This window comes from Mobula hypostoma, chromosome 15 (genome assembly GCF_963921235.1).
Source record: "Mobula hypostoma chromosome 15, sMobHyp1.1, whole genome shotgun sequence".
Classification (NCBI taxonomy): Eukaryota; Metazoa; Chordata; class Chondrichthyes; order Myliobatiformes; family Myliobatidae; genus Mobula; species Mobula hypostoma.
Window position 1 is genome coordinate 38,212,796 of NC_086111.1, and position 144,179 is coordinate 38,356,974.

The window sequence follows — 144,179 nt, forward strand, 5'->3', positions numbered from 1 at the left end:
TAGGACATTACTAAAAAGTTCAAAATTATTATTTTTAAAAGACTCTATATAATTTCACATAATTTCTCAAATTTATCCCATTCTGTATGCCTAGAGTTCCATCTAGGAACAGAAGAGCTCTCAGTCCTATACAGTTCCATGCCTACCATGCACTTGATCAAGAAATCATCACTCCCTAACAAGCTCTTCTTGTAAATATCCCTCTCTGGGATATCTGCAATAGAATCAGATACCAATGTGAGATCAGTAGCAGATACTGTTTTTTCCCAAATGTCAAATCTAGTTCCTCTACCACCATTAAGACACATCAAACAAAGACTATCCAAGAAATCCTCCACCACTTTAACTATTAGCATCCGTTGTACTGCTACCCCACAGTGTTCCGTGTGCATCAAAATCTCCACACCAATCTAGTCTCTGAGTCCTATGACACCCCCCCCCCCAACAGTCTCCAACACTACAAAGGTTAATTCATCACAGGGATTATAAAAATTAATTACCACTAATTTCTTACATTTATCCCATATTTCTACCACACACAAACTCATAAGAATCCCCTATCTGGCCCACCCTATACCTTCTCCAATTGTTGATAAAAGTAGCAACACCGTCCCCAGCACCCAAATCACGATCTCTCCATAATACATCATATCCCTGTAAAGCAAAATCAAACTGAGGTTTTAACCAAGTCTGTTGAATACAGATAGCACCTGGAAGAGAAGGCATATCCTCCACAAACTTTAAATTTCTGACCATTAGCAATCAAAATCCTGGAATTCCACTGTAAAATAGTAAGCACCATTAATCAACTGAGGTTCAACCCCGTAACACTTACTATCTCTAATGACATTCCTGCAATACCAAGATACTTAACTGCGGCCTTCAAAAAATAATTTTTGTTTTCTCTGTTCGACTCTCAGCTTGAGAAGTACAGTTGACTACATCAGCCACAAAGGCGAGAAATTTTACCTTAGCTTCTATCGAAGTTTCATTAGTAATAAATGAGAGAGCTGGAGAAACAATTTCTTATTGGACAGGGGTATGACAAGGCATAACCTTATCAACTTCCTTGAACTTCTTTAGGGATTCAGCATACGACATACCAGATTTTAGTTTCACTTTATTACAAGCTGCAGACCCTCGATATGCAACATTATGTTCACCACGACTATTACAACATTTCAGCTTAACACCATTATTACAGACTCTGTAGTCATGTTCACCACTACACCTACTGCAGCATTTCTTCTCACGGCACACAGCAGTTACATGTCCAAATTTCTGACAATTAAAACATCTAAGAGGCTGCACCAACACCTGAACCCCATAACCCATAAAACTGAAAGACACTCTATTTGACAATAAACTACTGTCAAGTTTAACCTTAACCAAAAGATTATCTTTACGTACTCTATGCTGAAACTTTAACCTTTTTGCTTCCATCACTTTTCCCCCTTTCAAATTCTCTTTTATCTGGTCCACTGAAACAGCTAAAGGAACTCCCCATATCACTACAATCATCCACTGTCTTTCCATAAACAGTGACGTAGGTACATTCATACCACCTACAGATTTCAAAGTCAAGGCTCTATCCCTTCGTATACAGTACCAGCAACTTCCCATCTCAAAGCAGACAATCACTATATCCCCCAGCATATTTGTAAGATCAGAAGTTAACCAAATCGGATTAGGAGAACTACTAGGAGCAGTCAATCTTCATCGATACCTTGAATTATCAGTGTCACACCATTCCTCACAATCACTAAGTTTGCTCCCTACACAATGTTCCTGCTTTCTCCTACATCCTTTAACTACCAGCCAAATATCATCCTCCTTCCCACTTCTGCCGCCATACTCCATCTCCCACTCACTACCTGCCATCTCCTCTCCAGTCACAGTTCCAGAAGTTAATCTGTCCTCACAAAATTCATTTCAGGTTGGTGGCCCTGGGCAACATTACAACCACGAGCTCAAGTGCTGAAGATCCCCACCCTTCCAGGCGACCTCTGCCCGCAGTGTCTCCCATCCAGGAACTATTTCACTTTGGATACACAGCAAACATATTTTTATTAATAATTTCACTGTCTAATCAGAACCTTATCATTTACAAACCGATTGTGCTTCAGTACAAATTGAGAACATTTAAATATTTTTGTAGTTTGTGCCTCTTAATAGCCGACAAGGAGATTAGAATCTTCTTGACTAGAAACCTTCTATTATAAATCTGATTAATTAATTGAAAATAGTTGAATGAATATCTTCCCACTCTCACTCTCAGCTTCTCATTTTGCTAGGCACCTGTTTCCTTAAATATGGTTTTAGGTGAGGTGGTGGGGAGGGGGAGTAGAAAGTGTGCAAGACAAGATCTTGTAAGAGAGTGGTAGGAGCCTGGAATCTATTGCCTGTGGAGGTGGTAGGAGCAAATTTGATAGCAGTAGTTAAGAGGCTATTTAGACAGACACTTGAAGAAGTAAAGAATAGAGGGCTATGGACCATTGCGGACAGATAGGATTAGGTAAATCGACATCATGGTCAGAGGAGACATGTTGGTGTGAGAGGCTTGTTCCTATCCCGTGTATTTCTATGAACTGGAAGTCAATTGTGAAAGAAGTAAATTGACAAACCAGGACTTGGAGTGAGAGGAGTGAGGGGACTTGTTGATGAGTTTCACTAAACAGGACCCTACAGAGGTTTGCAAATTGTTAGTTAATACTTGATTATTAGTTAGTTAATAAGCTAATTAACAGTAGCGAATTAAAAAAAGCTCGGGTTAATCAGAATGGCGGGAGTTGGCTGGAGTTGGAAATTTGAGTTGGCTGGTGGAGTTGGAAAAGAACACGGAGGCTGTAATTGCTGAGTTGATGAAGAAAATATCCTGTGGGATGAACAGGTTGGCGGATAGTGAAAGTGAGTTTGAGATAGAGGAATGGAATGAAGAGAGTGAGGAAAGGAAACCGAGGTATGAGATGTCAAACTCTAAGGAGTCGGCGGACAAACAAAATAGGATAGCAAAACAATGGAAAGAAGATGAGATTAGAGCAATTGTAACACTGAGCGAAGACGGAGCGTCTTTTGGTGAATGGAACCTGATTCATTTGACGAAGATAACCAACAAACTTATAGGTGAAGTCAAAAAAGCAAAGATTTTACAAAATGGATCGCTATTAATGATTTGTTGGGACAGTGCTCAACAAGACAAAGTGATAAGATTAAATAACATAGATGGCAAAAAAGTACAATGCTCAATACTCAACAATAGAAAGTGGACTAGAGGAGTTATCTCAGGTATACCAACAAAAGTTACTATGGATGAGATTAAACAGAACGTAAAAGGAGCAAAAATTATTGAGGCCAAACGTTTGAAAGTTACAAGAAACAGGAAAAAGTGTGATCGTTTATCGGTTATGATCAACTTTGATGAAGAGAGATTGCCGACTAAAGTTTATTTAGGGTATATGTGTTATGAGGTCAGAATATATATACCACCGCCTTTAAGATGCTTTAAATGTCAGAAATTCGGGCATTTTGCTGCGGTCTGCAGAGGGAAACAAAGATGTGGAAGGTGCGCCGAAGAGCATGAATATGGGAAATGTGAGGCGGGAGCTAGGTTGAAATGCTGCAATTGTGGTGAGGAACACAGTGCAGCTTATCAAGGGTGCATTATTAGCAAGAAAAAGCTGAGGTACAATATGTAAAAGTAACTCAAGGGATCAGTTACGCAGAGGCAGTGAAAGTATTTGCTGGACAAAAGGCTATCAAGCAAACAAATACAGGGAATAATAAACTGGTGAACTGTGAGGGTTGTAATATGATAAATAAGGACACGCTAATTATGAGTAAGAAGGATTTCGTACTGTCTATGGTAGATGCAATTAACTGTTCAGCACAAACAGACAAAAGAACCTAAAAAATTAAAATTATAGTCAAGTCTGCAGAAAAATATCTTGGTATTTCAGGGCTTAGGTGGGAAGTAGTCAAAGATACGCTGAATGGAGGATCAAACAGTTCACAGGCAAGAGAGGAGGGAAATTAATGGCTGTATATATATACATATATTACAAGGGAATGAAAGAAGTCATCGCAAATGATCAAGAATTTACGAAATATGTACCAGAATTTAAGGAAAAATCTCAGATTTTATGTTACAAGAAAAATGGTTGAAACCCAGGGTAAATGTGCAGAACTCCATCAACAAAAAGAAGTACTCAATAAGAACAACTGTGAGTTGGAAAGAGATTGGATGAAACAGTACTGCATTTAAAGGAGACGGTTTCTGAAAAAGATGTTTGTTGTCAAAATTCAGTGACATGGAAAACAGATTAAAAACGGAGGAACTTATTCCAAAGTTACAAAAGGAAAAAGGAATTTGTTGCAAAGTGAATTATCTACATTCGGATTATAAAATGAAAACATGGAATCAACTGAGGAAGGATTTCAAGATCTCAATAAACAACTACAGGCTTTGATTCAAGAAAAGGAACAACAATTTTAAATGTTAAGCATGCAATTATGAATATTCTCAAGCAAAAAGCTTTTACTTTTACAAATGATTCAAATGAATTTAATGTAATTGGAGGCAATGCAATTATTTGGAAACCACATGACAAAATTTGAGAAGGAAAACAATCTGCGGCATTGCTATTTAATGTGCACATACAGCATTTGCAAGCAGAATTATAATTAATTATACATCCTGTGGAGGGCAGTAATACGCCTAGATGCAGCTAAACTGCCGGAAATAGAAGAAGAAGAAGAATCAGAATGGCCATTGGAACAGAAGCAATGATTATTAGCTGCTTAATTCAAGAGCAGCTGTAGGATTGGGAAGGATGAATTGGTTGGCTGCTGGCTGGCTCCCTTGGTCCCGAGTTGGGGCTGTTGATCGAGTGGGTGGGGACTTTGGCGTGGAGGAGCCTGGTAGTTTGGAAAGGGTTAGTTTGTAGCCTATGGCTGCAAAAGGGGGGGGGGTTGAGATTGAAAGGGGAGGGCGGGAGACTGTGGAATACTCCAGAAGTAAGGGTAGCCAAAAAAGGGGTGCATCAAGTGAAAGACCTGAAGTAATGGGGGACAACAAATTGAGGAGAATGGGTGAATTGGAGGAATTTATAGTTCCGTATAAAATTAAAGGTCAGAAGGAAGGAGAAGGAGGATTTAGAGCCCTTAATCCTTTGAAAGTGGCAGCAGCATTAGAGGACCAAATAGGTAAAGGATTCTAGGCCAAGATTTTGTCTAATGGATTGCTGAAAATTTGTTGCAAAGATATTGACCAATATAACAGTGCTAAAATGGTGGGAAAATTGGTTGTGAAAGTGGAGTGTATTACTCTGAAAGAAAGGAAGGGAGTTAAGGGGGTAGTGTATGGTATTTGGTCAGGCATGACTGAAAAGGAAAATTTGGACAATATTAAAGGTGGTCGAGTGATTGAACCCAAACGATTAAAATCGAGAGAAGGTGGTAATTGGGATTCCCCTGTTCTTCTGGTTTTGCAGGTGATGTTCTTCCAACTAGAGTCTACCTTGGGTACATGTCTTATTAAGTTAGAGAATACATTAGGCCTCCCTTACACTGTTATAATTGCCAGAGGTTTGGACATGTTGCTGGTTCATGTTGAGGTAAAAGAAGATGCACGAAATGTGGAGAGGATCATGATATTAAAGCATGTAAGGCAGCGGTGCCTAAATGCAGTAACTGCGGAGGGGACCATATAGCGGCGTTCAGAGGATGAGTATTTTAGTAAGGCAAAGCAGATTCAGGATGTTAGTATCAAACAAAAAATATTGTGTGCTGAAGCAGTAAAGAAAGTTGATAGAGAGCAAAGGATAAGTAAAGAAAAGATTGCAATGATGGGGAGTCAGTTCATTCCGAGTTCTCCAACTATGGTCCCTTCAGGCATGTTGTTGATGACTAAAGTCTTTTTTGGCGTCTGTTGTTGATGTACTGGTCAGGGCTAAAACTATAGCAAAGAGGTCGGATATGATAAAAGTAGTTGTTGGAGCTGCAGAGAGATTCCTTGATATAAAACAGATTTTGCCGGAAAAATTACATGAGTATATGATAGACAAACAATCACTGAATACTTCCCAGTTGTCGGGATCAGAGAGTACAGAGGAGCTTTATGTGGATGAAGAGGCCAATAATTAGTATTACAATGCTTTTAATATTACAATGGAATGCAAGAAGTTTATCTGCAAATGGTCAAGAATTAAAAAGATTTGTTGGAACTTTTAAAGACAAGCCTGATTTGATCAGTATACAGGAGACATGGTTAAAGCCTCATTTAGATTTTGTGATCCCTGGATATGATAGTTTGAGAGCTGACAGAACAGGTAAATCTGGTGGAGGGTGTGCAACTTTCATAAAAACAGGACTCCAGTTTAGAAGACTTGATATTAAATCTAACCTTGAAATTGTGGCTGTGGAGGTTTGGAGCTCTCGTGGTCAAATAACTTTGATTAACTTTTATAATCCAGGCAATATGACATTATCAGATTTGGATGAAATTATGAATAAGGTAAAATCCCCAGTAATCTGAGTTGGAGATTTCAATGCCCATAAACCTATATGGGGTAGTGAAAGTAAAGATAGTAATGGAGTGGTAATAGAGGAGTTTCTAGATAAATACAACATGGTACTGCTAAATGATGGAAGGCCTACAAGATTTAATATTGTAAAGAATACTTGTAGTCACTTAGACTTATCTATCACCTCCTCAAACTTCGCTAAGATTGGGGAATGGGATGTTAGGGACAGATACACACTAGGAAGTGATCAGTATCCTACATTATGTAGATTTGGCAGAAATTTGATAGTAGAAGTTGAGGAGAGGTCTGCTAGGTAGAATTTTTCTCTGGCCCATTGGGATGAGTATCAGGAGAAAGCTGCGGATATAATAGAAGAGATTAATAGCGAGGACTCCATAGACAATTGGAATGAATCCCTCTGTTCTGTAATTCATAAAGTTGCTCAGTTGACTATTCCACTATGGAATGTACTTAAGGCTTGAGCATTAGTTCCGTGGTGGAATAAAAGTTGTGATATAGCAGTAAGAAACAGAAATAGAGCTTACAGGAAATTAAGAAAATACCCAGTGTTGGATAATGTTATGGAGTATAAAAAGGAAAGATCAGTAGCAAGGAGAGTAATTAAAAATGCAAAGAGGGATAGTTGGAGAAGATTTTGTGGAACCCTGGGCCCTGAGACACCTATAAAGCAGCTATGGATGATCATTCACAGAATGTCAGGGATATATAGGAAACCATCTATCCCAGCTTTGCTGGAAGGAGATATTGAAGCTGTAACCAATAAGGAAAAGGCTGATATGTTTGTAGAGGTGTTCCAAGCGTTACACAGTTCTGGAGAGTTAGGTGATTTGAGAAAGGAAATTGTTAAAGGAAAGTTGGAAATTAGACGGGAGTTTGGATGATAATAGCTCCATAAATTTGTTTTTCTCCCTTCAGGAATTGCAGGAAGCTGTCCAATCAGGTTCAAACACTTCTCCTGGTAGGGATGGACTGTTTTATGAATTGCTTAAGCATTTAGATGATTCTGTATTAATAGAATTTCTAGCATTGTTTAATTCACTGTGGAAAGAAGGAAAATTACCAGTAGAATGGAAACATGCGGTGGTAGTTCCAGTTTTAAAGCCAGGTAAGGGCACGTCTAGTCCTAGTTCGTAGCGACCTATAGCTTTAATGTCAGGGCTTTGTAAAACTATGGAACGAATGGTCACCAACAGACTTGTTTATCTTTTGGAAAATAAGGGACATTTTGCTGCCTATCAAAATGGTTTTAGAACTGGAAGATCAACAATGGAATCTGTTGCCCTTTTAGATCATGATATTAAAAAAGCATTTCAAAATAGAGAAGTAATGGTAAGTGTATTTCTAGATATTGAAAGAGCATATGACTCGCTATGGAAGGATGCCTTATTAATTAAACTCTATGCTGTGGGAATTAGAGGTAGAATGTTTAATTGGATCAAAGGTTTCCTTAAGGAAAGGACAATTCAAGTAAGAATAGGCGGAACAAGCTACAAGTCAGTTAAAATAGGTAATGGTACCCCTCAAGGAAGTGTCATTAGTCCAGTTCTTTTGAATGTCATGATAAATAATATCTTTGATCAGGTAGGGACAGGATTTGGCAAATCATTGTTTGCAGACGATGGTGCAATCTGGAAAAGAGGAAGAAACATCAAGTATATATTAAGGCAGGTACAAAGGCTTTAAGATCAGTTGAAAACTGGGCTAATAAATGGGGTTTCAGGATTTCTGCTTCTAAGTCCAAATACATGATTTTTGGCTTGAGAAGAAAGATTCCTGATTGTGAATTGTGTCTGTGTGATTCTCCACTAGAAAGAGTCAAGGTATTCAAGTTTCTAGGTGTCTGGTTTGATGAAAGACTTACTTGGAGGGTTCATATAGATAAAACAATTGGAAAGTGTGAGAAAGTTTTAAATGTTATGAGAAGTATTGCTGGATGCAACTGGGGAGCAGGGCGGGAAACTATGTACTTAATATATCTAGCTATGATTAGATCAGTTATAGATTATGGTTGTATTGCTTATGGTTCCGCTGCTACGGCAGTGCTTGGAAAACTAGACACTGTGCAGTCCAAAGCACTTAGACTCTGTTGTGGAGCTTTTAGAACAACATCAGTCCTGGCATTATGTGTGGAGATGGGGGAAGTGCCTCTGCATTTAAGATGAATTCAGTTGGGCCTGCAGTATTGGACAAAACTAAATGGATTCAATCACAGCTGTCCATCAAAGCGTCATTTGCAGGGGAAGTCAGAGTGCCAAAGTAAAATTAAAAGATACCCATTTCTAGATTTGGTTAATAACTGGGCTGTGAAATTGAAACTGACTGAGGAAGACATAGTTGACCACATTTGCTTGCCACCCATCCCTTTTTGGCTCTTTCCAGAACCAGAAGTAGACCTATTCCTCCTTTTTCAGCTTCAAGGAAGCAGTGCAATTTCATTAGCGTTGATCACAAATGAATATTTAAATAATAAATGGGGATCTTATCTGAAGATTTTTACTGATGGCTCAGTGGACCCAGAGAGCAGTAGGGCAGGATTTGGGATGTATGTGTCTCAACTTGGAGTTAAGATTGGTCACCGGGTTTCAGATGGTGTTTCTGTCTTTGCAACAGAATTATTAGCAATCCTCTGGGCCTTATGGTGGATAGAAGACTCTCGACCACATAGGGTTATCATCTGTTCGGATTCTGCTGCTGCTTTGGAGCCAATTAGAGGGAGTAAATCAAAAGCTCGTCCTGACATAGTTACAGTATTGAGATTCTCTTAGTGTTGTTTAGAGTAGGGAAGATGGGTTGTGCAGTTAGATTTTCATGGATACCTGGGCATGCTGGGGTGGAGGGAAATGAAATTGTGGATGGCATTGCAAAGTCTTCCTTGCAGAGCAGGCAAGTAGAAATTAGAGTTCCCCTAGGCAGAGCAGAATTGAGAAGTGGGATTAAAAAAGGTATAGAGAAGAAGTGGCAGGAGGATGGGAAAAATGAATTAAGGGCCAGGCATTATTTTGCTAGTCACCCACTAGTTAAAAAGGTCTCAGACTGTTGCCTTTTAAGTCGTAGAGATATGGTGAAATTTACAAGACTTAGGTTGGGGCATTGTGGGCTAAACTATTATTTAAAGATAATAGGAAAACATCCTACTGGATTATGTGACTGTGGTAGTCCAGAGACAGTCCAGCATGTTTTGCTGAGCTGTAATCGATACAAAATTGAAAGAAGCATGTGGATCTAGATGCTATCTGGCTTAAATTTATTTTGGTTTTCTATTAAATCTTTGTTTGGCCATCAAGAGAATCAACATCTAACTGAAGATTCTATTATTCAGTTTATACGTGAAACTAGGTTGTATTCCAGAATTTGCGTTCCTTGAAGTTCTATAATTAATTATACATCCTGCGGAGGGCTGTAATACACCTAGATGCATCTAAACAGCCGGAAATAGAAGGAGAAGAAGCAGATTGGGAAGGACTAAGCCTGCTGTTGGGAGTATTCCCTCAGGCAGGAAGAAGGGGAGGGTGGTGGGAGAGATGGCATAAATAGTCAGAAAGGATTGAGCCGGTGAACAGGAGGTGGTATTGGGTGATAGGAGTTGTATGGAGGAAAGTGCATGGCAGGATTCTGGGAAATGGAAAAATAAATGGCTCATTGAGGGTAGCAGTGGCTTATTGTCCAGTGAGGAAGGCAGCAAACAGGATTTAAGTAAAAGAAAGAAGGAAGAATTTAAGGTTTTGTTGAGTTTCGAATGTGGACCTGTTTCTGTTGTTGGTCTAATTAGACTAATGATTTGAAAAAAGCATTAGTTGATATTGTGGGTGCAAAACCTTTAAGTGATGAGGCATGCTTAGTATTTTGTAAAGATAGTAAGCAATTTGAGAAAGTTTTGGGGTTAAAAACTGTGGCGAAAAGGAAAATAACGCCAAAAAAAGAATGGCAGCGGCTTTGGGGATGAATCTCTGGAGTGCCAAGTTAAGAATAACTTAATTGGGAAAATTTGTGGATGCTAAGTGTTCAAAAGGGTTTCATGGTGGAGTTAGAGTAGGTAGCTCATTGGTATTGATTTAAATTTGATGGGGAAAAGAAAGTTGCCAGATGTGGTTAATTTAGGTTTTATGATTTGTATGGTTTTTTGAGTCTATGTGCTGCCCCCTCTCTGATGTTTTCAATATCATAAGTTTGTCATGTAGCAGCTGTGCAAAAGGGTTAAAAAGTGGTCTGGTGGAGAACATGATTATGGCAATTGAACAGAAGGTGTTAGGCTAAGTTGTAGCAAATGTGGAGGAGAACATAGCTCTGCTTGTGCAGGGTATCTTGTATGTAAGAAGGTTGTGGGAAGTGCAGTGTCTGGGTGGAAACGGGCGCATATGCAGAGGCTCTGCAATCAGTACAGAAGACAGTGCTGATGATACCTATTAATATCCAGAATACAGACAGTTTAAAGTAAAGTGAATGAATGTATAAAAAAGGATTCTCTGGCTGTTGATAAAGTTTGTCACTTTTAGACCATAAGATGGAGGAGCAGTATTAGGCCATTCAGCCCATCAAGTCTGCTCTGCCATTCCATCATGGCCGACCTCGGATCCCACACAACTATGTACACCTGGCTTCTTGCCATATCCTCTGATGCCCTGACTGATCAGGAAACGATCAACTTCTGCCTTAAATATACCCATGGACTTGGCCTCCACTGCAGTCTGTGGCAGAGCATTCCATAGATTTAATACACTCTGGCTAAAAAAATCCTCTTTATCTCTATTCTAAACAGTTACCCCTCAATTCTGAGGCTGTGTCCTCTAATTCTGGATACCACCACCACAGGAAACATCCTCTCCATATCCACCCTATCTAGTCCTTAAAACATTCAGTAGGTTTCAATGAGATCCCCCTGCATTGTTCTAAATTCCAAGGAGTTCAGACCCAAAGCTGCCAAATGCTCCTCATATGTTAACCACTTCATTCCCGGAATCACCTTCTTGAACCTCCTCTGGGCTCTCTCCAATGATGGCAAATTGTACAGCACAAACTAAAAGTAAGACAGAAAAAATTAAAATTATATTAAAAGCTGCAGAAAAACTTAACTCTAGAAGTTATTAATAATGCCTTACAAGGAGGAGTAAATAATGTTCGGACTTCAAAGGAGAGATGTTAATGGTTTTTCTAATCTTACAATGGAATGCTAGAAGCCTGTTAGCTAATGGTCAAGAGTTTAAGAAAGTTATTGAAGATTTACCAAATAAACCTGATGTTATATACGTGCAGGAAACCTGGCTGAAATCTAACCTAAGTTTTAAGATAAAAGTTTATGTTCATATAAGACCCAATTAGAAAATGGGCAATGGAGGAGGAGTGGCTACCTCTGTCAAAAATGGGAAAGCACACAGAGTTTTTGAAATTGGGGTTGCTTGAGTCAATCGTGGTTGAAATTTGGGGAAAGAATAATAAAGTACAGATATTTTTATAATATTTGTGAAAGGATAATACCTGGTATATTGGAAAGTATGGGTGGAAATGGGAAAAAATAAGGTAATTTGGTGTGGGGATTTTAATGCCCGTGAGGATGTAGTGATACAAATGTGAATGGGATGGTGGAGAAAGACTTTCTGGAAGTACAAGGATAAATCTATTTAACAATGCTGTTTCTGCTATGGATCTTACACTGGTATCTGAGGATATAGCTAGGGTGTGTAAGTGTGAAGTGTGTAATAATACAAAAGTGGGGAGTAATCATTTCCCATTATCTGTACAATGGGAATAAATGTGTATCAGAGGAAATGTTCTCATATCCCCAGATGGAAGTATAAAAAGACAAATTGGGATGTATTTGATGAACATGTGAAAGTAGATTTCCTGATCATTTGGTTTTGTAGGATATTGAATTGAGTAATAATACTTCACGTACTGTACCTGACTCAATAGCTAAGGAATCAATGAGGCAATAATATGGATGGATAAATGTAAAAGAGCTGTGTAGGAGCAGAATAAAGGTTTTAGGAAAGTTGGGCAGTGTTACTCCTATTCATCTTTCCTGTAGAAGAGCTCAAGCTATAGATAGAAAAATACTAAGAAGGTCAATGAAAATATATTGTAGGATGCATTGATATAGCATTGGGAAAGAGATGCAGGTAGGGGAAGTTTGGGGTTTGATACAGAAAGTGGGAGGCGTTAGACAACTTGATACAGTACCGGTTTTGTTTGGTGGGGAGAAGGTTGAGTTACTGACTCCAGAAAAAGAATCATTAGCAAAAGCATATGTCACTGTACATAGTTCGACCAAGTAGTTTTATGTTTGGTAACTCCAAAACATTAAATTAATACAAAGGAAAACAAGAGAGCTGGGAATGCAAGTCTAACTTGGGTTTACTTTAAACGAGGCATGTACGTAACACATGGTAGCGTCATGAGGTATGCAATTCACTTATTTTAACATATAAACTGTAATGAATTATTTAAATGAACAAGAATGTTTACCCAAATAATATATTTACAATATTACTCAAATGCTACTGAACTATTAAATACACATCTCTCCTCCCTGCTTAGCTATAAACTCCAACTCAATATAGAATGTATTCGAACTATGTATACAGTATACCATATAACACAGCTACTATCTACAGACATCCACAGCATAATAAATTATAAATTGTCCACTGCAGAGCAGCCCTTTTTTTTATGCCAGGGATCCCTACTGTTAACTGAACCCCAGGTTGGGAGCCCCTATTGTGGAGGCTTTCTTACCCTTGTGGGATAACGTTTTTCCTGACAAGGGGGATCACTCTGTTTGGCGGGTAGGACTTATTGCTGTAAAACAATCTCAAGTTCTGGGGCCATCTCCATGGTGATTTTAGGAGTTGACACTGAGGCGAAAGGAAGTGGTTCTGACAGTGGTAGCTACTCTTCTTCTCTAGCAATTCATTCTGCTCTCCTCAGCTGATCGATGTGTCATCTCCAGATGATATCAGAAGCAATCTCTGCTGTGTAGGAGAGTGGTCCTGGTCTGTCCTTAAACTTTCTATGTACCCACTTTTGATCTCTTCCATAGTCCCTTGCCAGGACTGCTTATCCAAGAATGAAGCATGAACCTCCTTGTTTGCAGACACTTCGATTTGTCTCAGCTACTTTTCTTGCATACTCCTTCTGAGATTGGTTTTCCAGAGATCCAACTGTGAGCGCAAGAGACGACCCAAGAACAGCTTAACTGATGAGATGTTGGCTGTAGAGTGTGCAGCATCGTGATATGCAAGGAGGAAATTGGTGAGCATCTGATTCCGTGTCAGTGTAGTGTGTTCTTTAGACTCTGGACAAACCTTTCTGCCTAGCCATTTGTCACTGGGTGATATGGTGCAGATGCAATATGTCTTATTAATTTGCTGTTAACTTATTGTGTAAGCCATATTGTGTGCCTATTATTTGTTTTCACATTGTACATCTCAAGGTTACTCAGTCCTGTGAAATTCTCATAATTATCAGATTTTTCATCAGCAGCATATAGATTAGCGCTCTTTTTGAAACTGCAACTTGACTTTTTGGCTTTTTCTCTTCCCTGTGTAGTCCATTTATCTTTGCCTGGCTGAAAAGCTCTTTTAATGTATCCTACTGCAAGTTGCTCCTTTTAATCTGTATTGGTTTAGTGAATGTGAACCCCTTCGACAAAGGTGACACAATTTGTTCAGCCAGGTAGGCCTCTGTCTAGACACTGCAATTTTGTTCATGCTCCTTTACATTCCTGACTGCAGCTCAGTTGTGTCTCTGTTTACTGTTTCCATTGGTACAGCTATTTCAACTGCTGTGTTAAATGTAAGTTGTGCTTCAGTTAGGAACCATTTTTGAATGCTTCCTTGTTAGATTCCATGAAGTCAGTGCATTATTAAATCCATCATTGAAATTAGTATGGTCAAACAATCTCTTCAATTCAGCCTTGCACACTGAAATGGACTCCTCTTCCTTTTGATTCCACTTATAAAATCTAAAGCATTCTGCAATCAACAATGGATTTGGTTATAAATGTTCCTGCACTACTTTCATTTTATTAGCAAAGCTCACTTCAGCTCATTTGATTGAAGCAGTTAGACCTTGAAGCATTTGCATGCCTTGAACCCCAATGTACTCAGCAAAATTGGCACTCATTTCTCATTGGCCATTTCACTTGCTTCAAAATACTGTTCAGTTAGCTCAGTATACTTGAGCCAGATACCCATTGAGAATCAAATGTGTAATTCTTTCTGTTATAGCCGGTGATTTCTGTTCTTTTTTAATGATTACTATTACCATTACCCTCTGTGTATGAACCCGTGAATTCTTCCATTTTCTGCCCTTTTTTGCCTTGACTGCTTCTGCACATGCTGTGCTGTTTTTTTTTAATAGACTGTTGATCGCTGTGTTTTCATAAACTCAACCATATCACTGCACTTCAACAGGTCAGTAGCGTCTCGGGTTTGCTTTAAAAGTACCTCATCATCACTGTTACATTTTGTAACTCCAAAACATTAAACTAATTCAAAGGAAAAGAAGAGAGTTAGGAATGCAAGTCTAACTTTGTGTTTACATTAACTGAGACACAAACGTAATGTGGTAGCATTATGATGTATGCAATCCACTTATTTTTACATATAACCTGTAATAAATTATTTAAATGAACAAGAATGCTTAATCAAATAATATATTTACAATATTAGTCAAATACTACAGAAGTATTAAATACAAAACATAAGTAGAGAGGTGGTCTTACAGTGAAACAGTTTTGGCAAGCAATCCTCAGATTGCTGAGGGAAAAAAGAATGTTCCAGTTCCTGCCTTGATGTCGAATTTACATTGCCTGAATTTAAAGGGCTATTAATGGTGCTGGTCAGACGACACCTGGGAAAGATTATAGTTGTTATAATATGTTTACTTGATTATCAGATTGTTATCCCTGTATTGAATTCTGCTACAGGTCAATCAGATCCTTCCATTTATAGACCTATTTCACTATCTTCACATGTATATAAGGTAATGTAATGAATGGTTATAGCAAGGCTTTCTTATTTTGTGAAATGTAGTGGAAAATTAACTGTATACCAATCTGGATTTCGAAAAGAAAGAATGTCCATGGACTCAGTGTTAATCTTAGAATTTGATATTCATAAGTCTCCAAGTTAATAAAGAATCAGTGGTAGTAATTTTCTTTGATGTAGAGAAAGCTTATGGTATGTTATGGACACAAAAATTGCTACTTAAACTGAGAAAGATGGGAATAAGTGGTAGAATGTTCAATTGCTTTCAAAATTTTTTATGTGATAGAAATATATAAGTTAGGGTAGGAACAATGTTATCTAAGGAATATGAGATAGAGAATGGGACTCCATAGGTGTGTGAGTGCAACCCACTCTTTTTTAATACTATGATGAATGATATTTTCTTAAATGTTGGCTCAGACAATTACAAAAAACTGCCCAGCGGATAACTGGCACCCAATTGCCCACCGTTGAGAACATCTACCATAAACGCTGCCTGGGCAGGGCGAGAAGCATTATCAGGGATGCATCTCACCCTGACCATGGACTTTTTACTCTCCTCCCATCCGGTAGGAATTACAAGAGCCTCCGCTCCCGCACCAGCAGGCACAGGAAGAGCTCCTTCCCTGAGGCTGTGACTCTGCTGAACCTCTTATCACAGCGATAAGCAGTATTGCATCCATATTGTACTGTCTCAGTACTTTTATATTTGTGTGCTGTAGCACTTTTTTTATTCGCAGTTATTTGTAAATAATACTATTCTTTGCATTTCTGGTCAGATGCTAAATGCATTTCATTGGCTTTGTATCTGTACTCGGCACAATGACAATAAAGTTGAATCTAATCTAATCTAATCTAAAAAATCATATGCCAATGAAAGTGCAGTATAAAAGAGAGACAAGAATACACTATAAATTGTATTGTTAGGGAAATGCAGGCAGCTATTAATGAAGTAGAGGAATAGGTATGTTGGTGGGGGTTTAAATTCTCTATTGCAATGACTGGAGTTACTTGTTTTTTCTAAAATGAACATTACACCCACAATAGATCTCAAGTTATATATAACAAGTGTTGGTGGCAAAGTTTATAGGTATGAGGATAGGCATATGGTGAAGATGAAGGTGCATGCGAATAAAATTCTAGAGAAGTGCAAAAGAAATGCCCTTGCTGTGCTCAGGTACATAGGTGGGTGTGATTGGGGTGCAGATAGGAGGTCTTTGATTATGGACGTGTTGCTTATGAGTCAGCCTCACCAGCGATCTTAAAGCCCCTACATCAGAGGATCCCAGCCTAGGGTACACCATCCCCTTGCTTAATGGTATTAGTCCATGGCATTAAAAAAGGGTTGGGAATCCCTGTCCTCAATAAAGTTCCAGCTCAAGCATTAAGATTATGTTGTGGTGCTACTAAACCATCCCCAATTTTGGCATTACTGATAGAAATGAGTGAAGTGCCTTCACATTTAAGCAGGTTGCAGTTAGCAATGGGTTAACATAACGTTGGACATCCAATATTGGCAACAATAGTAGAGTCCTGGGAGCACTGTATTTGTAAGGTTTTCAGTTTTAGGTGAATGGAAAATGAATGGACACAACATCTTGGGTTGTTTAATGTAGATTATAGTCCCAGTATACCCCTTACTCCTCCATGGTTTTAACCTTTGCATGTGGTTGATTTGTGCGTTCAGGAAAAGATCAAGATGAGTGATTGTTTGTCAGGGGTGCATGAAGCTCAGCTAAACTTGTGAGGCAGATATCATAGAATCTTACAAATCTACACAGATGGTTCAAAAGATCCAGTGATAACTCATACAGATCCTTCTGTTTATGTTCCAAAATTTCAAGTGTCTACTAAGAAGAGATTATCAGACAAAGCATCAGTTTTCACATCTGAGATAGTTGCTATTATTTTAGCCTTGGAATGAGTCTAAGAAGTATACTAAGATTATGTACTTCTGTGCTCTGATCTGTTCTCAGTTTTCACATCCATTAAAAAAGGTACTTCAAATTGTAGTCCAGATATTGAGATTGGGCAACATTGTTGAAGCTGTAGGTCTAGGCATGTGTATGCATTTCATAGAGGTTTTTTCCCATGTTGTGGTCGAAGGAAATGAGGTGGCAAACATTCTTGCCAAGCAATCACTTAAAATTAAGGAAAGTACTGAAGTGGTGACTTTGCAAAAGGCTAAGTTGAAAGACAAAAAACTAAAAAGTCTATTCAATCACTGTAACAACAAGATTGGGAAAAGGAAAAGAAAGGATGGCATTTATATAAAATTCAGAGGATGTTGGGAACTCAACTGGGAGATGCGCATAAGAGGAGAGAAGAAGTTATATGTTTACGTATTGGACATTGTAAGTTGAATAATTCCTTGTTCAGGATTAATACACATGATGCTGGTATCTATAGGGAGGGCAGCATATATTGTTTGAGTGCAGTTCCTACCAGGTGCAAAGGAAATATCTAATTGCTAAATTGAGGTCTCTGGGACAGACACTGTTTAACATGGAAGGTTTGTTAGGATTTCACTGCCATTGTAATATATATATAAGTGTGCATATAAATTTCTTAAAAGTATTAGACTTTTTGATATTATTTAAGTTTTGTTTGTTGGGGGGATTTAGTGGGTGTACTTCCTGACTCTTTGCTCCAAACTTCAACTCGTTAGGTGGTGGTAGTGAACCTTATGTTGGCCTGCCAACTACTATTAATAATAATAATAATAAATACTTTATTGATTCTGAGTGGGAAATTCTTTTGTTATAGCAGCAACATTTAAAAACATGCTTAGCAGTGTGCATAGTTAGCTAATAAAGTACAGAATAATAATATACACAATAATAATTTACCAATGTGCAATCATTTGCAATAATGCGCATAACTACAAAATAATAGAAGAGATTATTGTACTAAGATGCATGTTCTGTCGCACAGAGGTGAACTGTTGTACATACTTACTCTGTTTGGTAGGAAAGATTTTCTGTAATGATCCCTGTGACAGTGGAGCTGAATGAGTCTGGATCTGCTGCTTATTCAGTGGGTCATGGAGAAGATGTGCCAGATTGTCCATAATGGATAACAGTTTGTTTAGATGCTTCCTCTCCACCACAAACACAAAAAAAAGTCCAGGTTGTAGTCAAGGATGGATTCAGCCTTTCTGATGAGTTTATTTAGTCTCTTTGCAACACCGGCACCAATGCTGCTCCCCCAACATAAAGCTGCAAAGAAGACTGTGCTCACTATAACAGACTGGTAAAAGATCTCCAACATCTTGCTGCACGCGTTGAAGGATCTCATCTTCCTTAGAAAATAGAATCTGCTCACCCCTTCTTGTAAACAGCCTTGGTGTTGACTTTCCAATCAAGTCTGTTGTTGAGGTGAACAACAGTTCCTCCACCACCACCACATCTTCTCCTAGAATGTACACAGGACTCATCACGGTCCTCTTCCTCCTAAAATCAATCACCATCTCCCTGGTTTTGGCCACATTCAGGAACAAGTGATTCTTTCCCTTCCATAAACTTGTCCACCACTCCTCTTGTACTCCGACTCCTGCCCATCTCTGATACATCATCACAGCATGAGGGATGTGGGCCATTGCAGGCAGCTAGGATTAGGTAGATTGGCACCATGTTCTGAATAAACATGTCGGTGTGACAGGCTTGTTCCTGTCCTGCATCTTTCCATGAACTGAAAGTCATTTGCAAAGAAATAAAGTGACAAATCATATCACTTAATTGGAAACAAGAATTGGAGCAAGAAGTATGAGGGGTCTTGTTGGTGAGTATCACCAAACAGGAACCTAAAGCTGTTTACAAATTATTAGATAATACTTGATTGGCAAATAAACTAATTAAAAGCAGCCAATAGTAATAAGGTGGGGCCATTTTGAGAGAGGCTGCTGTCATGTTACAGTGCTGCTCGGTGTCTGTGTGAATTTGGGTGAATATCAGGTTTCAAGGAGGTGAATGAGCAATGCTAAGCTTAAGGTAGATTATTCTTTTCCTCAAAGATCTTTAGTCATGGTGGGTGAGATCAGACCCATGTCATGCTCCTCCTGCACATTGGGGGAACTCAAGGAAGTCATCAGGATCCCAGAAGATGATGTATAGAAAGTGTGTCCAGCTGCACCTTCTCACAGACTGCATGACAGCCCCAGCTCTGTGCACAGATTCACTCTGTAGCATCCACAGTGCTGAGAATTTTGTGGATTACATGTTTAGCAAGTTGGTCACAAGGCAGTTTCAGGGCCTAAGGAAAGCAAGGGAATGGGTGACCAATAGGCAGAGCAGTAATAGGAAGGTAATGCAGGAGTTCCCTGAGGACATCTCCTTCCAAAGCAGATATACTGCTTTTGGATACTGTTGGAGGAGATGACTCATCGGGAGAAGGTAACACACAATCACTTGGCTGTCCTTCTACCTGCATACAGGCAGAGGCTAAAGGACAAGGCTCCAGACATTAGAACAACAAAGAAAAGGACACGGGAGGGAGAGGAGCAGCCACAGAATTGCTTCAAGTCAGTGGACAGGGCCTGGTTCAATGACTCATCTGTGGATCTGTGAATACACCACGGTTGTCACAGACTTTAAAAACAGTCCCAGATGAGCATGTCCCCACAAATTCATTCAGAGTCTTCCCCAACCAGAAGCCCTGGATGAACCATGTGATCCATAATCTGCCAAGGGTCGGATCAGAGGCATTAAAGTCTGCCGACCAAGAAACTTACAAAAGGTCCACATATGATCTAGGAAAGCTGTCTCATGGGCAAAGTGGCAATTCTGGACTAAACTTGAATCAAGGAAGGATGCTCGACAACTGTGCCAAGACTTGAATGCTATCACCTCTTACAAAGTGAAAGCAAGCAAAATAGAGTGGGTGACAATAGGGCTTCACTTCCAAATGAGTCCAATGTCTTTTATGCTCAGTTTGATCATCAAAGCATGGAGGAACTGTAATGTATGGATCTACTTCTTTAAGAGTAATAATTCCCCTTAGCACTACTATGGACTGTTGTCTATCCAGGCACGATGATATGTTATCTACACATGCGCATTGTTCGGTCTCATTGCAATGTGAAAATACCAGTTAAAGCCATCTTCTGTGTGCGTGCTTTTATTTTAATTGATATGTAGTTGCACAGACACAACAAATTGGCTATGGGTATGAACCTGAATATCAGACAAAATCACAAACTCCACTGATATTTATGGGACAAAACAGCAAGAGGGAAGAGTTAAAGAGGCAATCACAGCATGAGTATACTGCAAAGTGAAAAATCATGAAACTAGTAAAGTCAAAATGAAAATAACATGGCGATGGCTTCAGCCAGGAAAGTTGACAAATTCAATAGTGCTAATGAAGCCTGAGAATTGTATGTCAAGAGGGTTGAACTGAATTGTAAGGCGGTCGATGTGTTGAGCTAAAGGAAGCCCCCATGCTTCTTAGCTTAATGGGTGCGAGAACATACAGTCTTTTACGCAACTTAGTAACCCCTGAAAAACCAGCAAGCAAGACATTTGATGAAATTGTTACAATTTTACGAAATCACTTGAGCCCTAAACTACTGGCCATAGCTGAGAGATTTAGATTTTAAAAAAGGAACCAGTCAAAAATCAAAAGCATTTCTGAATACATTCCAGAACTGTGCAAACTTTCTCAGTACTGTGACTTTAGAGATGGAGTGTCTGATGCATTAATGGACAGGCTTGTATGTGGCATGCATAGTCAAAGCACTCTTAAGAGGCTACTGGCAGAAAGAGACCTAATCTTAGAATGGGCATTAACCATTGCAATATTGTTAGAGACTGCTGCAAAGAATGCAGCAGAACTACAGAAAAAGAGGTTAAGATGTGAAAAGCACAAAATATCCCTGAATAGTGCAAAATGCTAAAAATGTTATCGATGTGGCAAATTCTCCCATGATGCAAATGACTGTTGGTTCAAAGAAAAAATTTGTAGAAAGTGTCACAGACAAGGTCACATAGAGAAAGTGTGCAAGTCAGATAAAAAGCACAACCAACGAGAAAAATCATACCGAGTGAAAAGTTTCGTTAAGCAAGTGCATAAAGTGACTGAATATGTAACAGAATCAGACAACACAGAGTCTAACATAGGTGAGCTGTTATTCCTAGAACTGCATAGTATTACTGAAGCAGATCACAAAATTATATGGATCACAATAGATGTGTCTGATGTAAAACTGAAAATGGAACTGGATACAGGGTTAGCTTTGTCTATAATTTCAGAAGCTGACTACAACAGACTATTTTCTAAGCTACAATTAGAGAAGACCTCAGTGATGCTAAAGACCTACACAGGTGAAAAAGTGTCTCCCAAAGGCAAACTGAAAGTGAATGTAACACATGGAGGTGAAACACAGCAGTTAGAGCTTTATCTATTGAAAAGTGAGGGACAGCACTTTTCAGATGTGAATGGTTGAGAAAAATACAACTAGACTTACACTCACTCCAAGCTCTCAGTGTGGCATCAACAGGCAACAGCAGCCCAAATGACAGCACTAACCAGAAATTGGCACAGCTGCTTAATGCTAATAAGAAAGTGTTTGAGAAGTGGGTTGGTAAACTCAAAGGCATGAAGACCAGAATTGAAATGAATGAAGCAGCGATACCAAGATTTCATAAAGTGCTTCCAGTGCCTTGTGCATTATGTCCTAAACTGGATGCTGAACTTCAGACAACACACACAAAAAATGCTGGTGAAGACAGCAGGTCAGGCAGCATCTATAGGAAGAGGTTTGCTGAACTTCAGAACCTGGAGGCATCTGGAATTCTCTCCAAGGTTGAATGGAGCAATTGGCCCATGCCCATTGTTCCAGTGATCAAGAAAGGGAAGGCCAGAGCCAGTCACATAAGTGAGGATCAGCCCGGTGCAGCATACTGTGTAGTGTGCCCTTCCATGAATAGAAGACACTTTTGCATCTTTGGCAAAGATTGGCTTGTCTCAAGACTATCTGAAAATGAAGGTTGAGGAATCACGCAGGAAGATCCTCTCAATCATAGTCATAGTCATAGTCATACTTTATTGATCCTGGGGGAAATTGGTTTTTGTTACAGTTGCACCATAAATAATTAAATACTAATATGTAAATTATGTCAGGAAATAAGTCCAGGACCAGCCTATTGGCTCAGGGTATCTGACCCTTCAAGGGAGGAGTTGTAAAGTTTGATGGCCACAGGCAGGAATGACTTCCTATGACGCTCTGTGTTGCATTTCGGTGGAATGAGTCTCTGGCTGAATGTACTCCTGTGCCCACCCAGTACATTATGTAGTGGATGGGAGACATTGTCCAAGATGACATGCAACTTGAACAGCATCCTCTTTTCAGACACCACCGTCAGAGAGTCCAGTTCCATCCCCACAACATCACTGGCCTTACGAATGAGTTTGTTGATTCTGTTGGTGTCTGCTACCCTCAGCCTGCTGCCCCAGCACACAACAGCAAACATGATCGCACTGGCCACCACAGACTCGCAGAACATCCTCAGCATCGTCCAGCAGATGTTAAAGGACCTCAGTCTCCTCAGGAAATAGAGACGGCTCTGACCCTTCTTGTAGACAGCCTCAATGTTCTTTGACCCGTCCAGTTTATTGTCAATTCGTATCCCCGGGTATTTGTAATCCTCCACCATGTCCACACTGACCCCCCGGATGGAAACAGAGGTCACCGGTACCTTAGCTCTCCTCAGGTCTACCACCAGCTCCTTAGTCTTTTTCACATTAAGCTGCAGATAATTCTGCTGACACCATGTGACAAAGTTTCCTACTGTAGCCCTGTACTCACAATGACTGTTCCAGCATAATCGTCTCGTCTTTGGTGTCACATCAGCTCCAGCAATGAATGGATTAGCTGAAGGGTTTATCCAAACATTCAAGAAATCCTTTAAAGTGATGGACAAAGAAAACATTTCTCTTCAGCACAAGGTGGACAATTTCCTTTGTGTGTATCAGAACTCTATTCATGCAATGACAAATCAAACACCTGCAATGTTGTTCATGAGCAGGAATCTGAGATCTCGCATAGACCTCCTGAAACCAGATCCACAGAGGGAAATGCAGAATAAACAGTTCAACCAGTTGCCAAGTGAAGCAGCAAGAAGTTTTGAGGTTAGACAGGAAATCCTAGTGCATGATTACTGAGAAAACAAGTGGACACCCAGTAGGATAGCTAAAAGAACTGGAACACTGATTTACACAGTGGATGTTGGAGCTAGACATGGAGATGTCATGTGGACCAGATACTGGATTCTCAACCAAAGAACATACCTGAATCGATTACATCCAACAAGACGGACACATCACAGCCACTGGAATTACCTCTCAGTGATAATCAGGTCTTACACAGCAACATGACACTGGCAGCCAAGAACGTTGTCTTAGACTAGACATCTACCAAACCTGATACCACCCCACAGGTCCAGAGGCACTATCCTGAAAGAAACAGAGCACCACCCAAAAGACTGACTCTTTAGAACAGTGAAGTTAGTTATGGACTGTTATTCAGTGAGCATGTTATTTGGAATATGGGTTTATGAAAGGGAAATTGAAAGTTTTGTACATGTACAGTTTTATGTTGCATTAATCCAAAGGGAGAGGAAGTGTAATGTATGGATCTAATTCTTTTAGAGTAATGTCTCCCCTTAGCACTATGTATGGACTGTTGTCTATGCATTTCTCCCTCTCTCTTCCCCATCTCCTCTTCCCCTTCTCCTCCCCCCTTCCCTATCCCCTCTGTCCCCCCTCTCTCCCCCACCCACAAGTGTGCTTTTATTTTAATTGATATGACACAACAGGAACCTTTATGAGCTCCCACAGCCCCTGATGATCCCATGATCTCAGTCTCTGAGGCTGATGTGAGAGCATCCTCTGGGAGGGTGAACCCATGGAAAGGTCCAACTTAAATGGTGTACTTTGCCAAGTACTAAAGACCTGTGCTGATCACTAGCTGGAGTGTTCACTGAGATCTTTAATCTCTCACTTGGGCAGTCTGAGGTACCCACCTGCTTCAAGCAGACTGGTGCCTAAGAACGTGGTAACCTGCTTCAGTGACTATCATCTAATAACACTTACATCCACAGTGATGAAGTGTTTTGAGAAGTTGTTGATGAAACATGTCATCTGCCTGAGAAGGATTTGCTCCAATTTGCCTAGAGGTACAACAGGTCTACTGCAGGTGCCATTTCTGTGGATCTTCGCTAAATCCTGGAACATCTGGACAGCAAAGGTGCATACATCAGGATGCTCTTTATTGACTGCAGCTCAGCATTAAATACCATCACCCCCTCAAAACTAATCAATAAACTTCAAGACCTTGGCATCAATACCACCTTGTTGCAATTGCATCCTTGATTTCCTCACTTGCAGACCCCAGTGAGTTCATATCGGCAACATCTCCTCTACAATCTCCATCAGCACAGGTGCACTACAAGGCTGTGTGCTTAACCCCTTGCTCTACTGGCTTTACACTGATGTCTGTGTGGCTAATTACAGCGCTAATGCCGTATTTAAGTTCGCTGATGACACCATTGTTGTAGGTCGAATCAAAGATGATGGTGATGAATCAACATATAGGAGGGAAATCTGGCTGAGTGGTGTCACAACAACAACCCCTCACTCAATGTCAGCAAGACCAAGGAGCTGATTATTGACTAGAGGAGAGGGAAATTGGAGGTCCCTAAGCCAGTCTTCATTGGGGGATGAAAAGTGCAGAAGGACAGCAACTTTAAATTCCTTTGAGTTATCATTTCAGAGGAGCTGTCCTGGGCCTAGCACAGAAGTCCAATTGCAAAGAAAGCACAGCAACGCCTCTACGTCCTTAGAAGTTTACAGAGATTTGGCATGACATCTAAAACTTTGACAAACTTCTATAGTTGTGTGGTGTATAGTATATTTGCTGGCTGCATCACAACCTGGTATGAAAACACCAATATATTTGAATGGAAAATCCTACAAAATGTAGTGGATATGGTCCAGTCCATCACCGGTAAAGCCCTCCCCACCAATGAGTGCATCTACATAGTGTTGTCGCAGAAAAGCTGCACTCATCAGCAGGGAACCCCACCACCCAGGTCATATCCTCTTCTCACTGATGCCATCAGAAAGAAGGTGCAGGGACTTCAGGATTCACACCACCAGGTTCAGGAATGGTTACTACCCCTCAACCATCAGGCTCTTGAACCAAAAGGGATAACTTCACTCAGCTTCATTTGCCCCACCACTGAACTGTTCCCACAACTTACAAACTGACTTTCAAAGATTCTTCATCTCATATTCTCGATATTTATTGCTTATTTACAGTATTTATTATTTCTTCTTTCTTTTTGGATTTGCAGATTGGTGTCTTTTGCAAATTGATTGTCCACCCTGTTGGTGCAGTCGATGATGGTTATTGGATTTATTGAGTATCCATGCAAGAAGATAAATCTCAGAGTCATATATGATGACAGAAATGTACTTTGATAATAAATTTACTTTGAACTTTAAACCTGCTCCTACTCTGAGTATTTATCTGATGCTTCAATCCATCATTCCATCCAATCTCTCAAATTAGTCATAGAACACGATAGTGCAAAAACAGACCCTTTGACCCATCTAGTTCATGGCAAGCAATTATTCTGTCTAGTCTTTTGTTGCAGCAGGGCTCTAGTGTCAGTGAATGTACCCATGGTTTATAAGAGACTAATATTTTATATGATAAATGATCAGGATGACTTCAGTGCACTGGCTAAGTGAAATGTACCATGTCCTTTTGACAGAAGCCAAAATCAGTCATCTTAAGAATCAGGAGTTCTTAAAATTACTAAATGAAAAGCTGTAATTTCTGCATATCTACACACTCTGCATCAATTTTCCATTGGGATTTTTAAAAAGCTGTAGGTGCTTTGGGAACAGAGCGAGTAAGATGACAATGAAGCACTACTGATGTTCCTAAGATATTCTGCCCTGATGTGCATATCAGAAATATTGTTTACCATGCACTGGTGTAATGGTAGAGATTTTCTCTTGTATAGCAGAATATTTATCCTTCAACTTCTTCCAGCTTCCTAAAAATAGATAACGATTTAAATAGAAGGTCAAGTTACTTGCTATTCAGGATGAAGTAGCCAGTTTGATTAAACTTTGGCTTATTGGGAGAAGCCAGAGAGTGGTAGTAAATTGTTGTCTTTCTGACTGGAGGCCTGCATCATATTCCTTTATTCAAAAAAAAACACACTATAATCTTTGTAGTGTAATAAGAGATAGGACATAAATGGTGCCTTTGCTACTATTCCTCAGATTCCAAAAATTAATATTGATGAGATCTGTGCACAAACCAAGAAGAGCCAAGAGATGGGGAAGGCAAGTTCAGGGGATGAGCCGAGATGGCGTGTTGTAGAATTGTTGCAGATGGAGTTCCGATGCCCATATAACTGACCCAGGTACGAGGTTGGATTGCTGTGGGCACCAAGATGATTTGAGGACTTTGAGAGTGGATTCAGGCTGGGCCCAGAGCTAGTCGCAGGGTGGCATGGTCTTGGCCCAGAACTGCAGACGGGTTCTAATGTAAGGTTCAACACACTGTTCGGACAATTTAAGCGCCGCCCAGATCGGGAGTGATTTCGCTTGCTCTCCATAACGTTCGCTCCTCTCCCCAGGCCACCACAGCCTTTCACTGCTTCATTGTTTGATGAATTTAAGTGGTGGCCCAGATAGACTGAAAAGACAAGGTGTTGGAATCCAGGGCGAGAGCCGATTTCACTCGTTCTCCATGATTGTCACTCTTCCCTCCATTATCTTGAGGCTATGGAGACTGCCCTGGCCAATGTGCTCCATGCCCACAAATCTGATGTACTGATAAGTGAGACTTTGGGCCCATTCCAGGCTACCTTGGGGTTTGGATATTGTTTGCATGTTACGTGTTTTTTTTCTTTCTCTTGCAGATTGGGTGTTGATCATTTTTTTCCTTAAATGGGTTCTTTCAAACTTCTTGCTTTCTGGCTACCTGGGAGCAAGCAAATTTAAGGTTGTATCATGTTTACATTCTTTGATAATGAATACTTGAATTTTAAATCTTGAATACCTGGCAAAGGTAGCTACAAGACATCAGAAATCAAAGCTAGCAGTGACATTTTAAGACATCAGTACTGCCATGATTCTCTGGAATTACCTACCACAGAGGGTTTTGGAAGATAAATCATTGGAAGTATTTAAAGATGAGGAAGATAAGTTATTGAAAAAATGGAGAATTCAGGGATATGAAGAACTAGCACAGAAGAGGAGCTTAGGACAGAATAGATCGTATTGAGTGGTGGGGGCAGTCTAGAGAGATCTACTTCTGCTCCTATTATCTTGTATTCTCTTTGCATGGATATTTCATCTGTAAATCAAATCAAATCAAACCAAATCAAGTTCAATTATCATTCAACCATAATAGATACAGTGAACAAAACAGCTTTCCTCTGGGGCCAAGGTGCAAAACAAAAGAAAGCACATTCAAAATAGTGAACAAAGAAGCATATTCATGCAAAAAAAAGCATATATATAGTCCAAGGTCCTCAGCAACATGTCCCGCAATTGATGGTACAGTCTCCTGTTGGTGCGAAGATGCATGCAATCCAGCCTGTCATTCTACTGCTCGAACACAGGAGGGCAGCCCCCTCGTCGAGCGCAGACACCACAATGCCCCAGCTCCGATGTTTCCTCGCCTGGTCTGCAGCAGTAGGTAAGCCCACGGCCTGAGGCCTAGTCCTCACTACAACTGAGGCTATACAGCTTCCATGTCATCTGTCTCCCCACCAGACAAGAGTAACAGGCCTGTGGCAACTTGCATTATCACTGTCCAACAGGGTCTTACAATTACAAGATTTCCCTCCGTTATACTGCACGCCACCTTCGCACACCAACTCTAATGCCTACGAGTAGCAGGCAGCAATGCGGTCTGCAGCCAGGTCAGCCCCTCCAAACCCAAACTGACTGCTTCGGCATATCAGCAGGCTCCTCCGATATCCTGACTGGCTCCATTCCTGACATCCCGGCCAGCTCCTTTCCCGACATCCCAGTCAGCCCCTTTGGCACCTCAGCCGGCTCTGCCACTGACACCGGTCCAGCTACTCAGATCGACGAGCAGCTCTGTGATGGAGTAGGCCTGCAGTACCCAAAGTTCTTGGAGTAGAATTGCCTTACAATTGTAAAAAAACACATTTAACAAAGAGAAAACCCGCCTTTGGTTGGCCCCCCAAAAGGCTGATGCATGCAAGCGCATCAACATCTTACCGGAAGAGGTTATCACCAAAACTTTGAATTCCACCTATTCCTGAAAATCATTGATTCTTATCACTATAGAAGACCATTGGCCTATTACGTCCATGCTGAACAGAACTGAATTATAGACATACATACAGCACAGAGATGGGCTCTTTGGCTCAACAATCGAACTATCAACTGCCTAACCAATTTGCACTAATCCTACATTAATCCCATTCTTCTCATCAACTTTCCAAATTTTACTATTCACCTGCATAATTGGAACAACTTATAGTGGCTGATTAACCATTCAATGCATGCCTTTGGGATAGCACAGAACAGTACAGCACAGGACCAGACCTTTAAGCCTACGACGTTGTGTCAATCTAATTACTGTACATTAATAATCATATACCCACTAATCAAATCCCTTTTGTCTACACCGTATCTATGCCCTTCCATTTCCCGTAGATTCATGTGCCTGTCAAAGAACTTCTTGAATGCCTCTCTCATCCCCACCTCCAGCACCCCAGGCATGCCTTCCAGGTACCCACCACTATTTTACAACAAAAACTTGCCTCATACATCTCCTTTGGTCTTGCCAACTCTTACCTTAGATGTATGCCCTTTTATATTAGTCATTTTAACCCTGGGAAAAAGATACCATGTCTACTACGGTAAGATGAGATAGAATTAGTGATTTCCCTGTTGCAAATGGCTGACCCAAGTTTAATTTTTTTTTAGATTATGAAGACACGCAATCCTCTTTTATTGTCATTTAGTAATGCATGCATTAAGAAATGATACAATATTTCCTCCGGTGTGATATCACAAAACACAGGACAGACCAAGACTGAAAAAACTAACAAAACCAGGTAATTATAACATATAGTTACAACAGTGCAACAATACCATAACCTAGTGAAGAACAGTCCATGGCACAGTAAAAAGTTCAGTCTCTCAAAAGTCCCACATCTCACGCAGACGGGAGAAGGAAGAAAAACTCTCCCTGCCATGCCCGACCACAGTACGACTCTGAGTCATTCGAAAACTTTGAGCCTCGATCAGCTCTCTGACACTGAGTACCGAGCACCATCTCTATCCGAACGATTCGACCTCAATCTTGGTCGCTAACAGCAGGCAAAGCCGGGGATTTTGAGGCCTTCCCTCTGGAAGTTTCTCAATTGCGCAGTAACAACAGCAGCGAACCTGCGTTTCAGAAATTTCTCCATACGTTCCTCTGTGCTTTCACGTCCGTCTCCATCAAATCAGAATTGTCCATGGCCCCTATTTAACAGATACAATATCATTTTCACCGGAGGGCTGCACGCGCGTGGCGTGCTGCTATCTCTCCTCCCTCTTTGGTTACACCTGTAGGCCTGTGACAGGATTTACTGGAAATCATGTGGTAATTTCCAGTAAATTGCATATCAGGGCTCTTGCCATGCATGGACTTGTTATTCACTTGTAGGGGAGATACTTGTTGGGTAGCATTGAGGCATCGTGTTTACAGAACCAGCAATCTGAGGATTGGGGTTCAATTCCTGCCACTGTCTGACAGTTTCTTCTGGGTGCTCTAATTTCCTCCCACATTCCATGGGTTAGGGTTAGTAAATTGTGGGCTTGCTATGTTGTGTTGGAATTGTGGCAACAGTTGTAGCTGCCCCCAGAACAACTTCAGACAGTATTCATTGGTGATGCAGACAATGCAGTTCACCGAATGTTTCGATGTACATATGGAAAAGCTAATCTTTCTAACCTTTAAATGAGGATGACTATCAAAACTTCCAGCATGATCTTGACCAGCTAGGAAAACGGGCTGAAAAATGGCAGATGGACAAGTGTGAGCTATCACACTTTGGAAGGAGTTGCCAGGGTAAGACTGACACAGTGAGTAGTAGGGTTCTGAGGTGTGCAATAGAACAACGAAACCTGGGAATATTAATAATTGTAAGGTTGTTTCAAGGGATATTTGGAGCTTCAAGGGCAGGATTGCGACCAGTGCCTGGTGACCATGATGTCCCTTCATGTCTTGGGTATCTGGCTGCTAAAGGCAGTGTATTCAAGCTGCTAATTGTTAATCATATTAATCTGCTGGACATTTTACCCAAATAACATTAATGCATGGTCACTAGGGGAATAAACAGACTGGATGATGTATATACAAACAGAGGTGGTACTTAGAGTCCCTCAGCTTGGTCTCTCTGATCACAGCTCCTTAACGTTAATCTCAGCATACCAACCGCTGCTGAAAATGGAGAAACCAGTCAAGAAGGCAATCACTGTATGGCCTAATGATTAACCGGCAGATGCTCAAGGAGACTGTCACAAAAGAAGAAGGTGCAGACTTCGAAGAATATGCTTCTTCTGTCGTTGGCTACATCAGTACATGTGTAGATGATGTTGGTACCTCAAGAACAGTCATCTCGTGGCCCAACTAGAATCCCTAGCTGAACGCAGAGGTGCACTCCCAACTAAAAGTCAGGGATGCAGCCTTGAAGTCTGGTGACAGAACAGCTCTCAGTGCAGCCAGGTGAAACCTCATCTTGGGCATTAAGAGGATTTAGACCACCAATGATCAAAAAATTCAGGAACACCTGTCCAATATCAATCCCTGGCATGTGTAGCTGGGCATCAAGGACATTACTGACCACACAAGGAGAAACAGTGTTGATTGTAGCAGTGTCACCAACACCAGCCACAAAAGCTATCCCTCACCCGGATGAGCAGCCACTGTCTATAATGGCATTAGGTGCGCGAAGGACTCTGCAGAGAGTCAACTCCAATAAGGCGGCAGGGCCTGACAACATCTGAGGCCGAGCACTTAGGCGGTGGGTGCACCAGCTCACTGATGTCTTCAACACATCACTCATCCAGTCTATTGTACCCACGTGCTTCAAATGGGCTTCAATCATCCCTGTACCAAATAGCTCTGTATCTTCACAATTAAATGACTACCACCCGGTGACACTAATGACAACCATCATGATGTGCTATGAACAAAAACTCCATTCCTGCCACATTGGATACTCACCAATATCCTTACTGACAGAACCACTCTATGAAAGATACCATAGCACCTGTCATGCACCAGGCCCTGGTGCACCTAGAAAACAAGGCCACTTTTGTCAAAAGGGCTGCCGAAGGGTTTCGGCCCGAAACGTCGACTGTACTTGTTTCCATAGACACTGCCTGGCCTGCCGAGTTCCTCTAGCATTTAGTGAGTGTTGCTCACTTTTGTCAAAATGCTGCTTCTGGAATTCAGTTCAACATTCAACATTATTATCCCTCAGAACTTGCTGAACAAGCTCCTACTCCTCAGTCTAAATACACCACTGTGCAACTGGGTGTTTGACTCCCTAACCAACAGACCTCAGATAGTCAAGATGCACAACCGATTCTCCGTCCCCATCATCCTCAACAGGGGTGTCCCCATGGCTGTACACTCTGCTTACATATTGCAGCACAGCCAAACACTCGAACAATCACATCGTCAAGTTTGCCATTGACACGACAATGGTGGGGCTCATCAACAACAATGAGATGACCTACAGAGAAGGGGTGGAAGTGCTTGAGGCCTGGTGTCAGGCAAATAACCTCTTGCTCAATGTCAACAGGGCAAAGGAGATGGTTATCAACTTTAGAAGAACTCACATCACTCACACCTCTCTTTACATCAGTGGCATAGTAGTGGAAATTGCGAGCAGTTTCAAACTCTTGGGAGTGTATATCTTGTGCAACCTCTCGTGGGCCCAGAACACATTATACACAATTAGGAAAGCTCACCAATGCCTCTACTTTCTGAGGAGACTTAAAGGAGCTGGACTATGTACATCTGTACTCATGTCTTTCTACAGATACACAGTTGAGAGCATCCTGAGAAGCTGCATCACTGCGTGGTACAGAAACTGCACTGCAGCAGACAGGTAGGCTCTACAACGGGTAGTCACAAATGGCCAAGGCATCACGGGCAGCAGCCTGCCTGCCATCAAAGTTCAAAGTAAATCAGAGTTACATATATGTCACCACATACAGCTCAGAGATACTTTTTCCTGCGGGTATACTTTGCAAATCTACAACAGTAACTGTAAACAGCGTCAACAAAAGAGCAAGAGCATAGAAGATAACGAACTGTGCAAATGTAAATATAAATAAATAGCAATAAATAACGAGAGCATGTAATAACTAGATAAAGAATACTTTAAGTAAGATCATTGTTTGTGGGAACATCTCAATAGACGAATGCAGTTATCCTCTTTTGTTCAAGAGCCTGATGGTTGAGGGGTAGTAACTGTTCTTGAACCTGATGGTGTGAGTCCTGAGGCTCCTGTACCTTCTACCTGATGACAGCAGCAAAAAAAGAGCATGGCCTGGATTGTGAGGATCTTTGATGACAGAAGCTGCTTTTCTATGACCGTGTTTCATGTAGATGTGCTCAGTGGTTGGGAGGGCTTTACCCATGATGTACTGGGCTGAATCCACTACCTTTCGTAGGATTTTTCCTCTCAAAGGCATCAGCATACCAGGCTGTAATGCAGTTTCCACGACACATCTATAGAAGTTAGTCAAGGTTTTTGATGACGTGCCGAATCTCCACAGATTCCTAAGGATGTACTGGCGCTGTCAAAAACATATTTTCAGGAAGGTGCTGGAAAAGAATCCCACCCACTCAGCTCATGAATTCTCGGTCTCTCTCCCACCCAGGGATAAGGTTATGTAGCATCCACACCAGGACCACCAGAATCAAAATTAGCTACTTTCCCCAAGGCTGATCAGTGCCTCCACCTGCTAACCCACACTTCCACACGCCCAGCTACCAGTATTTTATCATTTACTGTTAGTCACGTTACATACAGTCACTCCTTTGCTTAACAAGGTGACTACTGAGTGCACATGAAGCACTTATTTTCTTTCTGAATAGCTACTGCCAATGTGAAATTCAGAAGTAGACTGCTGTGTTGGAAATCTAGTGTCAGGTATACTGATGATATGGTGTGCCCATTAGATCTTGCTCAGTACAAGTAGTGCCTTGGTACTAGGTACTTAGAAGTACCTGCTTTCAAAGTATGCAGGACAGGTATCATTATCATAGAGTAATGGAACCTTACACATATTCCTATCAACTATTTTAGACAATAGACAATAGGTGCAGGAGTAGGCCATTCGGCCTTTGAGCCAGCACTGCCATTCACTGTGATCATGGCTGATCATCCACAATCAGTACCCTATTCCTGCCTTCTCCCCATATCCCTTGGCTTCGCTATCTTTAAGAGCTCTATCCAACTCTTTCTTAAAAGAATCCAGAGAATTAGCCTCCATTGCCTTCTTAGGCAGAACATTCCACAGATCCACAACCCTCTGTGTGAAAAAGTTTTTCCTCAACTCCGTTCTAAATGGTCAGAAACTGTGGCCTCTGGTTCTGGACACCCCCAACATCAGGAACATGTTTCCTGCCTCTAGCATGTCCAATCCCTTAATAATCTTATATGTTTCAATCAGATCCCCTCTCATCCTTCTAAATTCCAGTGTATACAAGCCCAGTCGCTCCAATCTTTCAACATATGACATTCCCACCATCCCTGGAATTAACCCAGTGAACGTACGCTGCACTCCCTCCATAGCAAGAATATCCTTCCTCAAATTTGGAGACCAAAGCTGCATACAATACTCCAGGTGGGGTCTCACCAGGGCCTTGTACAACTGCAGAAGGACCTCTTTGCTCCTATACTCAACTCCCCTTGTTATGAAGGCCAACATGCCATTAGCTTTCTTCACTGCCTGCTGTACCTGTATGCTTACTTTCAGAGACTGATGAACAAGGACACCCAGATCTTGTTGTACTTCCCCTTTTCCTAACTTGGCACCATTCAGATAGTAATCTGCCTTCCTGTTCTTGCCACCAAAGTGGATAACCTCACATTTATTCACATTAAACTGCATCTGCCATGCATCTGCCCACTCACCCAACCTGTCCAAGTTACCCTGTATTCTCATAACATCCTCCTCACATTTCACACTGTCACCCAGCTTTGTGTCATCTGCAAATTTGCTAATGTTACTTTTAATCTCTTCATCTAAATCATTTATATTGTAAATAGCTGCAGTTTCAGCACCGAGCCTTGCTGTACCCCACTAGTCACTACCTGCCATTCCGAAAAGGACCCGTTAATCCCTACTCTTTGTTTCCTGTCTGCCAACCAATTTTTTATCCATGTCAGTACCCCACCCCTAATACCCTGTGGTCTAATTTTGCCCACTAACCTCCTATGTGGGACTTCATCAAAGGCTTTCTGAAAGTCCAGGTGCACTACATCCACTGGCTTTCCCATGTCCATTTTCATAGTTACATCCTCAAAAAATTCCAGAAGATTAGTCAAACATGATTTCCCCATCATAGATCCATGCTGACTTGGACCTATCTTGCTACTGCTATCCAAATATGCCCCTATTTCATCTTTTATAATTGATTCCAGCATCTTCCCCACCACTGATGTCAGACTAACTGGTCTATAATTGCCTGTTTTCTCTCTCCCTCCTTTCTTAAAAAGTGAGATAACATTAGCTACCCTCCAATCCGCAGGAACTGATCCTGGAACTACAGAACATTGGAAAATGATTACCAATGTGTCCACGATTTCTAGAGCCACCTCCTTAAGTACCCTGGGATACAGACCATCAGGCCCTAGGGATTTATCACCCTTCAGTCCCATCAGTTTACCCAACACCATTTTCTGCCTAATGCAAATTTCCTTCAGTTCCTCCGTTACCCTAGGTCCTCTGGCCACTATTACATCTGGGAGATTGTTTGTGTCTTCCCTAGTGAGGACAGATCCAAAGTACCTGTTCAGCTCGTCTGCCATTTCCTTGTTCCCCATAATAATTTCACCCGTTTCTGTCTTCAAGGGCCCAACTTTGGTCTTAACTCATTTTTTCCTCCTCACATACCTCAAGAAGCTTTTACTATCCTCCTTTATATTCTTGGCTAGCTTACCTTCGTACCTCATCTTTTCCCCCCATATTGCCTTTTTAGTTATCTTCTGTTGCTTCTTAAAAGTCTTCCAATCCTCTGGCTTCCCGCTCATCCTTGCCATGTTATACTTCCTCTCTTTTATTTTTATACTGTCCTTGACTTCCCTTGTCATCAATGGTCACCCCTTACTCCCCTTAGAATCTTTCTTCCTCTTTGGAATGAATTGATCTTGCACCTTCTGTATTATTCCCAGAAATACCTGCCATTGTTGTTTCACTGTCATCCCTGCTAGGGTATCTTTCCAGTCAACTTTGGCCAGCTCCTCTCTCATGGGTCCATAGTCCCCTTTGTTCAACTATAATACTGACACTTCCAATTTTCCCTTCTCCCTCTCAAATTGTAGATTAAAACTTATCATATTATGGTCACTACCTCCTAATGGCTCCTTTACCTCGAGTTTCCCTATCAAATCTGGCTCATTACACAGCACTAAATCCAGAATTAATTATTAATAATAATTTTAAAATAATTATGTTTCTTGTGTTTTTAAAAACGCAAACACGAGGAATTCTGCAGATGCTGGAAGTTCAAGCAACACACATCAAAGTTGCTGGTGAACGCAGCAGGCCAGGCAGCATCTCTAGGAAGAGGTACTGTCGACGTTTCGGGCCGAGACCCTTCGTCAGGACTAACTGAGTAAGACCCGTTCTCTCATCCATTTCGGTGAACAAACAGCTTGGAGCTCAGCCTTCAAATGTAAGATGCAGACATTATTTGTGGGCTGCAGCTCCGTGACTTAGGTGGTGCTGATGATGCTGTAAACGAGCTCCATTGTATGAGGCGAAGGGGACTACGTATCTGACTAAATTCAACCGAGAGAGAGGGTTGTTATAACATGATACAGCTTTGTTTGCCTGCAGCTGACAGTCGGACTGGGCCCGTTGGTTTAAACCACCACTTGCCCCAGACGTGAGCGGATGCGTAAAGTCAGCAAGCTTCACCACCCGCGCCCACTGCTGCCTTGGCGAGCAGCGCTCGTCTTCCGCTGCAACCAATCACCGCTCAGCCGGTGTGTGACGCAATTGTGGGTGACGTCAAAGGCCGAGGCAGCAGCTGGCACGCATGCGCCCTCCCACCCCCGCTAGCTCCCGGCTCCCGGTGTCGGAAGCGTCACTTTGTGGCTGAAAATGGCGATCCCCGCCAGTCAGGATTTACGGCAGCAGCTGAAGGATGGTACGGCCGCCTCGGAGGCCGCAGAACAAGAGACCGTTCACCTCGATCAGGGGCACATCGAGGAGCTCAACAGTCATGACAAGTCCGGCGTCCCCCTCAACTCGCCCTGGACCTTTTGGCTGGATAGGTGGGTGGGTGCGCGGGGGACGGCCTGGGCTGTAAACAGAGTTCGGAACTAGCATCAGCCCTCTGCCAAACCTGGACTGGGGGTGAGGGCGTTGGATGGTAGGAGAGGTCGTCAAATGACATGCCTCAGGTTGGGGCCTGGGGGGTATTGCAGGCTGGGACGAAACGGAACGAAGAAATCATAGGACTGTTCTAGGAGTTAACTTGTAGATTAGGCTGGGCAGATGAAGTATGATATTAACTAATCTACCAAAACAAGTAGTGTTGTCGTTTCCACACTTGGTTATATTACTTCAAATAGTCTCAAGCTAAAGTGGCTTTGCTGAACATTCTTCAATGAACGGCAATGTACATTGCATTTCTTGACAATTTCACAGTAAATTTATTATCAAAGTATATACACATCACCATATACATTCTTGAGATTTGTTTTATTGCGACCATACTAGGTAACTCCAAGAATCATCATAGAATCAGTGAAAGACCACACCGAACAGGGCGGACAAACATCCAATATGCAAAAGATAACAAACTGCAAATACAAAAGAAGGAAAAAAATAATAAGTAAATAAACATTAAATATTGCATCCTTGAAAGTGAGTCCATAGGTTGTGGGAACAGTTCAGTGATTGGACAATTGAAGCTGAATGATGTCTTCCCCACTGGTTTGAGGGATAGTAACTGTTCTGAATCTGGTAGTGTGAGGCCTGAGGCTCCTGTACCTTCTTCCTGATGGCAGCGGTGAGAAGAGAGCCTGGCCTGGGTGATGGGGAACCCTGATGATGGGTGCTGTTTTCCTGTGACAACTCACCGGAGAGGAGGGCTTTACCTATAATGGACTGGGCCATATCCACTACTTTTTGTCTGTCTGAGGCATCCGTCGGTCAGAGGGGACCATGGATATTGCGTCCTTAGATACACAAGCCTGGGCAATATGATATGGAGAGCAAGCTGTTCCTCATGTAGCAAGCTCCCCCTCTCCATGCAACTGATGAACTCAAAGGAATGGCGGAGACCGATGCAGTTTGGTTACAGTAGTATCACAGGAGTTGCCAGTCAGCGTTGAACCCAATGTCCGACTGCCTTAGGGACTCCAACTCCAGATTTTTCCCTTAGCGTTTACTCCTGAAGCTCTCCTCATGAGTAGGTATAGAGTTTTCCTTCTAGCTGAGCTGCCAATCACAGCTGATGAGCTGCATCTGCCCGAAGCGACTGGTTTTAAGACACCAGTAACTCGCATTTGCCCCTTCTCCTGTCAGTAGAAACGATTCTGCTGGGCTTAGTAGCTAAGCCACATGTGAAGGCCAGGAGCTGGACCTGGTTGTCAGGCTATTTGACGCACACGCCATTGGGAGAATTTAATAGGTAGTAGGAGTTTGCCACTCTACCACACCTGGCTAAAACAACTTTAAGACAACTTTTTGTAGGATTTTCCATTCAAAGGCATTGGTAATTCCATACCAGGCTGTGATGCAACCAGTTAATATACTCTCCACCACACATCTTTTAGAAGTTTATCGAAGTATTAGATGTTGTACTGAATCTTCACAAACTGCTACAGAGTAGAGGCACCATGTGCTTTCTTCATAATTGCACTTATGTGTTGGGCCCAGGACAAGTCCTCTGAAATGATTACACCGAGGTATTTAAAGTTGCTGACCTTCTCCACCTCTGATCCTCTGAGAAGGACTGGCTTATGGACCTCTAGTTTCCTCCTCCTGATGTCAATAATCTTGTTCTTGCTGACACTGAATAAGAGGTGGTTGCTGTGGCACCACTGAGCCAGATTTTCAATCTCCTTCCTATATCACCACTCTTGATTCAGCTAATGGCAGTGGTGTCATCAGCAAACTTCACTATTGCATTGGAGCTGTGCTTAGTCACACAATGAGGAGTATAAAGGGAGAAGAGCAAGGGGCTAAACACACATGGTGCACCTTTGCAGATGGAGATTGTGGAGGAGATATTGCCAATCCAGACTCACTGGGGTCTGCAAGTGAAGAAATCGAAGATCCAATTGTACAAGGAGGTATTTAGGCCAAGGTCTTGAAGCTTATTAATTAGTTTTAAGGAGATGATAGTATTGAATGCTGAGCTTCAGTTGATAAACAGCATCCTGATGTATGCAACTTTGCTGTCCAGATGTTCCAGGGTTAATTGAAGAACCAATGAAATCACATCTGTAGCGAACCTTGTGTACCAGTAGGCAAATTGGAGTGGTTTCAAGCCTCTTCTCAGGCAGAAGTTGATGTATTTGATCATCAACCTCTCAAAATTCTTCATCACAGTGGATATAAGTGCTATTGGATGATCATCATTGAGGCAGGTTGCCATGTCCTTCTTAGGCACCAGTATGATTGAGGGCTGCTTAAAGCAGGTTGGTACCTCAGACTGCTGAACTGAGAGCTTAAAGATATCAGTGGACAGTCCAGCCAGTTGATCAGCACACGTCTTTAGTACTTGACTAGGTACACCATCTGGGTTGGATGCTTTCTGTGGGTTCACCCTCCTGAAGGATACTGCTACGTCAACCTCAGAGACTGAAATCACAGGGTCATTAGGGGCTGTGGGAGTTTAAGGCTCCTCCATGGTTTAACAGAAGGTGAGTAAAGAAGGCATTGAGCTCAAATGGAAGCCAAGCCCTGGCACTACCATAGCTACTGAATCTTCTACCTTCCACCTGTAAGAAAGTTCAGACTTTTTTTGGTTTGTAGAAATTGAAGTAGGCATGTCAGATAACATTAGAACTTCTATAATAGCACAGTTCAAATAGATATTTGGTAATATGTGAAACAAAGCTAACGTAAAAACAAACAACTAGGAAGTTGAAAGTGGAGTAAAATTAGTTCTGTTTTCACTACTAGGGGATTCTAATGTAGTGTGTATAATTTAAGTTCTGGCTGGAGTTTTTAGATGTTTAATACAATTTTTAGCTTGTTTATTGAGGGATATTTTGGTATCCAATGCCAATTCATAGGAGGGTTCATCAGTGTAATTTCTGTGATGGAAGAATTGTCAAATGAGGAAAGATTGAGTAGATCTTTGCCATTTTTTAAAGAAAGGAGATCTTGTTCAAAGACTCACCAAGGAGGATGTTGAGAGATAATTTCTCATCTAAGCTGAGGGTAGATAGGTTTCAGAAGTGAAACCAGAGCAGGCTTAATGCTATATGGCATACTATTTGTTTGGTGTGTATGTTTTGATTGCACTGATCTAAGAATCCCAAAGTTGAACTACCCCTCCCATCTCTTAGGATGGTCCAGCATTGTATTTTGATGTCTTAATTAAGTCCTGCGTTGAAACTGCTAAAGGTGAACACATGATCCAGATGAACAATTCAGAGCGCCATTGTGGGTGTGCCACGCTTTTGAAAAGTGTATTAAAGCAGGGTCCCAGCTGTCTCCTTGTTTAGATTTCTGGATAACTTGGAGAGTTCTTGTGTTTTGACAAACTTGAGGCCGGCAGTTTTGATGTGCTACATTATACGTTTCTCAGCAAAATTGAAACCCATGGAACAGAAAAGTTGTGGTAGCACAGATAGGAAATTGGCATTAAGACAAAGACAGATTTTAGCAAACAGATTTGCAAGTTAGAAGAAATTGCATAGTGCGTTAGCTCCTGAACATTTGCTAGGGTGGTTCCACTACATTAAGGATTTAGACTTCAGTGTACAGGGCATCTTTCACAGCTTGAAGAACTGGTTGAAGTAAGGTCATAGGCTTCAAGGATGTAGACAGGTTGGTGAAATGGGTAGATGTTATACCCAAAATACTGCAGTCTTCCCAGCTATTTTTAGATCAATTCTAATAATCTTAAGCACTATTGTATGCTCAAAAGAACTTTGTCAAAGTGAAGTGAGAACATAACTTCACTGCCACATGAACAAGTATTTGATGTTGTCTTCCATTGATGCATCAGTGCTATTATCTGGTCAGATACCACTTATTAGTAAGACCTTGCAGCCCGTCATCGGTAGGGCTCAACCATGGATACTGCATCCTAACTGTGTATGTGATAAGCAAGCCAGGGCAGTACAATATGGAGAGCAAGTTGTTGCCCATGCAGAAGCTCCTCTCCGTGCAGCAGATGAATCCAAAGGAACGGCACAGACTGATACAGTTTGGCACCAGCAGCATTGCAGGAGTTGCCAGTTAGTGTTAATCTCAACGTTGGATTTTCTTAGGGACTGCAGCTCCAGATTTTTCCTCAGGGTTACTCCTGAAGCCTTCCCCATGAGTGGCTATAGCCACAAGGCAGTAGAGGTTTGAGAAGATAGTTCACCTTCTCCTGGATAATCTGCTAACCATGACTGATGAGTTCTATCTGCCTGAAGCAACTGGTTTTAAGGCAACAGTAACCCAACTTTGCCTCTGCTCCTGTTGGGCTTAGTAGCTAAGCCGGTCATGAAGGCCAGGAGCTAGACTTGGTTGTCAGAGTCTATTTGAGGTGTGTGCCATTGGGAGCAATTAATAGATGGTGGGAATTTATCCCCACTACCTCCCTTGGCTATGACACCTTAAGGAATCTTTTAGCAAGAACATAAAAGAAAAATTATTGAAGAAGTAATGATGTTCCCTGTGATGTATTGTAGTACAAGCAGTTGCCAGTTTACAACAGAATTACATTCTCAAGAAGTTTCATAACCCAAACCATTTGTAAATTGTAAGTGAACAAAAACAACATGTGGAGAAGGGTCACAAATCCCTGTGACAGGAGAGCAGGCAGGTGTTGGCAGAGTTGCCAGCCAGCCAGTTTAACTCACCCCTGACTGTTGTTGCCCAGGTCGGTGGGATGTGGTTCCTGGAGTGAGGGGAGCGGAGGAGTAATGAGGGCAGACGGAAATGCTCTGTTCTCACTCAGCAGAAGATGACTGCAGACCTGCAATGGCCAGCAAATCTATCCACATCCATTCTACTGATCTCCTAAGCACTTGCTTGTACTGAAAATATTACTCAGGTGTTGGTAAACTAGGGAGGACCTGTGGGCTGTGCATGATAGATTACCCAAAAATGTTATTGAAACATTGTCCATGGTAAATTATTTTATTGTCACATGTAACAAAGTACAATGAAAATCTTGACTATTCATATAGATCAATTAATTGCAGCAGGGCATTGAGGTAGCACGAGGTAAAATTAACAAAATGAATAAGAGGTACAATTACATAGGGCAATATAGATAGACAATAAGGAAGGTGCAGGGTAACAATGAGGTAGATTGAGGTCAACAGACCATTTTATGTTACTGGGGAACCATTCAATAGCCTTATAACAACAAGATGGAAGCTGTCCTTGAGCCTGGTGGTTCAGGCTTTTATAGTTGCTTGAGAAAAGAAAATGTCTGGGATGGGCGATCTTTGATGATGCTGGCTGCTATACCAGCCATCGAAAAACCTAAAGAGTCCACGAAGGGAGGCTGATTTCTGAAATGTGCTGAGTTGTATGTGCCGTTGCCATACCAAGCCATGGTACATTCGAATAGGATGCTTTCTATGGTACGTCAATAAAAATTTGTAAGGGTCAACAGGGACATGCCAAACTGCTTTAGCCTGCTGAGGAAGTAGGTGAACTTTGTTGAATGTGATGTCTGTGTGGTGGACCAGGGAAGGGTATTGCTGATGTTAACTTCCAGGAACTTGAACCTCTCAACCCTCTCAACATAAGCACAGTTAATTTCATTTTTAATTTTACTTAGAGATGTGTTGCAGAATAGGTCCTTTCAGCCCAACGAGCTGCAGCACCCAGCAACCCACCTATTTAACCCTAGCCTAATCACAGGACAATTTTTAATGACAAATTAACCTACTAATTGGTACATCTTTAAAATGTGGGTGGAAACTAGAGCACCCAGAGGAAATCCATGTGTTTTATGGAGAGAATGTGCAAACTCCATACAGATGGCGTTAGAATTGAGGTTCGAACTCAGATGCAGCGAGTTGTAACAGCATCACACTAACCACTACACTACCATGGTGCCTCTAAGTAGTAACCCGTGCACCATCCCCACCACTCACCCCTCTTCCTAAAGTCAATGACCATCTCTTTTGTTTTGGCATTGAGGGAAAGGTAGTTGTCTTGATGCCATGTGACTAGGCTCTGTCTCTTTCCTGTAGCTCATGAGTGTTAGGTAAGAACAAGGCAGCTCTATCCCTGTTATGGCAGCAGATGTGTGGGAAATAGAGAAGATGTGGTTGAGGACAGCATCAGTGGCAGAGGAAGGTAACCCCCATATTTTGAAGAAAGCACACCTCAGATGTTCTGGAATGGAAAGCCTCATTCTGAAAACAGACGCAGCGGAGATAGCGGAACTGAGAAAAGGGGACATGCAGTGGAGACAGAGGAACTGTGAAAAGACCTTTTTTCTGTATCAGCTTTACATTTTGATCATTTGGTCTGTGTGCTAACCTTTAGATGTTTGTCCCTTGTTTTTATTTAATTCAGCTTCACCTGGCAATTAATAGAAGATAGCTTTGCATGAAATAATGGAGCTCATTTAGGCAGTATCAATCTAACTTTATGTTGATCAGGGAGAAAATTGTGGTGGTGCACTATTACCGCAGGTGCACACAAGTTATGGCCAAATAGCACAAACTCATTGCCTGTTGTTTAAGAATAAATTGAACATTGCAGTTTGCCATTTGTAAAATTCCTTCTATGTTCTTTTTGTCAATTCAGTCAGCTCTTTTCACCTAAGCATCACATTTGTATTTAAGTCTTTGCTGGAGTGGGTTTTGTTCCCAAGATCTCCAGCTTTCCCAATTAAAATAGAGACTCCAGTTCAGTTACAAGTATTGTAGATACTGAAGGAACTTTGATTTTACCAGCTCTTAATTTCTTGGTCATTAGATTGCAAATCATTTTAAACCTAGACAATATATCTTGATCCCTTAGTTAAATTTTCCATCTATAGTAAAGGGATCGGATTTCTGTTAGCAATGTTTTCTTTTGATTCCCATTCTCTCTTCTGTAGATGTTCCAGTTGTATTCGTGTACTTGTACCAGCAGGAGTGACTGTAAGTTATTGAGCAGTAACATTCAATTAGCTGTTCACTGGCTACTTAATAGACAACAACAGCCACAATCCATGTTGTCTGGTGAAACTTGGACAGGATAGCCAAGCTTATAATTGGGTTTGGCAGTCCCTCCCCCAAATAGAACGCTAGTATGTGCTGGAAGTGCATGGTAATTCTTAATGTATCACTTAATAATCTAAGATTAGAATGAAATTCCAGCAAGTTTAAGTAGATAATATTTATTGTGCTGCTTCTGCCACGGCATTTTTTTTTAAAGTTTTCAGTTGATTCTTTGTGAAAGCAAATGGAAGATTATAGTTCAAATGTATAATTCTGCAGATGTGTTAGAACAGTGCTAGGAGAAGTAAATCATGTGGATTATTTTAATGAGTCTCCACTCTACAGGTGTGATTTCATGCTGAATGTTACAATTGTTTATAAGAAATTGTGATCTCTGTACAATCAATTAATTTGTGAATGCAAGATTGCAATAGAGATTTCCAGTATGTGGTCTAGTTATAGCATCCAGTAAATTACTTTTGCAGCTAGAACTGGTGTAAATTAAATGATCAAAGATTTACCATGCTATGATAAACTATCTGTAGCAAATGTGAAAACTTTGTGACAATGCTCTCCAGCACTTCAACATTTAAAACAAAGGAAGGACAAGTCGTTGGAACATCACTTACAGTGTAGCCAGCAATCATAGAACGTAATGGTTCTCGTGGAGTTATCATTGACCTGTGTGTTTGCCACTCACCTTCATCAAGGCCAGAAACATTTCTTTGTGAGTCAGTCAGGGGTTACTAACTATATCATCCTCACCTCCCCCTGTACCAGAGCCCTGATCTTCACCTTACCATTTGTGGAGGTATAACCACTGAGCAGATGCCTCCTAGGCTACAGTGGCTACACATACTTGGCAGCAAATATGGTCGTCCCCTATATGCTTAACGACTATTCTGTCTTGGTCTTCACGGTGGGGGACACATCTGATATGCCAAAGAAGGATGTTATGGACGAAATGGGAGGTGAGGACCTTGATAAAATCACTGTCACTAAAGAGATAGTGATGAGAAAACTAAGGGCCTGAAGGTAGATAAGTCCCCTGGTCCTGATGGAATGCATCCCACTGTGCTGAAGGAATTGGCAGAGGTTATAGTAGACGTGTTTGTAATCATTTATCAAAACTCTCTAGACTCTGGGCAGGTCCCAGCGGACTGGAGGACAGCAAATGTCACGCCACTTTTTAAAAAAAGATGTAGGCAAAAGATGGGAAACTATAGGCCAGTTAGCTTAACGTCTGTAGTTGGGAAAATGCTTGAAGCTGTCATTAAGGAAGAAATAGCAAAACTTTTAGAAAGGAGTGGTTTCATTAGACTGACGCAGCATGGATTCAGAAAGGGCAAGTCCTGTTTGACAAACTTACTGGAGTTCTTTGAGGACATAATGAGTGCAGTGGATAGAGGGGAGCAGGTGGATGTCGTATACTTGGATTTCCAGAAGGCATTCGATCAGGTGCTGCACAAGAGACTTATAAATAAGATACAATGCATGGAGTCGGAGGAAGTATATTGGCATGGATAGTGGATTGGTTAACCGATAGGCAGCGAGTTGGTATAAATGGGTGTTTCTCCGGTTGGCAGTCAGTGGTGAGTGGGGTGCCGCAGGGGTCAGTGCTGGGCCCGCAGCTGTTTACCATTTACATTGATGATTTAGAAGGGGGGTCTGAGAGTAGCGTAGCAAAATTTGCTGATGACACTAAACTGAGTGGAAAAGCAAATTGTACAGAGATTGTGGAGAGTCTGCATAGGGATAGGTTAAGTGAGTGGGCCAAGGTCTGGCAGATGGAATACAACGTTGGTAAATGGGAGATCATCCACTTTGGAAGGAATAATAGAAGAGCAGATTATTATTTAAATGGTGAAAGATTGCAGCATGCTATTGTGCAGAGGGACTTGGGAGTGCTTGTGCATGAATCGCAAAAAGTTGGCTTGCAGGTACAACAGGTTATTAAGAAGACAAACGGAATGTTGGCTTTCATTGCTAGAAGGATTGAATTCAAGAGCAGGGAGGTCATGCTGCAACTATACAGGGTACTGGTGAGGCCACACCTGGAGTACTGTGTGCAATTCTGGTCTCCATACTTGAAGAAGGATATACTGGCTTTAGAGGCAGTGCAGAGGAGGTTAAACAGGTTGATTGCAGGGATGAAGGGGTTAACCTATGAGGAGAGATTGAGTCGCCTGGCACTATACTCACTGGAGTTCAGAAGAATTAGCGGGGATCTTGTAGAAACATACAAAATTTTGAAAGGGATAGATATAGAAGTAGGAAAGTTGTTTCCATTGGTAGGTGAGACTAGAACTAGGAGACATTGGCTCGAGATTCAGGGGAGAAGATTTAGGACGGAGATGAGGAGAAACTGTTTTTCCCAGAGAGTGGAGAATCTGTGGAATTCTCTGCCCAGGAAAGCAGTTGAGGCTTCCTCACTAAATATATTTAAGAAACAGTTAGATAGGTTTTTACATAGTAAGGGGATTCAGGGTTATGGGGAAAAGGCAGGTAGATGGAGCTGAGTTTACAGACAGATCAGCCCTGATCTTATTGAATGGCGGGGCAGGCTCGATGGGCTTGATGGCCTACTCCTGCTTTTATTTCTTATGTTCTTATGTTACGGATTGATGTGTCACAATTCCCTCATCTGCCGTGTGCTAAAGTGTACCCTGCTGTTGAATACCACACAGTGGACTCGTGCAAACAACTTCACAGGCTCCCTGTTATCATTTCATATCTGATCATTAATAATACCCCTTGTAGAAAGAGGCAGCTTATGGTTGGCCTCCTCTGTGGTTTAATGTGCTGTATTATATAATCAGGTTAACCGTGCAGTGAAGGATTCCCTAGTCTTTCACATATGTTTATCCCACCTAGTCCCCTTCACTGCCTTCCATGCTGTGGTCACTCCTTCCTCTTGTACTGTTCATTCGCCATCCAGGGGAGTTGTTTCAAGACTATAGACAGTCACCAGATGGATCTGTACAATCATATTTGCTTATACGAAACTCTGCTTGTACCTGGGTAAAGGGCTGTGAGGAATATCCCACACCAAGTCTCAGGATCCAAGCATGTATTCTCCCTTAATGCATTACCCTCTTCCCCTTTCCCACACACCACCATCCCCTCTCCCCTGCTTCTGTATCATATTTAAAGCAGTGACACTCAGGAAAGTTGAGGTTGAGCTGCTGGTCTTGGCCCTCATACAACCAGGTCTCGGTTCCATGTACTGATCCAGGCCCTATGTTTATCCTCCTTAACTACAATATTCCTGGCGTTAAGATAAACACAGTTCACTCCTACCATGCTTAGTCTGCCCCTTGCTGTCCTTTCTTTCAGTCTTATTTGTTATACCATTTTTCTTGCCAACGACCCTCTGCTTGTTGCCCTGCTGCTATGGTTCCCATCCCCCTGCCACTCTAGTTTGAACTCTACCAAGGAACACTGGCAAACCTCCCAGCAATGATACTGGTTCCCCTCCAGTTCAGGTGCAGATTGTCTTGTCTGTGCAGGTCCCATATGCCCTGGAAGAGAGCCCAATGTTCCATAAATCTGAAGCCCTCTCTCCTTCACCAGCTCCTTAATAATGTCTTGAACTGCTCTGTATTTATTTCTCATTTCACTAGCACATGTACAGATACTAACCACAGATTATAATTTACTACCTTACTTAAAATCCTTTTGCAGGACCTCATCCCTATTCCTGTCTTTGTTATTGGTACCAACATGAATCATGATCTCTGGCTCCTCACCTTCCCCTCTCAGAATATCCTGTACTTGCTGCAAGATGTCCATGAATCTGGCACCTGCGAGGCAGCACACCATCCTGGAGTTTCAACTGCAGCCACAGAATGCCTATCTGCATCCTTTACCGTTGTGTCCCCTATCACTGTTGCTCTGCCTGACTGTATCCTTCTCTTCAGAGCCAGAAATGGTGCCATTAATCAGGTTACTAGTGCCAGCCTCCAAAATGTAATTGCACCACCCACCCAACCCCCAACAGTATTCAAAGGGGTGGGTATGCTTGTCACTGAGGGGAATCCTGCATTATCTGCTGACACTCCTTACTTCACTTGTCTCATCCCTCCTGCATCTGAAGTGTGACCACATCACTCATCTGCAATCTCCTCAACTTCATGGATGATCCTGAGTACATCCAACTACACCTCCATTTCCTTGACCTAGTTTGGCAAGAGCTGCCGCTGGGTGTACTTCCCTCAGATGTGGTCATTGGGGAGAACAAATGACTTTCTGACCTCCAGCACTTCCATGCCCCAACTGCCGTTTTGTCAACAGCCATCAAATATCATAGATCAGCAGGAAAATCTTAGCTCTACTCAACTGTGCCTCCTCAGCAAAGTCTCTTAGCTCCTTACTCACTATTTCAATAGGCTTTCTGCTCTACACAAACAAGAGAAAATCTGCAGATGCTGGAAATCAAAGTAATATACCCAGAATACTGGAAAAACTCAGCAGGCCAGGCTGCATCTATGGAAAAGAGAAAAACAGTCGTCATCTTGGGCCGAGATCTTTCAGCAGGACTGATGGAGGATCTTTTCCTGAAACATCAACTGTTTACTCTTTTCCATAGATGCTACCCGGCCTGCTGAGTTCCTCCAGCATGTTGTGTGTATTACTGTACTCTGTACTGTCTTCCTTTTATTTTCTGAGTTGCCACACACTTTCCCAATCTGAAACAACTTTTTAAAGCTGTTGACTCCTCCCCTCAGCTTGTTTTTGCAGGTGCAGCTTCCAAAGAGGCAATAATTTCTTTCAGGACCTTTCATCAGTTGGAACATCTTAGTGCTCTTTACCTAACCTCATGATGGGCGCTATGCCACACTGATTGCATTGATTCAAGAAGGTAGCTAGACACTTAAATCCAGAGAACATCTTTCACCATCAAATCAAGTCCGTAATTAAATCAATGTTTTTTCTTTTTTTATATAAAGAGAACAAAAGGAAGTATTAGAAAATGTATACCTGTTTGGGACCTACTGGTAAATCGTATGCATAATGTCCACATTTGGGAACTGTCTAAGCAAAACAATTCAACTCATGAGCCTGCCTGAACTTTGTGCTCTGCAGCAATGTGATAGCATGCATGCGTGACTTTGAAACAAGAATCTACAAAGATCTACTAACCTTTTAGGGTGGTGCTGTCTCCCCTTTCTGATGCTGGTTGTTATTGACTTTTACTCCTTGGAGGTCCTTCCTATTCAGCATCAAATAGTCCATATTGAAGGATTCTCAAGCAAAACAAATATGAAGTAGAAGCCACCATTTTTAGCTAACATATTAAGCTTGATGATTGGAGAATAGAAAATGTTAAATCTTGGTCAAAGAGAATTGCAAGGTTAAATGAGCAACCATGATAAACTCAAGATTCTGTAGATGCTGGAAATGCAGATCAACACACACAAAATACTGGAGGAACTCAGCAGGTTAGGCAGCATTTTGTGGAAAGGAATAAAGAGTTTAATATTTTGGGCCAAAACCCTTCATGAACTACTTTTAACCCAAGTGGAACCCAAGCAGATACAATTAGGTGTTTGGGGGATGGGTTGGTTTAACTGGAGGAACCTAATTTAAAGGGATGCTACCAAGGAAATAAAGGCAGATTGCATTTGGCAAGTCAGAATATTTGACAAGATTGAGGAAGTTAATGTTCTAGATGGTACATATGTATTTTCAGAAGCCATTTAATAAATCCCATAGAATATCAAATGATAACCAATGAGAGGGAACTTGATGACAGTGAGGACAATATGAGTGAGGTTGATGTTCTGGAGCATGTTGATATTAAGGGAGAGGAGGTGTTTGAGTTGTTAAAATACATTAGGACGGATAAGTCCCCAGGGCCTGATGAAATATTCCCCAGGCTGCTCCACGAGGCGAGGGAAGAGATTGCTGAGCCTCTGGCTAGGATCTTTATGTCCTCGTTGTCCACGGGAATGGTACCGGAGGATTGGAGGGAGGTGAATGTTGCCCCTTGTTCAAAAAAGGTAGTAGGGATAGTCCGGGTAATTATAGACCAGTGAGCCTTACGTCTGTGGTGGGAAAGCTGTTGGAAAAGATTCTTAGAGATAGGATCTGTGGGCATTTAGAGAATCGTGGTCTGATCAGGGACAGTCAGCATGGCTTTGTGAAGGGCAGAGCTTGTGTAACAAGCCTGATAGAGTTCTTTGAGGTGGTGACCAGGCATATAGATGAGGGTAGTGCAGTGGATGTGATCTATATGGATATTAGTAAGGCATTTGACAAGGTTCCACACGGTAGGCTTATTCAGAAAGTCAGAAGGCATAGGATCCAGGGAAGTTTGGCCAGGTGGATACAGAATTGGCTTGTCTACAGAAGGCAGAGGGTCGTGGTGGAGGGAGTACATTCAGATTGGAGAGTTCTGACTAGTGGTGTCCCACAAGGATCTGTTCTGGGACCTCTACTTTTCGTGATTTTCATTAACAACCTGGATGTGGGGGTAGAAGGGGGTGGTTGGCAAGTTTGCAGACGGCACAGAGGTTGGTGGTAGTGTAGATAGTGTAGAGGATTGTCGAAGATTGCAGAGGGGCATTGATAGGAGGCAGAAGTAGGCTGAGAAGTGGCAGATGGAGTTCAAGCCAGAGAAGTGTGAGGTGGTACACTTTGGAAGGACAAACTCCAAGGCAGAGTACAAAGTAAATGGCAGGATACTTGGTAGAGTGGAGGAGCAGAGGGATCTGGGGGTACATGTCCACAGATCCCTGAAAGTTGCCTCACAGGTAGATAGGGTAGTTAAGAAAGCTTATGGGGTGTTAGCTTTCATAAGTTGAGGGATAGAGTTTAAGAGTCGCAATGTAATGATGCAGCTCTATAAAACTCTGGTTATGCCACACTTGGAGTACTGTGTCCAGTTCTGGTCACCTCACTATAGGAAGGATGTGGAAGCATTGGAAAGGTTACAGAGGAGATTTACCAGGATGCTGCCTGGTTTAGAGAGTATGGATTATGATCAGAGATTAAGGGAGCTAGGGCTTTACTCTTTGGAGAGAAGGAGGATGAGAGGAGACATGATAGAGGTATACAAGATATTAAGAGGAATAGATAGAGTGGATAGCCAGTGCCTCTTCCCTAGGGTACCACTGCTCAATACAAGAGGACGTGGCTTTTAGGTAAGGGGTGGGAAGTTCAAGGGGGATATTAGAAGAAGGTTTTTTACTCAGAGTGGTTGGTGTGTGGAATGCACTGCCTGAGTCAGTGGTGGAGGCAGATACACTTGTGAAATTTGAGAGACTACTAGACAGGTATACGGAGGAATTTAAGGTAGGGTGTTATATGGGAGGGAGGGTTTGAGGGTCGGCACAACATTGTGGGCCGGAGGGCCTGTACTGTGCTGTACTATTCTATGTTCTATAATGAAACTGGATAAGAACTATGAATGGCAAGAAGTAGAATAGTGAAGAAAGACACATTCCTATTCCTTCAGAAGTCAGTGTTGGGACCATTTCTATTTATGATTATGTATTTAATAACATAGATGTACATGTGCTTGGCAAAACTTCTTTATAGATAATACTAAACATGGATGTATGATAAACAATGTGGAGGGTTGCAGCAGAATTACAAGGTGTACTATATTGGGGAAATATGATGCGCTTTGTTGGGAAGACAAAACATGCTACCATATTAAATTCTAAAGGGGATGGAGAAAAATTGGCCTGAAAGAGAGGGTGGGAAGCACCAGGAAACAGAAATTTCCCTGAAAGATTCAAAGAATGACACCGCTCAGCATTGAGATATATCTGTGAATTTGAGGATTGAATTGCTGGTCAATGTACAGCTGTCTCCCTGTGGGAGAGAACATGGGAATGAGAAACACAACATCTCACTGAGATTGAGATACCAGTTGAGAGCACATATAACCTCTATGGAATGACTTGTGTTTCTGAGACATTGAGTAAACATGTCACAAAGGTTACAGTTATAAGACACCATTAGTGTCGTGGTAACATTGTATTTAAATATTTGAGCTGGCAGACAAATTGAGGAAGAAGTTAATAAAGCATGACTTTCAGCCCTTCATAAACAGATATAAAAGAAAGAAAACCAGGAAATTATGTGAATAAACACTAGTTAGGCCACAACCATAATATTGTTTTCAGATTCTGATCATTCCACTTTAGGAAGGATATAAAGTTCGTAGAAGAGCATGGGGAGAATTTCCTGGTTTGATTCCAAGAATACAGTTGAGAGGAGATTTGATAGTTGCATACAAAATCTTGATTGAATGTGATGATAAATAAAATCTGTTCCCAATAGTGGAGGGTTCAAGGATCAAAGGAAACTAATTTACAGTGCTTAACATAAAGAGTCAGAAGCTGCATGAAGGAAAAAAGTAGCAACAATTAGTTGTGATCCAGAACATGTTCAAAAGTGTGAATTAATTTGTGGTTTTCAAAGGAATATTGAACAATGCATAGTGTTATACAGAGGGGCGAGAATAGGATATTTTAACCAGTTTTTATGTTATGTAAAATAAAGATTGAAATGTACATGCTTTCAGCTTTCTTAAAACATTTTGGAAGTTTACAACATTAAAATTAACCTCATTTTAAAATATTTGAACAGAAAACGCTAGAAAAACTAAACAGTCAGGCAGCACCTGTAAAAAGAGAAATAGTCAACATTTCAGGTCTGCAACCCTAGCAATTAAATCATCTTGTCATATCCTATCAGGCATTCCTATTTTTCTATACATATCTCCCCATTTTCTATACTGCTAAAACAAGTATCTTTTTATCAGTTCTAATAAAGAGTCACTGACCGGAAATGTGTTTCCCAGTGTTCAGTTTGGGATCTCGTACTAAAATATCTAGCTAGAGCATACGAAGCAGTTTCCATATCTTTCAAAGCATGTTTGAGGCTAATTTTTGGCTTTAATTTGACATGGTGAAATGAGCAAACATGAACTATTGAGTTTGATGCGAAAAATACTGACATGCTATGTTTTAGGATAATGCTGGAATCTTTGACTTTTTTAATGCAATGAGGTTTGTTATCTTCTTTTAAGCTAGTAAAAGATAAATATATGCAATAATTTAAGCAGAAGTCAATGGTATTGATTAATGACTGAATAAAATATTCCCTGGGTGGCACCAAATTATTTTGTTCCAGTACACTGATCACTTGAATCAAATGAATCACTTCCATTTCCTTGATTCCACACACTTTTAGCAGAGTTCTGGGGAAGGAAAATTTGGAAAGTTAAAGCAAAAGGACAAACAATCAATTTGCTGGAAAAACACATTGGGTCAAGCCGCATCTAAAGGAGGAAAAGAATTGTCGACATTTTGGGTGAAAACATTGCATCAGAACAAATGATACATTTTTCAGGTTTTGTCAGATTTGCAAATTGCTCCTACTTTGAGATCAAAATAATTAGTAAGAAATACAAAACTGCAAGGACAAAGTGCTGGTGTGGAGGGAAGGGGAGATGGATAATGATACTCAATGTCTTTCAGAAAAGGGCTGTGCATGCATACACTTCAAGAGGTACCTCCAACTGAAGTGGAAAACTGGTAAAAAGGGACATGGAAATTAATCCTTTCTAATTGTGTGGATGTGACATGACATGGACTTGATTGCAAACTGACCGTGATTGAGTTTTAAATACAATTTTTGGAAAAATTAAGGGTGCTCTGAGGACAACGTAGTAATTCGTCTATTATATATAGATATGATTGGGCAAAACATGACAAAGTTTAGTTTGAGGTTTTGCATTCTAGCCAGAGAAATCAAAAGGAAATCACTGAGAATGAGTGAAGTTCAGAGAGAAGTAGGTATTCCTGCCTGCGAATCACAAAAAGGTTAGAAGGTAGATCCAACAAATAGACAAGAAGGGAAATAACGTGCATATTGGCCTTTATTAAGAAGGGATTGGAGCGTAAGAATATGGAGGTTTTGTTACAGTTGTTTGGGATGCTAGTGGTGCCACACCTGGAAAATGGGTATAATTTTGGCCCTATTAACTTTATTTTAGAAAGGATTTGGCTAATTCCAGTAGTGAGATGGTTGTACAGCCAAGAGCAGCTAGAACAGAGAGGTTGGTTTGGGTCTGTGTTTCTTGGAAATTATGTTTTCACTAGTGGTAAAGCCATGAACAAGGCACATGACAACAAAATAAGGAGGTGGGAGTTTAAAACTGAGGGTCATAAAAATTTCTGAAGATAGTGAATCCCTGTAATTTCTGGCCCCCAAGAGCAGCAGTGTCCTGATTTATTATACATTATTTAAGGTAAATATGGTTAAGTATTTGAAAGGTCAAGGAATTGAATGTTATGAAGAACTAGCACAGCAGAGAAGTTATAGATCAGCCATGATCAGATTGAATAGAAGAGTTGGTTTGAAGGGCCTGATGACGTACTGCTATTAATTTCTTGTGGTCTGGTGTTATAAAAAGTGAAAAGGAGGCAGGTAAGCCCTGCTATTACAGAATGGAAGAAAAGTAATAGGTAAGATCTTGGCTCAGGAGAAAAAAAGAGACAAACTGGGGTGAACCTAACAAAAACCAGGGGCAGAAAACAATGGCAGTTGTAGAGCATAGTGCGTTTGGAAATTATGCATGTATGTAACAGAGGGAAAGGGCTGTGCAACACTTATCCAAAATTCCAAAATCCAAAAACTTCCAAAATCCCAAAAATTTTGAGCGCTGACATGACATCACCGATAGAAAATTCCACAAGATGCTGGGAAGGTTCCCAGGTGATGCCCAGGTCTCTGCGCATCAGACAGTTCTGAGAAGTGACTTTACCTACTATGTAAAGAATAGAAGTTAATGAAAAAATAGAAAAACACTGCATAAAGTGAAAAGTGAAGATATTGATCATGTGTCATCATTGTTAGAGTGATCATATGCCACTTAACCGCTTAATGTTATACTGAACATGAAACAAGCAAGACTGAGGGTACTGGTGAATATTCAGCGGGGGGGGTTACAAAATTTTTTTTAAAGACACTGGATTAAATTTTTAAAGCATCTGCTGATCATGAAAATCTAGCAACGGAACAAGTCTATGACGCTGATTGTTTTTATACCTTACATAAAATCTAAGAAAAAGTAAAATACAAATACCGTACACTGTAACCTTTTAATCAAAATATGGCATCATAGGTGGAGACTGAAATCCTGCTGTTCTTTGTTGTTATTTAGCAGCTGATTCTTCCAATGGTGCTGTGCTGCTTTTGTTACCCTGCACACATTATATTTTCATTATATTAATGGTATGTAACAATTTTTACTGTTAGGTACATATGTGTGATGAACAAGTGTAAGACAAAGACTGCTTACTGGCAGCACATAAATTCAGAGTCAGAAATGATGTCAATCCCAGGCTATCTCACTATATATTCCAAAATCCCCAAAAAATGTAAAATCCAAAACACTTCCAGCCCCAAGCATTTTGGATAAGGGGTATTCAACCTGTACAGTGGAGATAGGAATGATTGACATCTAGGCTTGTGGAACAAAATTAGCAGCAATAATGTGAAGGATGAACTTAGGGAACGTATAAGAGATTTGTTTTCCATTTGAGTGTGTTGAGCAATCAGTGAGTTACTGGCTGTTTTAGCTCTCCTTGTGTGTTATGAGAAAGGGTTAATTGATGACTAAGGGAACAATTGGTTGTGATTTAATTCCTTTGGAAAGTGGAGTCTTGAATCTCAATATGGTAGACTGGGAAACTACAGGAAAATATACAATAGTGACCATATGATGGCTAGCATTTAAAGGATATATAGATTATTTTTTTAATTTTATCTCTTAAGAGGGGGTCTAACTGTGACTAACAATGTAATGTTAAAAATAGAATTAGGTCAAAGGAAAATATAATGTCACTAAAAAGACAGTAAGAGTAAAGATTAGAAATATTTCAATCAAATTAGAAACAATCAGAAAACAGAAAACCTACAGCACACTACAGGACCTTTGGCCCACAATACTGTGCCGACCATGTACTTACTTTACAAACTACCTGGGGTTACCCATAGCTGTCTATTTTTCTAAACTCCATGTACCTATCCAGGAACCTCTTAAAAGACCCAATTGGATCCGCCTCCACCACCCTCGCCCAGCAGCCCATTCCATGCACTCACCACTCTGCTTAAAAAAAAAGCACAACTTAGTCTTACACGAGGAATTCTGCAGATGCTGGAAATTCAAGCAACACACATCACCAGCAACTTTGACGTGTGTTGCAACAACTTACCCCTGACATCTGCTCTGTACCAAGCACCTTAAAACTGTGTCCTCTTGTGTTAGCCATTTCAGCCCTGAGGAAAAAAACCTACGACTATCCACACAATCAATGCCTCAATTTTCAGCAAGTAAAAGACCAAGGCAAATATTGGGGATAACATAGTATGACTGTATGTTTTGAGAATTGGTTAACAGATAAAAAACAGAGAATAAGATAATTTTGGTTTATGAGGCTGTGATTCACGGAGAACTCTAAGGATGGTGTTGCAGCTGTAGCTGTTCAGACTATCCAAAGAATTGGATGAGGGAATCAAATGAAATAAGTCCATGTTTGTTATTGATACAAACAGATTACTGTGCTATGAGGTTGCAGAGAGGCTTCAGGGAGACAGTTAAGAAAATAAGCAAACAAAATGCAGATGGTATATAGAAAAATGTGATGAAATCAACTTTGAGTGAACTACAGAAGCGTAGTGTATTGTGACAGATTGGTATTCAAAGCGATATGGATGTTTATGCACAAAATCACTGAAAGTTAATCAGTCTGCTGGAGTTGAGTAGCATCTGTAGGGGAAGGGTGGAGCATTAGTTAAAAGCCTGCAGTCTCTGTTGCTCCAGATTCCGGCATCTGCAGTCCCTTGTGTTTTAATTTAAAGTTTGCATTCACATACAATTGTAGTTAAGCAAATTAAATGTTGAGATCTTGCCAGAAGATTTTAATACAAAAGTACTGATGTCATCTTCCTGTTATATAAGCTGTACTGGGAATGTTGTGCTGCAACTCTATTTCCTTGGACAAATACTTGTGATTAGATAACCAAGATTCACCAAGTTGTTTCCTGGATTGGCAGGTTTGTTATACGAGTAGACTAAGCCTGTACACTTGAGTCTAGATGAATTAAAAGCATATCTTACTGAAATGCACAAAATTCTTATGGGGCTTGATAGAACAGTTTCAAATATGTCTTCTCTGGAGGTTGTGTTTAGAAACATGGTCACGGCCTCAATATTAGGGGATGACCATTAAAAAGAAATGTCTTTACTTAGTGGTAACAAATCTTTGGAATTCTTTACCTTGGTTGTATTTGAGGTTCTCGCTGAGAATCTTCAAAACTTGAGTTCAGAAGATTTTTTTAAAAAGAGAATCAAGGGACATTCTGGAAAATGGCATGAGGTTATAAAAAGTCAACTGTTATCTTGGTTGTCGTAGCCGGCGTGAAGGTGCCAACTAATCTACTCTTATGTCTTGTGTTCTTATGATTTCCAATTTGTTTATGCTCTTAACTGAATAATCAAGAAAGCTTTGGAGTGCTTTCCTAAATTTTGGAGAAGTAATATAATATTCTGCTATGCCATTTTCCAAATCATCAAAGAGTAGTGGGCATTTCTATTGCTCGATTTAAAATGCAGTTCCTTTTATTTTAAAAGAAAATGAGATCCTACATAATTTAGGAGTACATCTTCTGCTTTGGCCAAAGTAGATGGGATGTTGCAACCCCTTCTTCTTCTAGCAAATGCAATTTCCTTAGCTAGTGTCTAATATTACCAAATCCTAATTAGCCCAGTGCCTGGTAAGGTCTATTTTCAGGCTTATTAGCAGTCTGAGAATTTAAATTATACATTTGGAATTCCATATGATAAATTATGTCAAATAGAATGTTAATTTTGCTTATTCCTGATGTTTTTTTACATATCATTATCTCAAGTGCACAGGGTTTTCAAAAGTTATTTTTTTTCCCTTAAAGGTTTCATATTTTCTATGTATCCCAATTCTTGTGCTCTGTAAAATACTTAAGTTTAAATTGATTTAGTGCTTTTATTTCACACTTTTCTGTCTGAAATAATCAGTGTAGTTAATAACTCGGACAGTATCACTGGACATGACAGATTTCTTTCGCTTGCAAATCATGTTACAAAATAGGTGCTTCATGCCCCAGATGTTGCATAAGTTTCATGGAAATTTATGCAACTTTCTTTAAGGTCAGTGTGTCTCTTTGTTACCAACTGGAAATGCATGATTTGTGAACTCCTGCAAAATTTAATTATAACATTTAGTTTAACAGGGTCTGATTTGCAATACTCGCTGGGGTAATAAAATGTGACATCGATTAAATGCTGCTTATGGCTGTATCACAGCATTATAACTAAAGTACTCGGGCACCTTGCGAATGTGAGTTGAATCCGATCCAAAATCATGAGATTGTTTTTCATTCTTAATCCAAACAATTCCCCCACCAATCCCCATTTGCATCATAAGGCAAGTATGCATTATTAATAGGAATTAGAATAGAAATCTCTGATCTGATATTCTGCCTAGTTATCGTGATAATCTTGCAGGCATGAGACAAATACAGCTGCAAGAGAAAGTTTGTGAACTCTTTGCAATTACCAGTTTTTCTGCATTAATTACTCATAAAATGTGGTCTGATCTTCATCTAATTCACAATAATAGACAAGCGCAATCTGCCTAAATTAATAACGCACAAACAATTGTACTTTTCGTGTCTTTATTGAACACACTGTTTAAGTATTCACAGTCCAGGCTGGAAAAAGCACGTGAACTCTTCTACTTAATAACTGGTAGAACCTCCTTTAGCAGCAGTAACTTCCACCAAGCATTTCCTGTAGCTGCTGATTAGACATGTACAATGGCAAGGATGAATTTTACACCATTCTTCCATACAAAACTGTTTCAGTTCATCAATATTTCCGAGATACCTTGTATGGACAGCTGTCTTCAGGTTGTGCCACAGCATTTCAATTGGGTAAAGGTTTGGAATCTGACTTGGCCATTTCAAAACACAAATTTTCTTCTTTTTAACCCACTCTGTTGATTTACTCTTGTGTTTCGGATCATGGTCTTGTTGCATCATCCAACTTCTATTAAGCTTCAGGTGACAGAGTAGTACCCTGACATTCTCCTGTAGAATGTCTTGATACAATTTTGAATTCATTGTTCCTCTGCAATTGTAAGGTGTCCAGGCCCAAGCCTTTCCACTATGTTTCACAGTTGGGATGAGGTTTTGGTGTTGGTGTGCAGTGCCCTTTTTCCTCCAAACATAGCGGTGTGTATTTCTGTCAAAAAGTTTCACTTCTGTCTCATCTGTCTGGAGAACATCGTCCCAGAAGCATTGTAGAACATCCAGGTGGTCTTTTGCAAACTTGATGTGCAGCATTTTTTTTTTGGAGAGCAGTGGATCCCTCTCTGTGGTGTCTTTCCATGAACACCATTCTTGTTCAGTGTTTTTCTTATAGTGGACACATGAACAGAGACTTCAGCAAGTTCCAGAGATTTCTGCAGGTGTTTTGCTGTTATTCTTGAGTTCTTTTTTACCTCCTTCAGTATTGCACATTGTGCTCTTGGTGTGATCTTTACAGAACGCCCACTCCCAAGAAGAGTAGCAACTGTACTGAATTTCCTTCATTTGTGAACAATTTCTCATACTGTAGACTGATGAACATGCAGGTCTTTAGAAAAGCTTCTGTAGCTTTTTCCAGCTTCGTGTATCTCTACAATTCTTCTTTTATGGTCATCTAAAAGTTGTTTTAATTGAGGCATGGTGCACATAAACAGTTCTTTCTTGAGAAGCATAGGCTCTGTCAGTTACGTAACTTTGTGTGCCTTTTTTATAGGGCATGGCACCTCTATAACCCACACCTCCAATCTCATCTCATTGATTGGAACACCTGACTCCAAATAGCTTTTGTCGAAGGCATTAACCCCAGAGGTTCACATACTTTTTTGAACCTAGACTGTGATTGTTTAAATGGTGTACTCAGTATTGATGGGAAGTAGTACAATTGTTGATGTGTTATTAGATTAGACTGATCGTGTTTGTTTATTATTGTGACTTAGATGAAGATCAGACCACATTTTGCAGAAAAACAGGTAATTGCATAGGGTTCACAAACTTTTTCTTGCAGCTGTATATCTGATATCCTGCAATGTACTCTGATGCCTGTGCTTTTCTAAGCTTGACCTCCATGTTTTTGTATGCAAGACAAAAGCTTTTCACTGTATTTTGATACATATGACAATAATAATAAACCAAACCAAAAGGGGATACATATTTTCATTGCCCTCATGGAGCTTCATTTACAGAGAGCCAAATATCTGAAAATTCCTCTCTGCGCCCCTCCATTTCAGTACAATACTGTCTGGAAGTGGTCTCAAGTTTTCCTGTATACGTGAACATTTCCTGTAAATAATTTTGCATTGTAATACGTTTTCATTGAACAAATAAGAATAAAACAATTACTATCAGCTTGTGAGGTGGAATTGAATCGTTAATGGCTTAGTAACTCTGCTATGCCTTTCTGCTCTATACAAGGCACACATAAGTATGTAGACCACTTCCTTTATATCTGGATGTGTGCTGCTTCAACTGGACTCAAGAGCACAACTGAGGATAAAGCAGACCTTTTGATTGGCACCCATTAAATCACCACAAGCATTCAATACTACTCCCTGACTAGTATTTTGTGGCTTACTCTGCTTGATCTATGAGATTACCTGATGCAACTTGCTAGCCTTTCAGTGACAACACATGTTGAAACTGCAATCTCTGCTGTGTGGAAAGAGGTAGCAGGTGCATTGCAATACCACCAACCTGAGTTCTCCTCCACATAAGACACCATCCTGTCTTTGATATATTATTAAACCTGTTCTGCCTTAATTACAGCTGTTCAGCAATGCAACTGAAAAGCAATTAAAATGGGCAAAGAATTGTTGGTTAGGTCTCATGCTAAGTCTGATTTCCAGTTTTTGTTTGCATGTAGTATATAGATATTTTTAAATATGCGCCATTTAGAATTACATCTAACCTTTGATTGTAGTTAATTATTTCTGGCTGCAAGTACTCAAAAAAAACTTTGAACAGTCAGAAATATGATTAATTATCAATTAGAATTCATTCATTCTAGATTTTCCCCTCATAATCTTATAATTTGCATAAATTCTTCCTTTGATTTGTTTTACTGTGAATTATCTTGATCAGTGTAATTCTTTGCTGAACAAGTTTGCTCACAATATTTTAAAGTTTGCTTTTATCATTTCTGTCCTATGATCTTAATGCACTTTAAAAATAATTTGGATTTCCCTGCATCATTCCCAGTCTAACAGCTGCTTGTCATGGTATGAAGGCTTAAACATTTAATCTCTATGTATCTTTTCATATCACGTCTGATGCATTTGAGTTTATTCTTTTGCTATTTGAACAATTTGAAATTATTACAAAATGATATATAATCAATATTTTAAATTGTTGAATTTAGCAAATGATCTAAGATACCAAATCCTTAAATTATGTGATTACGTGCTCTCCTGAATCAGTATTTCAAGGCCCATTCTGGAATTTTCATATGTATCTAAATTGACTGTCCATCTCCCTCACTACTGGCTTGTCAAAAATGCCATATTTGAGATGAATTGTTTGCTTCTTGGTTAGAAACAAAGTGCTAGATTATATTTAATTTGAGAACACAACTGTGTGCAACTTGACTACAGTTGTGAAATAAATGACATGGTAGTCTATTTATAGTAAACCGAATATTGCAAATTGACAACAATATTTCCTTCTTTGCAACAGCTTTTGTTATGCTTTGTTGGTTGTGAAGAACTTCAGCTCTCTTGAAAGGTGTGAATATATATTTTTTTCATTTCTTGTTTTGGGATGTGCTTTCAGAAGAGAAAATAAAATAAATTTTATTGAATATGTCTCAAAGCTTTAAGGATACATTCCAAATTCCGCTTTATATAACATAATGTAAAGCTGATTTCTATTTAACAAACCTAATATTGAGCTCTTTGGATTCCGTTATAATCAAATTTCAAAGATCCAAAGCTTTGGTTACCCATATACTTGTAGTTGGAGGACATTAAAATTAAATTATAGAGACAAATTTGTTCAAGGGCTCAGGTTCTAACAAAAACAGACAAGTTTCTGTTGGGAAATTTTGACACGTAGTGTTTTGGAGCAGATGCACATCACTGTTCTGGTATGCAGCAATGCCTTTAGGTTTGATCAAATGAAGTTTACAATGTACCAAGTTGGGCATTCCTGGAATATACATGCAGTTGTAAATGCTTCGGGGGATTTCTGGGATAGACATAATCCTAAATATTAGTCTGTTGTGCTTTTTTTTTAGTGAATTATATTTTGAACATTTGTTCGTTAGGCATTTTGGTTTTATTAATGATGAATTTTTGTAATTTTTATATTCAGATAATTTGATTCCTTTACCTGTACTAAATTAGCAATCCAGCATTTTCTAAAATGTTTTTTTTTCCTTACGTGCCAGAACAAATCATTCTAACATTCTATGTTGCACTTTGTGATAAGGATTTTAGTCAAGTACCACACATAGAAGTACACAACAAAGTGCATAGAATGCAATTTTTCTCTACAGGCATGGTATTAAAAACTGCAATCAGCTTTGAATCTTAAATTCAAAGTTGTTGCATGAAACCTGCATATAGTTATCTGAGCAACACACATCAAAGTTGCTGGTGAACGCAGCAGGCCAGGCAGCATCTATAGGAAGAGGCGCAGTCGACGCAGTCGCAGGCGCAGTCCTATAGATGCTGCCTGGCCTGCTGCGTTCACCAGCAACTTTGATGTGTGTTGCTTGAATTTCCAGCATCTGCAGAATTCCTGTTGTTTATAGTTATCTGATTTTATTTATGCTCCAGCAGTAGAAGTTTGGTGCCATCTAGTGCCAATTCAGTTCTCTACTTTAAATTTGTTGATTTTCTTCTGCATTTTAGTAGAAGCTCAAATATTCAAGACTTGAGCTTTTTAAAATTGAGTGAGCTTATAGGTCATTTCAATATTTTGCAAAATATAAATTAATAGATTTTAGGCTATTTGTCCCTTTATTCCATTTGAAATAAATAAATCTGCATTGAGATGGAGATGGTCTCGAACTGTTGTAAAGTGTATTCCTGAATTTAAACCCAGAGACAATAAGAGAGTGTCAAATCATTTAAGAGAGGATGATTTGTGATTTGTAGATTAGTTTAAAGTTAATAGCTTACTCATGAATCACCTTCCCTTGCACTTACTGTAAAAGTTGCCAAATAAAATAGTTGCTTTGGCAGGTTGTTAGAGTACATTTTGTAAACATACACATTGTAGCTGCTGAGTTCCTCCAGCTTTTTCTGTGTGTTGCGTTGTAGCTACTGAATCTTGGGAACAAGAGGGGTGGCTGTTTAGGACAGTGGTGGGTGATAGCCAAGCAGGTTGCTTAAGTTTAGATGTTGTCCAGATTATTGGAAACCAGTATGATGGAGCTGAGGATGAGCCAGCAGATTTACAAGTAGATGATGGGTGTAACATAAATGTAAGGAAGGACAAGCCAATGATTGGGTACAAATGCAGACAGAGCAAAGAATTAAATTATACCACAGAGACAAAATTCAAAAGGGCAAAGAATGCGGAGGTGAAGGTGCTATAATTAAATGCGTGTAGCATTCGGAATAATGTGGATGAACTCATGGCACAATTAGAAATTGGTTGGTATGATGTTGTGGGCATCACTGAGTCATGACTGAAAGAGTGCATGCCCTAGTTGGGAGTTTAACATCAAGGATTTACTTTGTATCAAAAGGACTGGCAGGAAGGCATAGGCGGTGGTGTGGTCCTGTTAGTAAGAGATCTAAATACATCCTTAGAAAGAGGTGACGTAGGGTCAGAGAACATTGAACATATCTGGGTGGAATTAAGAAATTGCAAGGGTAAAAATTCCATTATGGGAATTATATATAGGCCTCCAAGTAGTAGCCAAGATGTGGGGTTGAAATTGCAAAGGAAGCTGTAAAAGGCATGTAATAAGGGAAATGACACAGTTGTAATGGGGGACTTAAATATGCAAAGTGATTGGGAAAATCAGGTTGGTGTCGGATTGCAAGAGAAGGAATTTGTTGAATGCCTGCCTACAAGTTAGCTTTTTAGAGAAGCTTGTGCTTGAGCCGATTCGGAGAAAGGCTATCTTAGATCGGGTGTTGTATAATAACCCAGTTCTTATTAGGGAACTTAACGTAAAGGAACCTTTAGGAGGCAGTGATCATAATATGATTGAATTCATATTGCAGTTTGAGAGGGAGAAGCATAGCTCACATGTATCAGTATCACAATGGAATAAAGGGAATTACAGAGGCATGAGAGAGGAGCTTGGTACCAGGTGGATTGGAGGAGGATACTGGCGAGGATGATAGCAGAGCCAAGATGGCTAAAGTTTCTGGGAATAGTTCACAAGGCACAGGATCAAAATGCCTCACAGAGGAAGAAGTTCTCAAATGGCGGGTAAGGCAACTGTAGCTGACAAAGGGAGTTAAGGACTGCCTAAAAGCCAAGGAAAGGGCATCTATGGTAGCAAAAGTGAGTGGGGAATTAGATGATTGGGAAGCTTTTAAAATCCAACAAAAGACAACTAAAAAAGCTATAAGAAAATATGAGGGTAGACTTGCCAATAATATAGAGCAGGATATCAAAAGTTTTTTTCAGTTATGAGGAGTAAAAGGGAGGTTTGAGTTGATTTTGGACCACTGAAAAATGATGCTGGTGAGTTAGTAATGGGGGTCAAAGAAATGGCAGATAAACTTTACTTTGCGTCTGTCTTCACTGTGAAAGACACTGGCAGTGTGTCTGTGAGTGTCAGGGAGCAGGAGTGAGTGCCATTGCTATTATAAAGGAAAAAGTGCTAGGTCTTAAGGTGGAAAAGTTACCTGAACCAGATGGACTACATCCTAGAGTCCTAAGAGAAGTTGCTGAAGGGATAGCAGATGCATTGGTAATGATCTTTCAAGAATCACTTGATTCTGGCATGATCCCGGAGAAATGGAAAATTGCAAATGTAATTCCACTCTTTAAGAAGGGAGGAAGGAGAAAGAAAGGAAATTTTAGGCCTAACCTCAATGGTTGGGAAAATGTTGGTCTGTTATTAAGGATGAGGTTTTGAGCTACTTAGAGACTAATGATAAAACAAGTCAAAGTCAGCATGGTTTTTGTAAAGGGAAATCTTGCCTGACAAATCTGTTGAGTTCTTTGAGGAAGTAACACATAGGATGGGCAAAGGAGAGGCTGTGGATGTTATTTACTTGGATTTTCAGAAGGCATTTGATAAGGTGCCACATGTGAGGCTGCTTAACAAAATAAAATCTTAAGGTATTGCAGGAAAGATACTGGCATAGATAGCGGAATGGCTGACAAGCAGGTAGCAGCAAATGGGAATAAAAGGGGCCTTTTCTGGTTGGTTGCTGGTGACTAATGGTATTGGGACCACTGCTTTTCACATTGTTTGTTAGTGGTTTAGATAATGGAATTAGTGGGTTTATGGTGAAGTTTGCAGATGATGCAAAGATAGGTGGAGGGATTGATAAAATGCTGAGAAATCAAAGCAATTGCAGCAGGGCTTAGATAAATTGGAAGAATGGGCAAAAAATGTGGTAGTTGGAATACAGTGTTAGGAAATGTATGATAATGCTTTTGGTAAAAGGAACAATAGTGCAGATGATTATCTAAAATATTCAGACATCAGAGGTGCAGAGGGACTTAGGAGTTCCCGTGCAAGACTCCCAGAAAGTTAATTTACAGGTTCAGTCTATGGTAAAGAAGACAAATGCAATGTTGGCATTTATTTCAAGAGGAATAGAATACTTTATACTTCATTGTCGCCAAACAATTGAAACTAGAACGTACGATCATCACAGTGATACTTGATTCTGCACTTCCCACTCCCTAGATTACAAATATTAAATATTAAAAATAGTAAAAATTAGTAAATATTAAAAATTTAAATTATAAATCATAAATAGAAAAATGGAAAGTGTAAGGTAGTGCAAAAAAAACCGAGGGGCAGGTCCGGATATTTGGAGGTTATGGCCCAGATCCGGGTCAGGATCCGTTCAGCAGTCTTATCACAGTTGGAAAGAAGCTGTTCCCAAATCTGGCCATACGAGTCTTCAAGCTCCTGAGCCTTCTCCTGGAGGGAAGAGGGATGAAAAGTGTGTTGGCTAGGTGGGTCGTGTCCTTGATTATCCTGGCAGCACTGCTCCGACAGCGTGCGGTGTAAGGTGAGTCCACGGACGGAAGATTGGTTTGTGTGATGTGCTGCGCCGTGTTCACGATCTCCTGCAGCTTCTTTCGGTCTTGGACAGGACAACTTCCATACCAGGTTGTGATGCACTCTAGAAGAATGCTTTCTATGGTGCATCTATAAGAATTAGTGAGGGTTTTAGGGGACTGGCCAAATTTCTTTAGTTTTCTCAGGAAGTAAAGGCGCTGGTGGGCCTCTTGGCGATGAACCCTGCTTGGTTGGACCAAGTCAGGTCATTTGTGATATTGACCCCGAGGAACTTAAAGCTTTTGACCTGTTCCACTTGCGCACCACCAATGTAAATTGGGTCGTGCGGTCCGCTACTCCTTCCGAAGTCAACAACCAATTCCTTCGTCTTGCTGACGTTGAGGGATAGGTGATTGTCTTCGCACCATGCCACCAGGTTCTTAATTTCCTCTCTGTACTCAAACGCATCATTACCTGAGATACGGTCTACAATTGTTGTGTCATTAGCAAACTTATATATTGAGTTTGATGGAAACTTGGTTACACAATCATGGGTGTACAGTGAGTACAGCAGGGGGCTGAGTACACAGCCTTGTGGGGCATCGGTGCTCAGAGTGATTGTAGAGGAGAGTTTGTCCCCTATTTTTACAGCCTGGGTCCTGTCTGTGAGGAAGTTGAAGATCCAGCTGCAGATCTGAGTGCTAAGGCCCAGGTTCCGGTGCTTAGGAATCAGTTTATTTGGAATGATGGTATTAAAGGCAGAGCTGTAGTCAATGAAAAGGAGCCTTACATATGCGTCTTTATCCTCCAGGTGTTCTAAGGAGGAATGTAGGGCCAGAGAGATGGCATCTGCCGTTGAGCTGTTGCTCCGGTAGGTGAATTGCAAAGCGTCGAGGTTGACCGGTAGGCTGTGGTTGATATGTGCCATAACCAATCTCTCGAAGCACTTCATAGCAATTGATGTCAGAGCCACAGGTCGATAGTCATTCAGGCATGCCACCTTGCTCTTCCTCAGCACTGGGATTAACGTTGCCTTCTTAAAACACGAGGGGATCTTAGACTGAAGCAAGGAGCAGTTGAAGATATCAGCAAACACTCCAGCTAGCTCACTTGCACAGGCCCGGAGAACCCGTCCTGGGATGCCATCTGGGCCCATCGCTATCCTTGGATTTATCTTCAGGAAGTCCCTTCTAACGTCCTCCTCGGTGACGATGAATCTCGATGCCACCAGGTCCGGTTCATCCGGAGGGAGCGGGACGCTCCTCTTCTGTTCGAATCTTGCGTAGAATACGTTAAGTTCGTCAGGAAGAGAAGCGCCACAGTTATTGATATTCCCAGCCTTTTCTGCGCCCAGTGATCTCATTTAGACCCTACCATAGTCTACTGGCATCCCTCTGGTTAGCCTGGGCTTCCAACTTGGCTCAATATTGCCTCATGGCACCCTTAATGGCTTTCCGGAGTTCACGCCTGGATTCCGTGTAGCGATTGGTATCCCTGGACCTAAAAGCCGCAGCTCTAGCCATTAAAAGGGATTTGACCTCATAATTCATCCAAGGTTTCTGGTTAGGGAATACCTGGATGGTCTTGTGAGACACACAGTCCTCCGTGCATTTCCAAATAAAGTCCGTGACAGCTGAGGCATACTCATCGAGGTTAGCTGCCGAGTCCTTGAATACTAACCAGTCCTCCGATTCAAAGCAGTCACAGAGGACCTCATTCTCCGAATATAAAAGCAAGGAGATAATGCTGAGGCTTAATAAGGCACTCGTCAGGTTGCACTTCGAGTATTGTCAACAGTTTTGGGGCCCCATATCTCAGGAAGGATGTGTTGTCATTTGAGAGTGTCCAGAGGAGGTTCATGAGGATGATTTGTCGAATGAAGGAGTTAACATATGACGAAGGTTTGGCACCTTTGGGCCTATACTCACTGGAATTTAGAAGAATGCAGTGATCTCATAGAAACCTACCCAGTGCTGAAAGGACTAGATAAGGTGGATGTGGAGAGGATGTTTCCACTGGTGGGAGTATTCAGAACCAGAAAGCACAGCCTCAAAATTGAGGGGCGACCTTTTAGAACAGAGCTAAGGAAGGTTTTTTTTTTTAGCAGCAAGAGTGTAGTGAAAATATGGAATGCTCTGCCGCAGACTGTAGCCTGCATATAAGTCCATGTGTATATTTAAGGCGGAAGTTGATAGTTTCCTGATTGTCAGAGCAACAAAGTATATGGCAAGAATGCAGGTGTATGGGGTTGAGTGGGATCTGGGATCAGCCATGATGGAATGGCGGAGCACACTTGATGCACTGAGTGGCCTAATTCTGGTCCTATGTCTTATGGTCTTTGGCTATCCAGGCAAGAAAAGTATATTAGGCTTTGTACTTGAAAATGTTTTGGGAGTCAAAGATGAATTGTGCTACTCTGCATGCCATGCCTCTGATCTACTCATTGGGCATAAGTAACTGCAGTTGTTTCCTGTTCAGCTGTGACCCCAGGACAGGATGGAGGAGCAAGACCGCCCAGAAGGTGAGCAGGGATGGGAGGAGAGTTGTGTTGATGAAGCAGTTGAAGATGTCTGAACTAGGAATGACCTCCAACATTCAAAACTATCTTTCAATGAGCTAGGTGTGATGCAATATCATGGAGAATTTCTCATTGCATTCCCATTGGCTTCAGTTTTTACCAGAGGTTCTTGATGTCAAGAATTTTAAACCTTAATCTAGAATTTGGCTCTCTTGTCCATCTTTGGACTAAGGCTGTAAAAAGGTGGAGCTGAATTGCCCTGGTTTGTACTTCGAACTGTTACAAAGGTGAAAAGTTTGACAATTCACAGTCAGAAAACCAGAGCATCATGTTCTTGTGGAGATGTTTTAAACTAAATTTCAAGAAATCTTTTGTTCCATACCGTACCCCTGTACAGAGCTGCTTTAGATGTCACACGACCTACTGCAGGACTTTTAAAACACAAACTAGATGTGCATGTATGACATGCACCTCTCATATTAATTATGGGTTGATTTAAATAAATGTAAATCTCAACGAAACCTCAACTGTCCAGTTCCTGCCGTTGAATCCACCAGGCCCACTGGATTCCACCAGGTATTTTGTTTGTTGCTCCAGATTCCAGTATCTGCAGTCTCTTGTGTCTCCAGATATCCTTCTACTTTGAGCTCTTTATTAAATATTGGTTCTAGTAATTTATTTAATGTAAAGTTATGAGCTTCCCTCAGCTCAGAAGGGAAGGAGGGAAAAGAGGAGAGCAGTAGTGATAGGAGATTCGATAGTTAGGGGGACAGATAAGAGGTTCTGTGGAAGAGATCGAGAATCCCGGATGGTCTGTTGCCTCCCTGGTGCCAAGGTCCACTATACCTCGGATCGAGTTCTCAGTATTCTCAAGAGGGAGGGTGAGCAGCCGGATGTTGTGGTCCATGTAGGGACCAATGACGTGGGTAGGAAGAGTGCGGAGGTCCTGCAAGGTGAGTTTAGGGAGTTAGGCGCCAAGTTAAAGGACAGGTCCTCCAGGATAGCAATCTCAGGATTGCTACCAGTGCCATGTGCAGGCGGGTTTAGAAGTAGTAAGAGAACGCAGATCAACACATGGCTGAAGACATGGTGCGGGAGGGAGGGCTTCAGATTTATAGATAATTGGGCAGTTTTCCAGGGAAGATGGGACCTGTTCCGGTGGGACGGTTTACATCTGAACTGGAGGGGGACAAATATTCTCGCAGGTAGATTTGCTAGAGAGGCTCCAGTGGATTTAAACCAGATGCGGGGGGGAGGGGAACCAGAGTGTAGGAACAGATGTAGGAGAGAAGAAAGAAAAAGGAGATAGTAAAGTTGTTTGCACCATTAGTGGCAAACAGAGCGTAAGAGGTGGAAAATTTCTTAAATGCATTTATTTTAATACTAGGAGCATTGTAAGGAAGGTGGATGAGCTTAGAGCATGGATTGATACCTGGAAGTATGATGTTGTAGCTATTAGTGAAACATAGTTGCAGGAGGGGTGTGATCGGCAACTAAATATTCTTAGATTTCATGGCTTCAGGTGTGATAGAATCGGAGGGACAAGAGGGGGAGGTGTCGCATTGCTTGTCAGAAGAAAATATTACAGCGGTGCTCTGGCAGGATAGATTAGAGGGCTCGTCTAGGGGGCTGTTTGGGTGGAATTGAGGAATGCGAAATGTGTAGTAACACTTATAGGGGTGTATTATAGACCACCAAATGGGGAGTGAGAATTGGAGGAGCAAATTTGTAAGGAGATAGCAGATATTTGTAGTAAGCACGAGGTTGTGATTGTGGGAGATTTTAATTTTCCACACATAGACTGGGAAGCCCATACTGTAAAAGGGCTGGATGGTTTGGAGTTTGTAAAATGTGTGCAGGATAGATTTTTGCAGCAATGCATTGAGTTACCAACTAGAGAAGGGGCAGTCATAGTCATACTTTATTGATCCCGGGGAAATTGGTTATCGTTACAGTTGCACCATAGATAATTAAATAGTAATAAAACCATAAATAGTTAAATAGTAATACGTAAATTATGCCTGGAAATAAGTCCAAGACCAGCATATTGGCTCAGGGTGTCTGACCCTCCAACGGAGGAATTGTAAAGTTTGATGGCCACAGGCAGGAATGACTTCCTATGATGCTCTGGGTTGCATCTCGGTGGAATGAGTCTCTGGCTGAACGTACTCCTGTGCCCAACCAGTACATTATGTAGTGGATGAGAGACATTGTCCAAGATGGCATGCAACTTGGACAGCATTCTCTTTTCAGACACCACCGTCAGAGAGTCCAGTTCCATCCCCACAACATCACCGGCCTTACGAATGAGTTTGTTGATTCTGTTGGTGTCTGCTACCCTCAGCCTGCTGCCCCAGCACACAACAGCAAACATGATCGCACGGGCCACCACAGACTCGTAGAACATCCTCAGCATCGTCCGGCAGGTGTTAAAGGACCTGAGTCTCCTCAGGAAATAGAGACGGCTCTGACCCTTCTTGTAGACAGCCTCAGTGTTCTTAGACCAGTCCAGTTTATTGTCAATTCGTATCCCCAGATATTTGTAATCCTCCACCATGTCCACACTGACCCCCTGGATGGAAACAGAGGTCACCGGTACCTTAGCTCTCCTCAGGTCTACCACCAGTTCCTTAGTCTTTTTCACATTAAGCTGCAGATAATTCTGCTCACACCATGTGACAAAGTTTCCTACCGTAGCCCTGTACTCAGCCTCATCTCCCTTACTGTTGGATCTCCTGTTAGGGAATGAGATAGGTCAGGTGACGGAGGTTTGTGTTGGGGAGCACTTCAGGTCCAGTGATCACAATGCCATTAGTTTCAATATAATTATGGAGAAGGATAGGTCTGGACCCAGGGCTGAGATTTTTGATTGGAGAAAGGCTAACTTTAAGGAGATGCGAAAGGATTTAGAAGGAGTGGATTGGGGCAATTTGTTTTATGGGAAGGATGCAATAGAGAAATGGAGATAATTTAAAGGTGGAACTTTGAGGGTATAGAATCTTTATGTTCCTGCTAGGTTGAAAGGAAAGGTTAAAATTTTGAGAGAGCCATGGTTTTCAAGGGATATTGGAAACTTGGTTCAGAAGAAGAGAGATATCTACAATAAATATAGGCAGCATGGAGAGTTGAGGTGCTCGAGTAATATAAAGAATGTAAAAGGAATCTTAAGAAAGAAATTAGAAAAGCTAAAAGAAGATGAGAGGTTGCTTTGGCAAGTAAGGTGAAAATAAATTCAAAGCATTTCTACAGTTATATTAATAGCAAAAGATAGTGAGGGATAAAATTGGTCCCTTAGAGAATCAGAGTGGACAGCTATGTGTGGAGCCAAAAGAGATGGGGGAGATTTTAAACCATTTCTTTTCTTCGGTATTCACTAAGGAGAAGGATATTGAATTCTGTAAGTTAAGGAAAACAGGTAGGGAAGTTATGGAAACTATGATGATTAAAGAAGAGCAGGTGCTGGCGCTTTTAAGGAATATAAAAGTGGATAAGTCTCCAGGTCCTGACAGGATATTCCCTAGGACCTTGAGGGAAGTTAGTGTGGAAATAGCAGGGGCTCTGACAGAAATATTTCAAATGTCATTAGAAATGGGGATGGTGCCGGAGGATTGGCATCTTGCTCATGTTGTTCCTTTGTTTAAAAAGGGTTCTAAGAGTAAACCTAGCAATTATCGGCCTCTGAGTTTGATGTCAGTGGTGGGTAAATTGATGGAAAGTATTCTTAGGGATGGTATATATAACTATCTGGATAGACAGGGTCTGATTAGGAACAGTCAACATGGATTTGTGCGTGGAAAGTCATGTTTGACAAATCTTACTGAATTTTTTGAAGAGGTTACTAGGAAAGTTGACGAGGGTAAAGCGGTGGATGTTGTCTATATGGACTTCAGTAAGGCCTTTGACAGGGTTGCATACGGAAGGTTAGTTAGGAAGGTTCAATCGTTAGGTATTAATATTGAAGTAGTAAAATGGATTCAGCAGTGGCTGGATGGGAGACGCCAGAGAGTAGTGGTGGATAACTGTTTGTCAGATTGGAGGCTGGTGACTAGTGGTTTGCCTCAGGGATCTGTACTGGGTCCAATGTTGTTTGTTATATACATTAATGATCTGGATGATGGGATGGTAAATTGGATTAATAAGTATGCAGATCATACTAAGATAGGTGGAGTTGTAGATAATAAAGTAGGTTTTCAAAGCTTGCAGAGAGATTTTGGCCAGTTAGAAGAGTGGGCTGAAAGATGGCAGATGGAGTTTAGGGCTGATAAATGTGAGGTGCTACATTTTGGTAGGACTAATCAATATAGGACATACATGGTAAATGGTAGGGCATTGAAGAATGCAGTAGAACAGAGGGATCTAGGAATAATGGTGCATAGTTCCCTGAAGATGGAATCTCATGTGGATATGGTGGTGAAGAAAGCTTTTAGTATGCTGGCCTTTATAAATCAGAGCATTGAGTATAGGAGTTGGGATGTAATGTTAAAATTATACAAGGCATTGGTAAGGCCAAATTTGGAGTATTGTGTACCGATGTTCCCTCTAATTTTTAGTAGTCAGTGCGCGCAAAAATCTTATGCTGTGCAAATTTTTTTCCTGTGACAAGTGTGCGCACTGAATGCACACATGGCACAGTTTATGTAGGTTTACAAAATATTTGACATAAAACTGCACAGAATAACATACATATTTAAGTCACTCAGTTATTTTTTCTCTCTCCTGTCTTTGGCATTTACCCATTCTTTGTAAACTCTATTTAGACTGAGAACTTCCATCCAATTGATAGATTTTGATTCTCATTAATATATCCAAATAACTTTCACCTAAATGGTTTCTCAGCTTGTTTTTGAGTTGATTCATTAGGCTAAAACCTTGCTCACAGTCCGCACTAGACGCAAGAAAGGTTCCCCCAATGTCCATCAACTGTGCAAGGTCGCAAAACTGTTCATTTTGAAGTACAAATACCACCATTTGAGCAAAGTTTGAAATCAGTTTGGATTTAATTTTTTCTTGCACAGAAAATTTGAAATCATTAAACTGTCTAACCATTACAGTATTTTCAGCTAGAAAATCATGATATTTTAGATATAAGGCATTAACTTTTTCATCACCAAAAGTGAAGTCACAATCTGCAATTGCAGAGAAATGAAAAGCTGACCATTCTTGTACCTCATCTTCAGGAAACCTTTCTTCTAAATGAACACAAAGACTATTTATAAAAGTCAACAGTGAACTTCTATCTACTGTGATGTTTTCTTCTCGTTGTTGGCTTAGCAAAACTTTAATTTTGTCACTCCACGAAACATTGTCTCCCAGATCCCAAGAAAGATGAGGTGACGTAAATTAGGTGCATTGTGGTATTTGAAAAAACGACTAACTAGTGAACAGAAACATTTAGCTAAAAGATTATTTTCAATAAGTATAATTATTAATTACTACATTATTTTAGGTAACTAACCTTTTGTGCACACATTAATTTCCTCTGTGCGCTGGTTGAAAAATGTGCATGCACGCGCACACACGCACAGCTTAGAGGGAACATAGTTGTGTACAGTTCTGGTCACTGAATTATAGGAAAGATGTCAACAAAATAGAGAGAGTACAGAGCAGAATTACTAGAATGTTACCTGGGTTTCATCACCTAAGTTACAGAGATAGGTTGAACAAGTTGGGTCTTTATTCTTTGGAGCGTAGAAGGTTGAGGGGGGACTTGATAGAGGTATTTAAAATTATGAGGGGGATAGATAGAGTTGACATGGATAGACTTTTTCCAGTGACAGTAGGGGAGATTCAAACAAGAGGACATGAGTTGAGAGTTAAAGGGCAAAAGTTTAGGGGTAACATGAGGGGGAACTTCTTTACTCAGAGAATGATAGCTGTGTGGAACGAGCTTCCAGCAGAAGTGGTTGAGGCAGGTTCGATGTTGTCATTTAAAGTTAAATTGGATAGATATATGGACAGGAAAGGAATGGAGGGTTATGGGCTGAGTGCAGGTCGGTGGGACTAGGTGAGAGTAAAAGCGTTCGGCACGGGCTAGAAGGGATGGCCTGTTTCTGTGCTGTAATTGTTATATGGTTAATACAGAGGACTATCAGGTGTAACTTTTAAACACTGAATATAATATAAAAGATAAGCATTTTGGAAACTAAACTGGGTTTTGGTTGATTGGGGCCAGTACATATTGGATTTTGGTTGATTGGGACTAGTACATATTGGCCCAGTTAAATGGCTGCCCCAATTAGCTGAAGTTACATGGAAATAATTAAAAAGATAAAAAAGACGAACTGAAATACGGAACAAATTAGAACCCGACCAATACTATCACTGTACTATAAAATTGTATTAGTTCCTAGTAGCTAACGACAAAGGAATTCATTCAGTGTATGCTGCCATGTTCGTTTACAGTTAAACAAAAGAACAAAATCAGTGCAGGCACCTATCGCAGATAATGGCTGCTTTCGTACAATGCATCTTCCAAATCTTCATTTTCATTGCAACATGAAAGATAATTGTTGATGCCTTAAAATTCTTTGTAGTTCCTTATTTTTGAAGTAGTGAAATCATTTTATTTTCACTCCAGGCTGTTTCTGGCATCTCTTAAACCTCAATGCTTGGAACCACAGTGAGTAAAATAGTTCTGAATCGCCAACTATCTGTGACAAAAGTCACTGCTTTTTGAACGCAAACATAAGCAACTGGCGCTATTTTAAAAACTTTCCTCTATGTGTCTAACAGTCATGCATGTGCATGCTACTGATGCTAGTTAGAAACTGTTCGACAACGGTCTGTTGTCCCAATTAAGTGACATAGTGTCCTACATAAACAAAAGGAATCTCGATTTTTTTTTCCCCGATAATTTTTGTGCTTTAAGAATTGTCTCAAATAAGCCGATGCCTTGATTAATCAATGACCCAATTAACCGGACCCACTGTATTTACAGGTTGCGCAGTCTGAACTGTTGCATGCATCTGGGAATAATGCACCTTATAACTGTCATTGCATCTCTGATGCTTGAAGAATGGTCTTCAGCGCTTAATTTAGTTATGTTTGCAAGGCATGATTTAGCATTCTTTACAATGCTGTCATGCGCAAAAAGATCTCACCAGGTGCAAATTTGCAGATCATTCCTCTTAGCACTTGCATCAAGATAATTAATGAAGACAAAGCACAAAAGATCCCAGTATTGATCCTTGTAAGACTCATCACCAAGCAGATGCAAATCCATTGATAATTTAAGGCGTACAGATATTCAGACGATTCTTAATCCAGTAGAGCAGGTACCATCAATCATAGTTTTCTATGCAGTACCTTTCCAAAAGGTTTTTGAAAGTCCAATATCTGCAGTTACAGACATCCATTAAATGTTTAAAAATTAATTGAAACCATGTGGGGTTTTGACCACATGGGTTCTTCCAGGTGTTCTGGCTTTCTTCCATGTGTCAAAGAATTGCTGAATAATTGACTACACTGTTATCCCTAGTGCAAGTAAATGGTAGAAGAATTGGAGATGACTGTGAGAGAGATTAGGTGGCATGGAAGTAAATGAGGTAATGGTAATATCCTGAGATCTGCACTGGTTTGATGCATTAAGTGATTTCTTGTATAACAGGCAACATGATTTTGTGCAAATTATGCAACATTTCCTTGATGGTACCCTATTCAGTGAAATGATAAAGGTATCTTTTCTGCATTTGCTCTGTTACTGGTCACACTAATGAGTCCATGAAGTTTTTTACATTAGCATTCATACAGTCAGCATGAGCAGTTTTCATCTCTAGTGAGCTATTATTTTTAGTAAATAACCTGTGGAATTCTCTGGAGGCTACTTCAGTAAATATATTTAAGACAAGGTTGGATAGATTTTTGCATAGGGGAATTAAGGGTTATGGGGAAAAGACAGGTAGGTGGAGATGACTCCATGGCCAGATTGGCCATGACCTTATTGAATGGGGGAGCATGTTCGATGGGCCAGATGGCCTACTCCTGCTCCTATTTCTTATGTTCTTAAATGGAAACTGGGTTGCATTTCTGTGTGTGTATATATGTATGTATGTGTGTGTATACACCACACACACACACACACACACACACACACACACACACACACACACACACACACACAAAAACATCTGTAGTTTATGGTGGTCTCCTTAGCTTGCCTTTAAACTATCTTATGCATTTATTGTGTAGTCAATTTGGAACTGTAGTGTAAATCTGTACAAGTTTGTTAATTCAGTCAGATTCAGAAAGCGATGAATTAATTAGATCAAGTCATCTGACCCATCATTCGCTCTGTTTTTGCATTTGGGTACCTACAGCTGAACTCATTCTCATTGACCCCCTCCTTGTCTGATGGAGTCCTGCATAGCACAGATATCTTGCACTGAGAATTCATGTGACTCTGGTTCATGCCTGTCAGTATAATGAAAGGTTTTTGTGCATATGTGTCCAGCGAGGCTGAAGGAGTGGCAGATTCATCACTGATGCAAGAACTCTAAAACAAAACAAGCTGCATATGTGGGCAAATGTTCTGACCTTCAAAGTATTTCCAGCATTTTTGGTTTCTATTCAAACTCTTGTTCATGGAAACCAAACTTAAGGAACATCTCAAGTCTTGTGTGGTAAGAGAGAAACTATGAAGTTCCTGAAGTGTATGTTATTACAGGAAATATATGAAGAAAATATAGCTTTGCACCCTGAGAGAGTTCAGGGTAATTAATGTAGCAATTCAAAAAGGAACAGGAGGGCATGAATTGTCAAGGGTGTGCCTCTGTTAACTGATCATTTAAACTGTTAAATTGAGACACGAGAGATTTTGCAAATGCTAGAAATCTTGAACAACATACACAAAATGCTGGAGGAATTCAGCAGGTCAGGCAGCATCAATTAAAGGAAATGAACAGTTGATGTTTTGGGTCAAGACCCCTCATCAGAACTGGATAGGAAGATGGCAGAAGCCAGAATAAAAAGGCAGAAGAGGGGGATGAAAAGAAACCATGTGAAAAGCTGGCACATAATAGGTGAAAAAGGCAAAGGGCTGAAGAAGAAATCTGGTCAGAGAGGACATTAGACCATGGAATAAAAGGAAGGAAGTAGGGAACCAAAGAGAGTTCATGAAGGTAGAGGAGGGGATGTACTAGAGACAGGGCTGCAATGACAACACCTTGAAGGAGAGAGATCCCAGTGAAGTGCACTGTAGGCAATAGCTACATTTTGGGGAAAAGAAGGTGTGTAGCAAGCAGAAGATAAAAAATTGGGTGAGATCCTGCAATCAAATTTCCAGAATCTAGGGGACAAGTTTTTTTTAAAGTAACCCAGTGCTTTATGTCAGAGAGAGTAGGATATGAAGTTAGTTCAGTTTGATCAGCTTGAAGATGGAGGAAGGGCTTTATATTCTAGGGCCATTGAAGCCAGTTTTGAAATTATGGATAAAGTTCTTCAAAGTCAAAGTCTGGTTAGACTAAATCATTTATTATGCTGTAAGATGCCTTAATTCTACAGTATGTTCTTCATTTTTGTCTTCATAAATGGTGCTTCAGTGTTAGGATGATAAAACTGGTATCACTTGCTTGGAATCTTAAGATCAGTCTCTGAAGATTGCATTAACTTTAGGGAAGGGGTTTAGAGTTTCTTTAAATTGGGTGTGAATTTAAAATGAAGCACATCCTGGTTGTGGATTATTGGTGGTTTAGCTGATTATTCTGTAGAATAGGTTTGAGTTCACTTTGGTACTTGGTTGAATTAAAATTTTCAACATGTTTCTGTCTTGTTAGTTTCCTGTTGGCTACGGTGCGGGTGGGCTGCTTGTAATATAATTTTACTCTGAAATTAATTTTACTCTTGTTTACAGGTCAGTACCTGGAACTACTGCAGCAGAATGTGAATCCAACCTAAAGAAAATTTATACTGTACAAACTGTACAGGTGAGTAGAAAATAAGGGAATGTAGAAAAGGTTTATTAACTGCTAATATTTTGCATGAATTCAATATTAGCTTTCAAATAAGAAACATTTGGTTTGGTTTATTGGAACCATTTGGCCCAGTGCCAAACAGTAAGAACCCATTTTGAGAACAACCAAATTTCATCAAGATTTATGACTGTGGTCCTTGGAATAAATGTGTTCTCTCCACCCCACCCCCCTTAGAATATACATAGAACAGGGTGGCACAATAGCATAGAAATTAATGATATTTATTCAGTGAGAAGTGCTGAAAATATGATCTGTCTTGGATCCCACAATTTTTAGCCAGTTTGATTTACTCCACATAATGTCAAGAGATGGCTGAGAGCACTGGTTCCGACAAAGGCAATGATAGCTCAGACAACATAGCAACTTCAGTTATGAAAATGTGTGCATTACTATGCTGTTCCAGAATTGTTGCAACATTACGATTGCAAACATTTTCCTAGTCTATCTATTTGTCTGTGGAAAGTTGCTTTGATGGTTCATTGACCTTAATTTTTATCTGAAGTTTCGACCTATTCATATCCACCCAGTGAGGATCTGGCAGTGCTCTCTGTCTCAGCTGTCTTTTAATGAGGTTCTCTATCTTTTGGTTTACCTTCATCATTGTGATAACATTAACTGCTATGCTTCATTCATTTGGGTTTTCTGTTACCTTCCAAGCTCATGATTTTTGGGAATACTATGTTAGCATGTAGATAATTAACTCACAGAGAATCAAGGCAAATGGGTCATTTTTAAGTTGACTAGCTCCAAGTGGATTTCCAAAAGGAATACTGCTGAGGCCTCAAACATGTACAGTCTGTTTTTTGTGAGTTAGGTGAAGGGACTAAGCATATAGAGTAAGATGTGAAAAAGACACAGTGGTAGATGTGATTTGATAAAATACTGTATGACAGTTCAAGGATAATGTAGAGAAATGTGAGATTGTTCACCTTGGTAGGAAAACAGCTAAGTAATAGAGTTCTAAATGAAGACAAATGCAACAAATCTGGATGGCCTTCTACATGAAATACAGTTTTCATGCAGCTATAGGAATTAATTACAAGAAGGGAAATCTTGTTGCCACTATAAAAGACACTAGTAAGATCACACTTGAAGAACAGCAAACAGATTTGATCTCCACATCTGTAAGGAGGGATAATTTTGCATTGGACCCATATCAGAGAAAATTTACAAGGTTGTAGGGATGAAGGCAATATCTTAATGAGTTAAAATTGAATCGCTTCAGCCAATATCCATTGAACTTTAGACACACGACAGATGATAGAAGTAAACCATCTAAGTTTCTGAGAGGATTTGACAGCGTTGATATTAAAAAGGCTATTTACCTTTATGGGGGAATTCAGGACTGAGGAATATGGATTCAGAGTAAGGGGTCGCCTTATTCAGTGGAAAAATCACCTTATTCCTATTTCTGCATGGTACAGGGTTTTCTCTTCTCTACTGTCGATGGTGTGCTTATTCGCATCTCCGCTATTTGGCGGACATCTGCCTTCACCCCATCTCCCAGCCGCTATAACAGGGATAGAGTTCCCCTTATCCATGCCTACCACTCCATGAGCCTCCTCATCCAGCACATCATTCTCTGTATATTCTGCTATCTTTTAATGGGATCCTACCACTAAACACATCTTTCTCTCCCCTGCACTTTCTGCTTTCCACAGGGATGGCTTTCTATGCAACTCCCTTTTCCATTCATTTCTCTGCACTTAATCTCCCTTCAGGCACTTACCCCTATGTGGAACAAGTGCTATGCCTGTCTTATACCACCTCACCACCTTTCAGGACCCCAAGCAATCCTGATAGATGAAGCGGCACTTCCTGCAAGTCTGTCGAGGCCACCTACTGTACTCGGCGCTCCTGGTGCAGCCTCCTCTACATGGGTGAGAGGGCTTTGTCAAGCCACAAAGAAAGACAGGCACTCATTTTAATTCCACTTCCCATTGATATTTCGACATATTGATCCATGGCCTTCTCTACTGCCATGATGAAGCCACTGTCAGGTTAGAGGAGGAGCACCTCATATTCCACCTGGATAGCCTCCAGTTTGATGACATGGATGTGGATTTCACTATCTTCTGGTAATTTCTCCCCCCTTCCCCTTCCCTCTTTTTTCCATTTCCCTACTATGGTTCCCTTCCTTCTCCTCACCTCCCTCTGGTGCCTTTCCTCCTTCATGTTCTCCCAGGGTCCACTCTTTGCTGCTATCAGATTCCTTCTACCTTTCATACCTTTCACCTCCCAGCTTCTTGCTTTCTCTCCTCTACCCCCACCATCCTATCTTCCCACTTGCCTGCTTGTACTCCTTCCCTTCCCCCACACCTTCTTATTCTAACTTCTTCCCCCTTCCTTTCCTGTCTTAATGAAGGGTCTCAGCCTGTAACATCAACTGTTCGGTCCCCACCATAGATGATGCCTGACCTGTTGAGTTCCTCCAGCATTTTGTTTGTTCCATCAGAGGAAAAATCTTTTACCAAGCAGGTCATAGATGTTTGGAGTTCTCTATGCCACAGAGCTGTAGAAGCTGAACTATTAAATATATTGAGGACATTATTTATGTGGGGGAGGGGGGGAAATGTCTTATTGAATGGTAGAACAGTTTAAATAGCTAAATGCTGCCTCCTGTACCTGGTATTTATATTCTTGCTCTATTAAAATGTAATTTCTCCCCAATGCATTCCAATGAAAGAGAACTTACTGGATCTAATATACCTAAAAGCAGATTTCATATTAAAAAGTAGCAAGTTATCAGATATGGTGGATTCCACTTAATTGGGACACATCAGGAATGCTCCGCTTCGGCCCAATTAAACACCTGTCCCAATTATCCAAAGTTTCGTGGAAATAGTTATAAAGGTATAAAAAAGACACTAACTGCTGTTTAACTGAGTAACAAATTATGTATTTAAATGAAATACAGAACAAATACAAACACTGCCAATATTACTACAGTACTCTAAAACTGTGTATTAGTTCATAATAGTTTCCGATGGAGGAATTCATCAAGTGTATGCTGGCATAAAACTCAATTGATAAGCAATCCTTTCTTAGCCCCCTAAACCATCAAGGTGTGACACTTTGCTCAATAACTAACAATTTTATGTTATCAGTTCCTGACATATTTAAATAAAACAGCATTTATGCGATCCATTTCTTTCTTTGAACCGGATTGTGTTGTGTATTTGTAGCAAAGGGACCGTCCGGTGAGGCACGATTTTAAAAAAAGGACTGTTTCATCGGTACTGTAGATATCATCTGCACAAAATCTTTGAAGCAAGTCAGGGAGTTGTGTAGAATTCTACGCTTCAGCACTTCTTTTCTTGTCTTGTGCTTTCCTGAATTTAATGTGCCTATATTTCCACCAAGACAACCAACCATCTGTTGCTTTAAAATCTTTGTGACTAAAGATTTTTTAGCTAACTCCTTTGACTTGTTTTTTAACATTGGTTCACTGGCGTGCGCACCTTATCTAGTTACAACAGAAAATCATTGATTGAGGGCCAGTTCAACATCTAGATCCTACCTTCACGTTTTAGTTTTTGCGATATTCCCTGGTGTCCATTGTATAATTGACATTCTTCTTGCAGTTTATCTTGCTGATGTATCAAGTGTGCAATTGTAGGTTTTGGCACTCCAGTTATCTCTGCAGCTGATGAATGGTGTTAGGTGGATGGCTTTTAATTTGATTCGGCTAGTCTCAAAAAAATTTTAAGTCAAAATTTAAAAAACAATATCAAAAATCACTGCCTTTTGAATCGTCATACATTTGGCCAAATGGATGACATAACATAATCGCACACAACTGTTCACTCTAAGCATAGTCTAGTGTTTAATGGCCACATAGGTGCACATGATTGACCATGTCCTATCCCAATTAAGTGGCATAGTGTCCCAAGTAAACAAAGGAAATCCCAGCTAATTTCTTGATTTGTTTTTGTTCTTTGAGTTGTCCCAAATAAGCAACTGCCTCAATTAACCAGAAACCACTATTCTTAAATATTTGTCCAGCTACACATGTTTGGCTCTTCCCGAAGACCATAAAGCAAGGTAAAACTGAAGACTGAGGATTAATGGAGAAAATAAAAGAGATGGGAGGGTTCCGTGATGTTTTGTTGATTCTAATAGCCTTGGGTCAATGAGAACAAGAGTTCATTGGGGTTAGGTAATATGGATAGGTTTTAATTTGCTTGATTAGCCAATAGATGTTTTACTGAATTGTTAATGTGTAGAAATTCATCCTTTACAAACAAAGTCTCAACTTGGGTTCACCATAGCAAACCAAACAATGCAGAAAGCGGAGATGGGAGAGGTATACATATAGAGGGCACATCAACAAGTGTGTAGGTAGAGTGACATCCCAAAAACAAATAAAAGTTTTCCCCAATCAGAAACCATGGATTAACAGAGAAGCTCGCCTCCTGCTCAAAGCCAGAGATTCAGCCTTCAGGTCTGGAGACCGGGAGGCTTACAGCTCAGCCAGGGCCAACCTGAGGAGGGGAATCTCTCAGACTAAACACATATACAAACAGAGAATCGAGGAGCATTTCAACTCCTTGGACCCCCAGCACATGGCATACAGGTCATTACAGACTCAAACCACCAAGTACTGTGCCCCCTTCCCGCTCTGCTTCCCTCCCTGATGAGCTCAATTACTTCTACACTCGCTTTGACCGAGAGAACAAGGAGGTCACCCTCAAAGCAGATCTCCCACATGGTGAACTGCCTCTGTCACTTTCCACCTGTGATGTTTGTACCACCCTGAGCAGGGTGAATGTACGGAAGGCAGCTGGTCCAGATGGAATACCCGGCCGTGTGCTCAGAGTCTGTGCAGGGCAGTTGGCTGGGGTCTTCACAGACATTTTTAATCTGTCCCTGGCCCAGGCAGTTGTCCCCACAAGCTTCAATATCGCCACCATCGTGCCAGTGCTGAAGCATTCCACTGCCACGGGCCTGAATGACTTTGACCCAGTTGCACTCACCCCCATCATTGCAAAGTGCTTTGAGAGACTGGTTCTATCACGTCTGAAATCCTGTCTGCCCACTACCCTGGACCCCCATCAATTTGCCTATCGCACCAACAGGTCAACAGAGGGTGCCATCTCCACGGCACTTCACTCTGCCCTGACCCAGCTGGACATCCCCAACTCTTACGTCAGAATGCTGTTCATTGCCTTTAGTTTGGCATTCAATATTGTGATCCCCTCCAAGCTGATTGCCAACTTCTCCAGCTTGGTATCAGCTCATCCCCCTGCAACTGGACCTTGGACTTTCTGACTAACAGACCCCAATCAGTTAAGTTAGACAACCTCTCCTCCTCCACTCTCACCCTGAACTCTGGGGTGCCTCAAGGCTGTGTGCTGAGCCCCCTTCTGTACTCCCTTTTCACCTATGACTGCGTTCCTGTACATGGTTCTAACTCCATAATCAAGTTCACAGATAACACCACGGTGGCTGGCCTGATCAGAGGGGATGGCGAGACGGCCTACAGGGACAAGGTCCGGCACCTGGCCACATGGTGTGCCGACAACAGCCTGACCTTTAACACCCAGAAGACCAAGAAGATCATTGTGGACTTCAGGCATGCTAAGAGCCACACTCATGTCCCCATCTACATCAACGGAGCTGTAGTGGAGCGTGTATCAAGCTGCAAATTCCTTGGTGTCCACATTTCCGAGGATCTCACCTTGTCCCTGAACTCCTCCATCCTGGTCAAAAAGGTGCAACAGCGCCTTTATTTCCTGTGGAGCATCAAGAAAACTCACCTCTGTCCCAAGATACTGATGGACTTTTACTGCTGTACCGCTGAGAGCATACTCACCAACTGCATCTCAGTGTGGTATAGCAGTTGCCCTGTATCGGACCGCAAAGCACTCCAGCATGTGGTGAAAACTGCCCAGCAGATTATCGGCACCCAATTGCCCACCATTGAGAACATCTACCATAAACGCTGCCTGGGTCGGGTAAAAAGCATTATCAAGGATGCATCTCACCCTAACCATGGACTTTTTACTCTCCTTCCATCTGGGAGGTGCTACAGGAGTCTCCGCTCCCGCACCAGCAGACTCAGGAAGAGCTTCTTCCCTGAGGCTGTGACCCTGCTGAACCTCATACACAGCGCTAAGCAGTATTGCACCCATATTGTTCTGTCTCAGCACTCTTATATTTGTGTGCTGTAGCACTTACTTTTTATTCGCAGTTATTTTGTAAATAACACTATTTTTTGCATTTCTGGTCAGATGCTAACTGCATTTCATTGGTTTTGTATCTACTCGGCACGATGGCAATAAAGTTGAATCTAATCTAATCTAATCTTAATGGGGAATGACAGAGATAAATGCTCTGAGTAGTGTATGATCATGAGAGAATGTATAGAGACTTGAGTACTTCTGCACATTCCATAAATATTCAGGAACTTAGAACAATAAATGCCTTATGAATGAAAAAGAACATGAAACCTACATGGAGTTGTCAAATTTTCTATTGGAAGGTTTGTTTATAAAATAAAATGTACTAAACTTTGAGAGTTCTTTATTCCAGCTTTATTGGTATGGGTAGTAAGATTCATAACAGAAGGTTTTAACAATCACCAGTATTCTCCTCCTGAAGCTCTGAGACCTATTTTTCAATTATCAAAGCTGTCATGCAAAATGAACAACAAGAGAATAGATACGATCTTGGACTAACACCAAAGGGAGTTAACAGACCTTTCGTTTAATTTTTTCATCTCAAAATGACACCACCGTAAGTAGAGCTATTATTCTACACTGCACTGATTTGGTGCCCAGGTCTCTGGGGTATGAGTTCAACATGCTAATCTTTTAACCCAGCGGTAAGAGTCCTGCCACTGAGCCACTGCTGGAACCCTGAGAATTTTAGAAAACTTCCATTTTTTCCCTCTGAAAATAGACCAGTAACATCCTTGGGCAAATATTTGAGCTTCTGGACTGCCTGCAAATGTTTAGCTCTTTACTTTAAAACATGCTTATATGGTTTTTATTAAATAAAGTGATCATTGGTCACAAAACTACTGCCATCAGCGTGAAGTGACTCTGGTCAGGCAGGGTGGATTGAGTGGTTGGAGGTGCCAAGAAATGTGGAATTGAGAGTCATTGTGAAATATTTGAGATCTGCAGCTAATCTGTAGACTTTTCAGATAATAATGTAAATCCTTCTTGAAGTGGTTAATGAGGGCTACAGTAACATTCATCCAGTTGTCAGGCTTTGCTTGCACGTTAAAACTTGTTCCTTATTTTGGATATTTGAAAGGATGCCTAGTTCTTGCTTCGTAAGGGTGTAATGCTAAGGCTTTATAAAGCATTGGTCAGATGATATTTGGAATATAGTGAGCAGTTTTGGGCCCTGTATCTAGAAAATGATGTGCTAGTATTGGAGCAGGTCCAGAGAAGGTTTATGAGAAAAGACTCGAGCATTGAAAGGGTTGACTTGTGAGGAGCATTTGATGGCATTGGGCCTGTACTCACTTGAGTTTAGAAGAATGAAGGGGCATCTCATTGAAACTATCGAATAGTGAAAGGCCTCGAAAGAGAGAATGTGGAGAGTCTAGGCCCAGAAGGGCACCGACTCGGAAAAGAAGGAATTTCCTTAGACCAGAGATGAGGAGTCTGTTTAGACAGATGGTGGTGAGTCTGTGGAATTCATTGGCACAGCTGTGGAGGCCAAGTTATTGGATATATTTTAAGCAGTGGCTTATAGGTTCTTCATTAGTAAAGGTCTCAAAGGTTACAGAGATAAAATAGGTGAATGGGATTGAGAAGAAAAATAAATCAGCCATGATTGAATCGTGGAACAGACACGATGGGCTGAATGACCTAATTATCCTATGTCTTTTAGTCTTAAAGTCGATCAAAAGTAACAGAAACTGCAATTGTATACATGTATTCTGTTTATCATGATGGGGCCTTGGTCATCCAAGTAGTGCTGGGTAAGCCATTACTTTCTGTTGTGCACAACCAGTCAATTTGTACCTAATTTCATCAAGTATGTTAATTTTTGCTATATGCCTGAGCCAATAAATTGAAACGTAACTGAAATTCAGAGCTTACAACTATCAGACTACTTTGCATTGTTAACTGATTTTCTTCATCCAGAATGATCTGTTTTGCTTAGTATATAATTGTGTGTGGGTGTGTATTTGAATATTCAATAGTTGAGTAAACAGTCAAAAATGTTCATTATTATAAGCTATTTAAAATCTACACATCACCTAAAAATTTCATTGTATTCCTGACGTTTAATTAATTTTAATGGTTGAATAATGTTATGTTTGTGAAGATAAAAAACAAAATCAAGTGCTGTGCTTCCTAACAACCAATAGGCTGCTTAAAAATGTCAGTGATGTCTGGCCTGGCATCTGAGTAATGTGGTATCAGTAAACTGCTAGTGTTCTGTTATTTGATTTTTGATAACATTTGATGAGTGTTGATAACTGACAAGCATCAAAAAATGGACATCTGCTTATTGTCTGCCTAATGGAAGAAACTGCAATTATAACAAAATATTTGGGAGTCTTTGTGAACCTGCACTGTTAATTGATCGGGCTAATTGGCATCAGCCACTTGGATAGAATATGATGCCGTGTGTAGTTTCAAGCCATCTGCTGCATATCTAGGTTTCTATAAAACAGTTCAACCTAAACATAAGCATTTAATAAAGGATTCACAAAATATGATGGATTCACAAAACTTGTGGGTTTTTCCAGATTCTGCCTGACGCTACATTAAGAAGTTAGATTGTACCACAAACCAAGAATGTGAAAATATTGACTGAGGTTCCCACTACTACATCAAGTGGTGTGTTCGTAGATTTTTTTTGAATGCATGCGAAGACACTTGGTTATTGCTCCCAATAGTCACACTAAAAATACACGTCTCATATACTAAGTGTATTTCCAGTATATGAGTTACAGTTTCAAACATAGGAAGCGGAACAGGATGAGATGGTCAATCCAGATCTCTCATAGAAAGGGAATGTTGAACTTGTACTTAAATGAAAGTTCAGTTAAGGAGCTGAATAGTTTAGACCAGGCTATGGTTCTGTAAAATTCTCTACTGCCTTACTGTTTACTGTCCATACTGACTGTCAAAGAATGGGAAGAGTGATTAACCTTACTGAAACCTCTTCATTATCTTTCCTTGTATTTCCATAATCATTTCCACTAGCAGAGTAGCAGTAAGTATAGGTCTGTTCAATCTCAAAGTCAAAACTAGAGCAAATCTAAAACAGCCACAGCCAAACTAAAACTAAGCAAGAATACTTGAAATGTATTCCATGCGTGACCCAGAGGCATGATAAGGAAAGCAGGGAAGAAGACTTCCCATGCTGCCCGCACATTGATCAAGAAAAGTGCATGCACAGGCAAAAAGAAGCAGGTGGCCAACACCTGGATTTGGTGCTACGGCTGTCTTGCACAGCACAGCCTAACCTGAACCCAAATGTTTGATTAAAATATACACTATACCTGACCTGAATCTGATGTGCTGTTTTGCTGTGGCTGTGTAGCTTTAACATGGCAAATTAGCTTTTCCTCTGTGCCGAAAAAATACCAGTAGGCCTTTTTTCCTTGAATAATCTCTTATGCCGGTATATTTAGGGCTTCAATTTCCACACCAACAAATTAGTCTTCTTGCATTTTAAACTGCGAGAGCCATTATTTAACAAGTGCTTTAAAAATGGAAAATCAACCAAGGCCATGACTTGAAACAATGGCTCCTATACTAGAAAACATTTGCCTGGAGACCTTGCTTTTAGCATACAGTATCTTGTGTTTAACCATCTGTTCAGATTCTCATCTCTTAATATCCCTTCTTGCTGTTTAAAATCCGTTCTGTGCAAGTTGTGCTTACTATTCTCATGGAATTTCAGATTTTCATGCCTCAATGAATAATAAAGTGGTGTTAAATCAGATGTTTTCCACATATGTTGACACTTCCTTTTCCATTACTGTATAGGATGTGCAAGCATTGCATGAGACAGATGGATTTAGAAGGCAGTTGTATTTAAATGAAGTTTATCAAAGCTGAAGAGCATAGTTTATTTAAATTACATGCTTCATTTGTTTTTCCTCTGGATGCTGAGGGCATTCTTCTAAACCAACAAATGCTACGTGTGAGGTTTCAGTTCACAGTCCTACCCACCATGGCTTCGACTTAGTTATTGCTTTAGGCTTGTTTTAAATTGTGTAGGGACAGAGAGGGGAACTAAGGGTCAGATTAGGGTTTAGAGAAAGAGATGGGAAGTTAGAGGACATGTGGGAGTCTAAGCTTCCACTCTACATTTGAAGGCCAGTGGTGAGGATGTGGCCAGATGTCGGGCCTGCAGATCAGTGAGATTGTTTGTGGTCCCATCATCAACGAGTCCGGCAGTCAAGGACTGAAATTCAGGTCCTCATCTGTCATCATTGGCATATTCTGGGTCAAGACCCAATGGTCAATCACAGGTCCGGATTAAGGCCCAATGGCAGGAGTCTGGGTCTGCAAATCCATGTGTGTCCTGGGGTTGGAAGACTGTGTATGTGTGTGTGGGAGGGAGGGAAGGAGCAACAGGGCTTTTAATTTCCCACTGTTGTTGTTTTATTGCTTGGTCTGTTCTGTGGAGTTCTGCAAAGCATTGTGCACATGCTATGTTTGTGCAGGAATGTGTGGAGATGCTTGCTGGCTGCTCCCAGCACATACTTGGGTGTGTTGGTTGTTAACGCAGATGACATATTTCACTATGTTTCAATGTACACATGATAAATCTGAATCTATATTATTTAATAACTGTAAACCATAATTCTAATCTTATTTAAGAACACCCAGGAAATATTCATATCTACTTCATGAGAATTGTGCCTGGAACTGCGTGAGCAGTTTGCCTGGAAACAATAAAATGTGTGTTGATGACCCAGGATAATTTCTGTCAGTGAAGAGTTATTTTTTATTTTGAAGTAGCTATGATTAAAGTGTTAGATGCATGAAAGCATAACATGGTTCTGTTTATCCTGGGGTTCAATGAATAATTACAAAAAATGAAGATTGATATGTAACCTGAAAAACAACTATGATCACACTTATTGTCTATAGCATGCTACCTTTGCTTTATTGCTATGAGCAGCATGGACTGACAACCTGTTGAGAAGTTAAATGACAAGGATTGTGCAGTATATTGCTCTAAACCCTGCACTGATAAACAGACAAGATAATTAATAGATTCTTGGGTTACTAATACAGCAAAAAATGTATTGCCTTTGAGCTTTGATTTTTGTGCTATCAGTGATGGAAAATGTTGGCCTCTGATGACTGTCAGTGGCACTCTGCCCAACTGTTATACCAAACCATTAAGTAACTAATCACTTTTCCTGATTGCAGTAACTGTTTTGTGACCAACACTCCGGGAATAGTTTCAGTCTGAGTAGACTTCCTTATTTTCAGGTAGCTTTTTGATATTTGGATCACTGTGCCTCCCAGTAAGGCCACAACTTCACAATGCCAGACACCCAGGTTTGATACTGACCTTGGGTGCTATCTGTGCAGATTTTGCATGGATTTCCTTCTCCCTCCCCAAAGGCGTGCAGATTGTTGAGTTAATTGCCCATTATAAATTTGAATAGTAGAATGAGCAGATAAGAATATGGGTAGATTAAAGAAAAGAGATTCATGCAGGATCAGGGTAAATGGATTGTTGATGGTCAATGGATTCAGTGAGCTGGTACTCACATCCACAGAATTATAGAACACTACAACACTGAAACAGGCTTTTCAGCCCATCTAGTCTGTGCTGAACTATTAATCTGCCTAGTCCCATTAATCTGCACCTGGACCATAGCCCTCTATATCCTTCCAACCATGTACCTATCCAAATTTCTCTTAAATATTGAAATTGAGCCCTCATTTACCACTACTGGTGCAGTCATTTCACCTTTCTCCCTTAATCCGTGACATCTAGTTCTAGTCTCATCCAACCTTAGTGGGAAAAAAACCTGCTTGCATTTGCCCTATCTATACCCTCATAATTTTGTATACCTCTGTCAAACCTTCCTTCATTCTCCTACTCTCGAGGGAATAAATTCCTAACCTATTCAAACTCTCCATTTTACTCAGGTTCTCAAGTTCTGGCAACATCATTGTAAATTTTCTTTGCACACTTTAAATCTCAGTGATAACTTTTTCTGTAGGTAGGTGACCAAAATGGCACACAGTATTCCAAAGTAGGTCTCACCAATGTCTTATACAATCTAACATCCTATCTCCTGTACTCAATAATTTATTTATGCAGGCTAATGTTCCAAAGGTTCTCTTTATGACATTATCTATCTGCGACACCATTTCCAAGAAATTAAGGTCCTGTATCCCAGATCCCACTGTTCTACTGCACATTCTGTGAGTCTTGCCCTGGTTTGTCCTCCCAAATGCAACACTTCACATTTGTCTGCATTAAATTCTATCTGCTACTTTTCAGCCCATTTTCCCAGCTGGTCTGGATCCCACTGCAGGCTTTAATAGCCTTCCTCACTGTCTGCTACACCCCCAATCTTGGTGTAATCTGCAAATGTTCTGATCCAGTTTACCACATTATCTTCCAGATCGTTGATAATAATGTGACAATAGTAATGTTATGTCTGCATAACTCAAACTCTAAAGCACTAAAATGGAGATAGAAGGTTTTGTTATCTATTAGTTCTCTTTTGCCTATTTGTCATCCACCATATTTTATGGTGTTATTCATGTGCAATTTTATAAAATGTACATGAAAATTAATAATTCATTTGAATAAATAAGTAACTTAGAAGTATGGAATGTTTATAATTTGAATATTATATTTCTCTTCTCTGAACTTTATTTGTTTTATTTTGAGCTAATTGTACTTCCCTTTCTCTCCTCAGAGTTTCTGGAGTGTCTACAATAATATTCCTACAGTGACTAGTTTGCCTTTGCGCTGTAGTTACCACTTAATGAGAGGAGAAAGGCGGCCACTGTGGTAGGAAATTGGTTGTACTATTTGAACATCTAAAAGAAAGTGGAACACTGACTATATGTAACATTACAATGCCTTACATTTGAATTTACTTTTTTGTGCTTTTCAAAGGGAAGACGAGAGTAATGCCAAAGGAGGATTGTGGAAAATGAAAATTTCAAAAGAGCATACTGTAAGTGTATCAGGAAAGCAATAAATTCTTCTGAGACATTTCAGAAAGCTGTTCTGCGTCACCATGTATTTTCTGGAGGGTTGCCTGAATAGTTAGCCCAGCAGTATTGAAATAACAATTTGCCTTGGGCAGATGATTCTAATAGAAGTTTACTCTGAGAGCAAGATGTGTATTCAGCTCAATGGTATAAAATATAACCACTAATTTCCTAAAGCTTTGAAGTGAATGCAAAGTCCAAATATCAGAACCTTTTTAAAAAAAAACAGGATAAGTTGGAATATGGCATGCAATTGTATTGGAAAGTAGAATTGTAAAGTTGGTTGCAGTTGTAAAGTTGGTAAAGAAATTCTTCTGCAGTGCTAACTGAGGAAATGGGAGATACAAACTCGAGCATTGCACGGTTACCACTTGTGTAATTGCAGCATAGAGTTGAATGGAAACTCACCATTATAAAGGTAGAGATTTAAATGATCTAATTTCACTTCCTTACTAGCCAACCATCTTTTCCATTCATATTAAAGTCAATATCCCCCAAGCAACATAATCTGGTGTTTCATTTTGGTGTTTATGCTGTAGCCTTAAGTGCAGATAAAGAAGTTTATAGTCTTATAGGTTTTGGAACATTCTGATCTTAAGAAAATTCTTGTTTTGTAGGCCATTATCATATTAAAAGTTGGCAGTACTTAAGTAGATACAGTATTTCTGGATACTGTACCTTTGTCTAAGTCAGGGATTCCATTTTATGCCATGGGTCTCTACCATTAATTGAAATGTCTGTGGACCCCAGGTTGTGGACCTGTGATCTCAGTGTTAAAGTACTTTATTTTCTTTTTTGATGTCAACATGACATACAATTTTTGAAGCACCCATTTGCAGCTATTTAAAGAGAGAGAGAGAATCTTCAAACCTGCATTTAGTAGGCATTATCAACCTTTAAGTTCTTGATTTTTTTAAGAAGCAGAACAGGAAAGAATGGGAAGGATTGAAATTACTTAAATCCAAAGTTTTCCTTTACTTTTGGCGATAGTAGTGGTGGGGGGGGTGTTGCTTTGGGGGGTAGGCAGAAGGAGAGTTTCAAATCAGAACTTCTATGCCTTAATTTTGAGAGAGATTTACAACTAACCAAATGTTGCTGCTTTTTTCTTAAGTTTAAAAGCTCAGTAATTAAGGATGTGAAAAGAATGACTAGGATCACTTCTGCATACAGTCATTTTTGTCTCCATCGAAAAAGTACGTGATACAGTGCAGAAAGAGGAAGCCACGTTCCAGCTGGTGACTTGAAGGAATAGTGGCTCTTATTTGGAACGTTTATCTTTTACATGATGAATGGAGATAGCCTGAAATTTGAGCTATGTATTGCTAACCTTCTGTTAAGATGCTGGTACACTCGGATGCAGTGTCTTCCACAAAGCTAACGAAAGGTGTTAATTGTCTTTTTTTTAAAACATTTTTCATATTCGCAAGATCCTACTAGGCATTAAGAAGTTAAGGTCCTCTAGATCTACCCCATTAATGAATTGCTTGTTGGCAGAGAAACTGAAGGAGCTGGACTTGGTGCAGACTGTGCTTCTGCCTCCGTCAGAGAGACGTTGGAGTCAGAGCATGAAGGAGGTGTGCAGTCTTAACAGCGAGTGATTGTCTTAGTTGTTTTTCTTGTGATCACAAAACCCTGTTGGACATTGTTAACGTGGAAAGCTGCAAGTCAAATACACTGGTTTATTGGTGGACAGTGGGGGAGCTGCGTAGCCACGGTCATAGCGAGGACTAGGCCTCAAGCCGTGGTGCCATCTGCTTGCAGCTGCCCAAGAGAGAGGCATCGAAGTCTGTGCACTCCACTAGAGTAAGTGCCAGAGACAGTGTGGTGCAGTGTACATATTAGAGTCAGTGCTGTCCTCTAGTGTTTGCTCAGCAGAAGACAGGATATATTGTGTTTGACTACAGGCTGCTGCAACATTTAAGGACTCAGGGACTTGGACTTTATATTTTTTGTGGTACTGTATTTTTCTGCTGTCTTGTATGTGCTATGTGTGCTTTGTGTTGTGTATGATTGTTGGTACTGTATTTTGTATCTTTGCTCCAGAATAACGCTGTTTCGTTTGGGGGTATTCATGAGTATTCATATATTGTTGAATGACATTTAAACTTGAATTATATGTCATATATAAACAGAGAACAACCCAATTCCAATTGAATATTCTTTGTGTGTGTCATATGGCTCAAATTATAGTCCCATCATTTGTCAAAATATTGATTCAAGTATAAAATGTGATGCTCCGTACAAGTCTGAGACAGATGCAATTTACTGTTTCTGTATTCATATTTGTGTTTACTATTACCATATATGCTGTTTGCTTTGTGAACTTCATGCAAGCAAAGAATTTCTTTGCACTCTGGTGTGTATGATGCTAATGTCATCTAACCTAATCTAAAATTTCATGCCCCTTCCCTTTCAAAAAAAAAAGGGAGTTGTTGCTTATCCAATGTAATATGCATCCCTAATGTAATATTTCTGGAAACATAACATAGTCATTATTATAATTTGTAAAGACTTGTATAGCTTGTATATAAGGCACTGGTTATCCTGTTTCTTTAGTTACAGCATAACTATGTTTTAAAATGTAAACATTCATTGTAAAGTGTTTTAAAACCAAGCTTCGGAAACACAGATTAGAGATGTAAGACTTAATTCTATCAAATCTGCTTTCTTGTTGATCATGCAATCATTTTGTTTGTTTAAGAATTCTTCATCAATTCAATTCTTTTCAGAATTATTGCCATTCTTAAATTTTTGAACTTGCATTGTGACCTTGCTTAGATGGTTAATTTCATATTTGGGATACATATTTGCAAATATCTTAAGTATTAGGAATTTATAAAGACATTACTAAGAGGAGTTCTTTATCTGTTTCTTGTGATAGTCTGCTGTTTGGAAAGAGTTATTACTGGCTACAATTGGTGAACAATTTGTAGATTGCTGCGCAGAAGGTAAGATCAGGCATATGGGTGACATCATTGCCTTCAGTACTTTTAATAACATTTTTTGGTTAAGTTGTTCAAGATTAGAAGCGAGAATTTGGAGTGCTCTATGCTGATGAAATAACAAGATTTCCACTTCCCTTGTCTTAAAGTGGTGGCTTTGAATTCCTTAAAAGCAAATAATATTTTAAAGGAAAGAAGGATTGGAATAGCTTCTCCAAATTCTGCTAGATTATTTCACATAGGAGAAGGAGAAATGTTGTGCAGTGCGTAGTTGCATGTAAAGTTGTACCCTTTCCCTCAATGCCCCATCCACCCAAGAAAAAACTTAGAGAATGGAAACTGGCACAGTTCCTGTTTCTGGTGACTCCACTGTAAAACATATTGTATATGGACATATGTAAGAAAAGGAAGACCATCACTTGAAAGTCTATCGCTTGACACAATTATGGATCTGAATGATCAGATTAGCTCTTGTTAGCCCTATAGATACAGTTAGTTTGATACAAGATGAGTGGCAATGACTTCTTCCAAGAACAGATATGGTTAATATGTGGGGGCATAACTTTAAGGTATTTGGAGGAAAGTCTAAGGGGATATCAGAGGTAGATTTTTTTTACACGGAGATTAGTAGGTGTATGGAATGTGCTGCCAGGGGTGGTGGTAGAGGCAGATATATTAAATAAGAGGTTCTTGGATAAGCACAATGATGAAAGAAAAATGGAGTGTTGTGTGTGTGTGTGTGGGGGGGGGTGAAGGTTAGATCGAACTTGGTATAGGTTAAAGGGTCAGCAGAATAAACGTGGACCAAAGGGCCTGCACTGTGGTGTTCCATGTTCAATATTATGATTAGTGATAACTTTGTCTATTTTCTGATTAGTGTGCTTATCTGGGAAAAAAACATTTGTTCCCCTTCCCTTTTGCATCATAGATGTGCCATGTATGATGGCATTTCTTGTACAGCAGAAACATTAAATCAGATACTAGAGGTAAAAAAAATAAGCTCCCCGTTTGGAACAGTTTTCAAAGCAGAAACAGGTTCACTTGCACAGTACAACGAAAATGTACCTCCCTTTTAACTATCAAGTGTGCTCTCTGTATAATGCCCAGCAAAAATACAAAAGCAAACAGGTTAGTCATAACTTAGCTTTTATAATGATACCTGACATGCTGTCGACCCCATTGCCATCTGTTCCATACTTGGGTATCCCACTGCTAGCCTCCAGCTTTTCTATTTAGATATGCTTTCATTCTTGGCAGCATTTTATTCCTCATTCTGTATCTTCGTATTTGTCTCTACATCTCTTCTTTTCTCTTGCTTCCTACCATATCCTGACTTCTTTTCTGTGCTTCCACTCATGACTGGTGAAGAACATTACAGAGATCTGATAGTTTTTTAATGCTTAAATATCGATGATTTTAAAGTGCTTAATTTGAAGCTTGTATCAAGCTTCTAACAGACTGCTATTCACTCTGCTACAATGTGTAATGGTGCCGAGGTTCATTTAAAAATGGATCTTACAAACAACTTAACTGTTAAATTGTCGACTAAGATGGTGAGGATACTTTGAAAAGTTGATCTTCACCATTATATCTTTATTGGTTACTTAATATTAGTGGGGATTACATTACAAATTTGGATAGGGGGTACATTCACACCTGTGACAAATACTTTGTATCATATTTTGAATAACTCCATGCAAATTATTTCTTATTATGCTTTGCTTATATTTTAAAGTGAAAATATAAAGATTGATCTATAACTTATTGCAGATGTTACTTTCCACAGATGATGAGGTGGTTGGTGTCAGTGTCAGTGTTCGAGATCGTGAAGACATTATTCAAGTTTGGAATGTAAATGCTGCTGGAGCAAATGAAGTAACTATTATACAAAAGATTTATCAGCTTCTCCCAAAAGTAACTTTTAAGGCAGTGTTTTATAAGCGTAAGTATTAATGCCTAAATTTTTTCATGAAACTTTTATTTCATTCTTAACAATTTGAAGTTTACATTGTAACATAAATGTTAATTTGAGTTCCCCATCCACCACCATTTTTCCCCTCGCCAATTGCTTCTGCGTATCGATTCAATTTGGCTGTAAATCCTGATTTTGTTTATTTATATTTGATAACCATGGTACCCAGTTACCATCTGGTAGTAGCTCTTAAGCAAAATATTAAATGAAATTGGCACTGCTGCTCTCAGTGGACTAACAATTGAGATGATCAGTAATCCATTAAAAGGATATCCAGGATTCTTATAAAAATAACCTGACTAGTTTACAGATTACCCTATCACTTCCACCTGGTCTGGTCTATATGTAATTACAATATGTATTGACTTATGAAGGGTCTCAACCTAAATCATCAACTATCCCCTCCGCAGAGGTTTCCCACTGAGTTCCTTCAGTTTCCTGTTTGTTGCCTAAAATCTTCAGGTTTTGGGGGAAAAATGAATTCTTCGTGTAATTCATAAGAAATATTGAAGCATTCAGGCACCTTTGCAGATTAAGTTCCATTTAAAACCCTATTCTTAAATTACAATTTTAAGGTCCTATATAACACTCAGAAGAGACCCTCTTATTTCTGTTGACTAATAGATAAAATGAAAATATTGATAAAATTGTGTTCAGATCTTGTAATGATTATACATCCTCTTCAAATAAATTCATTTACTCATAAATATACATTGCTGTAACTCCATATTAACCCTGTTGATTGCAAACTGTTGATGTGAGTGATGAGGTAATTTTCTTCCACTCATTTGTATGCAACACTTTGCCCTGTGCAGTGGTTTTAATTTTGATCATCAAAAAAACCTCTAGCACATTAGAAAATAAAGAAGTTGATGATTGTTTGTTTATTATCAGAAATTACCATATAGTGATAGTAACAAAAGTTCCTTTTGAAATTTTTGAACTTGTCTGAAGATTCTCAGCTCATTTTTTTTGTTTCTATTTTGAAAAGAAATTAGTTGGGATGTACCAAATTAAAATCTTGATGATCAGGATTCATCCCCTCCCCCTCTGTTGCACTCTTCTTAAGCTTCCTGTCATTTGATCGCAAACCAGTGATTACTTAAAACAAAATTCACAGTACAAATTGGATTTCTTTCATAGCTATACTTGTAACATTATTCTGTCATATGTACAGTATATGTATTAATAGATGTTTAGATTAGTTCAAGGACCTGGAATTAATTAATTTACTGGAAGTGACTCTTTTCAACCAAGCAAGTTTGAGGTCCCATACAGCTCCTTTTAAGGGAGAATAGAGTAACTGTAAATATTGCACAAATTTATAGAACAAATCCCAGAAAAATAGGTTTGTTGAGATGATGTCCAGGGTAAAATGAAGTTTTGTTCTCTATATCCAAGCAAGCTGCTTAAATTCAAAGCACCACCTCTATTGATTCCCAACTCATTACATAGTATAAAACGTCACTAAGTTTCATGAATGTAATTTATTTCCACATCATCTCTACTATCATATATTTATCCATATTTTTTATTTCTAATATAACAGCTGCCAACATTTTCCTATAGATATAATTTAGGCTAATTCACCTGTAGTTTCCAGCTATTGTCACCCTCTTTTCATGAACAGGAGTATTACATTTGCAGTTTTTCAGTCTCCTGGGACCTTTCCAGAATCAAGTGATCTTTGGAAGGTCATTCACCACCTCTGTAGCTACTAATTTTAAGACCATAAAATGCAAAGTACTAAATCTAGAAGACCTGTCAACCTTTAATCCCATTAGTATTTTCCATTGTCATTGCGAATATTTAAAGTTCTTTCCCTCTGTCCCTGGATTTTCTACAAATATTGAACTGCTTTTCATAAATTTAAATGAAAAACAATTACAAACAAAACACAGTATTTGATCCAATAGAAGAAGATCAACAGGCTGCAAGTTCTGAGGCTTTACCAATTCTTTTCTGGGAGCTTATCTTGTCATTAATCAAAAATATCAAAGCTTGATTGCACAAAATGGTCTCATCAGTCTAGATAACTGTCCTTTTTGAAAGATGGCTTTAAGCAGTATATCACTAAGTGGAATAGCAAATTGAGTGATAAACTACCTCTAGCTGCGAATTAGAAATTCATCCTCCATATATGAAGTTAATTCTCATTCTGTTACACTTCTGATCTGCTCTGCATTGGAACATCCTTTACTCTTTCCTCAATTACTTTTTCCTGTTATTTAAGATCCCATTGTTAGCATCTCCAGTCAAATGTGGATAGACACTTATTTCCCACAATGATTGCAATGTAACACAGTAGGTGAATATAACCTGATTCTTGGTGCACAAGTTTAACAGTGATCACTTATTGTGAATTGACATTAACAGGCTATTTATATTTGGGGATTGGACTCCTTTTAATAAAGAAATAGTGACATTTTTAAAGCTTATTAATTAAAATACTGCTGTTATCCATGTGCTTTTTTACAGCTCATGAGGAGCATCATGCTTTTGAACGAGGTCGTGCCAAGCCATAGCATTTCACAGCAAACACTTTTGTAAGGAAGAGTTGGACTCTCAGCATCACAGTGGTGAATTTCAGTCGAACTTTGATAAAATAGTGAAATCAGGTGACTAATTCTGAAAAGACAAAGAGGAATATTGACATTTCTGTTTGTTTCGGCTGATAAGTAACTTACATTAAATTCTGTATTAGGTTTCTATATATAAAATAAGCAAAGATGCTTCTTGACTATTGATTTGATTTTTGTTGCTTTAACATTAGTTAAGTTATTCTGCTTTTGACTGCATTCCTATTTTAAGAATGTGGTTTCTTTCCTAGTTTAACTAATTGTACTGTAGTTACAAATTATTTGTAATATGCGTATTCGACCTGCTGCTTAATCTGGAAGAAAATTATCAAAATCAGAATGTTGATTCACACAAGTTGAAGTCAAATCTGGTTAATTGGCATGTTACTAGTAGATCACAGTTCATTTCTCTTTCAAAAGTGATTGCACTGCATAATTATGTAAGTCACTAACTTTGGTTATGTGTATGTCTTGCACTGATAGACAAATGTTTCCATCAGAAAGTACTACAAATAGTGTATAATTATGTTTCTATTTCATTATTTCATATTGTGCAACTTTATTCACTAACTATAATTTAGGACACATTTCATTTGCAATGTATGGAAATGCTGGTCCTAAGTGAATTTCGAATCTACAGTAAATTGGTAGCACTGATACTTAATATTTCATTTATTAAAATCTTAGTTTTAGTTGGTTCTGAAATGTTTGCAATTTAATTGCTACAGCGCATTTTCTGTCCACAGAGATCATGTGGCAAAGAACTCGGTTTTGCAGAATGTTTCATTCTGTTGCAGTATTTATTGTAGTAGATGCAGTGGAGTTATTTGGTGGGATTGTACATTTTGTTGCTACAGAACCAAAGAATTTTATTACTGTTTTGAGAAACATGGGTCGGGGCCGAGTTTGGGGGGGTGGGGGGGGCCACCGCGGAGTGTTCTGGGGAGGAAAGGAGCAAAGTTGAGAGTAAAAGCTGCAAATCTGTAAATGCCACCCTAAAACAATCAAGATTACAGTAGAATTGAACAAAAGTATAAATTATAATTTTGAATTTTCACTGCAAGAAACTCCAGTGTATAAATTTAATAATACAGGAAAGTTGTTTTGCCTTGATACTAAATGCGATAATGATAATCATTATAGATCTGTATGAAGAATGTTCAACAGATCATAAAGGTTTCACACAGGCGTCATTATTACCCAAACCGTGACAGAAGTTGTTCCATCAAGTCATTTATTCTGTTTGTCAGAATCCACTGATTAGCATTAGATTGTTGAACTTGCATTTCTGATAATCAGAAATTATATTATCTATAAAGATTACACTGCATGGAAATTTGCCATGCCTTTAACCATATTATAAATTATTGCACCTCAATTAAATCATCAAATGTCAAGTTGTCATGTATGTTTTTCCCTTCGTGCTGGTTTCAATAAACGCTGCAAAATGCATTACTGGAAGTTATAAACAGCAAATTTGATATAAAAATGAACTGTACATCAGTTTAAAATTTAATACTGTAGACAGAAAAGCTATAGTGCTGCATAATTCATATTACATAACATCAAATCATGAATTATTCTTGCATTTATTATTTGTTGAAAAAATAAGGTTCTTCAGAGTTACTGCAGCTTTTGTGCTGTGGTTTCTTGCGCACTGATTCTTTTCTTTAAAATACAAGTTTGTGCTTTTTTTTTAAATCTCTGCTACCCAGATCTGCATATGTAAAATGAATAAAAGCACAATCTATTTTTATAGAATTCTGGGTAAACTGGTAATTCACAACTGTGAATAGTGTACACTTCATAACATAAGAAAACAAGCAGGTTTTTTTTCATGAATGAACAGATCACAAACCATATTTTTTTACCCTTTTTTCACACAGTAATGGAGGCTTTGTGATGGCCGGATATATATGAATGTTGTGTATTTCCAGCTATTGAAATACACATTCAATAGAAATTTGACCAGCAAATAGTCAGTTTCAAATTGTATTCTCTTCTTATTTGAAAATAAAGGCTATTTTCTTTTACTCATTAGTTATAGCCATAAGTTAGTCTGAAACACCCAAGGTCAAAGCTCTGAGAAATGCATGATTTTTATGTCCCAACTTAACTTCTTTCTGTGTCTAAATTCAGAATCTTCTACTGGAGATACTGTCTTGTCTAGCCTCCGCGGGCGTCTGGATGTCTGGAAAAAATTGTTTTATACTTTTCTAGAATTGGTTTGTTAATCACTTTAGTCTGTTTCGAATAAAAAATATAAATTGATATTTTAATTACAGTAATATAGGGATCAGGAGCTATGCCTTGAGTATCTGAAAGATAAGAAAGCTGGCTTAATAGCAGAAATTGCTGAAAACAGTCTTCGAAATGAAACATGGTTCCTTTTTCACAGATGCTGCCTGACCCACTGATTGTTTCCAGAATTTTCTGCTTTAATATCAGATTTGCAGTTTTTTTGGATTTAAATTAATGTAAGAAGTGTGACTTTGTATGCTCAAGGTTATGAAAGATGTTATAGATCTGATATTTATATTTTGTAATCTTATTAGTACTGCTGTACGTATGCCATTCATGAATTTTGCTTGTTCATTTGGCAACTATTGAATAAAATGAAATGTGCATTATTATAATTTCAAATGATTTTTATATAAATAATTGTATCTTGATCTTTAATCAACTGAAAACACTTACATTTCAGCTCTGCAACATTATATTTACTGGAGATGAAAATGTTGATGCTAATTGCATAACAAAGCTTATAATTTCTTGAATCATTAACTTTGTAGGTAAGGGCAAACTATTAATTACCAATTAAAAAACACTGAAGCTGACCACTCCACAATAGATCTTTGCAAGTTAGTGTCTCTATCAGTCATAGCTCAATATCTCTTTATTTCTTCCAAAAAATATTGATGTTGCTCTTAAAAGTCTTATTTTCCAATATTCACAGATATCTAGGGGAGAATTCCAGCTTTTTGTTATCTGAAGCTCATCATTTCTCAAGAAAAAAGGCTTTAATTGCCATGATTGCCATGATTACTCTAATTTAATTAAGATCAGAATTTCAAGTCAATGATTATGTAAACTTTGAGGAAAGAATATTGAAGGAAATGAAAAGCGGGCCTTGACAAAAAAATAAGTAAGCAAATTATGAGCCTTCAATATGAGCTGCAGAGTTGGAAAGATGGAGATGATCAGGCATAATTTTCTCTTCATCCTTTTGTGGGCTAATGTTGACCTTTCCACTGTTATGTGGGTTGATATAAAATTGGTATCATCAAAAAGCAATGCCTTGCAGTTAATATTGCATCATAAACATAAAATATTATGACATCTTTCAAAAATGTAACCAGATGAAAATTAGCATCTCAAGGAGTGGCTAAAAATATGAGGTGAAGTTGGCAGAAATGTCCTGAGGGAGGCACAGTCCCAATTCAGAGCTTGCCGGTATGGGTAGCGAAGGCGTGAGAACAATCCCCACTTCACAGAAGTAGCAGAGAATTATAAAAAGTACACAGATAAACAGGCTTTTCAGCCCATCCAGGCCATGCCAGATTATTTAAGCTGCCTAGTCCCATCGACCTGCACCCGGATCATAGCCCTCCACACCCTTCCCATCCAAACCTCTTAAACATTGAAATCGAGTTTGCCCTGGGAGCTCATTTCTCCTCATGTTCCCCTTAAACAATTCACCCTTCACCCTTAACCCATGACCTAGATTATGTTAGTTGCTCCACGGAGGCAGTGAGGAGTTAGTGGAGGGGAGGCTGGTTGCTGTGATGTGCTAAGCTGTGTCCACAACTCCCTTCTTACAGTCTTGACTAGACCGTTGCTATACCAAGTTGTACTGGCCTTGCTGAGGTGTTGTACATCAACTGGACTGTCAGCCAAACTCCATTCAAAAATGACATGAGAGTCAGGATATAGTGTCCCAGCTGCTTGCTTTCATTGCAGATTTAATAACATGACATAGTGAATAAGGAGTGAAATTGAAAAACAAAAATACAGTGCAATTATGTCATTGTGCTATTCACAACAAGTTTAACAAAATGCTTCATGATTCTGAGGGGCAGGTCACCATCATCACCTTTGCTGGATAATTTGAGAATAAATGTTATTGTTTTTAGTGATGCTCAAATGTAAAGAAATTAATTTTTTGAAGAATAGGAAGTTCTTGGACCTGTTGATTTTAGAACACTATTGATGATAGTTCATGAAGTTTTTCGGCTGGACCTGGGATTAATGTAGATTGCATTAGGTACAGTTCCTTGTAAAACTATTCTTCAACCCTTTGTTCACATAAATGAATATTACAGCCAGGGATTTTGATCAATTTAACTGAGAATTTTTGCTTGTGAATAACATGCTCCAAAAAAAAGGGAATATGTAAAGCATCAAAAACTAAAAATTCAAGAACTGAAATATCAGCAGTTAAAAAGTATTCATCCCCCTTTGCTCAGTAATTAGTTGAACCACCTCTCGCTCCATTGAAGTCTTTTTCAATAAGTCTCTATTAGCTTTGGACAACGTGTTGGAGCAAGATTTTCCCATTCCTTCTTACAAAATTGCTCAAGCTATGCCAGGTTAGCTGTGGAGCAGAGGTGGACAGCAATCCTGAGGACTTGTTGGAGATATTTGATTGGGTTAAGGTCAGTACTCTGACTAGACCACTCAAGGACATTGTTTCCCCACTTAAAGCAACTTCATGGTTGCTCAAGCAACGTGCTTTGGGTTATTCTCCTACTTGAAAGATGAAGTTCTTCCCTAGTTTAAGCTTCCTGGAAGAGGATAGCAGGTTTTTATCCAGGATCTCTCTGTATATAGCAGCATTCATCTTACCATCAAACCTGATCAAATTTCGAGTTGAACAGCAGTCCCATAGCTTGATACTACCTCCAGCGTACTTTACAATAAGGATGGTGTTATCTGCCTAATATGTAGTATTAGATTCACGCCACATGTGCTACTTGGTGTTCAGTATTGAGGCCAAACAGTTCTACCTTAGTCTCATCCAACCACAAGATCTTTTTTCCCACATTTTTATAGTATCTTCTAAGTGATGCTTTGCAAAGTCTTTATGGGCAAGAATATGCCACTATTCTACAAATACCCTTTTTGTGCAAGGCCTTAGACATTGTGGAGCCATGAACTTTCATTTCTATTTGCAATCACTGACTCGCTCATAGTGACTGTTGGCATCACAGTAGCCTCTCTTACAAGTGCCATTCTTCTCCGTCAACTAAGTTTATAGGAGTGGCCTGACCTAGGCTGTAGTTTCATATTTTTTCACTTTTTTCATGATGGACTGCACTGAGCTTTTGAGGTATGTTCAGTGCCTTTGAGATGGTATTGTTCCCTTCCCCAGATTTCTGCTTCTCTATCGTAGTTGCCCTGAGTTTTCTTGAATACTCTTTTATCTTCATTTTGGCATGGTCTATTGAAAATTACCACACTGTTGGACCTTACAGAAAGTGGGTATTTATTTTTATGAATTCATTGAAAACCTGATGCCCCAATTTTCTACATCAACAAATTAGATGAGTTGGTAAGTTAATACTGTATATTGCACCTGAGGAAAGTGAGCATAATAATTACAAGTGGATGAATACATTTTCATCTCACAATTTTGGTTTTTAATTTTTAGTAAATTGTTGACACATTTTGGAATTTTTCTTTTGGTTTAACATGATGCACAATGTTTTGTAGACTAGCTCAAAAATTCCTACTTCAATATATTTTTTAATTTAGAAAATCAGTAAAATGTGAAAACAGTTATGGTGGCAGAATACTGCTTCAAGGCACTCTATACTCCTCACCTGTGTACCATTTGGTTAGAAACACATTGACAAGTATGCCAACCAATGAAAATAACTAAACTCTATATTGTAATCTAAAATTTCTGTTATATTTTCTTCCTGGAAATCTTACTAACACAGACTTGTTAAGTGCCCTTTTAAACACATGTGGACATTGAAATCTAGAAAGACAGAAGGCTACTTGAGGCTCATTTCACCACCATTACTTAATCATAGCTGATCTTCCATCTCAATTCCATATTTCTATACTCTCTCTATACTGCTTGGTACTTTCTGCGTCCAAGTATCAATCTCTTTAAATACTGTAGATAGCTTCCACAGCTAGAAGTACATCGCAAATCAACTCCCTCTTGTATGAAGAAATTTCTCGGTTCCAAGTTTGACATCTGAGACTGTGATTGATACTGAGTATCTCCATCCCTCCCAACCAGGAGAAAAGTCTCTCAAAACTGCCCATGAGATCCCCTTTTACACTTATGAACTCAAGCAAACTTTGGCCTGATCAATCCAATATTGTTCCTACTCTTCCCTTCGTAGCAATCAATCTGGTGAACCTTCATTGCGTTCCCTCTATAGCAGGTTTTTTTTTATATATAAGGAGACCAAATGGCCCTCAATACACCAAGGTCCTTAAGGAATGTAGCAAGCCACCCCTGCTCCTGTACTTCCATCTTCTTGCAATAAAGGTAAGTGTACTGTTTATCTTGTTAACTGCATGCTGCAGCTGTCTGCTTGCTTACAGGAGATAATGTACAAGGACATCTAGATCCCTTTAAATATCAACTTCTCTTGATCTATCCTTTAAATAACACCTTGACTTTCGGTGATTTTTTTTTCTGTAGATAACATTTCCCTGTGGTACTGTGATTTCTGCTTGTATTTGCCCATTGGATTTCTCTGAATCAAATTGAAGACACTGCATTCTCACAGTCTCACATAATTTAATGCCATAGGCAAATTTATAAATATTAAGTTCAGTTTCCTCATCCAAATCACTGGTTTATACAGTGCTTAAAAAGTATTTACAACATTTATTAACAGTTACTTAATTTGGCTTTTTGACACTGATCAACAAAGACTTTGTGTCAAAAGTGAAACAGATCTCTACAAAGTGATCTAAATTAATTAAAAATATAATACACAAAATAATTGATCACTTAAGTATTCACCCCCCCCCCTTAAAATGACACACCAAATCATCACTGGTGCAGCCAACTGGTTTTAGAAGTTACGTAATTAGATAAATGGAGACATATTTTTGGAGACCTGTGTGTAGTCAAGGTGTTTCTATTGATTGTGCTAAAACTACACACTACATCTGTATCTGGAAGGTTCAGCTGCTGTTGAGTCAGTATCCTGGCCAAAAAAAAACTACACAATGAAAAACAAAAAAACACTTAAAGCAACTCCCTGAAAAAGTTATCAAAAAGCACAAGTCAGGAGATGGATAAAAGAAAATTTCGAAGTCACGGAGTATCCCTTGGAGTACAGTTAAGCCAATCATCAAGAAATGGAAAGAATATGGCACAGCTGTAAATCTGCCTACATCTGGCCGTCCTTAAAAACTGAGTTACCTTGCAAGAAGGGAACTAGTGAGGGAGGCCACCAAGAGACCTAAGATAACTCTGGAAGAGTTGCAAGTTTCCATGGCTGAGATGGGAGACTATGCATATAACTGTTGCATGTGTGTTTCACCAGTCACAGCTTTATGGAAAAGTGACAAAGAGAAGGCTGCCGTTGGGGGAAAAAAAACTCCAATGAAATTTCGGCAAGATTTTGCCAGAAGGCCTGGGGGAGATTCTGACGTCAGCTGGAAGAAGGTTCTATGGTATGATGAAACCAAAATTGAGCTTTTTGGCCATCAGACTAAATGCTGTTTGGCATAAGCCAAACAACACACATCATCACAGTCACACCAAACCCTACCCTGAAGCATGGTGATAGCTGCATCCTGTTGGACGGTTGTTCCACTGCAGCAGACCCTGAAAGGCTTGTGAAATAGAGAGTAAAATGGATTCAGCAAAATACAGGGAAATCCTGGAGGAAAACCTGATGCAGTCTGCAAGAGAACTGTGACTTGAGAGAAAATTTGTTTTCTAGCAAGATAGTGACCCCGAAGCACAAAGTCAAAACTACACAGGAATGGCTTAAAAACAATAAGGTTAATGTTCTGGAGTATCCAAGTTAGAGACCAGACCTCAATCCAATTGAGAATTTGTGGCTGGACTTGAAAAGGGCTGTTCCCTCACAATCCCCATGCAATCTGACAGAGCTTGAGCAGTTTTGTAAAGAAGAATTGGGGGGAAATTGCAGTGTCCTGATAGAGACGTATCACTTTGGCAGGAAAGTTTTTTTTCTGCTGATCATGTCAAATAAAAGCTACATTAACTCTTCTGTGATTCAATGGTGTAAAACAATTAAACATGAAAATTTCTGAGGGGGTGAATACTTTTTATAGGCACTGTATTATGAATAGCTGAGGCCCACACATCGATCTTTGTAGTATCTCATTAGTTATCTCCTACTACCTCAAAAAGGCCATTCTTTCCCTACTCTCAATCAGTTTCCAATCCGTGTTAAAATATCATCTTCAATCTCATGTGCTTCAATTTTGGGCAGTTATCTATTATTTAGATTTTATCAAAAATCTCTAAAAATGCAAAAATACTGCATCTATGGCCAGTTATAGTCTCGGAAAACCTGTGGTAGATTGTGACGATTTCCCTTTCACAAATCCTAAAACATCACCAGTCACCAACGCAAACAGGAACTTTACAAGTAGAAGACTTGAGAAGCAACCCTCTTCATAAATTTATAACATCAGGTAAAATATGCTGTAAGGATTAATTTTGACCAGTGACGTGAAAATTATAAAAATTCTGGTCTGTAAGACACACACAATTTCTTTGATTTACTAATACGTGTGTTTAGTGTTCGGCAAAACAGGTCTCTTTCAGATGACTGTAGTGTGAGAGATTATCGATGAGCTTATGGACATTAATGCACTTGTTGCTGTTTTCTTCAATTAGAAAATGGCCTTTCCATGATGCATGTTGTGACTGGAAAAGTAATGTCAATAAAATAACCCTGACTTAGGAAAAAAATAACCAAGCATTTTACAAAGTAGCAGACTTTTTTTTAATCTTGCGTTGCCATGTGTTTTAGTTGCTGCGAAAAAAAAGTAAATGTGATATTCTGCAAAGCGGTGCGTACAAATTGCATGGAAGCTGCGGGTTTTCTTTCGGCCAAATGTCGCCAAAGATGAAAACAAGCGGCGGAGCTTTTCATTATGCCACAGGCATCGTACTGAAAATGGCTGGTCAATTCTATCTTCAGTTAACCTACCTTTTTAAGAGAGAGGTACATACTATATTTTGTTTTGAATTTGATACTTCTGCACGAGGTCCTCTGTTAACGTGAGAGCCTCCTCGAAATTATTTATCTTAATGTTTCTTCATTGCGCAAGATTTCGTCTATGACATTCTATCACAAGAATACGAACGTACAAGGGGGTTCTGTAAAATCTTTGCAGAGAGGTATCTGATTTCTAATAATTTTCCAACGTATATGTCAAAAGTCGTAATTTATGGCTTATTTGATGTAGAAAGAAGGATTGCGCCCGTAATTTTGATTGTCCGCTGCATTTTGGAAACTTAGCAACAAAATACTAAAAATATTGAAAGAAATTTTACAAGGGTGTTACTGGGATGTTGCAATTGAGAGGGAGAAGCATAAGACGCATGTATCAGTATCGCAATGGAATTAGGGAGGCATGAGAGAGGAGCCTCCCAGCTGGATTGGAGGAGGTTACTTGAGAGGATGACTGCAGAGCAGAGGTGGCTGAAGTTTCCGGGGATAGTTCACAAGGCGCAGGATAGATATGTCCCACAGAACAAGTTGTTCTCAAATGGCAGCGGTGGGCCACCGTGGCTGACAATGGACGTAAGGACTGCATAAAAGCCAAAGAAAGGGCATATAAGGTAGCAAAAGTAAGTGGGAAGTTAGAATATTGGGAAGCTTTTAAAATCCAACAAAAGGCAACTAAAAACGCTGTAAGGTTAAACATGACGGCAAATTAGCCAATATAAAGCAAGATACTAAAGGTTTTTTAGTTATATAAAGAATAAAGGGGAGGTGAGAGTTGATAATTGGACCGCTGGAAAATGATGCTGGCGAGGTAGTAATGGGAGACAAAGATGAACTTAATGAGTACTTTTCACTGTGGAAGACATTAGCAGTGTGCCAGAGGTCCGTGAGTGTCATTTCTATTACAAAGGAAAAAGTGCTAGGCAAAAAAAAGGTCTTAAGGTGAATGAGTCACCTGGTCCAGATGGACTACATCCCAGAGTCCTGAGAGAGGTTGCTGAAGAGATAGAAGATGTATTGGTCATGATCTTTCAAGACTCATTTGATTCTGCCATGGCCCCGGAAGAATGGAAAATTGTAAATATAACTCCACTGTTTAAGAGGTGAGGAAGGCAAAAGAAAGGAAATTATAGACCAGTTAGCCCAACCTCAGTGGTTGGGAAAATGAGTCTTATTAAGGATAATGTTTTGTGGTACTTGGAGACTAATGATAAAATAAGTCAACGACAGCAGGGTTTCTGTAAAGGGAAATCTTGTCTGACAAATCTGTTAGAGTTCTTCAAGGAAGTAACAAGCAGGGTGGACAAAGGAGAGGTTGTGGGTGTCATTTACTTGGATTTTCAGAAGGCTTTTGATAAGGTGCCACACATGGGGTTGCTTAACAAGATAAAATCCTATGGCGTTACAGGGAAGATAATGGCATGGATGGAGGAGAGGCTGACAGGCAGGAGGCAGCGAGTGGAATTAAAGGGGGCCTTCTCTGGTTCGCTGCCAGTAACTAGTGGTGTTCGTCAGGGGTCAGTATTGGGATCACTACTTTTCACATTATTAATGATTTGGATAACGGAATTGATGGCTTTGTGGCAAAGTTTGCAGATGATACAAAGATAGATAGAGGGATAGGTAGTGCTGAGGAAGTAATGCAATTGCAGCAGGACTTAGACGAATTGGAAGAATGGGCAAAAAAGTGGCAAATGGAATACAGTGTTGGGGAATGTATGATAATGCATTTCTGTAAAAGGAGCAATAGTGGAATTATTAATAAACGGAGAGAAAATTCAAACATCAGAGGTGCAGAGGGACTTTGGAGTCCTTGTGCAAGACTCCCAGAAGGCTAATCTACAGGTTAAGTCTGTGGTAAAGAAGGCAAATGCAATGTTGGCATTTATTTCAAGGGGAATAGAATATAAAAACAAGGTGATAATTCTGATGCTTAATAAGACACTAGTCAGGCCACACTTAGAATATTATCAACAGTTTTAGACCCCCTATCTTATTAAGGATGTGTTGTCATTGGAGAGAGTCCAGAGGAGATTCACAAGGATGATTCTGGGAATGAAGAGGGTTTCGCACGGTTCGGCCTATACTCACTGGAATTTAGAAGAATGCGGGGATCTCATAGAAATGTACCCAACGTTGAAAGGACTAGATAAGGTGGATGTGGAGAGGATGTTTCCTATGGTGGGGGTATTCAGAGCTAGACAGCACAGCCTCAGAACTGAAGGGGCGACTCTTTAGAACAGAGGTAAGGAAGAATTTTTTTTAGCTAGTGAGTTGTAAATCTGTTGAATGCTCTGCCACAGACTACAGTGGAGACCAAGTCCGTGGGTATATTTATAGCGGAAGTTGATAGTTCACTGTTTGTTCAGGGCATCAAACGATGAAGCGAGAAGATAGGTGTATGGGGTTGAGTGAATGATGGAATGGCAGAGCAGACACAATGGGCTGAATGGCTTAATTCTGTTCCTATGTCTTAAGGACTTGAGTTATCGGGAAATGTTGAATGGGTTAGGAATTTATTCATTGGAGCGTAGGAGTATGAATGGAGATTTGATGGGGGGTATATAAAATTATGTGAGGTATAGATAGGGTAAATGCAAGCAGGCTTTTTCCATTGAGTTTGGTCATAGCTTAAAGGTAAAATATTTAAGGGGAACCTGAGGGTGAACTTTTTCATTCAGAGGGAGTGAGAAAGTAGAAAAAGCTGCCAGTGGAAGCGATGGGTGCAGGTTCTATTTCAGCATTTAAGAGAAGTTTTGATAAGTACATGTACAGGAGGTCTATGGTCCAAATGGGACTAAACCAGTTCGCCACGGATTAGATGTGCCGAGTGGCCTGTTTCGGTGGTATGGTGCTCTATTACCCCAATTCAAGTAAAATACACACAAAAAAAGTTAGCCTTTTTCTCATAGATCCAGATTGGAACCCTATCTTGTCATCAGTCGAGAATAAAGTTCGATCAGAATGTAACTCTTTCTGAATTTCTAGAGTTGTTGTAATTCAATTTGCCTAGTGTTTAGAATTTTAGATGCTCTGCAGGAAAACATTGAGGCAATAGGGTTCGCAATACACACTCCTCGCGTGTGAAATTTATGCCTTGAAACCGCATTAACTTTTTGAGGACATCGTGGATCCTTCAGTCGGAACTTCAACATTTTCACATAAGCTAGGATCGAATTTAAGTACCTCCAGTACTTTCGTGTTCTTTGCAGAAATAGTATAACAATTTCTTTCAGATGTATCAGAAATCCAACTGTTCTTTTTTTATTACCCCTTTCCTGTCATCTTCAAACTTATTAACCACGCTTTCACTTCCACATCCAAGTCATTGATAAAACTCATAACCAGCAGCTGTTCCAGGACCGATCCCTGCGAAAAATCACTGGTCACTGACCTCCAGACAGAATATGCTCCATCTGCTACCATCCTGTGCCTTCCACACAGCTAAATATTCCAGGATCCCATGCCTCCCGATTTTCCGACTGAGACTGCTATGGGGAACCTTGTCAAATGCCTTACTAAACATCCATATACACCACATCCATTGTTTTGCATTCATAGATTTTTTTTATTATTTCCTCAAAAAATTTAGTCAGATTCGTGAGGCACGATCTGCCCCTCACAACGTCATGTTAACAATTCCTAATCAGACTGTGTTTCTCCAAATGCTCGTAAATCCTGTCTCTAAAAATCTCCAGCAACACACAATCTCCAATCTCCAATAGTTTGCCCAATAGTGACGTAAGCCTCACTGATTTATAATACCCAGGATTTTCCCTATTAACTTCCTTTATAACATTTGCCTCCTGCAGTCTCTGGAACTACTTCTGTGGCCAGTGAGGAGGCAAAGATCATTGCCAAAGGCGCAACAATCTCTTCCCTTGCTTCCCTTGGTAACCTGGGATATATTCCGTCCGACCCCGGGGATTTATCTATTCTAATATCTTTCAGAAGTTCCAGCACCACCTCTTTCTTACCAAAGACATGTTCCAGCAGATCAGCCTGTTCTACACGGACCCCACGTTCCTGAAGGTCCCCCTCAGTGGTGAACACTGAAGCAAAGTATTCACTAAGGACCTTTCCTAACTCTTCCGACTCCATGCACATGGTTCCTTTATTCGTCCACGATTGATCATCATCTGGCGCTAATTATCCCCTGTTCATCACGTATGTGTAGAATCTCTGAGGTTTTCCTTAATCCTACTCGCCAAGGCTTTCTCAAGTCCCCTTCTAGCTCTCCTAAGTCCATTGTCAGCCCCTTTCTGGCTACCTTATAACGATCGAGAGCGCCGTCTGGTCTTCGTTTTCTAATTCCTGTATTTTTCTTCTTCTTGACTAGATTTTCTACGTAACTTGTCAATCATAGTTCCTTCACCCTACCATCAATGGAACAAACCTATCCAGAACCTTATACAAGTAACCCTAAATAAGCTTCACTTTTCCGTTGTGTATTTCGCTGACGACATCCACTTTCAGTTCACGCTCCCAAGTTCCTCCTAATAGCATCAAAATTTTCCCTCCCCAACATGGAGGTTTGGATGCATACAGTGGTGATGATCTCACTACCACAAAGAATAATTCCAAGAGAAATGGAAAAGCGGTCGTTCTGGGCTAAAGGGGAACTATTTGCTACGCTGTGGAGAAAAAACGAGTGAAGCGGGAAGAGTGGATGGCTCCACAATGAGCCGTCCCGGATCCAATAGAGTGAGTGGTTTTCTTCAGGGCCGTGGTTATTTTAGAACAGAGTGGTTGCAGCTTAAATGCCCTCTGAAGTAGCAAGCGTTCGGTTCGCACGCAGTTAGGGATGGGCAACAAACGTTGGTCGTGGCAGTGACTCCCATATCCTGTGGAAAAATAAAACGAACTTAGCAAGTACACCCAAATAAATAGGCGTTCTTGCTGGCTGTGCCGGGTTTGGACGGCGGATGGTTTTGGCTCGAGTTTACACAACCTCTGGGATACCCACGGTCAAAGCCACATTTTAAGCAACTTGGGAATGATTTAGCATGGTGGGAAATACAAAAAGAATCTCAGGGTTGCATATGGTGACATATGTGATAATAAATTTACTTTGAAGTTTAAAACACGTGAGAGAGCTCGACAAAAGTTTGATCCCTCTTTGCCACAGAAAACTTGTCTATGGTGCGTGGATATCGTTGGTAACTAACGTAATGCTCCAGGGCACGGGGATACTGATTTTAATTGGCTCAGTTAATCGTCCATGCAATAGGTTGGCGTATCTCCGTCTGGCAGAAATACAAGAGCACAACAGGCTTAATCTGACGATAACCTCGAACCTTGGTCCCCACGGCTGACGGAGAATTATTTAAATCTTGCGTGGTTTAAAGATCCGACCGTGATTTGGTGGCGAAAGAGGCTGAGATAAGAGATAAGTGAAAGGTCAGATTAGGGAGGCATGGAAATCAAATGGTAGGTGATCGGGCTTCTCTTTCCGTCTGCCTATGCAGAGGTGCCTGGGCGGTCCCTGGGCAGTCCCTCTTCTTCACGCTCCTCACCCCTGTCACCTCACCATCTCCACCCTTCAGCTCGGAAGCGCTCTGCGATCCCTCCTCTCCTTGCATCTGACAAAGCTGGAGGCAGCCACAGGCTCGGAGCATAAGTGAGAGGGCGCGATGTCATCGCTGAATGCCAACACCAAGGCCACGTTCTTCAGACCATTTGCAGACGAGGAGACAATGGAGCAGGAGGTGCGCACTGAAGGAGGAGAGCTTGTTCCCGCCTGTTCCTCGATGCAATTCGTTGCTGGCGCCGAAACGTCGAAAGGAAAAGGAATCCCGTGCTGGAAGGATGAGTCAGGGGACAGAAGCTACCTGGAGCCTTCAGAGAATTCCCTTCAGGGTGAGCTCATCGGTCAAGCCGCAGGGGACGTCCTGAAGGAGAAGCCAGGCCAAGAACAGAAACCAGCCATGTCCTACATTGCTCTGATCGCCAAGGCCATTCTAACGTCACCCAGCAAGAGACTGAACCTTGGCTCCATTTACAAATACATTGAAGAGACGTTTCCTTATTACAAAGGCCGTGGTCAGGGCTGGAGGAATAGTGTACGCCACAATCTCTCTCTCAATGAGTGTTTTATTAAAGCGGGGAGGTGTGAGGATGGTAAAGGTAATTACTGGAGCATCCATCCTTCCAACCTAGAAGATTTCTCCAAAGGAGACTTCCGACAGCGCCGAAGGTGCCGGAGAAGGGGGCGCAGTAAGGAGCTGGAAACTAAATTAGCAGGGACTTACCCGAGCTGTCCCTTCCCGGTTGAACCTCTCGCCCTGAACTCGCTGTACTCACCATACACCGAGCAGGAGCGCAGGGCGTACCGACTGGACGAGGTGCTCTACAGACAGTACATCACCAACCCCTTCTGGCGGTGGTACCACAGCTGCAGGAACCCAGGGGCTGCCGGCGACGCTGGTCTGGGGCTGCCCGCTGCCCCTAGCACGGGGCCACAGTGGCAAGGATTGGGGGAAACCGCTTCGGCTCCAAACTTCTTCAAACCAGCCAACAACTGACCCCAGAAAAACATCAGGCTTCGTTCTGGCTTTCACTCCATAACTACAATTAAGCAGTTTCTCGCATCGTTGTCTTACCGAGACACTCATAAATTGGTGTAAATTTGAGAAATTATTGTAACACAATAAATGCCTAAAGAGATAAATGCCTTTTAAATAAATGCCTTTTTGTAGAGTCGGTGTTCTCCGCCGCTTGTAGAAAGTAAACTCAACATCAACTAAATATTCAACTTTATCGAGTGAAAGGGAATCAAAACCTAGAGGGCGAGAGGGAGAAAAGTCAAAGGAACCCGAGGGACAACCTCCTTAAGCAGAGGGCGATGAGTATATAGAACGAACTGCCGGAGGAAGTGGTTGAGGCAGGAACAATAACAACTTTAAAAGACTGATAAATGGGTAGGAAAGGTTGAGGAGAATATCGGCCAGAAAAACAGGCAAATGGGACGAGCTGGGATGGGCATCTTGGTCGGCATGGACGAGTTATGCCGAAGGGCTTGTCACCGTGCTGTAAGACTTCATGTCTAAACTGATAGTGAGTTTACTTGCTGCAAGAGGCGGACAAAGCAGCGAAAACTGAGCAAGTACATTGATGTAGAGCATTTAAGAAGATCTGCTGTAACGTCCTAGCTGCAATTGGTAGAGAGAGTCGATGTAGCTTTTGTTTTATTCTGAATAAATATCTTTATCTTGGAGGAAATTGTTCTCGATGTAATTCCCAAAGATCGGACACTGCGGACTTCCCCTTCCCCTTCCCCTTCCCCGAGTGTGACTGGAATTGTTCAGCAGGTGCTATTTGTTTCCGCAGCGTGACAAGTCGTTTCTCCTTCGCTCTACAACCTATTGATTGTTTTTTTTAGGGGAGTATAGATTGTTCACTATGTTTTCTAATCGGGTATTGATCGCCTACTGGTAAATTAATGGCTTTCCATTGTAGTAAGTGTCATTCTCTGTAAAAAGTCATTTACAATGAAACAAAAATGATTTGGATTGTGCACAGTCTCGTTTATTGATTCTTCATTTCACACCGTATTTTGCTTGGTTGACCTGATTATTAAAGCGCACCGCTGCATTATGGAATTTAGCACTCTAGGATTCTGACGGAATATCGGCCGAACGTTTCGTAGGCGTTTAACTATTTTACACCTTATATTTCCTTCTATGATACTTGTAATTACAAACAAAGAAAGTTAAATCGGGAACACACAACCGGCACATACACCGAAATTACATGTAACTACAGTATAATACATCATCACATTACCATTTCGAGAGACATATAAAATTGTTTTTTCATAACCTGTAGCACACGACCACGGGAGAATAGAACTAATGTTACTGACTCGCTGAAAAAGTCTCTGAAAACAATAAAAATATATAAATTATAAAAGATATTCCTGATTGCTTGGGTTCCGCAAGAGTAATTTAACGAGCACGGATTTTATTTCAGATCGTTCTCTCATAAACAGTGTTTTTTTTTATTGGTAAAATCAACAAAATGACATCGGTAGAGTGCGCAAGTGTAAAATGCTTGGTGGCTGACGTTCACCGTTCACTCACGTTCACCGGGCGACGAGTTAAAGATTATGTTTTTCGATGGTTTTATTATATATGTACATTTCAAATCGAGGTGTAAGACGTTTTGTTCTATTGCTGTTTCCTTTTATCAGTTTAGCCTTTTCTACAGTTCCTGTTTTTAAGAATCAATAAGCAAGACCTGGACTTCGCGACTGTCTCATTTTTACCTACTCCTACCTCTTCAAATCAACAATTGAAATGACACCGAGTTAACGGGTTGCCTAGTTGCTGGCATATCACAATTTTAAAAAGCCAAGAATTGTTGACAGTTCCACTATAAACCATCGCAACTTTTATAACTTTTTAAAAATTTCTTTATGAGGTCTTCCTCAGATAAGTCTTGTCGGGCAGAAAGCAAGAACACATATTTAGCTGTAAACTGTAATTTGAATCACTTTACCACAGCGCACTGCTTAAATTATAGAAATCAGTCAATAATGAGGTCTAGTGACCTCGACTCAAAGCATTTCAAACTTGAGTTTTCTTGCAAACCTCCAGCTCAATATTAAGTAGCCTTAAGACTGCATAGTAAATTGTCTTATCTCGATTAAACAGTATTATCTCGATCAACATTTCTATACAAAATTGACGCCGTTTTTAACTTAAAACAACAAATGGTAAAATAACATCTGGAAAATAATTTCTTTGAAGCTCTTCCATTAAACATGTCGAAGCTCGATTCCTAAGTTGCAATAATGTAGCCCAACAAAACTATTGTTAACAAATACTTAGGACAAGACTCTGTAAACTTAATGTAGTTTAATGGGAAACATATCTTTATGACAACCATTATGTGCGGGTCTTCAGTAAATATTATTGTGTCCAGACTACATCTGCGAGGTCGGAGTCTGCCGCAGACATCTCCACGCACAACAAGGCCGGGTTGGGGCGCTGGTCCGTCAGATATGGTCTCCAGTCTCAGTCAATCATTCACTTTATTGTTTCCAGGTGAAGCCAATGATTTGTGTAATCTTCAGCAAAAAAGGGAAAACAAAGCATTAACTCTCATCAAATAAAGCTGTACCCAGTGTCTAATGATGAAAGCTCTGTGATAAAACCGTAGCGGCAGGAAACGGGGCTGCTGCTAACTAGACGAATGTCCTTGGCGATGCTTGTTATCAGCCGTGGCGTTACTGTTTGGGGACAATCAATGTACCAGGAATAACAACCAGATGAAAGCATCATTAACCACACCAAACTATCATTTACTGACAGTTGAATTAGTCTGTTTTCTATAATTTTCGTTTCCAGAACTGTGCAATAGACTGCGGGCAGTAAAAGACAGCTAACCCAACGCTCTGATTTTTTGAACTTTAGAAGTACTTTACAGAGCAAGTTCCCGGGAGTTCTGAAATTTTCTGACACATATGTATTGAGACTTTACCCAAAACAGACAAACGCAAACCACTTGCGGGATTTCTCAATATTCCTTTGTAACATTTCAGTTTAGTGCCGGGAGTCTGCGGAACGAAATGTTACATATAGCAGGACAATAAATGATTCCTCACTAGCCAAAGCTCCAACCTCGTGCCCGAATCATTTTACTCTGATGTAATTCCGTTCCGTTGGGAAACGAAATATTTTGCTGCAGAAACAAAATTAATTATATTTTATCTTTCATTGACATTTATTCTAAAAACGTAACCGAGTTCAGGAGCAGGAAGACGGTAGAACGAATTAAATGCTGGAATGCAACAACGAAACAGACAATGAATGCCTACACAAGATACCGACTGGTAATGTGTTGATAAGATCATAAGACGTAGCATTAGGCCATTCGGCTTGTCGAGTCTGCTTCGCCATGGCATCATGGCGATTTATTGGCATCTCAGTCCTATTCTCTTGCCTTCTCCCCATAATCTTTGATGTTCTGATTAATCAAGAACCTGTCAACCTCCGCTTTCAATATACTGTACTCAGTGAGTTGGCCTCCACAACCGTCCTTGGTAAAGAATTCCATAAATTCATCACCCTCTGGCTAAAGAAATTTCTCCTAATCTCTGTTCTAAATGGACATCTTTCTATTCTCTTCTAAACTCCTTCGAGAACAGGACCAAAGCCAACAAACGCTCCCGCCGGGGGAAAGGTCTTCCCGGTAATGCTCGCTAACTCTTACGCCGCTACATTGACGACTGAATTGATGTAGTTTCATGCACCCATGAATTTTATAAACTTCGCCTTTATCCTCCGCCTTGGCATCTAATTTACTTGGTCCATTTCTGGCCCCTCCCTCGCTTTTCTCGATCTCTCTCTCTACGTCTGGAAATGAACAGTCGACGGTCGTAGTTTATAAACCTACCAATTCCCACAGCAATCTTCACCATACCTCTTCCCACCTGGCTTTCCTTTACAGGACATCAGCGATGTATTCCTTCTTCAAGGAACAGTGTTTCCCCTCCTTCACCATTGATGCTATCCTCAACCGCATCTCCTTCATTCTCTGCAACTTCCGAAATCTCCAAAGGGATTCTACCACTAAACACATCTACACCTCCACTCCCTCCCCCCCCCCACCACACACACACCTTCCGCTCTCCGCAGGGATTCCCTTGTCCATTCGTTTCTCCCCACTAATCTCCCTCCCAATACTTATCCCTGAAAATATCTAAAAGTGCTCGACCTGCCCATTCACCTCCTCCCTCAACTCCATTCAGGGCCCCAAGCAGCCCTTCAAGATGAGGCAACACTCCATCTGTGAGTCTGCTGGGGCCGTCTCTTATATCCGGTATTCCCAATCCGGCCTCCTCTTACATTGGTCGTAAACTGGGGGATCGCTTCGCCGAGCACCTCCGCTCCATCAGCCAAAAGTGGAAATTCCCGGAGATCCAACATTTTAATTCAAGTTTCCATTCCGGTTCCGACATGTCCATAACACCATAGGACTATAAGTATTAGGTCATTTGGCCCATTGTGTCTGCTCCGCCATTTCATCAGAGCTGATCCATCTTTCCTCAGCCCCAATTTCCTGCCTCCACGCCCCCCCCCCACCCTGTATCCCTTCATGCCCTGAACCAATCAAGAATCTATTAACCTCTGCCTTAAATATACATAAAGACTTGGCCTTTACACCTGCCTGTGGCAACGAATGCCATGTTCATGTCCTTCTCTTGTGCTACAGTGAGGCCATCCCCAGGGTGCAGCAACAGCTTATATTGCATCTGGGTAGTCTCATGACTTGATGTCATGAATATAGATTTATCCTTCCAGTAAAAAAAATCCCCTCCCTCTTCCCTCTTCTTTTGATCCCCAACCTGGCCTCTTACTTCTTCTCACTTGCCTATCATCTCCCCCTGGTACACCTCCTCCTTCCCTTTCTCCTATAGTCCTCCTATCAGATTTCTTCATCTTCTGCCCTTAACCTTTCCCACCCACCTGCCTTCACCTATCACCTTCGAGCTATCTTTCCCCCCACCCTTTAGTCTGGTGTCTTCCCCTTTCCTTTCTAGACCCAAAGAAGAGCCACCTAGGCCCAAAATATTGACTGCTCACTTCCGTGGATGCTGCCTGGCCTTTTGAGTTCCCTCAGCATTTTGTGCATGCTGCTTTGGATTTCTAGCATCTGTAAAATTTCTTGAGTTTATCATACATAATTATTTATCATGAAATTATTCCCATGAACCTCCTCTGGACCCTCTCCAACACCAGCAGATCTTTTCTTCGAATGGGGACCCAAAACTGCTCACAATACACCAAGTACAGTGTGACCAGTGCCTTATAAATCCTCAGCATCACATCCTTGCTCTTATATTCTACTCCCCTTGAAATGAATGCTAACATTGCATTTGTCTTCCTTACCACTGACTCAACCTATAAGTTAACTTTTAGGGAATCCTGCACAAGGACTCCAAAGTCCCTTTGCACCTCTGATTTCCGAATTTTCTCCCCGTTTAGAAAATAGATACACCTTTATTCCTGCTCCAAAGTGCATGACCATTACACTTTCCTATACTACATTCCATTTACCTCTTCTTTGCCCATCTTTTCAATCTAAGTCCTTCTGCAGGCTCCCTGCTTCCTCACCACTAGCAGCCCCTACAATTATCTTTGTATCGCACAAACTTTGCTACAAAATCATCAAATCCGTCATCCAAATCATTGACAAAAAATCCAAGGAAACAACATCCACTGACTCTCCTTTGTCTATCCTGCCTGTTATGTCCTCAAAGAAATTCTAACAGATTTGTCAGGCAAGATTTCCCCTTTAGAAACCATGCTGACCTTTGTCTACTTTATGATGCATCTCCAGGTACCCCAAAACCTCATCCTTGATAATGGACTTCAGCATCTTCCCAACCACTGAACCAAGGTAAACTAGCCTATGATTTCTTTTCTTCCGCCTCCTCCTTTCTTAAAGAGTAAAGTGACATTTGCAAATTTTCAGTCCTCCTGAACCGCTCCAGAATCTAGTGATTCTTGAATGGTCATTACTAATGCCTCCACAATCTATTTCACTATCTCTTTCAGAACCCTGGGGTGTAGTCCATCTTGTCCATGTGACTTATCTACCTTAAGACCTGTCACCTTCCCAAGCACCTTGTCCTTAATAATAGCAAATGCATTCACTTCTGCCTGCCGCCTGATACTCTTGAATTTCTTGCATACTGCCAGTGTCTTCTCCAGTGAAGATGATGCAAAATACGTATTAAGTTCATCTGCTGTTTCTTTGTCTCCCATTACTACTTGTCCAGCTTCCGAGATCCACTTTTGCCTCTCTTACTCTTTATACATCTGAGAAAAATGTTGGTATTCTCTTTCAGGCGGGAGGAGAAGATGGCGGCACGCTGTGCGTGCGCAGCCCTCTGGTGAAAAATGATATCGTATCCTTTAAACAGGGGCCATGGACAATTCTGATTTGATGGAGACAGAGGTGAAAGCACAGAAAAACATCTGGAGAAATTTCTGAAACGCCGGTTCGCTGCTGTCATTACTGTGTGGTCGGGAATCTTTCGGAGGGAAGGCCTCAAAATCCCTGGCCTTGCTTGCTATTGGCGACCGAGAAGGAGGTCGAATCATTCGGACGGAGATGGCGCTCAGTACTCGGTGTCGGAGAGCTGATCAGAGCTCAAAGTTTTTGGATGACTCAGAGTCGGACCATGGTCGGGTATGGCAGGGAGAGTTTTTCTTCCTTCTCCCGTCTGCGTGAGATGTGGGACATTTGAGAGACTTTGAACTTTACTGTGCTCATGGACTTCTTCATCAAGTTATGGTATTATGCACTGTTGTATCTATATGTTATAATTATGTGGGTTTGTCAGTTTTTTTCAGTCTTGGTCTGTCCTGCATTTTGTGATATCACACCGGAGGAAATATTGTATCATTTCTTAATGCATGCATTACTAAATGACAATAAAAGAGGACTACATGTCTTCATAATCCTAATCCTAATCCTATACTACTGTCTAGCTTACCTTCATACTTCATCATTTTGCTCCTTTTTGCTTTTTTGTTGCTTTGTGTTTGTTTTTAAAAGCTTCCCAATCCTTTAACTTCCAACTGTTTTTGCTATATTATATGCATTCTCTTTTGCTTTTGAGCTGACTTTGACTTCCCTTGTTAGCCACAGTTGCCTTACCTTCCCTTTAGATTACGTCACCTTTGGGATGTATCTATCCTGCACCTTCCGAGTTGCCCATAGAAACTCCAGCCATTGCTATTCCACTATCATCCCTGATGATTGTCCCCTTCTAATCAACTTTGACCAGCTCCTCTCTAATGCCACTGTCCTTCCCTTTACTCCACTGTAATACTGATTATCTGTCACAACCACAGGTTCAGCAGCGCAGTAGATATGGCAATTGCGCTCACGTTTATGCATATGTCAGCTAATTTATTTCATTGTGATAGTGTTTAACTCCATTCATTCCATCATAGTATTTGTCGAGACTCGAACACAGCAATGCTTTGCTGCCTGCATTCGGCCGGAGAAATTGGACTGTCGGGTCAACTGACTCTGAAGACTAGCAGGTATTTGTTTTATATTTAGTTGTTCCTTTCAGCCACAGTGTAGGCTTGGTTTTCCATTTGAGAGTTTTAGTTTATGGCCCTGTTTGGCCTAGCGTTTATTGTTTTTGTTTCCTGGTAACACTGTTCATATAGAAGTCTGTGAACTATCGACCCGCGTCAGCGTCCCTCACTCCACACTTGGGCCATGTCCGAACCTAGTGACAATATCTGACTGTAGCTTCTGCCCCTCAAACGGCAGGGTGAACTCTATCATATCGTGATCACTGTCTCCTAAGGGTTCCTTTGCCATGAGCTCCCAAATCAAATCTGGTTCATTACACAACATCCAAACCAGAACTGTCTTTCCCCTAATGGGTCAAATACAAGCTTCTCTAGAAAAACCATCTCATAGGCATCCTACAAATTCCCTCCCTTGGGATCCAATACCAACCTAATTTTCCCAATCTACCTGCATATTGAAATCCCCCCAAAACTATCATAACTTTGCCCTTATTACATGCCTTTTCTAACTCCTATTTTAATTTATATCCCACATTCTGGCTACTGTTTGGAGTCCCATTAGTGTCTTGTTACCATTGCAGCTTCCTAACTCTAACCACAAGGATTCGACACCTTCCGATTCTATATCACCTCTCTCTAAGGATTTGATTTCCTTTTTTACCAAGAGGGTCACCCCACCTGCCCTGCCTACATGCCTCTCCTTGTGATACAATGTGTATCCTTGGATGTTAAGCTCCCTGCACTGGTCTTCTTTCAGCCATGACACAATGATGCTCACAACATCATACCTGCCAATCTGTAACTCCACTACAAGCTCATCTACCTTATTCAGTATACTGTGTGCAAACAAATATACCACCTACAGTCCTCTATTCATTATCCTTTTTAATTTTACCCCACAGCAGTTTCCAAAGGGAACTTGTTGCTGAGGGGTATGTCCACAGGGGAAACTGCACTGACTGATTGCTCCCATTACTTCTCCTGGTGGTCATCTACTGTATGAAACCTGCATTTTGAGTGTGACCACCTCAGCAAAAGATTCATCCATGAAATTTTCAGCCTTCTGGATGATTCTGAGTGCGTCCATCTCCATCTCCATTTCCTCGACATTGTCAGTCAGGGGCTGAAGTTGGGTGCACTTCCTGTAGATGTAGTTATCAGAGAGACTGTTAGGTACCCTGAAATCCCACATCTCACAGGAGGAGCATTCCACTGTCTGAACTGCCATCCTGCCTACACTTGGTATACCTCAAACTTATCAAGCTTATGTTCTAGCCTGCACCTGTTCTCACCAAACCTGTTGTGCCAAAACCTGGCCACTCTAACATTACTCCACTCCAACAATGGGCACTCTGCTTACACCTCGCTTCTTTTTGTTTGCTGCTGCCAAGACCCTAAGAGATCGTTACGATTGCAGTCCAGTGATCAGTTCTGAATGAACCCGATCTATTTTAATACCTCATTCTGCCTCTCCAATAAATAACTTCTCATGATGATTGCACCCCACTGAAAAGTTTCTAAAGGCCCTGACCTCTTTTTAAACCTTGTGCTGCCTGACTAAAGGATGACTTTCTGCAATGATTGCAGCCTGGCAAAAATTTCCAAAAGGCTCCAAGCTCTTTATAAACCCCATGCTGCTTCTCCAACAAATGACTTCTCACCATGCTTGCAGCCCACTAAGCCCAACCTGCGCCTTGTAAGGCATGAAAATGCCCAATGCAGGCCTCTCATGGTCTGAGTCGACGTTCCCCAAAGACTGCAATATATTTTGTGTTTCTGATAGGAGTGTTAGCATTGGCCGGGATTCATAATCTGTAATTTCAATGATGTTATAGAATGTTATCATCTACCAGTGCAAGCAGAAAGGGTCACTGAGGTAAAGTAGAAGACGGGCAAATACTTGCAGGCCTGGCAGCAATTTGGTGCTCTGGGGGAACTCAGTAACCTTGTGTGGAATGACTTGGTGACATAGAGTCAGAGCGAAATACAATGTGGAAAGAGGCCCTTCGGCCCACCTAGCCCATGCTGTCCATCAACTAATCATTCACACTGTTCGTAAATTGATCCTGCTTCCTACTCTCCACACATTCTCACTAACTCCACCCCCGCCCCATCCCCCCGACTCCACCACTCAGCTACACACTAACGGCAATTTAGTGTGGCTGACTGCTCTATCTACTCTATCAACATGCACATCTTTGGGGTGTGGGAGGGAAATCAGCACAATCTGCTTGGGTTTAAATTTCATTTCCAGTCCAACCATGGCCAAGCAAAGCCCCATCTGATTCAAGATCTTCGACGCTCACCAACGTGAGGGGTTTAGATAGAGTGGAGTTTGTTAGGTGTGCTCAGGAAGGATTTTTGACACAATATGTAGATAAGCCTACAAGAGGAGAAGCTGTACTTGATCTGGTTTTGGGAAATGAATCTGATCGGGTGTCAGATCTCTCAGTGGGAGAGCATTTTGGAAATAGTGATCACAATTCTATCTCTTTTACCATAGGATTGGAGAGGGATAAGGAACAAACAAGTTAGGAATGGGTTTAATTGGAGTAGGGGGAAATATGAGGCTATCAGGCAGGAACTTGGAAGCATAAATTGGAAACAGATGTTCTCAGGGAAAGCAGCATCTACAGGAAGAGGTGCAGTCGACGTTTCAGGCCGAGACCCTTCGTCAGGACTAACTGAAGGAAGAGTGAGTAAGGGATTTGAAAGTTGGAGGGGGAGGGGGAGATCCAAAATGATAGGAGAAGACAGGAGGGGGAGGGATAGAGCCGAGAGCTGGACAGGTGATAGGCAAAAGGGGATACCAGAGGATCATGGGACAGGAGGTCCGGGAAGAAAGACAAGGGGGGGGGGTTGACCCAGAGGATGGGCAAGAGGTATATTCAGAGGGACAGAGGGAGAAAAAGGAGAGTGAGAGAAAGAATGTGTGCATAAAAATGAGTAACAGATGGGGTACGAGGGGGAGGTGGGGCCTTAGCGGAAGTTAGAGAAGTCGATGTTCATGCCATCAGGTTGGAGGCTACCCAGACGGAATATAAGGTGTTGTTCCTCCAACCTGAGTGTGGCTTCATCTCCACAGTAGAGGAGGCCGTGGACAGACATGTCAGAATGGGAATGGGATGTGGAATCACACATTCTTTCTCTCACTCTCCTTTTTCTCCCTCTGTCCCTCTGAATATACCTCTTGCCCATCCCCTGGGTCAACCCCCCCCCCGTCTTTCTTCCCGGACCTCTTGTCCCATGATCCTCTCGTATCCCCTTTTGCCTATCACCTGTCCAGCTCTCGGCTCTATCCCTCCCCCTCCTGTCTTCTCCTATCATTTTGGATCTCCCCCTCCCCCTCCAACTTTCAAATCCCTTACTCACTCTTCCTTCAGTTAGTCCTGACGAAGGGTCTCGGCCTGAAACGTCGACTGCACCTCTTCCTGTAGATGCTGCTTGGCCTGCTGCGTTCACCAGCAACTTTGATGTATGTTGCTTGAATTTCCAGCATCTGCAGAATTCCTGTTGTTCTCAGGGAAATGTACCTTCATCAACCATGGAATTGAATTTAAGAGCCGGGAGGTAATGTTGCAGCTATATAGGACCCTGGTCAGAACCCATTTGGAGTACTGTGCTCAGTTCTGGTTGCCTCACTAAAGGAAGGATGTGGAAACCATAGAAAGGGTGCAGAGGATATTTACAAAGGTGTTGCCTGGATTGGGGAGCATGCCTTATAGTCATAGTCATAGTCATACTTTATTGATCCCGGGGGAAACTGGTTTGAGGCGGAAGTTGATAGTTTCCTGTTTGTTCAAGGCATCGAAGGATACGGCAAGAAGGCATGTGTATGGGGTTGAGTGGGATCCGAGATCAGTGGTGATGAAATGGCAGAGCAGACTCGATGGGCTGAATGGCCTAATTCTGCTCCTATGTCTTATGGTCTTATGGTTTTATTTCTTGTATTTACTTATTGAGATATAGCGCAGAACAAACCCTCCCACCCCTTTGCGCCATGCTGCCCGGCAAACCCCCGACTTAACCTTAGCCTAGTCATGGGATAATTTACAATGTCCAATTAACCTACCAAATGGTACGTCTTTGGACTGTGGGAAGAAAGCGGAGCACCTGGAGGAAACCCACACGGTCACGAGGAGAATGAACAAACTTCTTGCAGGCAGGAATTGAACCCGGGTCACTGGTACTGAAATAAAACTGTTAAATTTGTCCGGAATAACATGCCTTTAAAAAGGTACGAGGAAATTTTTAAGCTGGATGTATGACCTTAACCAAAGATTTTAAAAAATGTCTCTTATCTGTTTGAAGCATGGAATGCAATCCCCTGAATTACTGCATCCTCTCCTATCCACTATCCCACCACCACCAATAGACAGAGCAGGGTGAGGGACAGGGACTGGAGAAGGTACATGGTCAGGGGAGGTGAGGAGCAGAATTAAAATATCAGACAACAGTACAGTGCACACCTGTCTGTAACATCCCAGTTGCCCAAGACTTTGCATTGGGACAAAAGGAGGTTACTGATTCCCAGGAATGGAAATCCATGCAGGCAGATGGAGCTGGGGCCATTGATCCCTCAGGTCCGTGAGTCCTGGAATCAGAGATCCTTGCGAGTCCAGGGGTTGAGGAATGGAGGTCAAAGTTCTGTGATCAGCAAGTCCTAAAGGCTGGTGTAGTCCAGAGGTCAAAGCCAGAATCAGAGTCCACAGATCTGCGAGTCCGGAGATTGAATTCCTGGGTCAGTTTGTCCAGAGGTCAGAAGGCCGCTATCTACTAGTCTGTGAATCTGCAAGTCTGGGCCAAGGACTGGGGGTTGTAGGTTCAGAGGTAGCCTGACCCTGGGTCTGTGTGTGTGAGTAGGGTGGGAAAGGGGCTTGTTTTGCTGTTGCTGATGTTGTTATTGCTTGTGTTGTTCTGCTGAGCATTATAGGTTGTTATGCTGGTGCCCGAATTAGGTAGCTAACACAAGCAACACATTTCACTGTATGTTTCAATGTTCCTGTGATAAATAAATTTAATCTAATATAAGAGTTGGAATTTGAGTTTTAATGTTATCGTGGCCTGACAGCATATTTTTAATTGCCTCACAGAGGGAGTTCCACATTATCTTACTTGTAACTTTGTAGGGCATGTCAACTTATTTGTGTGCAAGGGCACCTTTTCTCTGATTAGCTCTTCATCGTTAAAAGTGTCCACTTTCTTTCCCACTGAGGGGAGAGTGGTGTGTGGAAGCAGGCTGGTGTGCTAGGCAACACAGGGAGCCAGAGGCAAATTGGAAGACAGTGGCAAGAGAATGATAGATGCAAGGCAAACAGAGAGAGTAAGGAAAGAGGAAAAAAGGAAATTGATTTGCAGTGTTTAGAAGTGTTCTGATGTAGTCAGTTGCACTTGGTACCTTTGATAGGATAGTGACAAAATCAAACCCCCTACAAGTGTCGCCTAACCAAGGTGAAGTAACTATAGTTTCTCTTCATAGACAGGGCCTCTGCCATTTTTTCTGGCAAGCTTCCATGCTTTTCCAGATCCCCTTCTCCTCCTTCTCATATTGGACAAGAATAGTCACCTAGGTAATCACTCCTGACAACAAACAATTATGGCCAATGATGTGACTTGGGAAGGTCATTTCTGCCTTAGCCAAAGCATTCTGTATTATCAAGTCCCTCAAATCAATAACTATTGCCTCTTCCAAAAAATACCAATACTAAATTAATCCAAAGTAAACATGGAAGTTACTGATATTTTTTTAAATTGCAGAGTGTTCCCTTTACCTAAATGTCAAGCTTCTATTTCATGGTATTAAGTGGATCACCACAACTATATTTGGCAGGGTCATTGTCCAATCAATATTCCAGGAGATCTCCAATTTTGGAGACAGCTGAGTAGAGCAGGTACACTGAAAGTGAACAGTCATTTTTGTTATAAAACAGCACTTTCAGTGGCAAAAATAAACCTGATTTTGAATAGTATGTTTTTAAGCAACATGATAATACACAGTCCTATAAAACAAAGAATCTGCATTACCTTACTTGTGTAGAACTTCCAGAAACTTCAAGAGCCCTTGGTCTGATATTTCTAAGGTCTGATTATTTTTGTCCTTATTTTGCTGTTATCTTTGGGCATATAAATTTGAAATTAAAAACTGTGCACACACAGAAGAGTAATTAATTTGAATGATCTGATTTGCCCTAATTTCTACAGCTATCAATAAAAATATTAATTTTCAATAGAAGAAATACTGCTTTCATAGAAATGTTTGCCAAAAGATGAGTGTGGCTATTTCTTTACAAAGTATTCGTTCTCTCGCTCTGGTAGAGTTGGGGAGAGTGTTTTACTTTGTATATATGTTTTACTCCCAAACTGAACTGCAGATAGCAGTACCTCAATTCTTCTCAAACATAAATAAAGACATAATAATTTGCCTGTGGTCTCTTTGAATGTGTAGTTGCCATTGCACACCAGCCACCACATGGGTTTAACAGTGTGAGGTCTTAATTGAGTAGCAAGGGTCCAAGAAGACTGTAAACCGGCCTCTGCTGCATGGATATTAATGCGCACACTTTGGCATTGCTTGACACATAAACCTGCTCTTCCTCATACCAGGCTGTTATGTTTTGTAACCTGCAATTCATTATATAATCATCAAAGAATAATGAATCAAACAAGATATTTACAATATTACTCGAATAACAAGGGTGTCACTCTACTTGGTAGGTGACACTTGTGGCTGTGAAACAATCTTAGGTTCTAAGACTTCTTCCGTGGTTGTAGGAGTTGACTCTGGAACTGGAGGACGTGGCTCTCTGTAGGACATCTCAGGACACCTTTCTTCTCTAACAATGTACTCAGCTCTTGTCATCTCCAGATGATATCAAACACAATCTCCAATGTGCAGGAGGGTGATCTGGTTCTGTCTTAATCTCTCCGAGTACTCACTTTTGATCACCTCTGTAGTCCCTCACCAGGACTGCTTGGCAAGGAGTGAAACATCAGACCTCCTTGTTTGAGGAGCCGTCAATTTGTCTCAGCTGATCTCCTGCATATTCCTTCTGAGAATGAGTATGAGGAAATCCAAGTGCGAATGCAAGGGACGAACTCGAACGACATACTGTAGCTAGTGAGTTGTTGGTTGTAGAGTATGCCACATTGCAATATGCAAGGAGGAGGAAATTGACGAGCTTCTGATTCAGTGTCAGTGTAGTGTGTTCTGCTGACATTGCCCACAGTGTGTTCTTTAGATTCTAGACAAACCTTTCTGCCAAGCCATTTCTAGTAGGGTAGCTCGGTGCAGATGTAACAGGTTTTCTTCCATTCATCTTCAGGAATGACTGAAACTGTTCTGCAACAAACTGTGGTCCATGTCATTGACTAAGTGTTCTGGAACACCAGTCCTTGAGAAGAGGCATCTCAATACATCAACAGTTATTACGTGGATGCAGGTGTACGGGTTTGGTGAGTGAGACAGAAGACGCTGATCAAGCATATTAATTATTTATTTACAAAACAGTAAAAGATTTGACCAAACACCTAAGCCCCGGAGTTAAACTAAATATTTGACAAACAGATACTTACCTAAGGTTGCACGTCTGGAGGGCACTTTCTCAGTGGTTCTCCAGCACCGGTCACCACCTCAGCCTGATTTGGTCAAACTGGTTGATTATCAGTACGAGGGGAAACTCTCTCTCAGTCAAGTACAGGTTGAAATGTTTATCGCCCAGAACCAGACTCAGGGCCTCTCTGTCCAACTGTGCACAATATTGCCCTGTGGCTGTAAGGGAACGTGATGCAAAAGCTATGGAGCGTTCACTTCCATCACTCAAAAAATGTGACATGACTACACCTACCTCGTACGGTGAGGCATCACAGGCAAGCCCTGGATGATGTGGATCGTAATATTTGAAAACAGTGTCTGGCATCACCATTTCTCTTACCTTTTTGAAAGCCATCTCACACTGCTTTGTCCATTAGAAATGAACAAATCCTAGAAAGGACCACAACTGGACCAACACCACTGCTTGAATTTTCTTAACACACTTGTGTAATCGTGTGCGCCAATGGTGTGATCACAGTAGGTGATCGTTGGTAAAATGGAACATAGAACAGAATAACACAGGAACTGGCCCTTCAATCCACAATGTTGTACCGAACCAGCTAAAAAATAAATTTTTAAAACCCAAAAACTAATCCCTCTTACCTACACAATGTCCATATCTCTCCATCTTCCTCATATTAATGTGTCTATTTAAATATTTCTTATAAATGTATTTGCTTCTCCCATAATAGGCAGCGCATTCCAGGCATCCACCACTCTCTGAGCAAAAAACTTACTCCTCATGTCTTCTTTGAGCCTACCCCTATCACCATCAATGCCTGTCAGTACATTCGGATATGGCCCAAGTGAGGAGAGAGAGACTCGAAAGCAAGTCGACAGTTCAGAGACTTTAATTCAAACTTTAAGGGAAAGGAAACAATAAATGCTAGGCCAAACAGGGCTGTTAATTAAAATTCTCACATGGAAAACTAAATGCCAACACCACAGCTGAACAGAATATCTCAATATAAGATGAACACCGCTAGTCTTCAGCGTCAGTCGACTCGATAGTTCACTTACACAGGCATAGCCGAACGCAAGCATGGAGCGTAACATTGCTGTGACTTGCTCAAGTCTCGACAAGCACTACACTGAAAAGAAGGGAGTTAAATACCACCATAATGAAATAATAATTAGCTGACATATGCATATTCATGAGCACAGTGGCTGAATTTGCTGCGTAGCCAAGTCCGTGGTTGTGACAGGGCCCCCCTCCCTTAGCGCAGCTCCTGGGATGCCACATACCTGTGCCCGCTGGAAGTCCTGGATGACCATCTTGTCCAAGATGTCTTTCACCAGGATCCAAGAATGTTCAGGGCTATTTCCTTCCCATTCCACAAGGTACTGGACCTTACCATGCACCCAGCGAGAAGCCAGGAGGGGCCGCACAGTACAGACCAGGGAAGCACCTACCAAGTGGGGAGGAGGAGGAGGTGAGGTAGTAACCAACTTAAGCTGGGAAACATCCTTAATATCAAAGGATATTCTTTGTATCAAAAGGAAACGCAGGAAGGCATAGGCGTTGGTGTGGCTCTGTTAGTTAGAGGTGGAATTGGATCTTTCAAAAGAAGTGACATAGGGTCAGAGATTATTGAACCTTTGTGGGTGCAGTAAACAAAATGAAAGGGTAAAAAACATTATGGGAATCATATCAAGCCCTCCAAATAGCAGCCAAGATGTGGGGTTGAGATTGCAAAGTGAGCTGGAAAAGGCATGTAATAAGGGTAATGTCACAATTGTAATGGGGGACTTCAATAACCAAGGGGATTGGGAAAATCAGGTTAGTGTCGGATTGCAAGAGAGGGAATTAGTTGAATGCCTACAAGACAGCTTTTTAGAGCAGCGTGTACTTGAGCCTACTTGGGGAAAGGCTATCTTAGATTGGGTGTTGTGTAATAACCTAGATCTTATTAGGGAACTTGATGTAAAGGAACCCTTAGGAGGCAGTAATCATAATATGATTGAATTCATACTGCAATTTGAGAGGGAGAAGCATAAGTCACACATATCAGTATCACAATGGAGTAAAGGGAATTACAGATGCATGGGAGAAGAGCTTGCCCACTGGATTGGAGGAGGATACTGGCAGGGAAGACAGCAGAGCAGAAAGGGCTGAAGTTTCTGGGAATAGTTCACAAGGTGCAAGTTAAATTAGACAGTTTTGTCCCACAGAAGGAGAAGTTCTCAAATGGCAAGGGTAGGCAATTGTGATTGACAAGGGAAGTTAAGGACTGCATAAAAGCCAAGGAAAGGGTATATAAGGTAGCAAAAGTGAGTCAGAAGTTGGATGATTGGGAAGCTTTTAAAAGCCAACAAAAGGCAACTTAAGAAGCTATAAGATGGGAAAAGATGAAATAGGGGGCAAATTAGCCAATAATATAAAGCAGGACACTGAAAGTTTTTTCAGTTATATAAAGAGTAAAAGGGAGGTGAGATTTGATATTGGACCACTGGAAAATGATGCTGGTGAGATAGTAACAGGGAACAAAGAAATGGCAGGTGAACTTAATGGGTACTTTGCATCTGTCTTCACTGTAGATGATACTAGCAGTGTGCCAGAGGTCCATGAGTGTCAGGGAACAGGAGTGAGTACCATTGCTATTACAAAGGAAAATATGCTAGGCACCCTTAAGGTCTTAAGGCAGATAAGACACCTGGACCAGATGGATTACATCTCAGAGTCCTGAGAGAAGATGCTGAAGAGATAATAGATGCATTGGTCATGATCTTTCAAGAATCACTTGATTCTGGCATGGTCCCAGAGGACTAGAAGATTGCAAATGTTACTTCACTCTTTAAGAAGAGAGAAAAGCAAAGGAAAGGAAATTGTAGGCCAGTTAGCCTAACCTGAGTGGTTGGGAAAGTGTTGGAGTCTATTATTAAGGATGATGTTTCACAGTATTTGGAGACTAAAATAAGTCAAAGTCAACATGGTTTCTGTAGAGGGAAACCTTGCCTGACAAATCTGTTAGAGTTTTTTGAGGAAGTAACAAGCAGGCTGGATAAAGCAGAGGCGGTGGATGTCATTGCCTTGGATTTTCAGAAGGCTTTTGATAAGGTGCCACACGTAAGGCTGCTTAACAAAATAAAATCCTCTGGCGTTACAGGTTGTATACTGGCATGGATAGAGGAATGGCTGACAAGCAGGATGCAGTGAGTGGGAATAAAGGGGGCCTTTTCTGGTTGGCTGGCAGTAACTAGTGGTTTTCCTCAGGTGTCAATATTGGGACCGTTATTTTTCACATTGTTTGTCAGTGAGTTAGATAATGAAACTGATGGCTTTGTGGCAAAGCTTGTGGATATTATGAAAATAGGTGGAGGTGTAGGGAGTGCTGAGGAAGCAATGCGATTGCAGCAGAAGTTAGACAAATTGGAACAACGGCAAAAAAGTGGTAGATGGAATACAGTGTTGGGAAATGTACAATAATGCATTTTGGTAAAAGGAATAATAGTGCAGATTATTATCTAAATGGGGAGAATGTTCAAACATCAGAGGTGTAGAGGAACTTAGGAGTCCTCATGCAAGACTCCCAGAAGGTTAATTTACAGGTGCAATCTGTGGTAAAGAAGGCAAATGCAATGTTGGCATTAATTTCAAGGGGAATAGAATATAAAAGCAAGGAGATAATGCTGAGTTTTTATAAGACAATAGTCAGGCCACACTTGGAGTATTGTCCAGGTTTTGGGCCCCATATCTCAGACAGGATGTGTTGGCGTTAGAGAGATACCAGAGGATGTTTACAAGGATGAATCCAGGAATGAAGGGGTTAACATATGAGGAGCGTCTGGCAGCTTTGGGCCTGTACTCACTGGGATTTAGGAAAATGTGAGTGGAGGGGGATCTCATTGAAGCCTACTGAATATTGAAAGGACTAGATAGGGTGGATGTGGAGAGGATGTTTCCCATGGTGGGGGTATCCAGAACTAGGGAGCACAGTCTCAAATTTGAGGGTGACCTTTCAGAACAAAGATAAGGAGGAATTTTCTTTTAGCCAGAGAGTAGTGAATCTGTGGAATATTCTGCCAGAGACGGTGGTGGAGACCAAGTCTGTGGGTATATTTAAGACGGAAGTTGATAGTTTCCTGATCGGTCAGGGCAACAAAGGATATGGCAAGAATGCAGGTGTATGGGGTTGAGTGGGATCCGGGATCAGCCATGATGGAATGGCAAAGCAGACTGAATTTTGGTCCTATGATTTATAGTCTAATGGTGTTAACATGGAACACTGGATGGATCTTCATTGATGCTGGTAGACACAATATATATGAGACCTTGTTGACAGACTTTTCCACCACAAGTGGTCTCACATAGCGTGGACCCAACTTGTGGCTCTTGACTTTCAGGAAAAGATCCCTTGATGACAACTAGACCTCCTCTCCTGGCTTGAAAGGACTTGCCTGTCGGCAAAGCCAATCAGCCTGCAGGGCATATTGTTTCTGTGGATGCAGCAGAGAAGCCCTGTCTCATCTCCAGATGCACTTGGTGTGCTGGATCAGCTGTTCAGCAAGAGGAACTCCTACATCAATTTCCTGGTCAGGGAAGAGCAGTGGCTGGAATCTTTTCTGGCGTTCAAATGAGGACACCCCTGAAGGAAAACTGGAGGTTGTTGTGGGTGATCTCTGCCCAAACCAATTGGGAGTTCCAGCACATGGGATTAGAAGAGGCATCCTCTCAGTCCAGCCATTGGACTGGGGGTGGAAACCAGACAAGAGGCTGGCCATAGCTTCTACAAGAGAGTAGAATGCCTTCCAAAGTAGGAAGTGAACTGTGGTCCACGATCAGACACTGTGTCTTGAGGGAAGCTGTGGAGCCTGAGCACATGTTGAACCCTGAGTGTGGCAGTCTCATGATCCAACGGGAGCTTAGAGAGGGCAATGAAGTGGGCAGCCTAGGAGAATCAATCCACAATGACCAAAACGGTTGTGTTTCCATTAGGTGGGGGCAGACCAGTGAGGAAATCCACCAAAGGGTAGGACCGGGGTGGTGGGGCACAGGCAGTGGACATAACAGACCCGCGGGACGCTGGCATGAGTACTGAGTGCAGGTAGGACAGGCAGATACGAAAACATGAACATCCTAGAACATAGATGGACACCAAAATTGTCTCTTAATAAACTCCCAGGCAGCCAGCCAGACAGACGGGGAGAGTGACCGCATTATAACACTTTGGAGTGCAACGTAGAAGGGTCAGTCAGTTGGCAGGTCCCCCACTTGGGCTTGGGTCTGACTGTTGGGCAGTCCTCATCTTCGCCTCTGTTCCCAAGATCACTGGAGCAGTAATGTGCAAGCGAGGAGAGATGGGCTCTGGGTCAGCATTGTCCTCAGATCCATTGAACCGCCAGGAGAAAGTGTCAGCCTTAGTATTCTTGCTGCCGGTTCAATAGGTGAAGATGAAATTAAACTAAGTGAAGAAGAGAGCCCACCAGGCTTGACGGGACATGAGTCTCTTTTCTTTCTGAATGTAAGAGAGGCCCTTGTGATCTGTTCAAACGAGAAAGGATGCTATACCCCCTCCGGCCAGTGACGCCATTCCTCCAGGGCATCCTTGACAGCCAGAAGTTCTAGGTCCCCAACATCATAATTACTCTTGGTCGGAGTTAAGTATTGGGAAAGAAAGGCACAAGGGTGCAACCAGCTTTCCGCAGAAGAGCACTGAGAGAGGACAGCTCCAATGCCGACATCGGATGCATCCACCTCGACTATGAATGGCCGTGATGGGTCTGGGTGTTGCAGCACTGGGGCAGTGGTGAAAAGTCACTTTAACTCTGAAAATGCTTGGTCGGCACTGTCTGTCCAATGGAATCCTGCAGAGGTCTTTCAGGTGAGTGCATTAATGGGAGCCACAATTGAGCTGAAATTCCAGACCAAGTGGGGTTAAAATTTTGCAAATCCCATGAAGTACGGTACCCGTTTTGAGTTAGATGGTTGGATCACTCTGTAACTGCTTGAACTTTACTAGGGTCCATTTGAACACTGGACGGGGTAAGTATATAACCCAAAAACAACACCTGGTCTTCATGGAAATCACATTTTTCAAGCTTGGCGTACAGTTTATTTTAGAGGAGCCATCTGAGCACCCTGAAGACATGCTACATGTGTTCCTGATGAGAGCAAAAATAGATAAGAATGGCATCTAAATACACAGAACCAAACTGGTTCAACATGTTCCTGAGCACATTGTTAACTAAGGCCTACAAAACAGCCGGGACATTGGCATCACAGTGGCCATTAGAGGTACTGAAGATCATCTTCCGCTCATCCCCTGCTCTCATATGAACCAGACTGTAAGCCTTACACAGATCCATTTTGGAAAATATTGTTGCTCCCCGGAGATATTTGAATGCAGACACCAGCTGGGTAAGAGGCTAGCAGTTCTTTACAATGATATTGTTCAGGGGCGCAGGGATGGAGCTTGCCATCTTTCTTGCTCACAAAAAAGAAACCAGGGAGACCAAGCATCAGTGGCCGTTCAGGCGAATCAGCCAGGAAGAAGGAGAGTTCTTCACTGTGGTTGCTTTTGAGCACAAGTTTGAGGGGTTCGGTGGAAAAGTGGATCTGACCAATGCCCAGAGGTCCAACATCTAGGGCCTTGACATTAATCTTTTCTCTTCATTCCCAAGTTGGAACTCCGCATCTTTAAGCTAGAGAGGTGTCTATGAGATTCCTGGATGCACTGGAGTCGATAAATTCTTTAAGTTCATGGGTTCAAGACCCCTGTGAGGATAACACAGTTACGGGAAGCTGACTGCAGCAAGAACCAACCTAACAGGACTGCCCTCCCTGCTGATGGGTATCCTCTTTTACCAGACGCTTGGGACATGCTGCCTGGCAGTGTCCTGGATCACCACAATAGAGGCAGGAACCTGTTCTGCACCACTCTCGTTCCTCCTGAGACAGGCGCATGCATCCTACTTGCATGGGCTCATCCGCGGACTGGCTGCTGGATGATGAGGGAGAAGGGGAGGGCAAGGAAAGACAGTGATCAGACAGTGCGTAGGAAGCTTGAAACATTTTTTCCCTGCGCCACTCAGTTATCTGGTCGTCAACTCCAATAGCCAGATTAATCAGTTCATCCAGACTATCCTGCTGGTCATGGACAGCGATCTCGTGCCAGACTCCTGCATTTAGTCCACACTGGAAGGCAGACATGACAGATCTCTCATTCCATCCCATCTCTGCTGCGAGCATGCGTAATTTGACTGCATAGGCCCTCATTGCCCTCAGCCTTGGCAGGGGTCCAGGAGTCAGTGGGCAGCTTCGTTAGCTTTGCGAGGAAATGTCGGAGTGACTGGGCTATGGGATATCCTTGCTCCTGCAAGATGTTGAACAAGCTGAGTGGACGTTCATCTGGGAGATTAGCCACATACGTCAGTTTTCACGCATCATCATCAGAACGCCAGTGCAGGCCTTGCAATGTCTGCTTGCCTTGGGTAATAACATTTCTGCAGCCATCGGGATCGCCAGAGTATCTGCCCAGTGGTGGAAGAGTCAGTTCTTGTACGGACGCAGGAGTCTGTGATGGTCGGAAAGCAGGAGTCAGCTCTGGACCGTGCACAGGAGGGGGAGCAGTAGTGGCAGAGGTTGTCAGGGCAGCAGAACAGGATGAACTGCGAGATGCTGGGAGTGGGACTGACACGGCCAGAGAGTACTGAATCGCATTGGCAAGAATTCTGATGGCTGTCATCTGATGCTGGCTGTCCACAGTGAGCTTGTGGATGGTGGGCGTGAGAGCGGAAGTCGCAGACACCTGAGTCTGATTGTGAGCGGTGAGCTGTTGTTCAGTTGCGGTGAGGGAAGATACCTGTTCCTCTAGATGAGACTGGGCTTGTTGGCATGAGATTATCTGCCTCATTGGTTCAATAACTGCACCAGGAACAGACTCATCTGCCTGTACCTTGTCCCCTGCCTGACCAATGAATCTGAGCTGCTCTCTCTCTGCTGGGTCCATCTTTGTGCGGTCGAGTCTTGCTGTCAGTTTGTTAGGATATGATCCAAGTGTGGAGACAGAGAGACAGTGAAGCTGGTCAATAGTTCACAGACTTTAATGCAAACGGGATATTAAGGGAAAAGAAAACAATAAATGGTAGGCCAAACAGAGCTGCTAACTAAAACTCTCAAATGGAAAACTAAATGCCAACACCGCAGCTGAAAGGAATAACTGAATATAAAACAAATGCCACTAGTCTTCAGTGTCAGTCAACTCGACCGTCCACTTTCTCAAGCAAGGCCAAATGCAAGCAGGCATTTTAACGCTGTGATTTGTTCAAGTCTCGCCAAGCGCTACAATGAAAAGAAGGGAGTTAAAAAACACCGTAATTAAATGATAATTAGCATATTCCTAAGCACAATTGTCAAATCTCCTGTGGGTCTGAGTCCATGATTGTGACAATGCATGCTCTCTGGGAAGAAGGTCCTCCCTGACCACTCTATCCATGCTCTCATAATCTTATAAACCTCTTTCAGATCTCTTCTCAGTCTCCAATGCTCTAGAGAAAACAGCCCAAGTTTCTCCATCCTCTCTTGATAGCACATTCCATCTAAACAAGGCAGCATCTTGATAAACCTCTTCTGCACCCTCTTCAAAGCCATAGCACCCTTCCTACAGTAGGGCAACCAGAACTATATGCAATACCCCACATGTGGCCTAACCAGAGTTCTATAAGGTTGCAACATAACCTCTTGACTTTTGAACTCAGTGCCTTGACAAATAAGAGCAAACATTCCAAAGGCCTTCTTAACCATGTGACTGACCTATGTAGCTACTTTCAAGGAGCTACGGATCTGAATTTCAAGATTTCTCTGCTCAGCAAAACTGCCAAAGGTTTTGTCCTTAAACTTACAAACCCACCCACCTGCATTTTCATCCAGGTCATTTATATATGTTACAAACAGCAGAGGACACAGCACAGATCCCTGCAGAACACCACTAATTACAGACCTCCAGCTTGAATGAACCCCTTTGACCACTGCCCTCTGCCTTCTATGCGTTAGCAAATCACCGCAGACTCCATTAGCCCCCATGAGGGACTTTGTCAAACACCTTACTAAAATACATGTAGACAACATCCACTGCCCTACCCTCATCAACCTCTCTTATCACCTTGTTAAAAAACTCAATCAAGTTGGTAAGGCACAAACTGCCTCGCACAAAGCCATGCTGGTTCTCCCTAATTAGATCATGGGTTTCCAAATACTCATATATCTTAACCCTAAGAATTTTCTCCAGCAATCTCCCTACAACTGATGTGATGCTCACCGGCCTATAGCTTTCAGGACTTTCCCTTGTTCCCTTGTTAAATAAGGGTACAACATCAGGCACTCACCAATCCTCCACGACCATGTATCTGCAGGAGAGGACACACAGATATTGGTCAAGCCCCAGCAATCTTGTCTCTTGGCTCCCTCAGTAACCTGGGGTAAATCCCATCAGGCTCTGGGGATTTATCCACCTTAATAACCATTAGGAGACCCAGCACTTTCTCCTCCTTGACCTCTACTGTAAATATTCTAACATATTTATGCACTGAGCAATGACCTCCTGGTCCTCCATATCATTTTCCTTGGTAAATTTTGAAGTAAAATACTCTTTAAGGACCTGACTCACATTCTGCACATCCAAGCCAATGTTCCCCTCTTTATCTTTGAGTGGTCCTACCATCTCCCAAGTTATCCTCTTGCTCTTGAATCATGTATAGAATGCTTTGGGATTCTCTTAATTCTATTTACCAATGGCCCCTCTTGGCTTTCCTAGTTCCCTTCTTGAGTTATTTTCTGGCTTCTTTATACTCCTCATGTGCTCCATTTGATCTTAACTTCTGAAGCTTTACATACTTCTTTTTTGTCTTGACTAAATTCATTACCTCTCTGGATATCAAAGATTCCCTTATGTTTCCATCCCTGTCTTTCCTTGTAACAAGAACACACCTTCCTTGTACTCTGTGCAATTGATCTTTAAACAATCTCCACATGTCTGATGATGTCATCCAGGTAACACTAAGTACCTGGGCAGCCTTGCAGCACCTGGTCCTTATCTTTCTGCCAGAGTGCAGGTATAGATGCTACCCCTAAATTAAGCCTATTATAGAAATAAATCCCCTTATGAGTGTTTATGGTGAGAAACACTTTGGACTCTTCTTCCATCTCTATCTGTAGGTAGGGCTCAACTATATCCACTTCGCTGAAGTATTCCTCTTCAGAAAGGTGAGCAGAAGTGATTGATCAACTTTCAGTAATGGGTTGGTGGCAACCTTAAGATCCCCACAAATCCTGACAGACACAAAATACTGGAGGAACTCAGCAGGCCAGGTAGCAAATAGGAGAAGAGTACAGTCAACATTTCGGGCCAAAACGTCATCTGCACTCTTTTCCTAGATGCTGCCTGTGTGTTGATAAGATTTCCAGCATCTGCAGATTTTCTCTTGTTGTAGATCCTGGCAGAACCATTCTTCTTGGCTACTGGGACCACTGACATTGTCCACAGGCTCCACTCAACCTTGGAAAGAATTTCTTTAGCCACCATGCAATCTGGATCACTGGCTACTTATCACAGGTGGCATAAGGAATCAGACAGGCTTTGCAAAACTTAGGTGTGGCATTTTCATTTAACATGACTTTACCCTTGATATGTTTGAGGTTTCCAATGCCATCCATGAATGCTGCTGTAGCATCATCCAGTACCTTTCTTACTTTGCTTTTAGTTGACTCCCTTGCAGAGGATTGACAGGCAACTGGTGGATGGATCTCCAGTCAAGTTGCAGTTGTCTCAGCCACTCACATCCCCACAATATTGGCCCTCCTGTTTCTACCGCATACAAGCCTAATCTGGCTTGTTGGTTGTTGTATCTTACTGTTACAAATGTCATTCCCACAGGAGTTATCTTTTCTCCAGTATAAGTTCTTAGTTGGATATCTGCAGAATTCAGTTCAATATCTTTGAAATGCCGTTCAAATTCATTTTGTGGAATGGCTGAAGCAGCTGAGCCAGTGTCCAATTTAATTTTAATTAATTTGCCAGTCACTTCTGGTGTAAACCATATTTCCTGTCTCGTTAGTTTTCACATTGGCTACCCAGTCCGGTATCACTTTCATCATTACCAGATTTTTCATGAACAGCATGCAGAATAGAGCTCTTTTTGAAACTGCAACTTGACTTTTTAGCTTTTCATCTTCCCTGTGTAGTCAATTTATTTTTATCTGCCTAACATGTTCTTTTTATGTGTCCTACTTGGTTACATATTCTGCAGGTTTCACCTTTAAACTGTGAGCCCCTGCCACAATAGTAACACAGCTTGTTCAGGCAGGTCAGTTTCTATTTAGAAATTGCAATTTTGTTCATACTCATCTCTATTCCCGACCATAGCTCAACTGTGTCTCTGTCTGCTGTTTCCATTGATACAGTATGTTCAACTGCTCTTATAAATGTTTGCTGTACTTCAGTTATAGCCATTTTTGAATATTTTCATTGTAAGATTCCACAAACTGCATAATCTCTCAGTGCATCATTAAGCCCGTTACCAAACTGATAACACTCAGACACTTTAATTCAGGCACTTACATTGAAATGGACTCCCATTCCTTTCGATCCGCTTATGAAACCTAGAAGGTCCTGCAAACGATGGTTTTGGTTCTAAATGTTCTTGCATTACTTTCTCGATTCAACAAAGCTCATTTCAGCTGATTTGCTTGGAGCAGTCAAACCTATAAGCAAATTATATGCCTTTAAATCCAATGCACTCAGCAAAATTAGAACTTGACTGTCATCAACTATTTCACCTGCTTTAAAGTACTGCTTGATTTGCTCCATATACAATATTCAGTTATCTGTTGTGTAATTAAGTGCATCAATCTTTCCAATGTAGCTAACTGTTTCTGCTCTTTCTTTTATTATTATTATTATCACCTGGTACTCACTGTTTCTGATCTCATGAATTCTTCCATTTTCTGCCTTTTCTTAACTTGATCATCTTTCCTTTCATGAAGAAAACCTACTGCTCCAAAGGAAAAAATCATGCTGGATTTTTTAACGAACATTTCTTGCTGTGCTTCAACAGGTATGTAGTCATCTCGGGTTCATTTAAAACTTTCTCATTGTCACTGTTATGTTCTGTAACTCCAAAACATTAAACTAATTGAAAGCAAAAACATGGAACCAGGAATATTGTATCTTAGTTTGGTTTTTACTTTAAGTAAGACACATGCATATGACATGGTGGTGTAATGATGTACAGTACTGTGCAAAAGTCTTAGGCACCCTAGATTTTGTATATAGTTTCAGATGGTATGGTCTCCACAGAAGTCAGATCTCAACATCATCGAGGCTGTCTGGGTTTTTCTGGAGAGACAGAAGCATGACAGCCAATGTCTGCAGAAGAACTGTGGCAAGTTCTCCAAAATGTTTGGAACAATCTACCAGCCAAAATTCTTATAAAAGTGCATGACAGTGTACCTAAGAGAACTGATGTAGTTTTCAAGGCAAAAGGTGGTCACAACAAATATTGATTTGATATAATTTTTTACTGCTTACTGCTCTTTTTGTTTTTTTGATATTTAGAAAATTTTCATTTCATTATTTTTGAAAGCATCTTCACTTCACAGAATATTTTTACATGCACCTAAGACTCTTGCACATTACCATATGCTAGTTACATACTTTCACAAACAGCCCATGATGCATTATGTAAGCAACAGAGAATGCTTCATCAAACAATATACTTACAATATTACTCAAATATTTTAATTTAAGGCATCTGTTAGACTTGTGAGACCATGGACCTGCACCTGGAAAGTCTTCACTCTCCAGGGTGCAGGCCTGGGCAAGGTTGTATGGAAGACCGGCAGTTGCCCATGCTGCATGTCTCCCCTCTCCATGCCACCAATGTTGTCCAAGGGAATGGCAAGGGTCAATACAGCTTGGCACCAGTGTCATCGCAGAGCAATGTGTGGTTAAGTGCCTTGCTCAAGGACACAACACGTTGCCTCGGCTGGGGCTCGAATTCACGACCTTCAGGTTGCTAGTCGAATGCCTTAACCACCTGGCCACGTGGTTAATATACTCAAATATTACTGAAATAGTAAATACGCAATACAGCCCTTGCCCATGGCCTCCCTCCTCTCTCCACCTGCTTTGGCCTACACATCTATCTCCAGCTCCTGATCCTTACTCCACAACTACCTCACATTCTCAACTCCTGCCTCTGGCCACACAATTATCCACGTTCCTAACCAGGGCTCCAGCCACTCACTTGCCTGCAAACCTGAAGCCTGGTTCATGACTAAAACCAACCCAAATTCCTGATGCATGTTTCCTGCCATTTCCCATCTCCTGGCTCCAGCCACACAGCCTCCCACCTTTCCGGCCACTTATCCGACCCACGCTCCCACCGCACTCCTGCGCCACACGCGTTCCTACCTTGCATCTCCAGTGTTTCCTTCTATTAACAGGAGAATCTGCGCAGAACCACAGTGGATGAGAATGTAAACTTACTGAAATTCCGCTCAAATCTAAGAAGTCTGTGTTATGTTCCCCTTTCCTTAAGAAGTTATTGTTTATTTTTATGTTCTGGTTTCTTACTGACCAGCCAAAGTGATAGAGTGGACCACCACCCTGAGAAGGACTGAGTGGGAACATCATTCCATTGCTTTGGATGTGTAGTTCCCATCATCTTAAAATGCAGCCAATCGAGGCAAGCACGGTTCCACACATCGTACTGAGATTGACCTGCT

At 40.9% G+C, this 144,179-nt stretch overlaps 1 protein-coding gene across 1 annotated transcript; it reads left to right on the plus strand.

The window, feature by feature from the left end:
- Positions 1 to 36,857: 36,857 nt before the first annotated feature.
- On the plus strand, positions 36,858 to 102,235 carry eif4e3 (eukaryotic translation initiation factor 4E family member 3). The gene is made up of 7 exons (XM_063068390.1): positions 36,858 to 37,098; positions 78,823 to 78,895; positions 91,821 to 91,915; positions 92,024 to 92,084; positions 95,003 to 95,069; positions 96,850 to 97,005; positions 99,514 to 102,235. The coding sequence occupies exons 1-7, from the start codon at positions 36,926 to 36,928 to the stop codon at positions 99,558 to 99,560; spliced, it is 672 nt and encodes a 223-aa protein (XP_062924460.1). The 5' UTR covers positions 36,858 to 36,925; the 3' UTR covers positions 99,561 to 102,235.
- The last annotated feature ends 41,944 nt before the right edge of the window (positions 102,236 to 144,179 follow it).

Bases quoted from the DNA above. Each gene is read 5' to 3' on its own strand.
- eif4e3 (XM_063068390.1), top strand. From the start codon at position 36,926: ATGGCGATCCCCGCCAGTCAGGATTTACGGCAGCAGCTGAAGGATGGT. The intron at 92,085-95,002 runs GTAAGTGTATCA...TTCTTGTGATAG, and splicing joins AAATTTCAAAAGAGCATACT to TCTGCTGTTTGGAAAGAGTT. The intron at 95,070-96,849 runs GTAAGATCAGGC...TACTTTCCACAG, and splicing joins TGTAGATTGCTGCGCAGAAG to ATGATGAGGTGGTTGGTGTC.